General features: G+C 53.1%; 2 long non-coding RNA genes and 1 pseudogene across 3 annotated transcripts; 2 read left to right on the top strand and 1 right to left on the bottom strand.

Annotated features, from left to right (window-relative positions):
* The first annotated feature begins 49181 nt into the window (after positions 1-49181).
* On the top strand, positions 49182-50653 carry LOC103297462 (mitochondrial import receptor subunit TOM40 homolog; annotated as a pseudogene).
* Positions 50654-67217: 16564 nt separating this feature from the next.
* On the top strand, positions 67218-70718 carry LOC114227292 (uncharacterized). 2 transcript variants are annotated; one of them, XR_008554483.1, is made up of 3 exons: positions 67218-67374; positions 70069-70273; positions 70499-70718. It is a non-coding gene; the product is annotated as an uncharacterized LOC114227292 (long non-coding RNA). The 2 variants fall into 2 exon arrangements; XR_003613337.2 differs by lacking the exon at positions 70069-70273.
* Positions 70719-84025: 13307 nt separating this feature from the next.
* Positions 84026-119551, bottom strand: LOC129147122 (uncharacterized). The gene is made up of 5 exons (XR_008554452.1): positions 119488-119551; positions 107895-107979; positions 104362-104524; positions 104104-104213; positions 84026-84106 (listed from the first exon to the last, which is right to left on the bottom strand). It is a non-coding gene; the product is annotated as an uncharacterized LOC129147122 (long non-coding RNA).
* Positions 119552-142042: the final 22491 nt, after the last annotated feature.

The raw sequence follows: 142042 nt of genomic DNA, 5'->3' as shown, positions 1-142042 counted from the left end.
CGCAGAGCTTTCTTTTCTAACCATTTAATATTGACCTGATTTAGACTTACAGATAAGTCACAGAATATATGCTTCACCCAGACCTCCCAACTCAATTATCACAATTTCTCTGTCTCTCTCCACATACATGTTACATAACTTGTACACATATATGCACATGTGTATTTCCCTTTCTCCAAACTATCCAGAGGAGTTGTGAACATGATTCCCTCTTAAATTAGTATGTATTTTATACAAACAAAGGTATTTTCTTCTACAGCCACAGTGCACGCATCAAAATCAGGCCATTAACATTGATACAACGCTGCTATCTAATCTGCAGATTTTACACAGATCTCGCCAATAATCTCAATACTATCTATACTAATAAAAGCCTAGGTGACCCTTGCGCCCTCGTGAAATGCCCTCACATCATCACAAGATGGCTGCCCCCACGTCGTCACAAGATGGCTGCCACAAAATGCCCCCCCCCCCACGCTGTTACAAGATGGTCACCACAAGATGGCCGACAGGGGAGGGCAGTTGGGGGACCAGTCCTGCAGGGGAGGGCAGTTAAGGGTGACAAGGCCAGCATGGGAGGGCAATTGGGGGTGACCGGGTCGGCAGGGGAAGACAGTTGGGGGCAGGATCAGGCTGGCAGGGGAGGGCAGTTGGGGGCAATCGGGCCTGCAGGGGAGGGCAGTTGGGGGAGAGATCAGGCCAGCAGGGGAGGGCAGTTGGGGTGATCAGGCCAGCAGGGGAGGGCAGTTGGGGGCGATGGATCAGCAGGGGAGGGCAGTTGGGGTAATCAGGCCAGCAGGGGAGGGCAGTTGGGGGGCGATCAGCCTGGCAGGGGAGCAGTTAGGCTTCAATCAGGCTGGCAGGCAATGGTTAGGGGGTGATCAGGCTGGCAGGCAAAAGCAGTTAGAGGCAATCAGGCAGGCAGGCAGGTGAGTGGTTAGGAGCCAGCAGTCCTGGATTGTGAGAGGGATGTCTGACTTCCGGTTTAGGCCCCATCCCTGCAGTCGGACATCCACCAAGGGATCCCAGATTGGAGAGGGTGCAAGCTGGGCTGAGGGACACCCTCCCCATGCACGAATTTCGTGCACTGGGCCTCTAGTTTTTTATAATAAAGAAAGCTCCCAAATCATGTGTTGCATTCAGTTCTCATGTCTTTTGGGTCTTTATTTATTTATTTTTTAAGTTTATTGATTTCAGAGAGGAAGGGAGAGGAAGAGAGAGATAGAAACATCAATGATAAGAAAGAATCATTGATCGGTTGCCTCCTGCACACTATACACTGGGTATTGAGCCCGAAACCCAGGCATGTACCCTGACCGGGAATTGAACCATGACCTCTTGTGCATAGGTCGATGCTTAAGCCCCTGGCTGGGCTCTCTGGTCTTTAACTGGAACAGTGCCTTAGTCTTTCATTGTGTTTCATGACACTGACAGTTTTGACGTGTACAGGACGCGTGGATAAGTGCTCCTCAGTGGGTTTGTCTGGTGTCTCCACATGAATGGATGCAGGTTATGCAGCTGTGGCTGGGGTCACAGAGGTGAGACTGGGTCCTTCTCACCAGGTCCTGCTCTTCGCCAGGCCTCTGCATGGTAAGGTTCTGTCTCACCTTCAGCAGTTGTTCTGTTGTGACAAGGTGCTCTGGGACTGTGCAAATATTATGTTAGTCCTCAAACTTTCACCTACCTGTCCTCATGCATGTTGGTCCCTGACAGACCCAGTTATTATGGTGGTCATCAAATGGTCATTTTCTAATTCCATCCCTTTCATATTATTATTAGTTGGCTTTTTGTTATAAGAAAGAGTTTTCCCTTTTTATTTATTCGCATAAATTCACAGATTATTAGTTTATTCCATTTGTTGTACTTGTTTACTATTTAATGTCCCAGTGATTCCAGCCTCCTGGCATGGGGGCCAGCCGCCGGCTCCTGGTCTGGGACACATGCCCAGCGCCTGGGCTTCCGTCCTTCCTGGGACAGTGCGGTCCCCACGCTGAGAGCTCCCTTTGGGCCTCCGACCTGCGGGGGCGGGCACTGCACGGGCGGCTCCCACAGGTTAACACTGACACAAGCAGAACGTTAATGCACGTCTTTGGTGAGACAGCTGCCACTGGCTTTCTAGAACAGAAGGTGCCGCGTGTGACTTTCAACAATGGACATTTTCCCAAACAGCGCGCAGAAGTGAAGTCTGGGGGAATTCAGTTCTGTTTAAAAACACGGTTGTCTTGTCTACACCTAACTCCATAACAATGTTAAAGCAAGTTTCATTTATGGACTCTTCATAAATTCCCATAAAATTTTAAGTTACTTCCCATAGAAACAGCAACTTTTATTGCCATTTAAGTTTTTCAAATGAGTCCTCTTTTAACAAATAGCAATGCTGTTAAAACAGGCTCTAAAAATGTATTCATACACACACACACACACACACACACACACACACAGAGAGACAGAGAGAGAGAGAGAGAGAGAGAGAGAGAGAGAGAGAGATCTTAGTCACTGCATAGTTTTCTTGATTCTAGAACTTTCCCAAGGATGATTTCACTCCAGAGGACATAGGACAAAGCCTGAGGACTTTTCTTTGTTGCCACAAGAGAATGGGGGGAAGGGGAGAGTTGTTACCAGGTAGAGACTGGGGATGCTGCTAAACATCCTACATGCAGGACAGTCGCCATCTCCCCCCGCCCCCCAACCCCCGAGAGATCCTCCCAGATGTGAGGAACCTGCTCCCCAGGAAGTAGCCATCCCTTCCCATGGTGTGCTTGGCAGAACACCAGCCCAAGGCGCAGCCTCACACAGGGGCTGCAGTTAGGTGGGGAATGTTGCATCTGTGGCTCAGCCGTGAGGATTCACAACACACCCAAGTATATTAAAGGCTTGAGAGACATTTAGTCAAACCATGGAAAATAAAGAAAAGTTTTTGAACTAAGTGCACCCCAAATAAACTTGCCTCTGGAACCCTTTCCTTGTGGCTACTTCATGAGAGGCTGACCTAGTCTCTGGCCTAGGGAGACGCACCTGTCCACTCCCTATTGAGTTCCACAAGCCAGCTTGTGCCTGGGGAATGGCGGGGGAGGCTGGGAGGGGAGAGTGCTTGAATTCCTATGGAAGATTCTCAGTAGATTTGGTTGTCACTAACTCAGTCTCTTTATATCTATTTCATGGAAATGTCTAGAGGACAGGTGTGGCAGGAATGATGTAGTTTTAATAGTAATGGTGTTCTTTCTCTCATTACTTACAGGCTTTAATTGTCATGAACTAAATGTGCCCCCCCCCCCCCACATCCCCCAATTCATAGATAAGACCTAACTCTCAATCAATACAACTCTATTTAGAGATAGGGCCTCTAAGGAGGTCATTAAGATAAAATGAGGTCATAAGGGTGGGGCCCTAATCCCATAGAATTGGTACACTTGTGAGAAGAGAGAGGCGTCAGATCTCTCTGTGCATGTGTATGGAAGAAAGGCCATGTGAGGCCATAGTGAGGCAGAGCCTCACCAGAAACTAACCCTGCTGCACCTTGATTGTGGACTTCCAGCTCCCAGAGCTGTGAGAAATAAATGTCTGTTATGTAAGCCAGTTGTGTTTTTTTGTTACAGCAGCCCACACAGACTAAGACACTAGTAAATAGTGATGTAATTGAAGTCAGGATTTTAAAAATTGATGAAACTCTGTTGTAAAGTTAAGTGCACAAAGGCGGGTATTTATCTATATCTATATCTATATCTATATCTATATCTATATCTATATCTATATCTATATCTATATCTATATCTATATCTATATCTAATCTATATTCAAATTTGAAGTTCAGCTCTTGAATATGTCTAATCAGGTTACAAATAGAAGTAAAGATACAAGACTGACTTTAACCTCCAGATGACAGCCGACCTCTGTTCTAGATCTTATCGGACACAGAGGAGAGCTTGGAACAGTTGTCTTTCAGTTTCCCATTGAGGCAGAGGCTGCCGGTTGCCACCCTTTCCCCTTCTCCCTTCTTTCTAAGTACTGGAGTCCCAATCTGCTGCAGGTGGCAGTGTACCCACAGGAAGACAGTGTGTTAGTTTACTTACGGTTAGGGTGCTTATGGGACATGGAAGTGTGGTGAGGAGCTTTGGGGGAGACTGTGGAAAAAGTGGGTGCATCTGGAAGATGCACTCCTTTGTCTTTCCTTCTTTTAGTCACTGCTCCTCTGGAATGCACATGTGGCAGCTGGCGCTCCAGCAGCCTTCTTGGGCCATAGGTGACTCTAAGGACACAAGCCCCTCAGACACAGCGAAGCAGAGAGGCAGCAGCTGGCAAGTCTGATAATGCATGAATTCACCATAAAATCCCCGAGTCGGGGATTTCTTGTATTTATGTGGGAACACCTCTAACTTGTTTAGCCTGGCTGATCACCTTGCTCTCATTGTCTCTCTGATATTAGGGAGGCGGTGCCTTTATACTGTGGCTAATCTCTGGGTTAGCATCCCTGGGATGTTTTCTATCAGCTCTGTAACCAATTCCCTGCTTTAAATATTCTTTTTCTTTTTCTAAAAAAATCTTTCTTGTTGAACAGCCATCTTGTATTACAGATGTCCCCCTTTTTACCAACCATTGACCCCCTCCACCTGATTTCCATCCCACCACAGGCCTTCACCACCCTATTGTCTGTGTCCATAGATAATGCTATATGCATATGAGTTCTTTGGTTAATCTCTTCCCGCCCCCCTACCTCCCCTTTCCTCTGATATTCATCATTTTATTCTATGTTTCCATGCCTCTGGTTCTATTTTAGCCATCAGTTTATTTTGTTCATTAGATTACTTGTTCATTTATTTTGATCTTTAGATTCAATTATTGATAGATATGTATTTATTGCATTGTTGTTGCTGCTGCTGCTGCTGCTGCTGTTGTTGTTGTTGTTGTTGTTGTTGTTGTTCTTCTTCTTCTTCTTCTTCTTCTTCTTCTTCTTCTTCTTCTTCTTCACTACCCTTCAACATTTCAGGTAATACTGGTGTGGTAGTGATGAACTTCTTTAGCTTTTTATTGTCTGTGAAGTTCTTTATCTGACCTTCAATTCTAAATGACTAGAGGCCCGGTGCACAAATTTGTGCACCAGTGGGGTCCCTTGGCCTGGCCTGCAGGATCAGGCTGAAAGAGGCTCTCTGACATCTCCTGAGGGGTCCCAGATTGCGAGAGGGCACAGGCCAGGCCGAGGGACCCCACCGGCGCACAATCGGGGCCAGGGAGGGGCGCGGGAGGTCGACCAGCATGGGAGGGACCATGGGAGGGCTCCAGGGCATGTCTGGCCTGTCTCACTCAGTCTTGATTGGCCGGACCCCAGCAGCAAGCTCACCTACTGGTAAAAGCATCTTCCCCTGGTGGTCAGTGCACATCATAGCGACTGGTCGACTGTCTGCCTCCTGGTGGTCAGTGCACGTCATAGCGAGTGTTGAGTGGCCTTAGCATATTACACTTTTATTGGTTGAACGACTGACCAGACGACCGGACACTTAGCATATTAGGCTTTCATTATATAGGATAGCTTTGCTGGGTAGAATAATCCTGTTTGTAAGTCCTTGCTTTTTATCATTTTGAATATTTCTTGCCACTCCCTTCAGGCCTGCAAAGTTTCTGTTGAGAAATCAGCTAACAGTCAAATGGGAACTCTCTTGTAGGTAACTAACTGCTTTTCTCTTGCTGCTTTTAAGATTCTCTCTTTGTCTTTAACCCTTGGCATTTTAATTATGATGTGTCCTGGTGTGGGCCTCTCTGGGTTCCTCTTGTTTGGGACTCTCTGTGCTTTCTGGACTTATAAGTCTATTTCTTTCACCAGATAGGGAAAGTTTTCTGTCATTATTTCTTCAAATAGGTTTTTTAATATCTTGCTCTCTCTCTCATGTCCTTCTGGCACTCCCATAATGCGAATGTTGGTATGCTTGAAGTTGTCCTGGAGGCTCCTTACACTATCTTCATAATTTTGCTCTTCTGATTATGTGTTTTTTTGCTTCCTCATATTCCAAATCATTTATTTGATTCTCAGAATCATCTACTCTACTATTGAATCCCTGTAACTTAATCTTTATTTTAGTTAGTGTATGCTTAATTTCTGACTGGCCCTTTTTCATGTTTTTGAAATTCTCACTAAGATCCTTGAAAGTCTCCCTAAGTGCCTTGAAGCTCTCCTTAAGATCCTTGAGTATTCTTATATCCATTGTTTTGAACTCTGTATTTAGCAGTTTTTTTTGCTTTTATTTCACTTAGTTTTTTTCTGGAGATTTCTTCTGTTCTTTCATTTGTGACATGTTTCTTTGTCTCCACATTTTGTCTGCTTCTCTGTGTTTGTTTCTATCTATTAGGTAGAACTGCTATGTCTCCTAGAATTGGTAGAGTGGCCTTGTGTAGTAGGTTTCCTGTAGGACCCAGTGTCTCTGCCTCCCCAGTCACCTGAGCTGGGCACTCTAACTGCATCCCTGTGTGTATAGTCTTGTTGTAGTTGAGTCTTGATTGCTATTGGCATCACTGGCAGGAGTTGACCTCCATGCCAATTGGCTGTGGGGACCAGCTGTGACTATAGTGGAAGAGCTGCTGTGCAGGAGACACCCCTTTGGTGCTCACTGAGTCTGCCCCTTAAGTGTGTCACTTGTGGATGTGTAGAGTTGTATTGTGGTGTGGTCTGAAGCTGTCCATCAGGGGCACTGGCTCTGAGACCTCCTGGGAGTTGCAAAGTCAGCCACTGCCTGGGGTCACCCAGCAGTAATTACAGAGCAATCTGCAGATGGCTGCTACTTGTGTTGGGCTTGGAAGTGCCCAGGCAAGATTAACCTGTGAAGCAAAGCAGGCTGCTGCTAGAGCTAGGTTTTGCTAATGCCAGCTGCTGCTTGTTTGAGAGATTTTAGGGAAGTCTGAAGCCTGAGCCAGGACAGGCCATTCATATGGAAAAGTTGCTGCAAACAGCTTGGGTGGGGCTGCAAATTGGATTGGGTGGGGTCACAGGGAATCAGCAAGGCAGAGTGTACAATGTGAGCCATGTTGATGGAGACTCAGATATGGCTACCAGTCAGTCCTGCAATGGGAGAGGTCTCAGCAGAGATAAAAAGACCCCTGTGAGCACCCCTGTCTGGGAGAATGCCCCTGAGTTCTTGCTCCGATGCCAGACAATCCAGTTCCTCCCCATATGTCCCTGGATCCCCAAACACCTCTGCCCCAGTGCTGGAGTTCAGAGGGATTGGGAGTGTTTAAGTTCATGTGCAGGCCCTTTAAGAGGAAGTGCCTGGGTCTCCAATAGCCTCTGTTTCACTCAGCCATAATACCCGCTGGTTTTTATAGCCTGAAGTTACATAGGCTACTCTTCCCAGCTCTGGAACCCTGGGCTGGGGGTCTGGTGTGGGACTGGGATCCCTTTGGCCTCACGGGAGGTCTCTGTAGCCAAGATACCCCTCCCAATTAAAAAAAAAAAAACAACCACCACACATGGTGTGGGATCAGCCCATTCCATGCCTCCACCACTCCTAGCAGTCTCAAGATATTTTCTTCTTTGCTTCTCTAGTTGTAGGACTTCAGGTGGTTCTGAATGATGGTTGTTCTTTACTTTAGTTGTGTGATGTGGTTGTGGGAGGTGGAGTGCACTGGCCATGTGGTTCTCCCTCCTAAATTTTCTCCAATGTAAATAGCCAAAGTGGTTTTTGTTTTCATGAGTGATACAAGAGGAAGTCACCTGGGACTGCAGGAGGTACCACATGTGGAGAGTGAGGCCTAGAACAGCTCACAGGGAGGAAAGCCGAGGTGAGAGAGAAAGAAAAAGACAAAGAAAGGTTGTGTCCTGACAATGCTTGAGCTCCTGGACACAGCTATGTCTGAAGGCCCTGGGCTTTTCACAAGTGCTAGCCAATGAATCCCACTTTGTCCCCTTTTTGTTGTGGAGCTGGTTTGAGTTGGGTTCATGTCACTGCAGCTGAGAGTCTTAATTATAGCCAGCAGTCTAATGTCTGGTTGCTGGGGAACAAATAGGGAGAAAGAATAGGGCAGTGTGACATAGTGGAGAAAGTTCTAGAATGAGGAGAGAGCCCTGGTTGTCATCACACCTCTGTGACCATCTATGGGTTTGTCTTGGTGGGTGTTGCCTTGCCCCTTTGGAAAAAAGTCCTCAGCTTCTAAAAATAAGAGGTTAAGTGCCTGGTCTCTGGGGTTAGCAGCCTGGATTCTAGCCCCCAAATGTATGACTTTGGACAGATCCAAGTTAAACCCCAGTTTCTTAGTGTGTGAAAGGGTAGATGTTTTAGAGATGCTGGGAGAATAGAATGAGATTATGCATGTCTAGCATACAGCACTCAATTATATGTTAAACAGCACTACATTCCCCAGCACGTACTGTGTGCCACAAAGCGAGCTGTGTGAGGCTGCCAGTGTGGCCGTGATTATTATGAAGGCCACTGTGATATTGGCAGTGATGCTATGCTGACTACTTGGTAGAGAGCCAGACATGAGAGACATCACGGGGAGATTAGTGCTCTTGGCAGAGGAGTGAGGAGGGGAGTCTTTCTTGCCCGGCTCCTCTAAACTAGACAACATGGCCCTGGGCCCCTTCACACCACAGGTCACCATCTCCATGGCCAAGAGTACGTCTAAAAGCTGGACAATGAGGGCTACATCAATTAGGTTTTTGTTTTGTCTCCATGGTGTTTTGCAGTTAGTTTGATTCTGTCTTGTAGATTTGGCCACATAAAATAATCTTAGAGAGGAGAGCATCTTGGCCACAAGGACCGCATTGGGCATTAGACCAAGTTGCCTGTGAATCCTTCTCCTATCAGTATCAGCCAGGGGACTTAGGGGTGTGACTTACCAGTTGAGCCTCAGTTTCCTCTTCTGAAAAAGGGGAATCATGGTTCTTAATTCCCTGTCTTGAGAGATTGTACAGACAGTTGGGATATAAGAACTTTCAAAAATGGGAGTTATTAATATTGTAGTGAAGGACAGTAAGAAATGGCAGAATTGCATCAGGTTTATATTACCCATTCTGGAAACAAATTCACCTCTCAGACTGCCAATGGCATAAGCACAGTCCAACAGCAGGAACAGAAGTTACTCCCACGAGGTAGCATATTCCATCATGAGATAAAATTTTGCTTTTCATCTGAACAGCCTTCTTATTAAAATTATAAGGTTGGTGATGCAAACCACATGATTAATCTCTTCACATAAAAAGGCTCAAATATTATAATCCATGCATGAAGATGTTTGAAATGGTATCATTTTATCACCCAAATTAGCTTTGTGAGTTCCTTGCAGAAACCCAAAGGAAAAAAATCTATTTTTTCATGCCACAGAGATCAGCAGAAAACATAAATATCTTTAAAAGTTGAATGAAGCGCCATTGTGAATAGGAAATAGTATGGGCAATAAATAAATGTTAATCCAATTTCATAAAAACAATAAAGGTAGCTGGCAGAAATACTGACCCGGCCAGTCACTCAGAAATAAATTTATGGTCATCTTAACCACCTTGGCATGTCCCGTTTAGTTGATTCATGGCAGAGCTACAGCGTTGGAAGCTACTGCACCCTGCACTGTATGTCATTGTCTTGTTACAGTTCTGGAGGTGGGATGAGCTCTGGTTTAGTTAGAGGATTGGCTAACGATGCTTGGAACTGTGGGACAATGGCCACCCTCTGTATACACTTCATTCATTCTCCTGGGAAAACCTCGTTGCCCAGCAAAGCAATACATAGAACGTGCAAAAATCATGCTTTGGAAATAGTCCTTCAAACATGGATTCCATGGCTAATTGCATTATTTCTCCCAGATTTCGTTAGCATTTGTGCCCTGTGCTCTGAGAGCACTGGGCAGCTCGGGGATTGCCTTGGTTTCCTCCTGATTATGTCTCTCAAGCTTGCCATTCACCATGGCTACACCAGTCCAGAGGGCAAATAGCTATGATTTGGTAAGTAGGTTCCCACTTGCACGAGGTCTCTGATTGATTGGTTGTGTCCGCCAGACTGCTTATGTGGAGAAGGATTCTGCTGCCTTGTGTGGGCTCAGTGGGGAATAGTGCTGTGGTTGATTAGTGATGTCTGCCACAGGTATAGGGGTGCATGCCATCTATTTTCAGTCCTGGCCTATTAGGGAATCTGGTAATGCACTCAGATGTGACAGGAGGGTATCGTATGGTCTGCCAACAAACCTCTGATGTTTCTTTCCTATTGCACTAGTGCAGAGTAGAGACTGGAATGGTTGCAGGATTGGGGTTATATAAGGGCCCTTTTAAGCATTAGACGAGATGCTATCCCCTTGTTCTCCCTTAAAGTATTATGCAGGCCCAGCTGCCAGGTCCACAGTGGCTCCTACTAGGAAATCTCAAGCTTGTCTTCACTACAACTTCCATACAATGGCCACTGAAGAGCAGTGAGGTGGTGAGGCCAATTGCAAGGATTAGATAGTGACTTTGAAGATCCTGAAATGTGTGGCTCCAGATATAGAAGAGGGGGGTGCAGAGAAGAGCTATTATGATGACAGGCATTTTATTCATTACTTCATTTACCCCTTTTAAGGACTCTATAAGTTAGGGTTCCTCAGCCTCCACTTTTCAGGCATAGAAATGGGAGCTCAGAGAGGCTGAGTTATGTTCCTAGGTCACACAGCTGGTAGTATGTGCTGAAGCTTGGAGTCAAATGTAGGCCAGTGTGACCTCTGAATCTGGGCTCTCTCCTTTTTGAGTCACCCACCATTATATTAATCTCTAGGATCCTCATCCCTAGTGGCTGACGGCCACAGACATCCTAAGCCACGAGGGTGCAGAAGTCAATAACATCAGTTCAATTCAGCAGCCAAGTTAGGGGAGAATCACTCCCAGAATATCTGCTCCCTGCTCTCCAGGGAGCCTCCAGCCCCGGAGTCTCTAGTTTGCTCTTCTTGGAGAGAGGGGAATGTCACAATCTTCTCTGTACCCCGTACCTTTGAGTTAGTGAAGAAAGGCTCACTACTGCAACTAATAACCCCCCAATTCAATGGCTTAGCAGAATGAAGGCTTATTTCTCACAGTCCAATGCTGGTTACCCTAGCAGAACTGGGAAGTGGGATCTGCCCGACTCGGTCATTCAGGGACCCAAGACCCTTCTATCCTTCTATTGTTTCTACCATCTCTTGGGGTCTCACAGTCCTCCCCTGAACTGTCTAGCAGATGGGGGAACAGAGCATGAAGGGTGACAAAGGAGATCTGCCAGGAGCCAGTCCATCATGGCTGCCCATATCCCAATTGCCAGAGCAGTCACACAATCATATGTCTCTGCAGGGGATACTGGGAAATATGGTCTAGTTGTGTCTTCAGACAGAAAGAAGATGGAATTTGGTGAACTCATAGCATTACTGTCTCAACCTCCATCTAAAATGGCCACATCTCTATGTTAAGAAAACAAACAAATCAACACCAAAGGGGGTAGCACCAGCCCAGACATATTTGCTTATTTAATCTTGAAGAGGGGAATGTTCCAACTCACTACCTAGGTCATTGCTTCTCAAAATGTGATCTACAGTCTCCTGAAGGTATGTGGCAGGCACCAAAGGGCACCTGTACCCACCAGGTCAAATTATATTGTCATGTAGGTACAGCAATTTAACCTGAAGTTTTAAGGGAACTAAAAATGTTAAATTTGATTTTCTTGAAAGGTTTAGATACAATTATACCCAAAGGAAGTAGAGTTATTCCTCAGGTTAATAGTCTTATAGCCCTGGCCAGGTAACTCAGTTGGTTAGAGCATCGTCCTGAAACATCTGGGTTGCAGGTTAGATCCCCAGTCAGGGCACATAATACAAGAATCAACCAATAAATAAGTGGAACAATAAATTCATGCAATGAAAAAAAAATTTTAAATAGTATTTCATGTTTAAGACTTATTGGGCCCTAGGGACATTGCTTCTCTTTTCTTTACATTTGGGGGAAGTCGAGGAAACTGTTTCTGAAACATTTGATTAAGGATGTGTCTTTACCATCTTTTCCTCAGTCCTAAGTCATAGGCATTCCAAATTTAATGGGGCAAATGAGTTGAAAGTTTACTTAAGATCTAATGACACTAGTAATTGTTTCTGAACCACATGAGTCAGACAGTGCTGAGGGCTTGCATGTGGTCTGGTTCCCCATTGCTGAACAGCAACCACCCTAAAACTTAGTGGTTAAAATAGCCATTCTATGATCTCATGATTCTGTGGGCCAGGAATTCCGGCAGGGCTAAGCTGGGTGATTCTTATGTTCTAAAGACCAATTGTGGTCACTTGTTGGTATTGAGCAGATAGTTAGGGTAGTCGGATGGCTTCAAGATGGCTTTTCTCAAATGTCTGGCACAAACAGCTAAAAGACTGGGCTCTGTCATACTTCTGTCCCACTTATGTGTCAGCTCAGGGTTCTAAGAGTGCTGGGCAGAAGCTATGACCCAGCCTCGGAAGTCCCAAAACATACTCCCGCCATATTCTATTGGTCAAGTTTAGGCAATTAAAGCCAGACAAGATTCAAGGGAATTAGCCTCCATTTTTAATGGAAAAAGTAACAAAGAGTTTGCAGCCATCTTTCCTTGATCATGGTGTGGATTGTCTCATTCAGTCCTCACAGCATCCTTGTGAAGTAGACACCACTTTTATTCTCATTTTACAGTTGAATAAACTTATCACTGGTTCACAGTACCTACTAATCCATATGCTATCTCCAAATAGAATAAGTACTTTCAAAGTCTTCATCTAAATGACTCCTGAGAAGGGCCCATTTCTGAGTAACTTAGAACTTAAAATAATGGCAGTGATATTTATAATAGCTAACTGTTTGAATACTTACTATGTGCCCTTTACCTTCAATCCTCATCACAGTCATATATGTTAGTGTAGTAGATTATACTGTTGTTCAAAACATTGGCCTCTCTTCCATGTGAGAGAGTTACGCTTTCTACCCTATACCTTTAGTCTTGGCCATGTGACAAATTTGGGACCATGAAGCAGGAGCAGAAGTGATGTGTGGCACTTCCAAATAGAAGCTTTCAAAATTATTCTGTGGTTTTGCCAAGATCTCTTTTCCTCTGCCATGAGATTGGCAGTGTCTCAAATATAGGCTCCATGACAGCCTGCAGCATAGAATGAAGACCAAACGGAATTGAGCACAGCAAACCCTCAACAGACATGTGACTGGAGCAAGCACTAAGCCTGTTTTTGAAAATCCGCTGCAGTTTGGAGTTGTTTGTTACAGCAGCATAACTTAATCTAACTTGACAGGTACTTTTAGCTTTCTCATTTTATAGATTTTAAAGCAAGTGTAGAATAGTTAAATAGCTTGCCCAAGGCCTAGGATTTAATCTTCGGGTGTTTGATTCCAGAGACCTTGATCTTAACTTCCAATCTGCTATAGAACTGATGAAAATAAAGATTTGCATTGTGTGTTAGGCTCCTGTGTAAATCAGTTTGGGATGCTATGATGAAAATACCATAAACTGGGTAACTTAAACAATAAACATTAATTTATCATAGTTTTAGAGGGGAAGTCCAAGATCAAGATGCTAGCAGATCCTAGCTCTGGCTGGTAGCTCAACTGGCTAGAGCATTGTCCTGAAATACCAAGGTTGTGGGTTCAATTCCTGGCCAGGGCACATACAAACATCAACCAGTGGAACAGCACACTGATGTGTGTTTTTCCCTCTTTCTCACTCAAATCAATAAATATAAAAATATTTTAAAAAACAAAAAATGCTGCTGAGCTAATGTCTGGTGGAGGCCTGCTCTGTGGTGTGTAGGCAGCGGTTTTCTTGCTTGTTTTCACATGGATGAGGGAGGAAGGGATGGAGGAAGGGAGGAAGAGAGAGAGAGAGAGAGAGAGAGAGAGAGAGAGAGAGAGAGAGAAGCTCTCTCTCAAGTCTCTTCTTACATTCCAGACAAGAAAAAACTAAATGAGTTTGTTACCACCAAAACCAGTACTGCAAGAAATGTTAAAGGAACTTATTTAAGAAGAAGAAGAAGAAGAAGAAATGAGATTAAAAATATGAATAATAAAATGGCAAAATACTACAAAAATGTGTATCTATCAACAATTACTTTCAATGTAAATGCAATAAATGCTCCCATCAAAGATGGAGGCTGGGTGGATAGAAAAACAAGATCTTACATATGCTGTCTACAGAGACTTACTTCAATGCAAGGGCACCCGCAGACTGGCAGTAAAGGGATGGGAAAAATATTCCATAAACATGGAAACAAACAAACACCTGGGGTAGCAATACTTACACCAGACAAAATAGACTTTAAAACAGAGAAGGACCCAGCAATTCCACTTCTGGTTATTTATCTAAGAAACCAAAACACTGATTTGAAGACAGCTACCAGTACACCTATGCTCACGACAGCGTCATTTACAGGAGCCGAGCTGTGGAAGCCAGCCGAGTGCTCCTTGTAGACGGGTGGATGAGGATGAGGTGGTGCGCACATTCCATGGACTGGGTCTCTGCCTAAGAAAGAATGGAATCTCGCCATCTGCAACAGTGTGGATGGACTAGAGGCGGCCGGATGGGTGAAGAAGGTAAAGGGATGAAGAGGCACCGCAGCATACAGAAGTCACCGGCTGTCAGGTGCGGCCTAGGGAATACAGCGGGTGGTACGGTGATAGCTCTGCATGGTATCAGATGGGTGCTAGGCTTAGCGGGGAGATCACTCAGTAAGTTAGGTAAATGTTTAACCACTATGCTGTACATCTAAGCTAATATAACATTGTATGTTATCTGTAATTAACATGTTTAACGTATTTTTTAAAGTCCCTTCTTATAGAGGCACTAATCCCATCATGAGGCAAGCCTCCCAAAAGCCAAGCCGCCAAATGCCATCGCCTTGGGGATGACATGGGATGCAGTCCACCAGCTGCTGGTGTGCAAACTCTGACCCTCGCTCAGGAGGCAGCCTGTGAGCCAGAGGCACCTGAATATAAGAGGCAGCTGACTGTAAGAGGCACCTGACTGTCAGAGGCAGTTGACTGTAAGAGGCAGCTGACTGTAAGAGGCAGCTGACTGTAGGAGGCAGCTGACTGTAAGAGGCAGCTGACTGTAAGAGGCAGCTGACTGTAGGAGGCAGCTGACTGTAAGAGGCAGCTGACTGTAAGAGGCAGCTGACTATAAGAGGCAGCTGACTGTCAGAGGCAGCTGACTGTAGGAGGCAGCTGACTGTAAGAGGCAGCTGACTATAAGAGGCACCTGACTGTCAGAGGCAGCTGACTGTAGGAGGCAGCTGACTGTAAGAGGCAGCTGACTGTAAGAGGCAGCTGACTGTAGGAGGCACCTGACTGTAGGAGGCAGCTGACTGTAAGAGGCAGCTAACTGTAGGAGGCACCTGATTGTAAGAGGCAGCTGACTGACTGTAGGAGGCACCTGAGTGTAGGAGGCAGCTGACTGTAGGAGGCACCTGACTGTAAGAGGCAGCTGACTGACTGTAGGAGGCACCTGACTGTAGGTGGCAGCTGACTGTAGGAGGCAGCTGACTGTAGGAGGCAGCTGACTGTAGGAGGCACCTGACTGTAGGTGGCAGCTGACTGTAGGAGGCACCTGACTGTAGGAGGCAGCTGACTCTAAGAGGCACCTGACTGTAAGAGGCACCTGACTGACTGTAAGAGGCAGCTGACTGTAAGAGGCAGCTAACTGTAGGAGGCACCTGATTGTAAGAGGCAGCTGACTGACTGTAGGAGGCACCTGACTGTAAGAGGCAGCTGACTGTAGGAGGCACCTGACTGTAAGAGGCAGCTGACTGTAGGAGGCACCTGACTGTAGGAGGCAGCTGACTGTAGGAGGCACCTGACTGTAAGAGGCAGCTGACTGTAGGAGGCACCTGACTGTAGGAGGCACCTGACTGTAGGAGGCAGCTGACTCTAAGAGGCACCTGACTGACTGCAGGAGGCACCTGACTGACTGCAGGAGGCACCTGACTGACTGCAGGAGGCACCTGACTGACTGCAGGAGGCACCTGACTGACTGCAGGAGGCACCTGACTGACTGCAGGAGGCACCTGACTGACTGCAGGAGGCACCTGACTGACTGCAGGAGGCACCTGACTGACTGCAGGAGGCACCTGACTGACTGCAGGAGGCAGCTGACTGACTGCAGGAGGCACCTGACTGACTGCAGGAGGCAGCTAGATGCCTTGTGCAGGAGCACCACTGAGTGGTGTGTTCTGCCGCAGAGGGAACACCGTGTAACCCTTTGTGCATCACACAGTAGCCCACAGTATTGGTGAGCTAGCCACACCTGGGATGGTTTAGCCTTCCCTGGCCTGCATTTTTCTGTGTTCTTTTTGTCTAAGTAACAAGAAAAAGGAGAAAGTACAATAGAAGGCTGGTTCCCAACATTACCTGGGAAATACTTATACTAACAAAAACCAAAAAACAAAAACCCACTTTTGTCTGAAACTCAAATGTACCTGGAGAACCTGTAACTTTTGTTAAATCTGACGCCTGAGATGCAGGCAACGATGACGCAGGACCCAGCCAGCTCCCAGGGCTCTGGGGCCCCTGCGGAAGCCCCTCCCGCCAGCGGAGGTGCACCCAGGGCCAGGGCTGGGTGTCTGGATCCCTGCCCCAGGCATCTTTGCTGGGGGGTTGAGAGGGGCGCTGGTCCTGTGCTGTGATTCCTGGCTCTGCTGACTTTCCAGGAACACAGAGCAGCCTCCTGGGTGTGGCTCCGAGAAAACCCTCAGGCAGAGATGCAGGTCTTACAGCTGCAGGCAGCGATGCCCGCCGATGCGTAAGCCCAGGCACCACGCGCCGGGCGCCCACCGTGACCGAGGGTCTCAGGGACAGAGCGGATGTCCTAGGACAAGAAACTAGAACCACCATCTTTGGAGTGAATAGATCTGGGTTGGAATCTTGGTTTGATCACTTAATTATACCTACTTTCTAGGGTGACTGTGAGGATTAAAAGGAGAAAGGAGTATATAGAATGCCTAACACTCTGTAAGTGTCCACAGTATCAGATCATGGTGATGTCAACATATACAGGCTTTGAGATCAGACAGACCTAAATCTGAGTCCCAACTCTACTGTCTACCAGCTGGGCGCGCCACATCCCCTTTCTGCCTCAGTTTCCTTATCTGGGAAAGGTGGATGGGACCCGCTCTCTTGGGAGAGGAACGGTGTGGCGTGTGCTCCTGCTCAGTGTGCTCCGTGCCTGCGCAGAGCAGACGAATGGACCCGCGGATGTTTGTACCGTTGTCCTTACAGGAGGCGTGCGGCCGCCCTGGGCCCCAGCTCCACCAGGCCGATTCCAGTCCTTGATGGAGTCTCAGCGAGGCCGGCTAGCATGGGGCGGGCAGGGTGCGCTGGGAGAGGGGCCTCCTAGTCATTGGCAAGTGCCATTCTTCGGCTCACACACCCGCCTGCTGGCGGTAGGTCCACGTGACCTGCTTGGCCAATCCATGTGAGAGAGGGGGCTGGTAGGTCCACGTGACCTGCTTGGCCAATCCATGTGAGAGAGGGGGCTGGTAGGTCCACGTGACCTGCTTGGCCAATCCATGTGAGAGAGGGGGCGCTCGCCCATGGACGCTCTAGGCGCGGTGGTGCCTGAACTGCGCATGGCACTGTGCACTTTCCTCTCCCGCGACCAGTGCAGGTTGTAACCTTTGAGAAATAATCTGCAATTTGGGGGATGTTTCCATAGCATGACCTTGCTCAGAGGTCAGCAAACTCATGCTTGTGAGATGGGGGCGCACTGCCCCGCCCAGTCTTTCCACCTGGGCGGGCTGCGGCCGCCTCACTCGCCTATCCCGACTGTAGGGGGGTTCTCACCTTCTGCTGCACCTCATCCAGGGGTTTGTGAGGCCTAAGGTTCTGCACCTCGAATAACCTCCCACAGGGTGTCGCTGCTGGGGAGGCCATGGGGGGGGGGGGGCTGTCCTCTGCACCCAGGATGCTTCACACCATCCCTGCCTGCACTCACTACATGCTCATTGTTCCCTGAGGTGTGAAATTAGAGACGTCTCAGAAGTTACCAGACATCCTTTGGGGGACAAGTGGCCCTGAGCTGGGGGCCCCCAGTGCTGTGGGTCTTGAGACCCCGTGCAGAACATGGAGGACCCTGGGGCGGGGCAGGGGGAGACTGAGGTGAGGTCACTTCTACCCCTGCCTGGAGGGTGTGCACATTTAAAACGTTTCGCTGAAAATCCTCAGTAAGACAGCTGCGTAAGTTTGATGAGAACGTTAAGAGTCTGAAAAAAACCACAAGTCTAATTTGCAGGCTTATTCACTGATGGCTGCCAGCCGTGCAGGTGTATCTGCCACGCAGACATTTAAAGTTGGGTCACGTAGCCCCTTCTGCACCCACCCCCCAGCTCCTTTTCATACAAGTGCAAAGCAAGAGGGATATTGTCATTGTTACCTTGCTCCCCTTTTAGGGGAGAGAAAGGGGAACACCTCCCCCCCCCCCCTTGCTGTGTGTCCCAGGGGAAGTCGGACCTGCTCTGCTGCAAGAACCAAGCTCAGACCTGATGAGTCAGCAGTGGGCGGTCCCAGTGCATCCCCGAGAGAAACAGCACAGTGGGGGCCGGGCCTCACTTCTCCGCATGCATCGCCCGGCTCCCCGGCCCCGTTATGAACAGACTGTCTATCCCATGGCACTTCTTCGCTTCCCTTGTCATAGATTAACGGACCGTACGGATGGGGTTACTTCCGGCCTCTCCGTGCCTTCCGTTGATCCAGGTGTCTGATGCCAGCTGTCCTGATTGGCGAGGCTTGCAGTACCGTTTGATACCAGGCAGCGTGGCACATCCGACTTCTTTCTTTCTCAAGATTGCTTTAGCTAATTAGGGTCGTTTGTGGTTCTATACAAACTTTAGGATTATTTTTTCTAGTTCTGTGAAAAATGCCATTGGAAATTTGATAGAAATGCACTGAATCTGTAGATTGCTTTGGGTAGTAATCATGTTAACATTTTAACAATATTAATTCTTCCAATCCATGAACATAGAACATCTTTCCATTTATTTGTGTTTTTAAATTTTATTTCTTTAATGTCTTATAGTTTTCAGTATAAAGGGTTTTTCTCCTCCTTGGTTAGATATATTCTTAGGTATTTTATTCTTTTTGATGCAATTGTAAGGGTGATTGTTTTCTTAATTTCTCTTTCTGAGAGTTCATTATTCATGTATATAAACACCACAGTTTTCTGTATGTTTTGTACCCTGCAACTTTATTGAGCTTATTAGTTCTAACAGTATTTTGGTTGAGTCTTTAGGGTTTTCTACATATAGAATCCTGTCATCTGCACACAGTGACAGCTTTACTTCTTCCTTTCCAATTTGGATGCCTTTTATTTCTTCTTCGTGTCTGATGGCTGTGGCGCAGACTTCCGGTTCTGTGGTGAATAACAGCCGTGAGGATGGGCATCCTTGTTTTATTTCTGATCTTCTTTCTGATCACAGCTGAATATGATGTTAGCTATGGACTTGTCATATATATGGTCTTTGTTTTGTTGAGGTATGTTCCCTCTGTTGAGATTTTAAAATCATAAATGGATGCTGAACTTTTTCTAATGTTTTCCTGTATCTATAGATATGGACATATGATTTTTGTCCTTCGTATAATTAATGTGATATGCCACGTTGATTGATTTGAGGATGTTGAATCATCCTTACATCCCTGAGATAAATTTCACTTGATTATGGTGTACAATCCTTCTAGTGTGCTGTTGAAATTGGTTTGCTAATATTTTGTTGAGGATTTTTACACGTACATTCATTAAGGATATTGGCTTGTAACGCATCTGTGTATGGGGGGGAGCATCCTTTCATGGTTTTGATATCAGGGTCACACTGATCTCATAAAATGAACTTGGAAGCATTCCCTAGAGAATTGCCAATATTTCTCAATTTTCACGAGAAGACACCCCAGTAAAGTTACAGAATACAAAAATGTACAAAATCCACTGCATTCCTATTTACTAACAATGAAATTTCAGAAAAAGAAATGAAAAAACAATTCCTTTTGCTATTGCAACAGAAAGAACAAAATGCCTAGGAATAAACTTAGCAAAGAATATGAAGGACCTGTATATTGAAAACTACAAAGCCTTATTAAAAGAGATTGGAAAAGCCCTGACTGGTGTGCTCAGTGGTTAGAGCATCAGCCCCAACACCGAAGTCTCACAGGTTTGGTTTCAGTCAAGGGCATAGACCTGTGTTGGTTTCAATCTCTGGTCCAGATCAGGGAGCATGCAGGAGGCAACCAACGAATGTGTCAATATGTCTCTCTCACATTGATGTCTCTCTCTCTCTCTCTCTCTCTCTCTCTCTCTCTCTCTCCTACCTCTCCTCTTTACACTCTCTCTAAAAATCAATGGAAAAAAATATCCTCCGTGAGGATTCACAACAACAAAAAATGGGCAGAGGACCAGAACAGACACTTCTCCCATGAAGACACACAAATGGCCAACAGATATACAAAAAGATGCTCAAGTTCACTAGCTATTAGAGAAATGCAAATAAAAACCACAATGAGATACCGCCTCATGCCTGTTAAAATGGCTATTAGACAAGACAAGTAATAACAAGTGTTGGAGAGGATGTGGAGAAAGAGGAGCCTCATTCACCGCTGGTGGGGTACACTGGCACAGCCACTGTGGGAAACAGTATGGCGGCTCCTCAGAATATTGAGAAGACAGCTGCCACATGACGCAGCAACCTCTCCTGGCATCTCGTGAAAAAATGGAAAACGTTCATTTGTAAAGAAATATGCACCCGTGTGTTCACTGCAGCACTATTCGCGGTGGCCAAGACGCAGAAACAGCCAAAGCGCCCCGAGATAGAGGACTGGGTAAAGAAGACGAGGTCCATGTACACAATGGATTCTACTCAGCCACGAGGAAGGATGAAGGAGCACCATTTGCAACAACACGGATGGACATTGAGAACATCATGTTAAGTGAAATAAGTCAGACAGAATAAGCTAAGAACCATATGATTTCACTCATATGTGGGATATGAAACTGAACTTCATGAACTCAGACAGCAGTGGGGGTTCCCAGAGGGAAGGGGGTAGGTGGGTAGTAAAGGGGCCAACTATATGGTGACGGAGGATGATTTGCCTTTGGGTGGTGGGACAGGGCAATACAGCTCATGTATCATGGAGACATATATTTGAAACCTATATGATCTTATTAATCAATGTCACCCCAATAAACTTAATAAAATTAAAAATAAATGAAAAGAAGAAACCCCACCAATCTGTCTTGTTTTAATATGTTTTGCAGGCCCTTTGATGGGTAATCCAGTTTCTTGCCCTGTGTATTTCTGGTTTGTCTAATATTACAGGCGCCGTATCCAATTGCTACTTGGAAACTTCAAACTGCACATCACAGCACGTTAGGGTGGCGGGTGTCTCCTGTCCGCCCGCTCCCCAGGAGGACCCTGTGATCGTTGGGCGTGAGGCCAGCAGACCTTTCTGGTTTCTCAATGCACATGCTCACACATGCGGTCACACTGCCAGCGTGTGGGCCAACTCTGCTTCATGGTTCTCACTGAAGGTTGGGCCAGGGTGAGGGGAGACGAGGGCGGCAGCTGGGTGCTCGCTCTCAGGTGCTGCTGGTGCAGGCAGCCAGCTCGAGGGTGAGCGTCTCTAAAACGTGTGTCCCCGCAGCTCCCCTCAAGAAAAGGCACCTCGGGTCCTGCAGGTGCTCCTGGGCCGCCCCCCCCCCCCCCCCCCGTCTCCTGCTGCTGCCTGTGGCTCCGGCACCTCCTGTTTCGTTCAAAGCTTCATCTCCCTCTGAGGTGAACAGTTTAAGTTTAAAAGATAACCAGTTTTCTGGACTTTATTTCTAGTTACCCAATGAGTGTATGACAGGGACAAAGCTATGTGGGTCAACTTTAGAAGTCTTACCTCCAGTACCTTCTAGAAACTTCTATGCTAGTGTCACTTGGCTCCTCACCCCTTCGCCATGCTGCAAGGTTGATGGGTGGAGGGGGATGGTAAGGAGATGAGAGGCAATGCAGAGACACTTCAGAAAAGGCAGCGAGGGGCGTGGGAAGCGAGAACTTGGGGCAGGAAATTCAGCACGTCACACAGGCCTCCCTCCTCACCACCGGCAGGGCCTCGCGGAAGGGCCTCACACAGCTCCTCTGTTTCCGGGGTGGAGTCTGAAGTGTTTTGGGTGCACTCGTGCCTAGCACCCACGTGTCTCAGGGGAAGTTGAGGCGGGGTCACCGAGGCTGGGAAGATCGCTTCCTTTTCAAGCAACCAGCTCTCCTATCAACAGGGACTGATGAAGATCAGGGTCACAGGCCACTTTGACAGCTTTGGAAAGCTGCTCAGAACGATGCCGGTCCATACTCAGCTTTGCCAGGAGTATTGAGGGGCCTTGGGCCCCAGAGCCCAGCCCCGGACCTTCCGTCAGGAGCTGTGCAGGGTCCAGCCCACTGCTGCTGTGCCAGCCGCCTGCCAGGCAAATGAAATTGGAGTTGGGGCAATCAGCGAGCTCACAGGCTCCATGAGGACTTGGTGGTGGCAGATACGAACTTGAACCCTGACTATTTTGAGCCTTGCACTCTCCCACTTGACAACACGGGAATACTTGAGTTTGGCAGAATTTCTGACTGAGAAATTGCACAACGTGAGCTTGGCTCTGGGATCCCAGCGGAGACCATTAGTGGAGCAATGCTTTGCTGGGTGTGCCAAGAGCTGTTCTGTTTGGAGGCAGGCTAGACTGTTCTAAGCCCTGAGAAGTCCCTGGTGGAAGATGAAGAAAAATGAGGACGTAAATCTTTGGTGTCTGGGAGAAGCCGGAAAAACCTGAGGTTAGGCCCAGTCTAAAGAAGATGTAACAGGAGACTGTCTGTGGTCCCCACGGGGCCACGGGACAGCCCCAGGGCCCCGAGCTCCACAGCAGAGGCATCACCTGGGCCTGCATCCCCATCTCCCCTGTGAGGTCACGGGAGCAGAGAGGTGCCGGTCTGTTCTCCGGGCTCCCAGAGCTCCAGGCCTGCCCTCCTCTTCCTCCTCCTCCTCTTCTCCTCTCCTCCCTCCTCCTCCTCTTCTCCTCCTCCCTCTCCTCCTCTTCCCTCCTCCTCTTCCCTTTCCCAGTCACCCCTAACTGCCCTCCCTCCTCTTCCCTCTCCTTCTCTTTCTTCTCCTCCTCCTCTTCCCTTTCCCTCCCCCTCTTCCTCCTCCTCTCCCCTCTCCTCCTCCTCCTTCTCTTTGTCTTCTTCTTCTTCCTCTTCCTCCTCTTCCTTCTCTTCCTCTTCTTCCTCCTCCTCCTCCTCTTCCCTCTCCTCCTCTTCCTTCTCTTCCTCTTCTTCCTCCTCCTCCTCTTCCCTCTCCTTCTCCTCCACTTTGTCCCTCTCTTCCTCCTCCTCCTCCTCTTCCCTCTCCTCCCCCTCTTCCTCCTCCTCCTCCTCCTCCTCCTCCTCCTCCTCCTCCTCCTCCTCTTCCTCCTCCTCCTCTTCCTCCTCCTCCTCCTCCTCCTCCTCCTCCTCCTCCTCCTCCTCCTCCTCTTCCTCCTCCTCCTCCTCCTCCTCCTCCTCCTCCTCCTCCTCCTTCTCTTTCTCCTCCTCTCCTCCTTCTCTTCCTCCTCCTCTTCCTCCTCCTCCTCTTCCCTTCTCCTCTTCTTTTTTCTTGCCGGGGTTCTTGTCCCAGCATTACAAAGGGTTCAGCAATCTGGAGAAAGGCTGTGCATAGATTAAATAAGAGTCCAGAGACAAAAGATAATTTTGAAAGGCATTGGGGATCAGAGGAGCTTCAGCTAAAGGAACTAAAGTTTTAAGTTCTTTGTTCTCCTTGTATCAGGACCCCTGCTTTTTATTAACACAACTAGAGGCCCAGTGCATGAAATTCGTGCATGGGGAGGGGTGTCCCTCAGCCCAGCCTGCATCTTCTCCAATCTAGGAACCTTCAAGGGATGTCTGACTGCCCATTTAGGCCTGATCCAGGTAGGATTGGGCCTCAACGGGCAGTCGGACATCCCTCTCACAATCCAGGACTGCTGGCTCCCAACTGCTTGCCTGCCTGCCTTCCTGATTGCCCCTAACCACTTCTGCCTGCCAGCCTGATCACCCCCTAACCACTCCCCTGCCAACCTGATTGATGCCTAACTGCTCTCCTGCCAGCCTGTTTGCCCCTAACTGCCCTCCCCTGTAGGCCTGGTCACCCCTAACTGCCCTCCACTGCAGGCCTGGGTCCCCCACAACTGCCTTTCCCTGCAGGCCCGGTCGCCCTCAACTCCCCTTCTCTGCCATCCTGGTAACCCCTAACTACCTTCCCTTGCAGGCTTGATCGCCCCCAACTGCCCTCCCTTGCAGGCCCGGTCCCTCCCAACTGCCCTCCCCTGCTGTCCTGGTTTCTCCCAACTGCCCTCCCCTGCTGGCCATCTTGTGGCAGCCATCTTGTGTCCACATGGGGGCAGCCATCTTGTGTGTTGGAGTGACGGTCAATTTGCATATTACTCTTTTATTAGATAGGATTTGTCCTAAGGCAAGGTGGAGACATAAACTTCAAAGGGTGGGGTTTACAGAAACATTATCAGATTGGGGAATAGTCTATGGCTGTTCAGGTGTTTGGCCAACAGGAGGCAATAACATGTAGATTAAGATGCCCTGAGCTGTCTGGCAGCAAACAATCATCCTATTCAGATTTGGGGGATGTGCCCCTCAGCCATTCCAACAAGTGATTACATATGTGACTCAGCCCTTGTTGAGTCCCCAAGTTTCATCAACCTTTTGATAAAACTCTTGTAATTATGACATGCTGGAATTGGCTCCTGACACTTCTCTTCCTCCTCCTCCTCCTCCTCCTCCTCTTCCCTCTCCTTCTCCATTAAAAAAAAATAAATCAATTCTACCCTCACTGGGGAGAGGAAGGACCTTCCCCCTCCTGAAGCCAAGCAAGGGGACTTCGAGGAAGCGGGGCCTGGGGGCCTCTGGAAGCGGCCCTAGCACTCGCCTGGCCCTGTGGGTGGTTTATGGAGGGGACCAGGAAGACGGGGTAATGGGGAACTGAGCCCAAGGCAGGAAGGTGAGGCATCACTGTGCCACAAATCCCACTGGCTTCTGCTCAGGGGACCCCTGTGCTGCCGCCTCGAGCCACTTTGGGTGACGGTGTTCAGCTGGTCAGTGAGAAACACGGCTCAGGGGAGCTTTGACCCTCCCTTTCCTGCCCAGGAGATGCAGACAGAGAACCTGCTTCAGGAGGGAGCCAGGCTTAGTCCCCCGCTTCCCCTCCCCCCAGCTCTAGGGGGAGACCCGCCCTGGTCCGCTCTCCTCGCCCTGTGGCCGCCCCTCTCACACTGAAACCAGCACCCACTGCCCCTTGTCCTGCGCAGACATCTCCAGCCCCAGCGCTGCCTCGTGGGCGTCGGGGTTCCCTGCCCACGTGAGTCCCTGGGGCATGTAACACTCCGATTTCCCCGGCCCTCTGTTCCCTGTTAGCCCAGCCGGAGGAATTGGTGGGAGGAAAAGTATTCACATTTTCTAGCCCCAAGATGCCCTCAGGATAAGCCACAGAGGGCTGCTCACTTGCCGAGGAGCCCTTGCTGGGGGGGGGGGAGGGGTTGGTCCTGAAACAAGCTTGTGGGGGGGTCCACAGTCAGGAAGCCTTCAGCCAAGACTGGGAGCTGCTAGGGGACAGCAGGCTGCACTGCACACCTGCCGCGGGCCGGCTGGGGGACTGGTGCTGGGCATGTGGGCAGGGAGGGTGGGAGGAGCCTTCGGGGCTCCCAGGGTGCTAGGAGACTACCCCAGGGAGGTGCGCTAACTGGGAGCCTTGCTCTGGTCAGGGCCAGCCCAGGGCAGCAGGGTGTGAAGGGCCCCTGTACTGAGGCTGGAGGAAGATGGGCAGCCCCAGGACAAGCCCATCACGCAGAGCAGTTGGGGTGCAGACAAGGCGCCCCGCAGCAGCGCGTGGAGGCCTGTCTGGGAGGGAGCTGCAGGAATGGCCTGGGAGGCACCCCAGGAGAGGTGGCCTGAGCTGCCTTTGGAGTGTAAAGGAGACAGGGCTGCCCCTGGGGGACACCCTCCTCCCGGAGAGGGGCTGGGATGCTTGGGCAGCCACCTGTTGGCTTCAGTGTGGGGCAGTCCAGCAGGGCCGGCATGTGGGGGGACAGGCCGGTCCTGGCCCCTCAGGCCGACTGCGAAAGCGCATCCCCGGGGCAGGGATGGTCGTTTAGACTGTTGTAGCTGTGGTGTGGTCTGACATCAGGAGTGTAGTTTCTCCAGCTTTGTTCTTCCTCAGGATTGCTTGGCCTATGTGGTGTCTTGTGGTCCCATACAAAGGTAGGGTTGTATTTCCTATTTCTGGGAGGAATTTTGATAGAGATTGCATTGAATCTATAAGATGGCTTTGTGTAGTATGTCCATTTTAACAATATCAATTTTTCTAATCATGAATAGGGATACCATTCCATTTTTTTGAATCTTTAATTTCTTTCATCAGTGTCTTACCGTTTTCAGTGTAGAGAGCTCTCATGTCCTTGGTTAAGTCTGTGCCTTAGTATTTTATTGTTTTTGATGCCACTGTGAATGGACCTGAGAAGAGAAGGTCCCCCCCCCCCCCCGCCCGCCCCAACTTTAAACACCTGAGGGGCCAGACAGCCCGCTTGCCCTGAGGAGTTGTGTAGGGGCTGGTGATGTTTAAAAAGCCAGAATGAGTAGAGTAGAAAAACAGAACAGGGAAAACTATACAAGGGTGGGCAAAGCAGGTTCATAATAAAAAAAATAAGAATACAAGAATAAACTCTGTTTCACATATCCACCACTGTGAACCTACTTTTGCCCACCTCTGTATAATGGAATATCATGGTGATGAGAGTGAAAAATCGACAACATGTAGCAATACAAATGCATCTCATACACAAAACACGAGCGGGTGGAGGCAGATGCATGAGGATACACATGTGATTCCAGTCACATTAAATTCTGGAAAAAGCAAAATGAGCTGTGGCTTCAGAGGGCAGTGATTGCGGGAAAGGGGCACAAGGAAGGTTTTCTAAGATTTCCATCTTGTTTTGTTTCTTGATCTGATAGGATTGACACAGGTGTGTTCATTTTATGCAAATCTATTGAACTGTACATTTGTGATTTGTATACTCCACTGTGTCTTTTATATTTTAATACACTTATAAAAATTTAAAAGATTTTAAACAAAAGTACTGAGTTTTATTATACCTTGGAATGATCTTTTGCAGTAACTAAAAGTGGCTGGAAAGTTCCGGAACTGGGTCACCAAGGCAGCCATTACCCATGGGGAGAGCAGCAAGGCCCAGGCTGTGGATCCAGACATGGCAAGTGACCTTTTCCTTCAACACAAACCTCAAGTCAACAACAAATGAAGGAAATGGATAAGAAGTCCATTTTGTCATCATATTTTCCAACCAGCTTCATTTTCTTGATAAACCAGTTGCAAGTGTTTGTGAGCAGCTTTGCTACCGCTGTCCTCTGATACACTATTTCGACGAGTAGGATATTTTTCCAGGCTCTGGGAGGCCTGGCTGGGCTTGCAGCCATGCGGCCGACACCACTGGCATCTGCAAGCTCCTCACGGTGTTGTGATGAACCAGCTGCAACTAGATCAGGCAACGCCAACATGTTAAAGGAACAGCAGCAGAAGGCAATGTGCACGTCATTAATGAACACATTATAAACGTGTCTTTTGTGGGCCTGATAGAGAAGTGTCCCAGGGAATGGAGAGCAATGTGGAGTGTTTAGATTTGAGGCTTTTCCCTGAGTTTTCCAGGGAAGGGAGGAGGAACAGTAGAAGGATAGTAAAAACTAGAGGCCTGTTGCAGGAAGATTCCTGCAAGAATAGGACTTCCTGAGGCCATCTCTGTCGCCCTGCCTGCTTCCCTCCCTTCTCCGCTGCCCAGCTTTCTTCTCAGCAGCTTCGCTCCCTTCTGCAGTGCTTGGCTTCCTTCTACGCTGTCTTCAGTCTTCACTCTGCGCCTAGATATGCAAATTAACCACCATCTTGGTTGGGATAATTTGAATACTCACTCCTGATTGGCTTGTGGGTGTGGTTTGTGGGCATAGCAGAGGTACGGTCAATTTGCATGTTTCTCTTTTATTAGATAGTATAATAGCTAACTTCTTCAGAGCTTCCAATGTGCTAGACCCGTGGGCGGCAAACTGTGGCTCGTGAGCCACATGCGGCTCTTTGGCCCCTTGAGTGTGGCTCTTCCACAAACTACCACGGCCTGGGTGAGTCTATTTTGAAGAAGTGGCGTTAGAAGAAGCTTAAGTTTAAAAAAATTGGCTCTCAAAAGAAATTTCAATCGTTGTCCTGTTGATATTTGGCTCTGTTGACTAATGAGTTTGCCAACCACTGTGCTAGACTCTGCTAAATGCTCGGCTAGCAATACCAATGAAGTGGTTGTATTGGTCCATTTTATATTGAAGAAACTGAGGTTCTAAATGGTTAGGAAAATTGCTAAAGGTTAAACAGTTAACTGGTACCTGAGTCTACCTGAATCCAAGGTCCACCTGCTTTTTAATTTTTATTTGTTAAAATTAAAGTATAATTTAGTCAGCTGATGGTCACTGATGCCAATTCGACACCATCAGGGACTGCCAGTTTGGGGTGTGGTGCAGGGAATTTTATTCCATGAAGAGCAGCTCACCTGTGATGCAGCAGCTTGGGGAACAGCCGGGCCAGGAAATCTGCTCAATCAGAAAACCGCTGTGAGCGGCCCTGGGGCCAGGCCTCTCTGCAGCTGACAGTCTGCTCCACTCTGCTCTGGCAAGGTGTTTCAGGTTCCAGCCAGGAAACAGTCTTGGGTGGAAAGAGAAAGTATGCTCCCTGAGCCAGAGGAAGCTGACTTATATAGACAGAAGTTCCTATCCGGTCCCTGATTGGTTCTTCTTCATGCAAATGATGACTCCAAAGCCTCAGTTTGATGGGTCCAAAAGGCACTGTTCTGATTGGTTAGAATGGAGCCGCTCTGATTGATCAGTAAAGAAGCTGATGGGAATATCAGATGGGGAAAGTCTTAGTCCTATTGGTTGACATACAATTCCAGGAACTCCTTCATAGGGGCTGGCTCCGATGGCAGGAGCGCAGGCAGGCAGCATGGCGCGGGGGGCTGGAGCTTCTCCCTGAAGCCGGGTTTGTTTGAGAGACCCCGTTTCAAGATGGTTGCTAGGCTTTTTTTGGGGGGTGTGTTTTTGTTTTTGTTGTTGTTTTGTTTTTGTTTTAGCCTAGTTAGCCGCCAGGAGCCCTTCTTACTAGGTATCTTCTTTCCAATATGGATATCTACATACAGGAAATTATACACATCTTAGATGTGCTTCATGAATTATTACATACGTGTATACCCCTGCAACCACCACCCAGATCAAGAGATGACACATTCCTTTCATTCCAGAAGGTTCCTTCATGCCCTTGCCCAGTCACTATCACTCCTAATGAAAGTACTATTCTGATTTCTATCCCTGTAGGTTAGTTCTGCTTACTCTTGACCTTCGTGACAACATACAGTGTGCGCTCTTCTGTGTGTAGGTTCTTCCACTCCACACGTTCTGAGGCTGGTCCTTGTGTGTAGGGAATGGATGGGGAGTTCATTCATTTTTCATTGCTCAGTGGTATTTCATGGCATGGATATGCTGCACGTTGTTAATCATTCTGTTGATAGATATTTGGGTTGTTTCCAGTTTTTAAGACCAAGTGCTTTTAACACAAGTATTTCACTGCTGATTGATGAAGGCAGCTGGCTTACTTGTCATAGCAGGGAGGGTACTTACATGAAAAAATAAATCGGGGTGTCAGAGGCTGAGGCTGTGAGCACTCATGCTGGGAAAACAGGGGGAAGCAAACCGGAGTCTCTAATCCTCAGATTTTTGCAGGTCTCGCTCTCTGGCTTCCTTCACAGCGTCTCTGCTCAAATGGCCCATCCTTAGAGGGAGCATCCCACTGAAAAGGACCTGCCATGGTTGACTGGCAGCATGGGGTGTGAGCAGCAGCCTCCACACAGCTCTGCAGACAGAGCCCTGGGCCGTTTCAACAAAATCTACAAGAAACAAAACGAAGGAAGGAAATGAATGAGGACTTCATGCCCTTCATACAGATAAAAGATTTGTTTGAATCAAAATCTAAATAAGGATTATACCATTCAAGCAAGCAAAATATGTAAGGCCATGGTAATACGTGCAGACTGATGGACTATCCTATCTAATAAAAGAGTAATATGCAAATTGACCATCACTCCAACACACAAGATGGCTGCCCCCATGTGGACACAAGATGGCTGCCAAAGATGGCCAGCTGGGGAGGGCAGTTGGGAGGGACCAGGCCTGCAAGGGAGGGCAGTTGTGGGCGATCAGGCCAGCAGGGGAGGGCAGTTGGGAGGGACCAGGCCTGCAAGGGAGTGCAGTTGGGGGTGATCAAGCCTGCAGGGGAGGGCAGTTAGAGGTGACCAGGCTGGCAGAGGAGGGAAGTTGGGGGCAACCAGGCCTGCAGGGAAGGGCAGTTGGGGGGGACCCAGGCCTGCAGGGGAGAGAAGTTGTGGGGGCGGGGGAGACCAGGCCTGCAGGGGAGGGCATTTAGGGTCAAACAGGCTGGCAGGGGAGTGGTTAGGGGGTGATCAGGCTGGCAGGCAGAAGTGGTTAGGGGCAATCAGGAAGGCAGACAGGTGAGCAGTTGGGAGCTAGCAGTCCTGGATTGTGAGAGGAATGTCTGACTGCCCATTTAGGCCTGATCCCACGCAGTGGGACATCCCTCGAGGGGTCCCAGATTGGAGAGGGTGCAGGCTGGGCTGAGGGACACCACCCCCACCATGCACAAATTTTGTGCGCTGGGCCTCTAGTTAGAGCATATTTATAAATTCTTATTAATGATTTAAGTGTGATAATGGCTTTGAGGTTATATTTTGTAAAAAGTTTTTATGTTTTAGAGTTAAAATCAATGACAGCTGCCCACCCTCACACCCTTTCTCCGCTCTACGGTGAAGTTCTTCCGAGCACTCTCTGCCCGGAGACTATTTCTTTGTGATTTTTAAAAAGAAGCTTCAGAAAGGCAGGGGCTTTGTCGTCTCATGACAGTCCCCAGTGCCCAGCCCCAGGAGGTGCTCGCTGACTGCAGAATAGATGCAGGCAGCCTTTGAGCAAGGTCCCCTGCAAGTGAAACAATGAGAATTGAGAATGGGGGAGCGGGCGAGGCCTGGGGACAGGGTCCTGCACTCAGAAGGTTGTGCAGTGAGAACAGCTGGCGGCAAAGGGCACCCATTGCACCTGCTTATGGAACTCTCGCCTGTGCTTGATGGGACGGAAGGCAAAAATCACCCTCCCCAAGGGCTCCGGGGGCTGGTGGGTGCTGCGTGCTGGGAGCTGGGTCCTGCAGGGGCCTGGCTGCAGCACCCAAAGGCCTGCTCTGTTACGATTATTTAACTAAGACGTTTGGGGAGTGTCCTTCTCGGAGGCTGCTGCAGTCCTACAGCAACCACACCGGGTTCTGGGGGAGCAAACGAGAGTATTCATGTGGGTTGGGGCCCAAGGACCTGCCTTTCATATGCCCTCACCCAGTAACCATGAGCCTGTGTCTCTGTGACCACCTTTGGGGAGCCATACTGACCCCATTCCCTGACACACAGAGGGGAACATATAACATTATCGCTGACAGTGAAACCTGCCTTTGAACATCCTTCGGGGCCTCACTGGGGAGGATGGCCGAGTCTCCATGAGGGGACAGAGCCGTGTTCTCAGGCGCAGGTGTGTGTGTGGGGGGAGAGGGGGCGCAGGAGGCACCCCAGGGTGGGAGGCGCCCGGAGGGAGGCAGGGGAACTGGGCTGACCAACGACCCAGCCGGGGTTGGAACCTGGCCCCTGGCTCCAGAGGCCGGCCCTCAGCACTCGGACGCCGGGCCCCCAGGGCGTGCCAGCCTGGACTCAGCACACAGGGGTGAAGGCGGGGAGGGGAGGTGGGCGCAAAGTGGGCATGGAAGCAGAGGCTATAAGGTGGGGCCTTGGCCCGGCTCCCACCGCAGGACATGGCGGTCAGCCGGGACCGGACGTGGGCTCAACCACCACCCGTGGTCCGAGCCTCTCCCGAGCCAGAGGCCGGCTGCCTGGGGTTTTTCTTGTTCCTCTCTCTCCTTGTCCTGCGTGGCTGTAGGCGCAAGCAAGTGGGAAAGCCCCCCGCACGGCCTCGGGGTGAGGAAAGGCCCCCGACCCGGCTGCTGGGTCGGGCCCACCTCTCGGAGGCCTGGGCAGAGGGCGGGGGCTCCTGGATTCCCTCCTCCCTCTCCTCTGCGTGAAGTGTCGGCCTCTTTCCCGAATGTTCTCAGCTTCCCAAAGGCAGCAACACCCTCTGCTTTGCCTGTTGCCCCTGAGAAACGGGAGCAGCTGCGGAGCTGCCGTGGCCCCTGCTCGCTGGGCCTCCCGAGGAGGCAGCACCAGGGGCAGGGCCTCCCTCAGAGACCCGCAGACGGCCGCCTGCCCTCTGCTCAGACCTGACGGCATGGCTTCCCGCTGCGGTCAGTGCTGAGGGGGGACAGGGCCCGCGAACGCCCAGCAGCCGCAGCCAGTGCCCGAGGGAGGGCAGGAGGGAAAGGCCTGCTCCCAGCCGTGGGAGTGAGTCTAAAGCATCTAGCCCACGGGCCTGGGCCTTGCCCGCACTCACAGACCCCTTTGCGCTGCTCCCCCCCCCGGGGGTCACCTCCCAAGTCCCCTGAGTGCACCTGTCCTCCTGGACGCCAGCTACCGGGCGATTGGCACACACCGACCTGCTCAGCGCCCCGCGCCTGCGTGCCCTGCCTCCTCCCAGGAGGTGACAGCAGCCAGGCCGGACCCACAGCAGGAGGCTGTAGGCCAACGGACACGAGAGCCCTGAGCGCTGGGACCAGACTGCTCGTTCGTCAGAAAGAATGCAGTTGCCAGCAGGTGGCAAGCTCGGTGCGGGCTCTGGTGGCTGCGGCGGACGGGTCAGACCAGCCCCTTCCTGCATGCGGGGCCGCCTGAGTGAGGAAGCACACACGTGCCACGTACCGTGCTCCTTGGACCGGGAACTCGGGAGGGTGACGTTCAGGCCGGGCTGGAGTTACTGAGGAGCCGGGTGGCTGGAGACGGAGAGCGGTCTCCGGTGGAGGGAGAAGCGAGAGCCGAGGCGCAGGCTGGGACTGCGGCGGCCACGGCAGAGGGTGCCTGTGAGCGGCGCAGCCTTAGGGGGCAGTCAGCTCGTCTGGGGGTGAGGGCAGCTTCTCTGGGGGAGGAAGAGGGAAACACGCCTGAGGACCGGCAGGAGTCACGGAGGGCGGGGAGAGAGCCTGCCAGGCAGGGAGAACAGCAGGTGCACGGCCCGGAGGCTGACGGGAGGCCCGGCGTGGAGGCTCAGGATGAGGCTGCAGGGGCCGTGTGACGGGCTGTGTAGGAGGCGAGCCGTCGCCCCCCTCCCTGCCCCTTAGGGATGAGGACACCGGCCTGCCCCAGGCCTTGAGGCGTGGTCGGCGGCTTGCTTTCGGCAGTGGCATGTGAGCACCACGCATCGGCGAGGCCTGCGACGTGGTCACCCTTGGCCTCTGAGCCCGGGGCAGCAGGCCGTCAGGAGGCTGAGCGGGAAGTCCTTCTACCTGCTGGGTGGGCTGTGGCGTTGGAAGCCACGCTAGGCGGTTGGCCTGCAGAGGCGATGTGGGGAAGAGGCACGCGTGGCTGACGGAAAGCTGCTGTTGTAAGCGAGAGGCGCCAGGCTGCTGCGGAGAAGCCCCCGAGGCCGGAAACCCCGTCTGTCTTTCCTCCTGGGTCCTGGGGAGTCCCGGGTGAGGGGCCGCACTCGGGCGCGGGGTGGTGCCTGTGCGCGGTCAGTCGTGGCTGCTGAGCGGAGGTCAGCCAGACGCTCACTCCGGTGGGCTCCTGGGGGCGAAGACTTAGGGGCGGCAGCGGTGACGGTGAACAGGCTGCCACCTGCCAATGAGGCAGAGGCGGCCACGGAGACACAGCTCCGGAAACGAACTGCTAAGCCTTTCAACGAGCTGGCTCCCCCTGCCGCCCCCCAAGCCTGCTGCCCTTGGGACGCAGCTCCCAGCAGGACGGGCTGGAGTGGGTGAACCCGGGGCCCGAAGCAGGTGGGTCTTCAGTACGGGCGGAGCCCAGTGATGACCAGACTGGCAGCTGTCCGGGAGAAGCCGCTCCGGGCCAACGTAAGAAATGCCCGCTGCCTGGGCGGGTGCCTGGTGAGAAGAGGGCGTAGGGGACAGGTGTTCTTAAGCCAGGGCCCCCCTCAGGACATCCCAGATACAGTGTCAGCCTCCCTCACCGGCTCCTGGAGGAACATCCTCTAGAAAAACACTCCAGAGTCAAGCGATAGCAATGAAAGAGGAGAGGCATCCGCTTCGCTGAAATCCTGCTGCCACTGCAGCCCTGCACCCTGGTCTAGAGCTGACTCGTGGAGCTTAGGACCCCACAGTCATACCTGGCCCTTCGCACGCAGACCGGGGGTGGGGGTGGGCTGGGGGTGGGCCTCTCCACTCACTCTCCTGCCCACATGTGGAGGCACTGAGAGCCTTCCCGGGAGGTGCCAGGCCCCGCTCCTGCTGCAGGGGCTCTTCGGACCCTCCGCAGGGCCATGCGGGACCAGAGCGTGCTTCCATCTCCAAGGCCTCCCGGGCAGCCCCTCGCCTGGGTACCTTCCCAGGCGTGATCACCGACTCAGAGACTCTTGAGGCAGAAGCCAGGGCTCAGGTACGCTGCATGGTCTCATGCACTCAGCTCAGCAGAGGTTCAGAACATTAATAGTTACTCCTCCTTTCACTCACGCAGTGAGTATCCACGGACTGTCTGCTCGGGGCCGGGAGCCGCGGCGTGAACGCCCAGGCTGACAGGAGCAGCGGACACTGCAGAGCCGCAGGCACAATGAGACGGCGACATCACCCGGCATAACTGCGACGCGGCCGGCTAGCGGGGCCGTCCCTTCTCAGCTTTCACCGGAGGGAGGCCCTCTTCGGTGCCCTTGCTCGGTGCAGATCACAGACCTCAGTCTCACAGAGCTTGTAGCAGGCCAGAACCTGTAAAATGGTGACCAAGTAAATAGTGAGAAATCCGAGTGCCCATCGTCACAGAGGCGGATCCCGAGACAAATACTCAAGGATAACTGGGTGTGTTTGGGGAGGGAGGGCACACCACGCCAGGGGGAGTGGGGGGGAGACAGAAGAGCAGCGGCAACAAGGCTCCTTCAGCCAAGAGCCAGCTTAGCCCTTGGAGCTCGTTTCCCTGGAGGAAGCTCTGGGCCGTGCAGCACACGCCTCAGAGCCGCCCCGGCCCGGGGAGAGGTGGGCTTCTGTGCGTGAACGGCTCCCGCCACTGCCAGGCCAGAGGGTCACCTCTCCGCAGGTCCCGCTGCGCCCCGCAGGCCGCGCCCACAAATACAAGCGCCCAGAAGTTAGGGATGAGGCAGCCTTCCCAGCACAGGGTGATGCAGGCCCCCGCTCCTCAGCACACGTGCGAGCGGAGAAGCAGCTCACAGAGCAGCAGTGGGCTGACCCTCCCCAGGCCCTCGCTCGCTGATGGGGGCGGCGCACGTGGGAGGCGAGCCAGGGCTGGAGCCGGCACCTGCTTCAGTCAGATTCCAGGGGAGAGTCAAAGAACTGAGTGATCAAGATAAATCATATTTCCATGAAGTAGTTTTTAAATATCAATGAATGCAAAAGCTCTATGATAAACAAAATACCAGTATTTTAAATAAAGTCAGTATCTGACCCAGTATTTGCACAACTTGGTTTCATTCACCTCATCCTAATCCCATCCTGTTCGACTCTGACTCCTGAACATTTTGATCTCTGTGTGTGTGTGTGTGTGTGTGTGTGTGTGTGTGTGGCGGGGGGGGGGGGGGGGCGCGGGGAGGAGAGGGAGAGAGAGAGAGAGAGAGAGAGAGAGACCCTGGACCGTCTCCTCTGCAGGACTCCGCCCTCCTGTGAATGTCAGACCCTGAGCGGCCTCAGCTCGCTGCTGGCCCAGCCCAGAGCCCAGGACCTGCACTGTCCCCCCGGGGGCCACAGGAATGTGCAGGCAAAGAGCGGGCTCAGAGCCACCAGCAAAAGCCCCAGCGACGAGTCTTCTGTCTTCCCGGCCGGTTCAGAGGGGCCAGGGACCGGCACTGCTCCTCACAGCCTCCGCGGACGGCGGGCCAGGCTGACCTGCCAGGCTCTGGTTGGAGGACCCAGAGCACAAAACCAAAGGCCACGTCCTCAGAGCCAGCTGGCGGAGCCCCAGCCACCTGACTGTGTCCCCACAATGAGGACAGCGCCAGGAGCTTCCCGAGCCAGCCTCCTGCGGCGTGTGCGTGCTGCGGCCTGGACAGCCCCTTCCCAAGAGCGGTTCTCAGTTACCCGAGGCCTAAGGACGGGTTTAAGCATCTTCCACTCACACCTGTGGCAGGTGGAGGCGGGCAGGCGAGGCCTGTACACTGGAGGACAGCAGGAACGCTATGTCACTCCCAGAGCCCACCGACCCTGAGCAGAGCTTTCTTTAGGAAATGCAGGCCGTGCCAGTGCGAACAAAATACTTTCCATCTTGACGAAGTCATTGGGACAAAGAAGGTATTAGTTTCACAGCCAACGTACAGCGTGTGCTCTTCAGCGTTACTACTTGCTTGTCTATCTGTTTATTGTTGACACTATTGCAGGTGTCTCCCATGCTCCCCGCTTTGCCCACCGCCAACCAGCCCGCCCCTCCCGGCGCTCACACTCGGCGCCTGTGCCCACGGCGATGTGCGGATGTGCTTGGCTGTGCTCTGCCCCTGCGTTTGCCCAGGGCCCTGCCACCCCTCCCCTCTGACTCTTCCGTCTGTGACACGGATCCACGCCTCTGGTTCTATGTTGTTTCTCAGTTTATTTTGTTCACTGGTGACTATTCCTAGTAGTTCCACACGTAAGTGAGAGAACATGGCCTCTATCTTTCTCCTACTGGCTTACTTATTTCACTTAGCATAATGCTCTCCACCTCCATCCATGCTGTCACAAAGGGTAAGAGTTCCTTCCTTTTTACAGCGCATAGTCTTTCATTGTGTAGATGTACCACAGCTTTTCCCCCCAAATATATTTTTATTGATTTCAGCAAGGAAGGGAAAGGGAGAGAAAGAGAAACATAATGATCTTTTGCCTCCTGCATACCGCCTACTAGATATCAAGTCTGCAACCCAGGCATGTGCCCTGACTGGGAATCTGACCACAATCAGAGCCCACTGTATTGCAAAACATATTTGCCAATGATACATGTGATAAGGAGTTAATTCCAAAATATATAAAGTACTCATATAACTCAACAAAATGAAGACAAACAATCCAATTTAAAAATAGACAAAGTACTTGAATAGACACTTCTCCAAAGAGGACATACAGAGGCCAGCCACCCCAGACTCTCCTGCGTTTGCCCAGGTTGTCCAATTTGTTGGCATATGGTTTACCCATTTCCACCTGCAATAGTGTCAACAATAAACAGATAGACAAGCAAGTAGTAACGCTGAAGAGCACGCGCTGCACGTTGGCTGTGAAACTAATACCTTCTTTGTCCCAATGACTTCGTCAAGATGGAAAGTATTTTGTTCGCACTGGCACGGCCTGCATTTCCTAAAGAAAGCTCTGCTCAGGGTCGGTGGGCTCTGGGAGTGACATAGAAACTCAACCATTGAGCCATACTGGCAAGTACCACAGCTTTTTAATCCACTCATCTGCTGATGGGCACTTGGGCTGTTTTCAGATCGTGGTTGTTGTAAATCATGCTGCTGTGAATGAACATAGGTGCATATATTCTTCTGATAGTGTTTCTGGTTTCTTAGGTTGTATTCCCAGAAGTGGGATTGCTGGGTCAAATGGAAGTACCATTTTAATTTTTTGAGGAAACTCCATACTGTTTTCTACAGTAGCTACCTGTCTGCATTCCCACCAGCAGTGCACTAGGGCCCTTTTCTCCACATCCTCGCCAGCACTGGTCATTTGTTGGTTTGTTGATGACAGCCATTCTGGCCGGTCTGAGGTGATACCTCATTGTTGTTTTGTGCATCTCTCTGGTGATCAGTGACCTTGAGCGTGTTTTCATATGTCTCTCGGCCTCTGTATGTCCTCTTTGGAGAAGTGTCTATTCAAGTACTTTGTCTATTTTTAAATTGGATTGTTTGTCTTCATTTTGTTGAGTTGTATGAGTACTTTATATATTTTGGAATTAACTCCTTATCACATGTATCATTGGCAAATATGTTTTGCAATACAGTGGGCTCCCTTTTGGTTTTGTTGATATAATCTTATTTGTTTATTTTTTCCTTTGTTTCCCTTGCCCTAGGAGATATATCGGGAAAAATATTGCTACGCAAGATGTCTGAGATTTTATTGCCTGTGTTTTCTCCCAGGATTTTTATGTTTTCACAACTTACATTTAAGTCTTTTATCTATTTTGAGTTTATTCTTTTATATGGTATAAGTTGGCAGTCTAGTTGCATTTTTTTTTTTTTGCATCTACATGTTCAATTTTCCCAACACCTTTTATTAAAGAGATTGTGTTTACTCCATTGTATGCTCTTGCCTCCTTTATTGAATATTAATTGACCATAAAGGCTTGGGTTGATTTTTGGGCTCTCTGTTCTGTTCCATTGATCTATGTGCCTGTTCTTGTGCCAGTACCAGGCTGTTTTTATTACAATGGCTTTGTAGACTAGTTTGATATCTATTATTGTGATTCCTCCAACTTTGTTCTTCTTTCTGAAAATTGCTGCGGCTATTCAAGGTCTTTTTTGGTTCCATATAAATTGTTGGAATATTTTTTCTAGATCTGTGAAATATGCCATTTTTAAAAAATAGGAATTGTGTTTAATCTAGCAATTGCTTTGGGTAGTATGGACATTGTAATGATGTTAATTCTTCCAATCCATGAATATAGTATATGCTTCTACTTGTTTGTATATTCCTCTATTTCTTTCTTCAATGTCTTACAGTTTTCTGAGTATAAGTCTTTTACCTCCTTGGTTACATTTATTCCTAGGAACCTTATTACTTTTGTTGCAATAGTAAATGGGATTGTTTCCTTAGTTTCCCTTTCTGATAGTTCATTACTGGTGTATAAAAATGCCATCAATTTCTGGGTATTAATGTTGTATCCTGCTACTTTGCCAAATTCATTTATTAATTCTAGTAGTTTTTTGGTGGAGTCTTTAGGGTTTTCCATGTACAATATCATGTCATCTACAAATAATGAGAGTTTCACTTCCTCCTTTCCAATTTGGATGCTTTTTATTTCTTCCTCTTCTCTGATCGCTGTGGCTAGGACTTCCAGTGCTATGTTGAATAAGAGTGGTGAAAGTGAACATCCCTATCTTGTTCCTGATCTTAAGGAAAATGCTTTTAGTTTTTGCCCATTGAATATGATGTTGGCTGTAGGTTTCTCATATATGGCCTTTATTATCTTGGGATATGATCCCTCTATTCCCACTTTGCTAAAAGTTTTTTTCTTAATAAAAAAAATGAGTGCTGGATATTCTCAAATGCTTTTTCTGCATCCATTGATATGATCACGTGATTTTTAAAAATCCTCACTGGAGGATATTTTTTCCATTGATTTTATTAGAGAGAGTGGAAGGGAAAGAGGAAGTGGGGGAAAGAGAGAGAGGGAGAAGCATCAATATGAGAGAGACTCACCAATTGATTGACTCCTGCATGAGCCTGGACTGGGCCCAGGATTGAACTTGCAACCCAAGTACGTGCCCTTGACCAGAAAACCTCTTCGGTACTTGGGCCGACACTCTAACCCTGGCCAGAGCTGATTATGTAATTTTTTCTTTTATTTTGTTTATGTGATATATCATATTTATTGATTTGAGAATTTTTTTGTACCAACCTTGCATCCCCAGAATAAATACCACTTGACCATTGTTTATGATATTTTTAATGGATCCACTTTGCTAATATTTTATTGAGGATCTTAGCATCTATGTTTATCAGGGATATAGGCTTAAAATTTTCTTTCTTTGTAGTGTCTTCATCTGGTTTTGGAATTTAGATAGTTTTTACCTTGTAAAAAGAGATTGGAAATTTTCATGAATTTTTTTGAATAGTTTGAGGAGTATAGGTGTTAGTTCTTCCTTGAATGTTTGGTAAAATTTGCCTGTGAAGCTGGCTGGTCCAGGACTTCTGTTTACTGGGAGGGTTTTTTTTTTTTGTTGTTGTTTATTACTGTTTCAATTTCATTAGTTATCAGTTTATTCAAATTTTCTGATTATTTCTGATTCAGTTTTGGAAGATTGTATATTTTTAGGAATTTGTCCATTTTGCCCAGGTTGTCCAATTTGTTGGCATATGGTTTCTGCTGTGCTTGGCCACACAAGAAGGACCAGGCTGTGCTCCAAGGCCAGTTTTTACCATCAGAGGGCCCAGGGGCAGGTCAGCAAGCATCCCAAAGCATCTTGAGTTCTGCCTCTGCCTGCCTCCCCTGCTGGCTGGCTGCCAGGCTTAGTCACAGAAAAGGCTTAGTCTCTGAAAAAGCCTCTGTAGAATCGGAAAGATGAAGTCACTGCATCTCCCCTGAGGGGTTGGTGTCATTCAGACTTCAGAGAAGATGGAGGTGTGTTTCCCTGCCCCTGAGCCACAGTCTGAGTCTAACCCAGATTTTCCCTGACCTTGGCAGGGCAGAGCCCCGAGTAGTCAGGGGGGTGGAGCCTACAGAGCCCCGAGATTGTGTCTGCTGGGAGCTCGGGGAGGGTTCTGTTGTCTCTCCTGGGAGGTCCCTGGAAAGTGGGGAAATGGCCCCATCCCAAAGCCAGTCACCGACAATCCCTGCGTCTGCCCAGTCTTCGAAGCCCTCGCCTGTGCTGCTGACTCCTCAGTGGGGCTGAAGATGCAGGGTGGGCAAGCAGGACTCCACAGGGTGCGGGAATTGCCTTTGCCCAGGCTGTCACTGCTCAGAGGGCCGTGTTCCTCCCAAGAGAAATGGCTGCAGCAGTATAGGAGGACAAACTAACAGGGATCCTGGGGGCCACTCCTCCATGTCACTCCCAAAGCCAGCCACCCCAGTCTCTCCTCAGGAGACTCCAGTTCTCACCCTTCCCTCCAAGGAAGCCCAGGGTGAGTGGCTGCGGACAAAAAATTTGCACGTTGGCCCTTTAAATGGGTGGCTTTGAATCCAGCAGGCTCCGCCTCTCCTTGGCAGACAGAAACTCTTTCCCTTGCACAGCTGAATACTATGTGGTGCCTGTTCCTGGCTGGCTCTGGGCTGCAGAGCCCCATCTAGGTCCAGGCTCCACGCCTCTCAGGGGAAGCCGCCCACAGCTGAGACAGCCCTCCGTAGCCTCAGCACGCTGCCTGTGGGAGCAAGCCAGCCCTGTCGTGACTCTGCCCTTCCTACCAGTCTTGACTTGCCTTCTGCAGTCCTTGGGAAAAGTCTCCTCTTCAGCCCTGGCTGGTACTCTCCATGGTTAGCGTGTCAGCCCGGGCACCAAAGGCCTCGGGTTTGATTCCCAGTCGAGGGCACCTCCCTCAGTTGCAGCCTCGATCCCCAGCCCCTGCTGCTTTTCTCTCTCTCACCCGTCCCTCCCTACCACTCTCTCTCTAAAAATATTAATGAAAAAAGTGTTCTTGGGTGAGGATTAAAGTAAGTCTTCTCTTCAGATCGTCTCCAGTTAGTAACTCAGGGGATTTCCCCCAGTTCAGCTGTAACCCCCAGTTTGGTTCTGGGAGGCACTGCGAGCGAGATCTGCCCACCCCACTGCCCTCCCTGGTCCATGCTCTTTAGTGTCTTCCATAGAACTAAGTCCGTGTCTGGTTTTGTTTTCAGGTCCCTGGCAACGGCCCGTGGTGGGCTTTCTTGTCTTGTTATTCACAGTGGCTTCATGCCCTCACTGAGGTACCTGCAGTAAGAGTTTGGGGCTCTCAAAGGCAGGAAGGGAGAGAAAGGGGGGGTGTTGCAATATTCCACGAGTATGGGCGCCTTGTTGGAAACAGAACCACCGGAGAAAGGCGTTTCTAAGATGACTGCACAAGGACCCTGTGGTCCGGACGGATGGGAGAGGGAGAACTGACGTATGTATCATCAGCACACTTCCAGGCCTAGCACCCTCGCAGCCCTGGGTTCAAGCCAGGGCTCTGAGTTGAATCCTAACTGCACCACTTACCTGTGTGAGTGACTAGAGATGGGCAACTCAAACTCTCTGAGACTCAGTTTCCTCATCCATAAAATGAAACATCATAGTGCCTCTCTATCACATGCCTTGTGGTGACTGACTGTGACCATGCCTTTGATCACAGCACCTGACAAAGAGTTAGAGCTTAATAAATGCTACCTGTTATTTTTATGAATGGAAAGGCCAGTCTGCAAGCTCCATTTCTGCTCTACTTTCTCCAGGAAGCCCATAAATATGGATCTAGGTAAAATGCTTGCAGTCAGCACTTACAAGATTGGTGCCTGTTGCATGTCACAGTCCAAGTAGGATGGGGAAGAGCAGAAGACGAATAACTCTTCATCTCAAAAGCTGGCTTTGCCACTCTGAGCTCAGTTCCTTTCCTTTCACTTACCCTACCCCCACCCCATCGTCTCCATAGGAGGTGCTGAATAACTGGCATCTTTGTCTTTAGTGGATTCCCCCAGAGGCCAACCCGGAGACAAATTTGGGAATACCTGTACTCTGTTTGGAAAGTGAGCCCAGGAAGTTGAGAAGAGAAGGGAAGGAAGGCGAGGCACCTTAATTAGTAAGGTCACTGCCCTGGCCAACTGGGGCCAACCCCACCTGTAACCTTTGGGGGTGCCGTGGAGCATGCCTCAGAGCTGTCTCACCCAAGAGGGGAGGAAGCTGAGAGTGAGCCACCAAATCTGGCCCATCCTCGGCTGAGGGCTGCTCCCAAGAGCGTGCATGCCGGCCCAAGGTGCTCCTTGGCCAGAGCCTTGGTGGCAGTGGTAGGGAGCCATCAGGTGTGAAAAATCTGGCCCCACGGTGACATGGGCCTGGCCTGGCAGCTTCCCCTACCCGCTCCAGGACTGCTGAAGTTCTGAGAAACTCTTTGCATTATACAGATAACGTCGACGTGTGTTACATGTTTAGTAATTGCCACACCTGATGGGGTGATTTCATGTCATCATCATGCCCCGGAGCCTGGGTCTTGCCCTCCAGACAATGTGATTTCTGCTGCCTGCTAACACAGCCACCCCGAACAGACGGTCTTTCCTTGAAGGGAGTTACAGAGGCCACATGTCAGGGCCCACTCCCTCTCTGAGGTCCACCAAACTAGCCACGTCTGGTGCGTGGGGTTTCAAGGTGGTAAGCAATGAGCTGAGACAAGCCATTAATCTTCTTATAGTTCACCAAGAACCACAGCTTTCGGTCCAGGTGACCTGATAGGGCTGGGCTGACAACCAGAGTACAGCAATGTCTGCTGGCATGGGGATACCATGAGCCTGGTATCCAAGACCATGCTCAGGGCCTTTCTGTGTTTCTTTGTTCTTTTAATGACAATAGTTATCATTCATTGAGCTATTTCTACATGCCAGGCACTGAGCTAAGCACTTCTCATATGTATAATGTCAAAAGACAAAGGGTGGTGTTACTCTTTTACAGCTAAAGAAATATAAGCACAAAGTAATTAAGTAACTTGCCCCAAATCACAGAACATATAAGTAACAATACAGTTTAACCTAGGTCTCCCTGACTCAGAACCATCAGTTTAACCACTACACTATATTTCATTTTTAATCTGTTTTTTTCTTTTTAACCTGAAGTGTTATTGTGAGGCGTATGGTAGTGAACTGGCTCTGGGGAGTGAGGGGCTGTGTGCAGGGACAGAGACTAGCCCTGATTTGTAGCATTTGCTAATTTCTGTGGTATAAATACCCCACCATGTCCAATTTCAAGATATCAAGGGTTTAACAATCAGTTTACAAAAATCCTGAATATTTAATAATTGGTTCTCATAGGCCTGTATACTGTATTTTTCCGTGTATAAGATGCTATTTTTTTCTAAAATCTTTAGACTGAAAATTGAGGGGCATCTTATACAAGGAAGTCAGCCGAGGAGCGAGCCGCGTGGGTGTGTGACTGCCCATACCTTATCAAACAGGCTTCCTCCAATCATGAGCCTTATTGTTACTGACGTCAGCTGATGCTGTAATTGGAGGTAGAGGTTGAGAGTGTGCAGATGCAACAGGGAACTGAACATTCTGAGCCCATAAAGATGTCAAAAAAATAAAAAGATAAATAGCAGTAAATGATTGTCTCACTCTGCAAAATTCAAACTGAATGTAATCAGCTATGCAAAAGAGCATGGAAATAGAGCTGCAGAGAGACAATTTGGACCTCCTCCCACTGAGCGTATGATCAGACAGTGGAGAAAACAGGAAGAACAACTCCTTAAGATGACAAAAAAGAAGAAGGCCTTAAGAGGAAAACCAGCAAAATGGGCAAACTTGGAGCAGAGGCTTAAGACTTGGATTATGGAGCAGTGCCAGAGTGGCTTATGTGTGTCAGCCAAACTTATTCAATGTCAGGCAGGAATGTTTGCAAGTGGAATGAACATTGTTGATTTTTCAGGAAAGGCAAAATAGTGCTTCAATTTCATGAGGAGAGAAGGGTTGGCCATGAGAACATGAACAAAGTTAGCTCAGGAAATGCCACCAGTTTATGAGGATGATCTCACATATATAGACAGTGACTCAGAAGACAGCAGTGATACAACAGAAGTTGGAGAAATTGACATGTCTGGAACTAATAGTGATGAAGAAGATAGTAGTGATGCAATAGAGGCTGAATAAAGTGATATGCTGCATAATATGACCATCGCAACCGAACAGATGACCGAACAGGCTGCGTGGGAGACCAGGCCGGCAGGGGAGGGGGCAGTTGGGGACAACCAGGCTGGCAGCAGTGAGGTGGGGGGCAGTTGGGGGCAATCAGGCCAGCAGGCAGAGGCAGTTAGGGGTGATCAGGCCAGCAGGGGGGCAGTTAGGGGTGGTCAGGCAGGCAGGCAGGTGAGCAGTTAGGAGCCAGCAGTCTAGGATTGTGAGAGGGATGTCCTGGGGATCGGGCCTAAACCGGCAGTCGGAGATCCCCTGAGGGGTCCCAGACTGAAGAGGGTGCAGGCTGGGCTGAGGGGAACCTCCTCCCCAACGCACGAATTTTGTGCACCGGGCCTCTAGTTACTAAATAAAAAATGTGTTGTTTTATGTTTAAAACTAGAGTCCTGGTGCACAAATTCGTGCACCAGTTGGGTCCCTCGGCCTGGCCTGCAGGATGGGCCGAAACTAGCTCTCTGACATCTCCCAAGGGGTCCTGGATTGCAAGAGGGCACAGGCCAGGCCAAGGGACCCCACCAGTGCACAATTGGTGTCGGGAGGGACGTAGGAGGGTGACCAGCCAGGGAGGGACCACGGGAGGGCTCCAGGGCATGTCTGGCCCATCTTGCTCAGTCCCGATTGGCCGGACTCCAGCAGTAAGCTAACCTACAGGTTGAGCATCTGCCCCCTGGTGGTCAGAGCTTGTAATAGCGACTGGTCAACCGGTTGATTGTCTACCCCCTGGTGGTCAGTGCACATCATAGCGAGCAATTGAGCAGCCTTAGCATATTATTAGCATATTATGCTTTGATTGGTTGAACAGACGACCAGACAACCGTACACTTAGCATATTAGGCTTTTATTATATAGGATATTGATTTCTTAATTTTGGATTGGAAAAGTGGGGGAGAGGAATAACTTATACATGGGGCATCTTATACACAGAAAAATATGGTAGCTCCAGTATACCACTGCTGATACCACACTCCCACAGATCTTAAGTATTAAGATTTCTAGAGAAATTGTTGGATAGATCCTTTCTAGCCATTCTACTCTTTAAATCTTTTTATATATATACATATATAAATCTTTATTGCTCAGATTATTACAGGTGTTCCTCTTCCCCCACCCCATAGCTCCCCTCCACCTGATTCCCCACCCCACCCCATACCCTTACCCCCCCGCCACTGTCTTCATCCATAGGTGTAAGATTTTTGTCCAATCTCTTCCTGCACCCCTCAGACCCCCTTCCCCCTGAGAATTGTCTGTCGCCTCCCTTTCTATGTCCCTGATTCTATTATATTCACCAGTCCATTCTGTTCTTCAGATTTTTTTATTCACTTGATTTTTAGATTCACTTGTTGGTAGGTAAGTATTTGATGTCTTTTTGCTGTTCATAATTTTTACCTTTACCTTTTTTTTCTTCTTCCTCTTCTTAAAGAATACCCTTCAGCATTTCATGTAATCCTGGTTTGGTGGTGATGAACTCCTTTAGCTTTTTCTTGTCTGTGAAGCTCTTCGTCTGACCTTCAATTCTGAATGATAGCTTTGCTGGGTAGAGTAATCTTGGTTGTAGGTTCTTGCTGTTCATCACTTTGAATATTTCTTGCCACTCCCATCTGGCCTGCATAGTTTCTGTTGAGAAATCAGCTGACAGTCGTATGGGTACTCCCTTGTAGGTAACTAACTGTTTTTCTCTTGCTGCTTTCAAGATTCTCTCTTTGTCTTTTGCCCTTGGCATTTTAATTATGATGTGTCTTGGTGTGGTCCTCTTTGGATTCCTCTTGTTTGGGGTTCTGTGCGCTTCCTGGACTTGTAAGTCTATTTCTTTCACCAGTTGGGGGAAGTTTTCTGTCATTATTTCTTCAAATAGGTTTTCAGTATCTTGCTCTCTCTCTTCTTCTGGCACCCCCAAAATTCAGATGTTGGTACGCTTAAAGCCATCCCAGAGGCTCCTTATGCTATCCTCACACTTTTTGATTCTTCTTACTTTCCACCTCTTTGGTTGGGTGTTTTTTGCTTCCTCATGTTCCAGATCTTTGGTTTGACTCTTGGGGTACAGTGATCTACAGTTGAGTTTCTGTATATTCTTTATTTCAGACAGTGTATGCATAATTTCTAACTAGTCCTTTTCTATTTTTTTGGTATTCCCATTAAGGTCCTTGAAGGTCTCTTCAAGTTTCTCAGCGGTTTTTAGAAGATTCTTGAGTAACCTTATAAATGTGGTTCTGAACACTGTGTCGTCCATTAGTTTGCTTTCCTCCATCTCCCTACTCGTGACATACTTTGGTGTCTCTGCATTTTGGCTGCCTCCCTGGCTTTGTGTGGTCAGTGACCTATAGGGGCCGGTAGCTCAGCTTCCCCAATCTCCCTAGGTGGTCTCTCTTGGTACCCCCCTTTGTGGGCTGAGTGCAAAGTCTTGGTGTTATTAAGCCTTGATTGCTGTTGGTACACTGGGAGGATTTGACCTCCAGGCCAATTGGCTGTGAGGATCAGCTGTGTCTACACCGGGAGACAGCCTTATTCAACTAGACTTGCAAAATTATAAAAGCCTCTGTGCTCAGCTTGGATGGGGCGGAGTTTCAGGGTGGAGCCTACAGCCTTGGCTTCCGGTCAGCCCCGCCCTATGAGGTTCCTGGGTCTCAGTGTCCCTCATTGTCCCTCTGTATTCCCTGCAAGCACCTCTGAGAGAAAGGTGCCCTGAAGTTTCACCTGCTGCCAAACAGTCTAGTCTCTCCCCCAATGAATCTGGATTCCCAGATTCTCACCCAGAACTGGGGTTCAGTGCAGTCAGAACTGGGGCTCAGCACAGTCCGGAGCTTTTGTCTCCTTCCTGCTAAGGCAATTCAGCAGCACAGTCAACAGTCCATCCTCTGCGCGCATTCAAGCGCGTGCCTCCGGAGCTCTGCCTTTCGCCGCTCCTCTGCGTTTCCGCCTTACAGCCCAGATTCCCCCAGTATGAGCCTGGCTTCCCAGGGTCTCACCCAGAACTGGGGTTCAGTGCAGTCAGAGCTGGGGTTCAGCGCAATCTGGAGCTTTTATCTCCTTCCCGCTAGAGAACGCCGGCCAGGCACTCAGCCGCCCCTTCCTCTCCGGCTCCGTCTTCCCTGCACGCGCGCAAGCGCCTGTGTCTCCGCCTGTGTCTCCGTACCTCAGGCTTTTACGGTTCCTCTGATTTTCCTTGTGGTTTTCTCTTTCCTTCTAGTTGTGGGTGTTTCAGTCCGCCAGCTTTCCTGTGGTTCTGGATGATGTCCGTTTTGACTTTTAGTTGTATTTTTGAAATTGTTGTGTGAGGCTGCAGTTTAGGTGTTTACCTATGCCACCATCTTGGTTTCTCCTCCTTTTTAAATCTTGCCCCAGAGCTCTAGATTATAAATGAGACACCAACATTCATTCATTCAACAAATATGAAGTGGCAAAAAGGCATGAGGGGCATAAAGATGATTGAACACAGTCCCAGTCTATCTTAGGTTGTGTTCCCCAGAAACACATCTGGAGGCAAGGTTTTGGGTGTCTTATTAGGAAGTGCTGCAAGGAAAACTGATAGAGTGGTGGGAAGGGAGATGGGGCGGAGCAGGCAAGGGTGTGGTAGCAGCCAAGTCCTCGGAGAATGCCTTTGCCTCAGTCCTATTACGGGGCTCTGGCAAGACAGTGGTATACACTCAGAGTGTCTTGATGAAGGGGGACAGGCTGGAGTATTTAACTTGCTACCCTCGCTCATCAGTCATTGGTTAAGGACTGTCACCAGAAGGACATACATTTTCAGCACTTCCAGCTCTCCACTGACAAAGACAAAGCTGGCTCTAGCAGCCCTAGCAAAGAGGCACAGGTCCCAGGCTGCTGGCGGCCAGAGCACATCTGGAGCTGATGTGCAAATGCTAATGGAATCTGAGAGCTTAGACAGAGCTCTGAGAGTGTCTGCTCTCCAGTAGTTCATTCAACCAATGTTTGCTGAGCAGCAACTGTGTGCCAGACACTGCTAGATTCAGAGGATAAAAGGGCGAGTGCAAACAGCCACTCTCCCTGCTTTCATGGAGCACATAGTCTATTGAGGGGCCAGTGCAATCCAGACTGCAAGCCTTTTATTACAAACTGGATTAAAGGCATAAGAAAAAGCACAAGGTTATGGGAGAGTGCATAAGAAGACAGATGCTGAGTCAGGGATACAGGTGGGGTTAGGGAAGGCATCCCTCATAATTTGACAGGGAAATCCCTGGCTTTCACCAAGGATCTTGAACTCTTGATGAGTCCTTCCTTATCTCTGAGTTTTTTCAGGTACTAGAAGGCCTGTGCAAAAACAAAGGTACACCAAAACCACAGATGATTTATGTTGATTAATGGTTCATGGTACATAAATCAACTACCCACAAGTACATCATAGTTATTCCTAATCAAAGCTCTGTGCATCACTATGGTCATTTCCAACTCCTCAATGTGCATTTAGTCACAGAGCTCTTAGGACTGCCATACATTTACTATGAAGCCTGTAAGCTCTGGAGTCAGAGTGTCTGAGCTCACACCTGCTGGGTGACCTATTAGTTGTGTTCCTGGGCAAGGAGCTCAGCCACCCTAGTCTCACGTTCTTCATTTGTAGTGCAGGGTAAATAGGACCTACCTCTCACAGTTCATTGTGAAGAGTAGAAGAAAACGAGTTAACCTGTACAAACTGCTTAGCACAATCTCTGGGCACATTCTAAGCATTTAATAAAAAGTGGCTCTTATTTCCATTATTAGATATATGACATGAAAGGATGTCCTTGATACTTTTTAAGTGAGAAAGTTGGTTTATGCATAAAATAGTTTAACTAGATGTACTCAAACTTGGATCTCAGAACTCTTTATACACGTAAAATTATAGGGGCCCTGAGAAGGGCGGGGTTTGGCTGGGGACTGGGCCCAGTGCCACAGGCCCTAACCTCCGCCCTCTGACCTTTTCCCTTGCAGGCGACCATGGGGTACGTGTTGGCCGCTAGCTCGCCTCCTGTGGGGCCACCACCGCCGCCTCCACCCTCTCCTCTGGGCTTCACGCTGCCGCCGCTTGGGGACGGCCTGGGTGCTGGGGCCAGCGTGGGTCAAGGTTCAGAATGGACCACCGGGATGCCTGCAGGGACCTCGGACGATGGGGCCTGCGGCTGCCTTCCCAACCCCCGCACGTTGGAGGAGTGCCACCGGAAGTGCAAGGAGCTGTTTCCTATTCAGATGGAAGGTGTCAAGCTCACAGTCAACAAACGGTTGAGGAGCCATTTCCAGGTGAACCACACAGTAGCCCTCAGCACAATTGGCGAGTCCAACTACCATTTCGGGGTCACGTACATGGGGACAAAGCAGCTGAGTCCCACAGAGGCATTCCCCGTGTTGGTGGGCGACATGGACAACAGTGGCGGCCTCAATGCTCAGGTCATTCACCAGCTGGGCCCCGGCCTCAGGTCCAAGATGGCCATCCAGACCCAGCAGTCCAAGTTGGTGAACTGGCAGGTGGATGGGGAGTACCGGGGTTCTGACTTCACAGCAGCCGTCACCCTCGGGAACCGACATCCTGGTGGGTTCAGGGATCCTCGTGGCCCACTTCCTCCAGAGCATCCCGCCATGTCTGGCACTGGGCGGAGAGCTGGTCTACCCCCGGCGGCCTGGGGAGGAGGGTACTGTCTCTAGCTGGGAAACACACGTTGAACAGCTGGTTGGCGACAGTAACGCTGGGCCAGGCGGGCATGCACGCAACATCCTACCACAAAGCCAGTGACCAGCTGCAGGCAGGCGTGGAGTTTGAGGCCAGCACAAGGATATAAGACACGAGTGTCTCCTTCGGGTACCAGCTGGACTTGCCCAAGGCCAACCTCCTCTTCAAAGGCTCGGTGGACAGCAACTGGATCGTGGGTGCCATGCTGGAGAAGAAGCTCCCGCCCTGCCCCTGCCGCTGGCCCTCGGGCCTTCCTGAATCACCGAAAGAACAATTCCAGTGTGGCTTTGGCCTCACCATGGGCTGAGCCCCTCCTGGCTCCTGCCTCCCCTCCCTCCCTCCTTGAGATTCCCCCTGCTCCTCCCTGGACAGAGGGGAGACCTACGTGCCCCTCCCTCTCCCTTCCCTCCCTCCTTGGTGGTCAGGGGGGCAGCAGAAAGGAGGGGGCCATCACCCCAGCAGCTGAGGGGGGAATTCTAGAACCACGGGCGCTTCAGGATTCGGAGCATCGGGGGCTGTGTGCCCAGTGGATCTGGGGCCCAGAAGGGGTTCTGGAATTGAGGGGCACGCCAGCTTCTGAGTACCAGGGGCAGAGGCTGCCAGACAACCTCATGGAGGAGGTGGGGCATCACCACCACCCCCACCCCAAAGATCTTGGGGCCCCGACCCGAGGGGGCAGCAAGAAGAGGAGCTTCCCCATCCCAGGTCTTCCCCACCCACTTTCCCATCCACTCCTCGGTATAAATCATGTTTATAAGTTATGGAAGAACTGGGACATTTTACAGAAAACAAACAAAAAATATACATTAGAAAAAAAATAAAATATAGAACTCTGAAAATCTTTTAAAATGTGAGTTTAAAATATTAATGAATGAATGAATTAAAAGGACAATAAACCCATTACATGTTAACATATTTTCTCCCCGCCGCCCCTTAGTGGGGAGAAGGCAGGGACTCGCCCCAAGGGGGGTGCGGTGAGAGACTAAAGAGTCCACAAACGAACAGGACCGCCCAAGAGAGCCTGCCCGGCAGCCCCTCCCGCACATGCGCACAGGCTTAGCAGGCCCTCTGCTGCCCAGCCCACCCCACCCCCTGGGCGGGGCTTGCGCGTGAGACTCCGCGCCAACTGGGGAGCCGCAGCTACCCTCCCCCCCCCCCCCCCCCCCCCCCCCCCCCCCGCCTCCGGTCCGGTCCCGGTCCCGGTCCCGCGGCTTCGGGATGACTGAGCGGCCAGAAGACGCGCTGGTCCTTGTGCCGAGCCCGCCTGTCAGCCACGTGCCCCACGGGGACGGGGGAGGGGGGGCGGCCCCCCGGGGGAGGGGAGGCGGAGGGGGGAGGCGCCCCGGGGGAGGGGAGGCGGAGGGGGGAGGCGCCCCGGGGGAGGGGAGGCGGAGGGGGGAGGCGGCCGGGGGAGGGGAGGCGGAGGCGGAGGGGGGAGGCCCCCCGGGGGAGGGAAGGCGGAGGCGGAGGGGGGAGGCCCCCCGGGGGAGGGGAGGCGGAGGCGGAGGGGGGAGGCCCCCCGGGGGAGGGAAGGCGGAGGCGGAGGGGGGAGGCCCCCCGGGGGAGGGAAGGCGGAGGCCCCCCGGGGGAGTGGAGGCGGAGGCGGAGGGGGGAGGCCCCCCGGGGGAGTGGAGGCGGAGGGGGAGGGGGAGGGGGGAGGCCCCCCGGGGGAGGGAAGGCGGAGGCGGAGGGGGGAGGCCCCCCGGGGGAGGGGAGGCGGAGGGGGGAGGTGCCCCGGGGGAGGGGAGACGGAGGGGGAGGCAGAGGGGGGAGGGGAGGTGCCCCGGGGGAGGGGAGACGGAGGGGGAGGCAGAGGGGGGAGGCCCCCCGGGGGAGGGAAGGCGGAGGGGGGAGGCCCCCCGGGGGAGGGAAGGCGGAGGCGGAGGGGGGAGGCCCCCCGGGGGAGGGGAGGCGGAGGGGGGAGGCGGCCCGGGGGAGGGGAGTTGCAGAAAGCCCCCTGACTTGGTAAACCGGGGTCTCGCGTCCAAAACAGCCTCCACATATTGGAAACAACATACTTTCCGGGGCAGTTTGGGCGGCCACAGGCCCTGGACTAAGTGACTTAAACAACAGGACTCTTCCTTCGAGCCTCCGAGGTCAGAGGTCGGAGGTCGGAGGTCGAAGCGCCGCTGAGGGTGGGTTCGGCTGCAGACTGCCATCTTCAGTGATCCTGAGCGGCCCTCCGGAGAGATGGCCCTCCCCTGCTCCTCCGCCATACCGCCCTCGGCTTCTGTGCTCTCGTCTGCCTCCTGCATCAGCCAACCGTCCAGGCTGCCCGTGTGGGAAGGCCCCTGAGTACCGGAAGCTTATCCTGTCTAAAGGGTCAGGACCCGGATGTGCTCGGCCTCGGGAGGGGCCTCACTGCGCCAGCACCAGCGGGTGAGACAGTCCTTCCTGAACCTCCCGGGGTTTGGTTGGTGGCTTCCCGCCAGCCTGGTGTCTGCCACCACATCCCCACATGGCAGAGAGCGGAGCGGGGTCCTTGTTAAAGGGCTCTAATCCCCCTTACGGGACCGAATCACCTCCACATAAATATTGGGAGGACACAAACATTCAACCCATACCACATATATCATATTTTTACGAAAAAGACTACATTTTTCAAGATAATAAAATTAGTAAAAGTAGTGAATTGCTTTATATTTTTGCAGATCTTTTCAATGTCTGTCTTAATTGTAATAGCCACAGACTTCCAGTCAAGATGGTGACATAGGGAAATGCTGTGCTTGCCTCCTCCCAGCACCAATCAGAATTACAGCTAAACTACAGAACAGTTATCATGGAGAGCCACCTGAAGTCCAGCGGAACAGGCCTATAACTAAGGACATAAAGGAGAAACTCTAGACTGGTAGGAGGGGTGCAGACACAGAACCAATCAGGCCTAAACCAGCAGACAGACATCCCCCGAGGGGTCCAGATTGGAGAGGGTGCAGGCTGTGCTGACAGACACACACCCCCCCCCCAGTGCACAAATTTCATGCACTGGACCTCTAGTGTGTGTATACACACACACACACACACACACACACACACACACACACACAGAGACATATATCCAGAGAGATATCTTCGCTGCAGAGGCCTCCCTCTGGAATGAGGGGGACAGCCCTACACAAGACTTCTCATTCTGGAACACCACGTCGGGAAGGAGGCACCATGGGGTCTGGCTGTGGAGATGAAAGGGGATTGCTTATGAGTAAGGCGGAGGGCTGTTGGAGATCTGTACACTCCCACTGAGGGGCCTGCATACAGACTCGCTTGCTCATTTTTAAAATGAGGATAGTTTAACCTTTTGCACTCGGATGTCGAGTGTGACTCGACACGGTTCGCATCGGTAGCAGGAATCGAGAAAAAAGCAAGCGAGTGCAAAAGGTTAAGGGACCTCTGAGACAACATCAAGCATAACAATATTTTCATCATAGGGGTACCCAAAGGAAAAGAGAGAAAGCAAGGAGTTGAAAAGCCTTTTGAAGAAATAATGACTGAAAACTTCCCAAACCTGGTGAGGAAAAGACATACAAGTCCAGGAAGCACAGAGACTCCCAAGCAAAATGAACCCAAATAGGCCCACATCACAATACGTTATAATTAAAATGCCAAAGGTTAAAAAGAAAGAATCTTAAAACTAGCAAGAGATAAGCAGTTAGCTATGTATGAAGGAGCTCCCATAAGATTGTCAGCTGATTTCCCAACAGGAAAATTTTAAATAAACTAACCTTACACCTAAAGGAACTACAAAATAAAGATCAAACCATGCTCAAAGGGAGAAGAAAGAATGAAATAATAAACACTAGAACAGAAATAAATGAAGTAGAGTCCTAAAAAACACTAGAAAAAAATCAATGAAATCAGGTGCTGGTTCTTTGAAAAGATAAACTCAATAAACTTTTAGCTAGACTCATCAAGAAGAAAAAAAAAAGAGATGGCACATATAAATAAAATCAGAAATGAAAGTGGAGAATTGACAATTGACACCGCAGCAATACAAAGGATTAGAAGAAATATTGTGAACAATTATATGCCAACAAATTGGGTAACCTGAAAGAAGTGGATACATTCTTAGAAACATACAATCTCCCAAGATTGAATCGGGAAGAAACAGATAACCTGAACAGACCAATAACTACCAATAAATTTGAATCTGTAATAAAAAAATACTTCCAACAAACAAAAGTCCTGGATCAATGTATTCACAGGTGAATTTTACCAAGCATTCAAAGAAGAATTAAGTCCTATCCTTCTCAAACTATTCAAAAAAATTGAAGAAGAGAGAAGGCTCCCAAGATGATTTTATGAGCCTAGCATTACCCTGATTCCAAAACAAGACAAAGACTCTACCAAAAAAAAAGAATTATAGGCCAATACTCCTAATGAACATAGATGTAAAAATTCTCAACAAAATGTTAACAAAACCAAATTCTGCAATACATTAAAAAGTCATACACCATGATCAAGTGGGGTTTATTCTTAGGGTGCAAGGTTAGTTCAATATCTGCAAAATATGAAACAACACATAAACAAAATGAAGGATAAAAATCATATGATCATATAACTAGATATAGAAAAAGCATTTGACAACATCCATCATCCTATATATAATAAAGAGGTAATATGCAAATTGACCATCACTCCAACACACAAGATGGCCACCCCCATGTGGTCAAAGATGGCCACCCCATGTGGACACAAGATGGCCGCCACAAGATGGCCAGCAGGGAAGGGCAGTTGTGGGCAATCAGGCCAGCAGGGGAGGGCAGTTAGGGGTGAATGGGCCGGCAGAGGAGGGAAGTTGGGGTGAATAGACCTACAAGGGAGGGCAGTTGGGGGGGACCAGGCCTGCAGTGGAGGGCAGTTGGGGGCAACCAGGCCTGCAGGGGAGGGCAGTTGGGGGCAACCAGGCCTGCAGGGGAGGGCAGTTGGGGGGGACCAGGCCTGCAGTGGAGGGCAGTTAGGGGTGACCAGGCTGGCAGGGGAGGGCAGTTAGGGGTGACTGGGCCAGCAGGAGAGGGCAGTTGGGGGCAACCAGGCCTGCAGGTCAGGGCTGCTAGGGGCGACCAGACCGGCAGGGAAGGCCAGTATGGTGACCGGGCCGGCAGACGAGGGCAGTTAGGGGCAATCGAGCCAGCAGGGCAGCAGTTAGGCGTTGATTAGGCTGGCAGGGGAGTGGTTAGGGGGTGATCAGGCTGGCAGGCAGAAGTGGTTAGGGGCAATCAGGCAGGTAGGCAGGTGAGTGGTTGGAAGCCAGCAGATTGTGAGAGGGATGTCCGACTGCCCATTTAGGCCCGACGGGATCTGGCCTAAATGGGCAATCGGACATCCCTCGAGGGGTCCCAGATTGGAGAGGGTGCAGGCTAGGCTGAGGGACACATTCCTCCCCCCCTCACCCCTCCGTGCATGAATTTCATGCACCGGGTCAATAATATATATGATAAAAAAACTCTCAGCAAAGTGGAGATAGAGGGAACATATCTCAACATAATAAAGCTCATATATTACAAACCCACAGTTAACATCATACTCAATGATGAAAAGCTAAAAACTTTTCTATTAAGATCAGGAATAAGACAAGAATGTCACCAATTTTATTCATCATAGTATTAGAAGTTGTAGCCGCAGCAATCAGACAAGAAAAAGAAAAGGCACCCAAATTGGAAGTGGAGAAGAAAGCTGTCATTATTTGTAGATATATACTATATAGAGAGAATCCACCAAGAAACTATTAGAAGTAATAAATGAAATCAGTAAAGTAGCAAGATACAAAATTAACATTCAGAAATCAATTGTGTTTTTATATACCAACTAGAGGCCCAATGCACAAAATTCATGCATGGGTAGGGTCCCTAGGCCTGGCCAGTGATCAGGGCTGATCTGTGGGGTGACCAGCAGGGCAATCAGGGGGCCCCCACTGGCACCTGCCTTGGCCAGCCTGGTGCCACTCACCAGCTCTGCCCCCCACTGCTGCTGCCAGTCACACAGAGATAGGTGACCGGTGGGGCGATTGGGGGCCCCCGCTGGCACCCACCTTGGCTGGCTTGGGGCTGGCGGGCTGGTGGCAGCTCCTGATGGTCAGTGCATGTCATAGTGACTGGTCGTTCCACCAGTCATTCTGCCATTTGGTCAATTTGCATATTAGGCTTTTATTTAAAGGATTGCATCAAAAGCATATTAGGCTTTTATTTATAGGATTGCATCAAATTTATTTTTGATTGCATCAAAAACACCAAGGAATAAATTTAACCAGAGAAGTAAAAGACCTGTGCTAAGAAAACTGTAAGACGTTGAAGAAAGAAACTGAAGAAGATACAAATAAATGGAAGGATATACTATACTGAGGTATAAAAAGAATTAACATCATTAAAATGTCCATACTACTCAAAACAATCTACAGATTCAATGCAATTCCTATCAAAATACCAGTGGCATTTTTCACTGAACCAAAACAAATATTCCTAAAATTTATATGGGACCACAAAAGACCCTGAATACTCAAAGCAATTTTGAGAAAGAAAAGCGAAGTTCACAGTATCACGCTACATCAATTCAAACTGTACTACAAAGCTACCAAAACAGCATGATCCTGGCATAAAACAGATAGACACAGAGATCAATGGGACAGAATAGAGAGCCCAGAAATAAACCTGCACCTATATGGTCAATTAATCCATGACAGAAGAGACAAGAACATACAATGGGTTAAAGAGTCTATTAATAAATGATGTTGGGAAAATGGGACAGATACATGCAAAACAATGGAACTAGACCACTTTCTTACACTGTATATAAGAATAAACTCAAAATCATTAAAGACTTAAATGTAAGACCTGAAACCATAAAACTCCTAGAAAAACATAGGCAGTAAACTCTCTGACATTACTCTTAGCAGAATCTTTTTGGATATGTCTCCTTGGACAAGAAAAACAAAAGAAAAAATAAACAAATGGGACTACATCAAACTTACAAGTTTTTACACAGTTTACAAAGCCACTAACAAAGTGAAAAGACAACCTACCAAATGGAAGAAGATACTTGTCAATGACACATGTGATAAGGGGTTAAAATCCAAAATTTACAAGGAACTTACACAACTTAACACCAAAAACAAAAAACTTCAAACAACCTAATTAAAAAATAGGCAGAGGATCTGAATAGACATTTCTTCAAAGAGGACATACAGATGGCCAATAGACATGTTAAAAGACTAGAGGCCCGGTGCACGAATTCGTGCACCAGGGGGATCCCTCAGCCTGGCCTGCGAGATCAGGCTGAAACTGGCTCTCTGACATCCCTTGAGGGGTCCCAGATTGTGAGAGGGCGCAGGCCAGGCCAAAGGACCCCACCAGTGCACAATCGGAGCCAGAGAGGGATGCGGGAGGTTGGCCAGCCAGGGAGGGACCGCAGGAGGGCTCCAGGGTGTGTCCAGACCATCTCGCTCAGTCCTGATTGGCTGGACCCCAGCAGCAAGCTAACTTACTGGTCGAGCATCTGCCCCGTGGTGGTCAGTGCACATCATAGCGTCTGATCAACTGGTTGACTGTCTGACCCCTGGTAGTCAGTGCATGTCATAGTGAGTGGTTGAGCAGCCTTAGCATATCATTAGCATATTACGCTTTGATTGATTGAACAGATGACTGGACAACCGGACACTTAGCATATTAGGCTTTTATTATATAGGATACTCAATGTCACTAATCATGAGGGAAATAAAAATTACAACCACAATGAGATATCACCTCACACCTATCAGAATGGCTATCATCAATAAATCAACAAACAGCAAGTGCAGGAGAGGATATGGAGAAAAGGGAATCCTCGTGTGCTGCTGGTGGGATTGTAAGTTGGTGCAACCACTATGGCAAACAGTATGAAGGATCCTCACAATTCTAAAAATAGAACTACCATATTTATCCAAAGAAATCTGAAACACCAATTAGAAAAGATTTATGCACCCCCATGTTTATTGCAGTATTATTTACAACTAGAATTCTTGCACGAGGGGGAGGGGGTCCCTCAGCCAGGCCTGCACCCTCTCGCAATCTGGGACCCTTTGGAGGATGTACAACTGCCAGTTTAGGGACAGTCAGATATCCCTCTCACAATCCTGGAATACTGGCTTCTAACCGCTTGCCTGCCTGCCTGGCTGCCTGATCACCCCTAACCACTCTGCATGCAGGCCTCATCACCCCTAACCATTCTGCCTGCCTGCCTGATCACCCCTAACCACTCACCTGCTTGCCTGATTGCCCCTAACTTCTTGCCTGCCTGCCTGATTGTTTCTAACTGCTCATCTGCCTGCCTGATCATCCCTAACCACTTTGCCTGCCTGCCTCATTGCCCCTAACTTCTTGTCTGCCTGCCTGAACATCCCTAACTGCTCGCCTGCCTGCCTGATCACCCCTAACCGCATCTGCCTGCCTTCCTGATTGCCCCTGACCCCTTGACTGCCTGCCTGATCGCCCCTAACTACTCTGCCTGCCTGATTGCCCCTACCACCTCTGCCTTGGTCCCTGCCACCACGGCTTCATCCAGAAGGATGTCCGGAATGAGGTCCAGAAGGTTATTTGGCTGTCCGGTCTAATTAGCATATTACACTTTTATTATTATAGATAGCCAAGATATGGAAGCAAACTAAGTGGCTAAAGAAGAGGTGGTACATATATACAATGGAATAGTACTCCGACACAAAAAAGAATGAAAGCTTGCCATTTGCAACAACATGGATGGATCTAGAGGATATTATGCTAAGTGCATAATTTGGATACAGAAAAACAAATAGCATATGATTTCACTTATATGTGGAATCTAAAAGATTAAAAAAAAAAAGAGAACAGACAAACCAGAAAAAAAGTCATAAGTACAGAGAACAAATTGTAGTCAAATGAGAGGGGGGTGAAGGTATGAGTGAAAAGATGAAGGGATTAAAAAGTACAAATGAACAGTTTATAAAAATAGTCCCAGGGACGTAAAGAACAACCTTGGGAATACAGTCAATAGTATTGTAATATCCAAGTATGTTGTCTGATGGGTAGTAGACTTATCAGGGTGATCATATTGTAAGCTATATAAATGTCTAATTACTATGCTGTACACCTCAAACTAATGTAATATTGCATCTCAACTGTAATTAAAAGTTGAAAATAAAAGTACATTAATAAAAGAAAAGAATCAGATTTTCTTATTTGTTTTGCATTCCATTTGTTGTGCTATGCTTTTTTAGTTGAAGTATATGGAAATACTCTAGTTCACACAGTTGGCAAAGGAAGGAGAATTTTAATAGCCTTTCTAGATAATTGGGACATTTTGATATTGAACCAAAATCAACAAGTGGTAGTTTTTCAAAAGTTAGTTGCAATATGAAATTTTAGACCAAATCAGTAAACTTTTCCACCATGTTATAATAAAATCAATTGTTTACATTGTGGATCTTTTAAGCGGATCTTCACCTATGCGTGATTTTGCAGCATCATGCAACAAAGTTTTGGGAAATAGTCCTTCACTGCATTATGGAGATCTTTTTTTTTTTTTAAATATATTTTATTGATTATTTACAGAGGGGAAGAGAGAGGGATAGAGAGTTAGAAACATCGATGAGAGAGAAACATCCATCAGCTGCCTCTTGCACACCCCCTACTGGGGATGTGCCCGCAACCAAGGTACATGCCCTTGACCGGAATCGAACCTGGGACCCTTGAGTCCGAAGGCAGACGCTCTATCCACTGAGCCAAACCGGTTTCGGCTATGGAGATCTTTTAAGTGTTGACACATTTTATCATACAGTATCAAAAGGTCGTATCTGTTAATATCAGCACTGAGCTCATCCCAGAGTCTTTACAGAAAGTGCCAAGCACAGTGGAGGAGCCCAGTTCTCTAAATTCCAATTTTTTGCTTGAGAGCTCATAATTTTCATTGGCAAGAAATTCCGTCAGTTGTTTTCTTAAAATGACAAACCACTTCATTAATTTTTTTAAAAAAATGTCAATAGTGCCAAGGTTGAAAAAGCCTGGGTTAATATCCTATCTAATAAAGGCGTAATATTCAAATTGACCGTACCTCCGCTACAAAGATGGCGGCCCACATAGCACCAGGGTGGGACGCTAGCATCCCACTCACAGGCCGCCGAGGGAGGAAGAGCTGCAGACAGATCGCTGGGCTGCTGGGCTGGGGGCACGCTCAGAGCCTCCGCCTGTGCAGCTTGGAACATGCCCCCGGCCCAGCAGACAGAAGCCCAGCTGACAGAAAGCAGGCAGTGGGCCGGGGGTGAGCTCTGAGCTGCCGCAGTGTGACTTGGGACACACCAAACAGACAGACGCTGGGTCGGGGGCTGCTCAGAGCTGGCCCTGCGCGGCTTGGGACATGCCCCCGACCCAGTAGATGGAAGCCCAGCTGACAGAACTGGGCCGTTGGGCCAGGGGCTGCTCAGAGCCAGGGCTGCTTGGCGGCCCACCTAGCACCAGGGTGGGACGCTAGCGTCATCACCATGGTGACGACGCGTGTCCCACTCACAGGCCACAGAGGGAGGAAGAGCTGCAGACAGAACGCTGGGCTGCTGGGCTGGGGGCATGCTCAGAGCCGCCACCCGCGCAGCTTGGAACACCCCCTGGCCCAGCAGACAGAAGCCCAGCTGACAGAACCGGGCCACTGGGCCAGGGGCTGCTCAGAGCTGGCACTGCGCGACTTGGGACACGCCCCCGGCCCAGCAGACAGAAGCCCAGCTGACAGAAAGTGGGCGGTGGGCCGGGGTTGAGCTCTGAGCCACCGCAGCACGACTTGGGACACGCCAAGCGGACAGACGCTGGGCCGGGGAGCGATGCTGCGCAGCTTGGGACACGCCTCTGGCCCAGCAGACAGAAGCGCAGCTGACAGAAAGCAGGGCCGCTGGGCTGGGGGGGCGCAGCTTGGGGCATGCCCCCAGCCCAGTGGACGGAAGCCCTGCAGACACAATGAAGGGGGTCCTCTGTGCATGAGCTGCAGAAGAAACACCTTTTCTGAAGGCTCATTGGCTAAGCTCCCTGTAAGCTGCCTCTCACAGTGTTCTTGGTAACTTGAGTAATAAGAACCTAAGAAGGTGATCTAGGGCTTTTCCACCACACTCCTGGAGGAAAAACAAAGGTCCGCTGCTGGAGGAATAAGAAATGTCATAACCTGCCCTAGCCAGTTTGGCTCAGTGAATAGAGGCTTGGTCTGCCCACCACAGGGTCCAGGTTTGATTCTGATCAAGGGCATGTACCTAGGTTGCAGGCTCCTCCCTAGCCAGGGCCCAGGTCAGGGCTCATGCAGGAGGCAACCAATCAAAGTGTCCCTCTCACATTGATATTTCTCTCTGTCTTTCCCTCTCTCTTCCAAGCTCTGTAAAAATCAATGGAAACATATCCTCAGGTGAGGATAAAAAAGAAAGAAAGAAAAGAAATGTCATATCCTATGAAAGACACATCTTAAAAGTGCCTAAAGAAAGCTGTCATTTTTTCATGGTGAAGGGACTGGAGTCCGTGTTGGTGAAAACACCTTGGCGGCTGTGACAGTGGCAGCAGCAGCGGGGTGATGGGGCTGGTGCCTTCCCCTGATCAACACAGTCACCTCCCGCAGGGGAAGGCCAGACTGAGGCTTAGGCCCGCTCCCCATCAGTAGGACATCTCCTGAGGGCTCCCAGTCTGTCAGAGGGGGCAGGCTTGGCTGAAGGACTCCTCCCCCACCCCCGCCAGTGCACGAATTTCGTGCACTTGGCCTCTAGTCTATATATATAAAGAGCCAGGGTCCATAACATCCAAAACAACCAAAGGCTCGACCGAACGCCAGGCAGGGGTGGGTGGTGGGGCAAGGCGGGTGAGGCTAGGTCATTAGCCTCTGGCCCAGGCCGGGCAGAGGCCTAACGACCTTGCCGCTGCCTTGGCAGTTGACTCCAGCAGGACCTGGGCCCTCCCCTCTGTGCACCAGAGGCCCATTTCCTGATACCATGTTCCCAGGATCTCTCAGATCCATTTGTGGAAGTCAGGAAACTCTGCATGCGGTCATCCCACCCTGGGGACTCCCAGGGCTGACAGCAAGGGTGGGCTTCTGTGGGGTCCCCTCTGTTATGTGATCCAGGGTCGCTACATCCTAATGTTGACTCTGGAAGGTCTTGTGTATCTGAGGTCCTGCTCCCTATACCAAAGCCCCTGAGTCTCTGAGACCCGGATGCAGAAATTGCCTGTAGGTAGTCGTCATCCGGCCCTGTGTGGGATGATTCTGTTCTAGGGTCCAGGGTCCCTCCCTCCTCCCTCATGTTCCTCACCTTGAGCCCTGGCAGGTCCCAGGATCCTTCCTCTGTTGACCCAAGGCCAGACTCCTTACATCAAGGCCTCACTGCCCTGAGTCCTCTGCAGGAAGTCAGTGTACGTCACATCCGGTACCAAGCCCAGCAATTCCAAAGCCTGGTGGGAGGAGCTGAGATGGATTCCGTAGGGTCCTTCAGCCCTGCCTCTGATCCATGCTTTGACAGGGCCTGGGCCTCCTGTCCTCTATGAGCCTGAGTCTGCAATCCTCAGACCAAGGGTCTGACTACCCGAGTTCCTGAGGAGGTGGGTGGGGGGAGGTGCAGTTTTCAACATACAAACAGGAAGTCCAATTTCGGAAATTTAAATTCCTGCCTCATTCACCTGATACTGTTAAACCCCAAATCTAGATACTATACCTACTATGATCACCCCCAAGATTTTAAACAAAGCTAAGATAACCAGCTGAGCAACTCTATTCATTAAAGACAGCCTAAAGGCAATGATTTCAACCTTGAAAACAGAAAGCTGGGGAGAGCCACATGGACAGTGGAAAAAGGGGGGTGAGGAGGAAAATTTCTCTGTTAGTAGCCAAGAAGTGAATGGTTTCCAAGGTGCATAAGAGCATCCTGTACTAGGGAAGCAGGATGATTCACATCTCCACAGAGACAGTCACATTACCTCGAAAAGACTTTAGGTAAATCTATGAAAATCAGCTAATGGTGAAGGATGAGAAAGAACAATGAACCACTGGAATGGGTGGCCTAGGGAAACGTTTGGAGGAAGCATCATCTCCCTACCATGTGACCCATCAGAATTGAACATGGGGTCAATAGGTTTGAGAAGGCTTAGGAGTGCTAAAGAAATGCCCCCTTTCTCTTACCAAAGCATCTTGGCCTCCTCACCCCTCCCCATGGAAGGGTCAGGATGGTGCTTTACGATGTCTAAGTTTCTCGCCCAGAGCTACCATTAGCTGGAGGAGAGGCTTCCTGATTAATTAAAGCCTAGGGGGTGTGGGCCCTCATTGTCCTAGAGAAAACCATATGTTCAGGAGGCCTGGGGCAGGGCCCTGGGAAATTTTGACATGGTGAAGATGACCAGGAAACCACAAACTCCTAGCACAGTTATGTAACAACAAACTGCATTCACCAAAAGAAGGTAAAAGAGGGAGAAGCCCTGTTAACCCAGGTCCAGTGTCCAGGATGAAAGGACCACACCCAAACTTCTCCTCCTCTTCTTTAGCGGCATATCCCCAAGACTCCCTGGTCTTGCCTGGCAGATTCCATCCTCAACCCATACTTTTTCTCATGAAGACTTTTTTCCCTTTCATCCCAGCCATTTCCCCAAAACCAATGTCCTTCTGCGCTCACTCTGTTTTCCTTCCAGGTACTAAAGAGATCCATGGGGGTGAAAAGATGTCTTTAAGGGAGTTCGAGGAAAGGAGCCTTTCCAAAAATTCCTACCCCCTCAAGAAAACCTATGAAAGCTATAAAGCCAACAATATGTGGCCATTATCACAGGCCAAATGAGGAACTGAATAAAAATGATCCAGAAAAAGACCAAGACAATGTAGAAAAATTCACCACCTTTAGTGATAACTTGGGCAGTCAGTAACTTCAGAGCAAGGCCAAAGACCTCAGAACTATCTATGAAGTCTCTGAAGTCTGGCCCCCAAGAAATGCTGACAGTGTGGAAGCCAAATTTTACACCTACAGGGTACACCAATAGTGATGATTAAAATAAAATTGGTAAGTGGTTCACTTCCAGTGTAAGGATAATTTGCAGACAATTTTTATTAAATTTATTGGGATAACATCTACACTAATAAAAGAGTAATATGCTAATTAGACCAGGAGACCTTCCAGAGACCTTTCAGACATCCTTCTGGACAAAGCCATGGTGGTGGGGCCGAGGCAGAGGCAGTTAGGGGTAATTAGGCAGGCAGGGGAGAGCAGTTGGGGGTGATCTGGCCAGCAGGTAGGGGCAGTTAGGGGTGATCAGACTGGCAGGGGGTATAGTTGGGGGTGATCAGGCTGGTGGGGGGGGCGCGCAGTTGGGGACCATCAGGCCATCAGGCGAAAGTGGTTAGGGGTGATCAGGCCGGCAGGCAGAGTGATTAGGAGCCAGTGGTCCACCCTGAGGAAGGCACCCTCCCACAGGATCGGGCCTAAACCAGCAGTCAGACATCCCCTGAGGGGTCCGGGATTGGAGAGAGTGCAGGCTGGGCTGAGGGACACCCGCCCCGCTCCCTGCACCATGCAGAAATTTTGTGCACTGGGCCTCTAGTATTATATAAAAAAAACATTCATCACTTCCCATCCTGGATCTTAGTTTTACTGTCACAGGTGCACTTGGAGGGACTGGAAGAGTTGTGTGATTTGTTCCTTCCATTCCCGACCTTCTCTGAGTCTGAGTGTTCTTCCATTGCTATGACCCTGGGCCTGGCCCTCTCATGCCAGCTCTGTGGCCCTTAGCCTGGGCCCTCTGAGCCTCTCCTTACACATAACCCTGGTGGAGCCCGAGAGATCATGTAGAACAGAGGCTCAGGATCCAGACACCCCTGGGATCAAATCCTGGCATCACCCCTTGCCAGCAATGAGACATGGAGCAATTTTTTTTTCCTCTCTGAACCTCAGTTTCTCTGTCCATAGAATGGGATTGATAATAGCATCCCCATCATGGCACAGTTATGAGGGTTTGAAAAGTCTTTAGCCCAGCAACTGGTCTATCACAGGGGCTCCCTCAGCATCAGCCCCGGGGCTCGGTGGGGCTTTGCCTGCTTCCCCACCAAGGGTCTGAGATTGGTAGACACAAGGGAACCTGTGAGAAATGGGCCCAGTAGACGTGCAGACGGCTCTCTCTGGATGCCTGTAACTCCAGGAACACATCTCCTGAGTTAATCAGGAAAGAGGAGCAGGAAAGGAAAAACGAACCCACAGTGCAGGGCTCACCAACTCAGTGCCTCCGGTCTGGGGAGGGATGCAGATGGCAAGGTTAATGAGTAAGTTAATTACTTAATTACTTGACTGACTGATACAGAGACATGGAAACAAGAAATGCCTTCCTCAAAGAGGCGGGGGTGGGGGGGTGGGGGGGAGGACAGCCTCAGGAACCCAAAGAGCTGGGTTAAAATTCCAGCCTCGCCGTGAACTAGTCTGGACAGCTGACGACGCTGCTTGGTCTCTCCTCACCTCAAGTGCCCCCTTCTAGGAATAGGAATCTGGAGATAATCGCCCTGTTCCCAGAGGACACAGTTCTTCAGGGGTGTTGCGGGTAAAGACTCTCAGGGACACTCACACAGGAGGGGTTCTAAGTGGCAGTGGTGAGGTTTATTCAAGTGAAAAGAGACAGGACACTCTCAAAGGCAGAGAGCAGGCCAAACCAGCTTTTAACCCACAACCAGCCACACTGCCCATTGTCATGGGGTGGGGTATGTCTGTGCCGAGTGCCGGTCTGTTAACTGTGCTCATCAAGTACTGTTTGTCCTTCTTCGAGCCTCTCTCCCTGCTCGCACACTGGTATAGGCCTCAGAAAAGTTACTGACCTGCTCGTTTGTTTGTTTTTGTCTTACTTTCCTCACACATAAGCAGGTGGTTAGTGATGCTGGCCGAGTTGCATTGCTGCGGAGTTGGGTGGGTGAGCGTGAGCAGCATGGCCACAGCAGGGCCTGGCATGTGCAGCCGGTGGCTGAGTTTGCAGCTGCTGCTGCTGGGACTTGCCCCTGCTCTGCTTGCCTTGTCCTCTCCCCAGCCAGGCCTGCCTCCTGCCGCTCTGCGCCTCGCTCCCGCGCCAGCCTCTGCACCAGCTGGACCCTGGCCCCAGCACTTTCCCTGCCCTCATGTGTCTAATTAATCCCTGCCTATCTCTCAGCTAGCAGCTCAATCAACTGAAACATTCCACTTTTCAGGAAAGGCAAGCTCTCTCCTCTTGGTGTCATAGGTGCTAACTAATCTTCGAGGCTGAAAGTGTGGGATGAATTCTCTGATTAGCAACACCTAGGTCATCTGTCCTCTTGGGACCAGTGCGAGAGGACCAGACCAGAGACCCATCCAAAGCCCCGGGCTGCGGGAGGAGGGCTGGCAGTGCCCCAGGAGGAGGGCGCTGCTGTTCTTGGCAAACAGAACGATCATTGTCCAAACATTGTCCCAGGACACAGACAATGCAGTGTGTGTCTTAGGACAGTCACCCCAGAAGTCATGTGAGGACTGTCAACCCCTGGCCATTGGCACCAGTTCAAACAACAACAGGAGCCTCCAATTTGGGGTGCGGTGAGGAAGGAAATGTATTCAGTGCAAACAACTTGGGGCATGGCTGTAAAACTTCGGTGCTTCAGCTCGGCCAGGAGACACATTCTTCAGTGAGAAAGGAAAGTATGTGCCCCACGCCAGAGGGGAGCTGGCTTATGGGGACAGAAGCCCCTGCTCCTGGTCCCTGATTGATCTGTCCTCATGCAAACGAGGGCTCCAAATTCTCACAGTTTGATTGGCCCAAAAGGCACTGTCCTGATTGGTTAGAATGATAGAGCCGCTCTGATTGGTCAGAGTTGATTGGATGGGAAAGCCTCAGTCCTATTGGTTGAAATAGGATTCCAGGAAACCTTTATAAGAGCCGGCTCAGAAGGCCAGAGCACGGCAAGAGGCAGTTAGTGAAGAGGCCGCTCTGCTGGAAGAGGCCTCCGGTGCAGAAATGGCTGCTGGGCTCTGCTTTGTTCATTTGAGCCCCGTTACCACCAGGAGCCCTTATTGGGTGCCTTTTCTTCTCGGGGTCCACAGGACTCACTGAGGTGGGTGACTAGTGCTTTCGGTGAAGTGAGAAGGATGAGGACTGACGATTTGGGAGACATTTCAAAGGAGATAAACAGGAGAGGCTGCTGGCTTCTCAGCTCAATGGGCCCAGAAAGCCCAAAGCCTAGGCTCGAATCCCGCCTCTCCCTTCCCCATATCCAACTACTAGTAGGTCCTGTTGGCTCTACCTCCAGGATATATTCCCGTCTCTCCCCGTCCAACAGTATACCCCCTCCCACCACTCCTCTCCAGTCCAGGGGATGGCAAATGTTGCCTGTAAAAGCTAGAAAGTGAACATTTCCAGCCTTTCGGGCCAGCCAATCTGTGTTACAGTCACTCAAACTTGCCTTTAGGGCAAAAAAGCCGCAGATGGGGCATGTCTGTGTTCCAGTAAAACTTGGTTTGAGAAAAGTGTGGCCCACAGGCTAGGATGTGCAGACCCCTTTTCAAACCTTCCCCAACCGTGTCTGTCTGGCCAGTGCAAAACCTCCGAGCTGGTCTCCCTGCTTCCACGCCCCACATGGCAGCGCAAGTGACATTTTAAAAAGTGATCAGGCAGCCACAGTCATGTTCTCAAGGCACCAGACCACGACCCAGTGCCAGCTATAAAGGAGCCGAGCCAGGCGGGGTGCTGCCCGGGCCGCAGGGCAGGAAGTCACACAGGAGCTGCTGCCCTCGTGATGTCTGGTGACGAAGGCATTTCTGCCTTCCCCAGTTGACCTTTTCAAACGGGCGGGGGCCATCCATGCAGCAGCGGCACAGTGAACGGACCCGAGGCCCAGCTCTCCCTGGAGCTCCCCAGGGTCTGTCCTTCAACAGGTCCTCAGGGAGGGCCTCACGCCCTGCCGCCGCCCCACGTGGACACCCAGGGGCCCTTTGCCTGGACAGCCTGCAGGACAAGTGGTCTCCCTGCGTGGCATCAGGGCCATTGTGCTGCCCGCCCAGAGCTGGCTCCGGACAAGCCCGCAGCCCTCAGGGAGCGCCTGCTGCAAGAAGGCCAGGCAGAGCAGCCTCAGCCCGGCCCCTGCCTCTACCCCTGCCCACCTCTTCCCTGCCATCCTTCATTTCCCCTAGATGGTCTGTCCTTGTCCTCATTTCTGGAGAGGACTTGTATTTTGGTTGTGGTGTCACATTTGTTTTGTTTCTGCTTTTTAAATTAAGTGTCTGGTTGAGCCCCTGTGATGAATATATTAAACTAGTGGCCTGGTGCACAAAATTCATGCATGGGTAGGGTCCCTAGGCCTGTCCATGATCAGGGCCGATCTGTGGGGTGACCAGCAGGGCGATTGGGGTCCCTGCAGGCACCCACCTTGTCTGGCCTGGCACCACCCACTTGCCAGCCCTGCCCGCGCCCCCCCCCCCCCCGGCCACACCTGGTAGGGGCCTGCAGGCTGGAGGAAGCTCCTGCATTGAGTTTCTGACCCCTGATGGTCAGTGTGCATCATAGTAACTGTTTGTTCTGCCATTCGGTCGATTTGCATATTAGGGTTTTATTATGTAAGGTAAGTACATTGTGGTTTCTGTTTTTAAAAAACCCTATATAATAAAAGGCTAATATGCAAATTGTCCCTTCCACTGGGAGTTCGACCAGGGAGCAGGGTGGCCTGCCAACCACCTTCAGCCCTTCCCCGCTCCCCTGGCTGGCCTAGCCCGATTAGCTCCAATCAGGGCAGGCTGGCTGGACCCCACCCATGCACAAATTTGTGCACCAGGCTTCTAGTAGATAAATAAAAAGTGATCAGATGGTGTCTCTCCCTGGCCTAAACTTGCCCTGTGGCTTCCCCATTGCCCTTCCCAGAAGACCCATCTCCCTGCCCCATCTCCCCATATCCCATGCCTCCCATCTCCTGTGTCTCCCCATCTCCCTTGTCTCCCCATCTCCCTGTCTACCAGTCTCCTGTGTCTCCCCATCTCTCATGTCTCTCCATCTCCCCGTGTCTCCCCGTCTTTCTTCCTGCCATGACCCAATTCCCATTGACCTCACCCCGCCCGTGTACAGGGCCCCACATCCATGGCTTCCTTCCTGCTCGGCCCCTTCAGCTTCGCTGGAACATTCTCCCTGAGTCCGCCCCACTCACCCCCATGTCTGGGTCCTTTTCATCATTCAGCTCCTGACTCTCCCCCTCCCCCAGAAAACGCTCTGATGCCCACCGCTGCTGCCTCCCTCCCTGGGATGCCACTGGGTGTCCCCCAGCCTATCCGCACTGGACGTGGGCACAGCGTCCTGGGAGGACGCCTCAAAGCTCCGCTCGCTGGACGGAGAGGCTGCTGACCTGTGTCCAGCAATGCCTGCCTCACGCCTGCTCCCCTCAGGCTTCTCCAAGCCCGGCTCCTGCACCCATCGCTCCCTTGGCGTGTGATGACACCAAGGGCCCGCGGCTTGTCTGACCCTTGTGCTTGTCTGGGACCCTGTGCAAATGTGCTTGCCACCCAGGCCCACCCGGAGGAAGGCGCCCTCCCGCAGCTGGACCGGGGGCTGCAGATGGTCCCAGGAAGCACCCATCCCGGAACCCGGCCTCGGTTCCCGCTGCTCCTGGGGAGGGAGAAGAGTTACTTAGTTTCTTTGTTTTGGGGTTCTGTCCTTGTCCACCCACACCGCCTCCCTCCCATGAGGACAGTGAGGCACAAGACTGCGTATTTCCACCAAATGCCCTTCTCCCCTCCTCCTTCCTCCTTCCCTCCTCCTGCTGTAGGCCCCGCTTTTCTTCGAGGGCAGTGGACCCAGGACAGTGACCCTCTGGCCAGCTGGTTGGTGGTTAGGGGCCATGTGATGGTGTTCTGCTAAGGAGGCGTACGCAGCAGCAGCATGAACTTCTGGGGAGGTGCTGACTCAGCCGTGCTTCATCTGCTCGGCGGCCATAACGAAGTGCCACTGTCCGTCGGCTTCAGCAGCACAAAGTGATGTTCTTAGGGCTCTGGCAGCTGGAAGGGAGCCCTGGGCCAGATGCCAGCCAACTGGGTCCTGGGATGGCTTTTCCAGGCTCGCAGCCCCCTGCTCACTGTTCCCACAGCTGGTGGGGAGAGAAAGAGAGCACCCTCTCTTCCTCTGTCAGATCTCCAATCCAGGTGGGTTAGCAACCCTCCCTTATGGCCTAATTTAACCTTAATTATCTCCTACTATAGCCCTGCGCGCGGATCCGTGGACCAGTCGCTCTCTGCGGGGCCTGGCCGCTCCGCGCCTGCTGCCCAGAGGCTCTCCGCGGCCCAGAGCCCATCCGCAGCACGGGTGCGAAATGCTTGCGTTCCGTGCCAGGCCTGGCCAGAGGCCCATCCGCGGCTGGAAAATGCAAACGACATCCCTCCCTGCTCTCAGGAACACCAATAAAGGGCTTCCTTCCCCTTTCTCCACGGCTTTCACCCTGTGCCTCCGCCACCAGCCCCTCCTGTCACACTATCCCCACCCCTCCACCCTCTGGCCGCCCACACTTGACCTTGCTTGGGAGTCAGGGGCCACCGGACTCGGCTCAGCTGGCCGGTTCCTTCTCTTTTCAGGCAAGCTTTCTGCGCCCCGGCCTGGCCAGAGGCCCCTCAGAGGCAAGCATTCCGCTAGGCCGCTCACGCTGCCCACTCTCAGCGGCCGCCCTGCCCCTCCCTCCCCGACGGCGCCATCTGGTGGCTATGGGCGCCGCCATCTTTGTGATGGTTAATTTGCATGTTACCCTTTTATTAGATAGGAAGGCTTCAAAATACAAATTTTTTGGGACACCATTCCATCCACAGTAGCTAGGCAGCACATCATTTGGCCGCTCCCTTCCTTACTCCCACCTCGAGTGCAGATATGATGGCTGGAGCGCAGCAGCTGCCTTGGAGCATGCGGTGACCTGAGAATAAGTGCCAGGTGCGGAGGATGGAGGCGGAGAAAGATGAAAGGGCCTGGTTGACCTTGTGTAGCCACTGGTGCCTGGGTACCCCCCCCCGACCCCCCCCCCCCGTGCTGATGTATTTGTCTTTGGGTGGCCTAGGCATCCTGGTGTTTAAAAATCTCCTCTGGTGTCCTGGCCAGTGTGCTTAGTGGTTAGAGCATCGGCCTGTGCACCAAGAATCTCAGTTTGATTCCTGGTCAAGGGAACATACCTGGGTTGCAGGTTTGATCCCCAGCCTTGGTCGGGGTGCATGCAAGAGGCAACATTTCTCTCCCTCCCTCCCTCCTCCCCTCCCTCCCTGCTCTCTTCAACTCTCTCTAAAAATCAATGGAAAAAATAGCCTCTGGTGAGGATTTAAAAAGATAAAAATCTCCATAGTGTGGTGAAGGCTTAGGAGAGGCCGGTACAGGGTGGAGGTGGTCAATGGGAGAAAAAAGGGGGGGAAACATCTGTAATATTTTCAACAATAAAGATAAATATTTTTAAAAGCTCCTCTGGTGATTTTAAAGTGTTAAGGTTGAGAACACTGTTAAAGAATAAATTCTTGTGCAAGAGAATACACTACATTTTAAACTGTTATTTTACTTTTGTTATAGGAGACTCCTAACAATTAGACATCTAATTTTGGGAGATGAGTCTTTTCTATCCAATAAATGTCAGGATTAGAATAAGCATTCACATATAAACTGGTGGCATTTTTGTCAACACGTGTATTTGTGACAGTGAAATCCTGGGGTGAGGACCATTAGGGGCCAACAGGCTCTTTCTTTGTACGATGCCATGTCCCTCCATGTCCCCAGCCCGAGTGAGGAAAGGCCCAGAATAGCAGCTCTCCCCACTGGTGAGAGGACTGGTTTAAAGGCAGCGAGGGCCTGGGTTCGAATCCCAGTCCTGTCACTGGAAGCTGAGAGCCCTCGGGCAAGTCACCGACCCCTCCGTGTTTTGGATGTCCCCAAAATGAGGTTCATGGTTCCACCCACGGCCCAGGACTATGTGAGGACTAACCAGCAGCACAGGAAAGCACTCGCATCACGCCTGACGGTGATTGCTCAGCACGTGGCAGCCGTCCTCGCGGGCTGGCCGCGGCTGGGCATCCCCCTGGGTCCTTCCCGCCAGAGGAGGCTTGCCCCTGCACTTCGGGAAAAGTGCCAGAACAGGGCTGCCCTCTGGATGGGGAGCTAAGTGAGCAAACATGTCTGGAAGCAAAGCTGATTCCTTTCTGGGGAGACACCATCTCCTGGGGTCAGAGGTTAATGGGCTCAGAGGGTTCATAACAAGCAGTGCTCCAGACAGATTGGCTGAGCAGCTACTGTGTCTCAGACAGCTCCTCAGCTGTGTCCCCCTGTTCGCATGGCTGCAGAGCCATTCACTGGCAAGTGCCCTCAAAGATAACAGCCACTTACACCGCACACAAGAGTAAACTCAAAAAGGATAAAAGACTTAAGTCCAAGGCATGAAACCATAAGAATCTTAGAAGAAACCACAGGCGGTAAAATCTCAGACATCTCACATAGCAGAATTTTTGCCAATTCATCTCCTAGGACAAGAGAAACAAAAGAAAACATAAACAAATGCGACTACATCAAAATAAAGAGCTTCTGCACAGCCAAAGAAACCAACATCAAAATGCAAAGGGAGCCCACTGCATGGGAGAACATATTTACCAATGATATACCTGATAAGGGTTAATCCCCAACATATATGAAGAACTCATACAACTCAACAAAAGGAAGACAAACAATCCAATCAAAAATGGGCAAAGGACCTGAATAGACATTTCTCCAAAGAGGACATATAGAAGGCCAAGAAACATGTGGGAAAATGCTCAAAGTTACTAATCATCAGAGAGACACAAATTACAGCCACAGTGAGATATCACCTCACACCTGTCTATCATCAACAAATCCACAAACGAGAAGTGTTGGAGAGGATGTGGAGAAAAGGGAACCCTCGTGCACTGCTGGTGGGAATGCAGACTGGTGCAGCCACTGTGGAGAACAGTATGGAGTTTCCTAAAAAATTAAAAATGGAATGGGAATGGGAGGGGGAAGAATGGGAATGGGAGACATCTGTAATACTATCAACAACAAAAATAGATATGTATTAAAAAGAAAAGGTAACAGCAGTCGAGAGCAAGAGGGAGACATCCTGGAAGCTGGAGGCGGCCACGGAGAGGCCAGGCCTCTCATGCGCTGCTCCCCTGCAAGCAGGAGCTCTGGGGGCACCGACGGAGCCCGCTGCTGACCTCCCTCTCCTCTCCTGGGTGGGGCGGGGGCCAATGCGGGCTGAGGACGAGGACCGAGGGGCGCTCTGGAGGAGCGGCGGCCGCAAGGTGAGGATCTCGGCGATGCTGCTGCGGGCGGAGGAAGAGGAGAAACACGCGTCCTGCCCGGGACTGTCCATCCTGTCCGTCCTGTCTGTCCTGTCCGTCCTGCCAGGGAATGTCCGTCCTGCCCGGGACTGTCCGTTCTTCCCGGGACTGTCCGTCCTGCCCGGGACTGTCCGTCCTCTCCGAGACTGTCCGTCCTGTCCGTCCTGCCCGGGACTGTCCGTTCTGTCCGGGACTGTCCGTCCTGTCCGGGACTGTCCGTCCTGCCGGGGACTGTCCGTTCTGTCCGGGACTGTCCGTCCTGTCCGTCCTGCCCGGGACTGTCCGTCCTGCACGGGTCTGTCCGATCTGTCCGGGACTGTCCGTTCTGTCCGGGACTGTCCGTCCTGTCCGTCCTGACCGGGACTGTCTGTTCTGTCCGAGACTGTCCGTCCTTTCCGGGACTATCTGTTCTGTCCGAGACTGTCCATCCTGTCCATCCTGTCCGGGAATGTCCGCTCTGTCCGTCCTGTCCGTCCTGCCCGGGACTGTCCGTTCTGTCCGAGACTGTCCGTCCTGTCCGTCCTGCCCGGGACTGTCCGTTCTGTCCGTCCTGCCCGGGACTGTCCGTTCTGCCGGGGACTGTCCGTCCTGCCCGGGACTGTCCGTCCTGTCCGTCCTGCCCGGGACTGTCCGTTCTGTCCGTTCTGCCCGGGACTGTCCGTCCAGTCCGGGACTGTCCGTTCTGCCCGGGACTGTCCGTCCTGTCCGTCCTGTCCGGGACTGTCCGTTCTGCCCGGGACTGTCCGTCCTGTCCGGGACTGTCCGTCCTGTCCGGGACTGTCCGTCCTGTCCGTTCTTTCCGGGACTGTCCGTCCTGTCCGGGACTGTCCGTCCTGTCCGTTCTGCCCGGGACTGTCCGTCCTGTCCGTCCTGTCCGGGACTGTCCGTTCTGCCCGGGACTGTCCGTCCTGTCCAGGACTGTCCGTCCTGTCCGCGACTGTCCGTCCTGTCCGTTCTTTCCGGGACTGTCCGTCCTGTCCGTTCTTTCCGGGACTGTCCGTCCTGTCCATTCTTTCCGGGACTGTCTGTCCTGCCCGGGACTGTCCGTCCTGTCCGTTCTTTCCGGGACTGTCTGTCCTGCCCGGGACTGTCCGTCCTGTCCGTTCTTTCTGGGACTGTCCGTCCTGCCCGGGATTGTCCGTCCTGTCCGTTCTTTCCGGGACTGTCCGTCCTGTCTGTTCTTTCCGGGACTGTCCGTCCTGTCCGTTCTGCCCGGGACTGTCCGTCCTGTCCGTTCTTTCCGGGACTGTCCGTCCTATCGTTCTTTCCGGGACTGTCCGTTCTGTCCGTCCTGCCCGGGACTGTCCGTCCTGTCCGGGACTGTCCGTCCTGCCCGGGACTGTCCGTCCTGTCCGTTCTTTCCGGGACTGTCCGTCCTGTCCGTTCTTTCCGGGACTGTCCGTTCTGTCAGTCCTGCCCGGGACTGTCCGTCCTGTCCGTTCTTTCTGGGACTGTCCGTCCTGCCCGGGACTGTCCGTCCTGTCCGTTCTTTCCGGGACTGTCCGTTCTGTCCGTCCTGCCCGGGACTGTCCGTCCTGTCCGGGACTGTCCGTCCTGCCCGGGACTGTCCGTCCTGTCCGTTCTTTCCGGGACTGTCCGTTCTGTCAGTCCTGCCCGGGACTGTCCGTTCTGTCCGTTCTGCCCGGGACTGTCCGTCCTGTCCGGGACTGTCCGTCCTGTCCGTTCTTTCCGGGACTGTTCGTTCTGTCCGTCCTGCCCGGGACTGTCCGTCCTGTCCGGGACTGTCCGTCCTGCCCGGGACTGTCCGTCCTGTCCGTTCTTTCCGGGACTGTCCGTTCTGTCCGTTCTGCCCGGGACTGTCCGTCCTGTCCGGGACTGTCCGTCCTGTCCGTTCTTTCCGGGACTGTCCGTTCTGTCCGTCTTGCCCGGGACTGTCCGTCCTGCCCGGGACTGTCCGTCCTGCCCGGGACTGTCCGTCATGTCCGTTCTTTCCGGGACTGTCCGTTCTGTCCGTTCTGCCCGGGACTGTCCGTCCAGTCCGGGACTGTCCGTCCTGTCCGTTCTGCCCGGGACTGTCCGTCCTGTCCGGGACTGTCCGTCCTGTCCGTTCTGCCCGAGACTGTCCGTTCTGCCCGGGACTGTCCGTCCTGTCCGTTCTTTCCGGGACTGTCCGTTCTGTCCGTTCTGCCCAGGACTGTCCGTCCTGTCCGGGACTGTCCGTCCTGTCCGTTCTTTCTGGGACTGTCCGTTCTGTCCGTCCTGCCCGGGACTGTCCGTTCTGCCCGGGACTGTCCGTCCTGTCCGGGACTGTCCGTCTGTCCGTTCTTTCCGGGACTGTCCGTCCTGTCCATTCTTTCCGGGACTGTATGTCCTGCCCGGGACTATCCGTCCTGTCCGTTCTTTCCGGGACTGTCCGTCCTGTCCGTTCTTTCCGGGACTGTCCGTTCTGTCCGTCCTGCCCGGGATTGTCCGTTCTGTCCGTTCTGCCCGGGACTGTCCGTCCTGTCCGTTCTTTCCGGGACTGTCCGTTCTGTCCGTCCTGCCCGGGACTGTCCGTCCTGTCCGGGACTGTCCGTCCTTCCCGGGACTGTCTGTCCTGTCCGTTCTTTCCGGGACTGTCCGTCCTGTCCGTTCTGCCCGGGACTGTCCGTCCTGTCCGTTCTTTCCGGGACTGTCCGTCCTGTCCGTTCTTTCCGGGACTGTCCGTTCTGTCCGTCCTGCCCGGGACTGTCCGTCCTGTCCGGGACTGTCCGTCCTGCCCGGGACTGTCCGTCCTGTCCGTTCTTTCCGGGACTGTCCGTCCTGTCCGTTCTTTCCGGGACTGTCCGTCCTGTCCGTTCTTTCCGGGACTGTCCGTTCTGTCCGTCCTGTCCGGGACTGTCCGTCCTGTCCGTTCTTTCCGGGACTGTCCGTCCTGTCCATTCTTTCCGGGACTGTCTGTCCTGCCCGGGACTGTCCGTCCTGTCCGTTCTTTCCGGGACTGTCTGTCCTGCCCGGGACTGTCCGTCCTGTCCGTTCTTTCTGGGACTGTCCGTCCTGCCCGGGACTGTCCGTCCTGTCCGTTCTTTCCGGGACTGTCCGTCCTGTCCGTCCTGCCCGGGACTGTCCGTTCTGTCCGTTCTGCCCGGGACTGTCCGTCCTGTCCGTTCTTTCCGGGACTGTCCGTTCTGTCCGTCCTGCCCGGGACTGTCCGTCCTGTCCTGGACTGTCCGTCTAGCCCGGGACTGTCCGTCCTGTCCGTTCTTTCCGGGACTGTCCGTCCTGTCCGTTCTGCCCGGGACTGTCCGTTCTGTCCGTTCTGCCCGGGACTGTCCGTCCTGTCCGTTCTTTCCGGGACTGTCCGTCCTGTCCGTTCTTTCCGGGACTGTCCGTTCTGTCCGTCCTGCCCGGGACTGTCCGTCCTGTCCGGGACTGTCCGTCCTGCCCGGGACTGTCCGTCCTGTCCGTTCTTTCCGGGACTGTCCGTCCTGTCCGTTCTTTCCGGGACTGTCCGTCCTGCCCGGGACTGTCCGTCCTGTCCGGGACTGTCCGTCCTGTCCGTTCTTTCCGGGACTGTCCGTTCTGTCCGTCCTGCCCGGGACTGTCCGTCCTGTCCGGGACTGTCCGTCCTGCCCGGGACTGTCCGTCCTGTCCGTTCTTTCCGGGACTGTCCGTTCTGTCAGTCCTGCCTGGGACTGTCCGTCCTGCCCAGGACTGTCCGTCCTGTCCGGGACTGTCCGTCCTGTCCGTCCTGTCCGGGACTGTCCGTCCTGTCCGGGACTGTCCATCCTGCCCGGGACTGTCCGTCCTGTCCGGGACTGTCCGTTCTGTCCGTCCTGCCCGGGACTGTCCGTTCTGTCCGTCCTGCCCGGGACTGTCCGTTCTGTCCGTTCTGCCCGGGACTGTCCGTTCTGCCCGGGACTGTCCGTCCTGCCCGGGACTGTCCGTCCTGTCCGTTCTTTCCGGGACTGTCCGTTCTGTCCGTCCTGCCCGGGACTGTCCGTCCTGTCCGGGACTATCCCTCCTGCCCGGGACTGTCCGTCCTGTCCGTTCTTTCCGGGACTGTCCGTTCTGTCCGTCCTGCCCGGGACTGTCCGTCCTGTCCGGGACTATCCCTCCTGCCCGGGACTGTCCGTCCTGTCCGTTCTTTCCGGGACTGTCCGTCCTGTCCGTTCTTTCCGGGACTGTCTGTCCTGCCCGGGACTGTCCGTCCTGTCCGTTCTTTCTGGGACTGTCCGTCCTGTCCGTTCTTTCCGGGACTGTCCGTCCTGTCCGTTCTGCCCGGGACTGTCCGTCCTGTCCGTTCTGCCCGGGACTGTCCGTCCTGTCCGTTCTGCCCGGGACTGTCCGTCCTGTCCGTTCTGCCCGGGACTGTCCGTCCTGTCCGTTCTTTCCGGGACTGTCCGTTCTGTCCGTCCTGCCCGGGACTGTCCGCTCTGTCCGTTCTGCCCGGGACTGTCGGTTCTGCCCGGGACTGTCCGTCCTGTCCGGGACTGTCAGTCCTGCCCGGGACTGTCCGTTCTGTCCGTCCTGTCCAGGACTGTCCGTCCTGTCCGGGACTGTCCGTCCTGTCCGTTCTTTCCGGGACTGTCCGTCCTGCCCGGGACTGTCCGTTCTGTCCATCCTGTCCGGGACTGTCCGTTCTGTCCGTCCTGCCCGGGACTGTCCGCTCTGTCCGTTCTGCCCGGGACTGTCGGTTCTGCCCGGGACTGTCCGTCCTGTCCGGGACTGTCTGTCCTGTCCGTTCTTTCCGGGACTGTCCGTCCTGTCCGTTCTTTCCGGGACTGTCCGTTCTGTCCGTCCTGCCCGGGACTGTCAGTCCTGCCCGGGACTGTCCGTTCTGTCCGTCCTGTCCAGGACTGTCCGTCCTGTCCGGGACTGTCCGTCCTGTCCGTTCTTTCCGGGACTGTCCGTCCTGCCCGGGACTGTCCGTCCTGTCCGTTCTGTCCGGGACTGTCCGTCCTGTCCGTTCTTTCCGGGACTGTCCGTTCTGTCCGTCCTGCCCGGGACTGTCAGTCCTGCCCGGCACTGTCCGTTCTGTCCGTCCTGTCCAGGACTGTCCGTCCTGTCCGGGACTGTCCGTCCTGTCCGTTCTTTCTGGGACTGTCCGTCCTGCCCGGGACTGTCCGTTCTGTCCATCCTGTCCGGGACTGTCCGTTCTGTCCGTCCTGCCCGGGACTGTCCGTTCTGTCCGTTCTGCCCGGGACTGTCCGTTCTGCCCGGGACTGTCCGTCCTGTCCGGGACTGTCTGTCCTGCCCGGGACTGTCTGTCCTTTCCGGGACTGTCTGTTCTGTCCGAGACTGTCCATCCTGTCCATCCTGCCCGGGACTGTCCGTTCTGTCCGTTCTGCCCGGGACTGTCCGTCCTGTCCGGGACTGTCTGTCCTGTCCGTTCTTTCCGGGACTGTCCGTTCTTTCCGGGACTGTCCGTCCTGCCCGGGACTGTCCGTCCTGTCCGTTCTTTCCGGGACTGTCCGTTCTGTCCGTCCTGCCCGGGACTGTCCGTTCTGCCCGGGACTGTCCGTCCTGTCCGGGACTGTCCGTCCTGTCCGTCCTGTCCGGGACTGTCCGTCCTGTCCGTTCTTTCCGGGACTGTCCGTTCTGTCAGTCCTGCCCGGGACTGTCCGTCTTGCCCGGGACTGTCCGTTCTGTCCGTTCTTTCCGGGACTGTCCGTTCTGTCCGTCCTGCCCGGGACTGTCCGTTCTGTCCGTACTGCCCGGGACTGTCCGTTCTGTCCGTCCTGCCCGGGACTGTCCGTCCTGCCCGGGACTGTCCGTTCTGTCCATCCTGTCCGGGACTGTCCGTTCTGTCCGTCCTCCCGGGACTGTCCGTTCTGTCCGTTCTGCCCGGGACTGTCGGTTCTGCCCGGGACTGTCCGTCCTGTCCGGGACTGTCTGTCCTGTCCGTTCTTTCCGGGACTGTCCGTCCTGTCCGTTCTTTCCGGGACTGTCCGTTCTGTCCGTCCTGCCCGGGACTGTCAGTCCTGCCCGGGACTGTCCGTTCTGTCCGTCCTGTCCAGGACTGTCCGTCCTGTCCGGGACTGTCCGTCCTGTCCGTTCTTTCCGGGACTGTCCGTCCTGCCCGGGACTGTCCGTCCTGTCCGTTCTTTCCGGGACTGTCCGTCCTGTCCGTTCTTTCCGGGACTGTCCGTTCTGTCCGTCCTGCCCGGGACTGTCAGTCCTGCCCGGGACTGTCCGTTCTGTCCGTCCTGTCCAGGACTGTCCGTCCTGTCCGGGACTGTCCGTCCTGTCCGTTCTTTCCGGGACTGTCCGTCCTGCCCGGGACTGTCCGTTCTGTCCATCCTGTCCGGGACTGTCCGTTCTGTCCGTCCTGCCCGGGACTGTCCGTTCTGTCCGTTCTGCCCGGGACTGTCCGTTCTGCCCGGGACTGTCCGTCCTGTCCGGGACTGTCTGTCCTGCCCGGGACTGTCTGTCCTTTCCGGGACTGTCTGTTCTGTCCGAGACTGTCCATCCTGTCCATCCTGCCCGGGACTGTCCGTTCTGTCCGTTCTGCCCGGGACTGTCCGTCCTGTCCGGGACTGTCTGTCCTGTCCGTTCTTTCCGGGACTGTCCGTTCTTTCCGGGACTGTCCGTCCTGCCCGGGACTGTCCGTCCTGTCCGTTCTTTCCGGGACTGTCCGTTCTGTCCGTCCTGCCCGGGACTGTCCGTTCTGCCCGGGACTGTCCGTCCTGTCCGGGACTGTCCGTCCTGTCCGGGACTGTCCGTCCTGGCCGTTCTTTCCGGGACTGTCCGTTCTGTCAGTCCTGCCCGGGACTGTCCGTCTTGCCCGGGACTGTCCGTTCTGTCCGTTCTTTCCGGGACTGTCCGTTCTGTCCGTCCTGCCCGGGACTGTCCGTTCTGTCCGTACTGCCCGGGACTGTCCGTTCTGTCCGTTCTGCCCGGGACTGTCCGTTCTGCCCGGGACTGTCCGTCCTGCCCGGGACTGTCCGTCCTGTCCGTTCTTTCCGGGACTGTCCGTTCTGTCCGTCCTGCCCGGGACTGTCCGTCCTGTCCGGGACTATCCCTCCTCCCGGGACTGTCCGCCCTGTCCGTTCTTTCCGGGACTGTCCGTTCTGTCCGTCCTGCCCGGGACTGTCCGTCCTGTCCGGGACTATCCCTCCTGCCCGGGACTGTCCGTCCTCTCCGTTCTTTCCGGGACTGTCCGTCCTGTCCGTTCTTTCCGGGACTGTCTGTCCTGCCCGGGACTGTCCGTCCTGTCCGTTCTTTCCGGGACTGTCTGTCCTGCCCGGGACTGTCCGTCCTGTCCGTTCTTTCTGGGACTGTCCGTCCTGTCCGTTCTTTCCGGGACTGTCCGTCCTGTCTGTTCTTTCTGGGACTGTCCGTCCTGTCCGTTCTGCCCGGGACTGTCCGTCCTGTCCGTTCTGCCCGGGACTGTCCGTCCTGTCCGTTCTTTCCGGGACTGTCCGTCCTGTCCGTTCTTTCCGGGACTGTCCGTTCTGTCCGTCCTGCCCGGGACTGTCAGTCCTGCCCGGGACTGTCCGTTCTGTCCGTCCTGTCCAGGACTGTCCGTCCTGTCCGTTCTTTCCGGGACTGTCCGTCCTGCCCGGGACTGTCCGTCCTGTCCGGGACTGTCCGTTCTGTCCGTCCTGCCCGGGACTGTCCGTTCTGTCCGTTCTGCCCGGGACTGTCCGTTCTGCCCGGGACTGTCCGTCCTGTCCGGGACTGTCTGTCCTGCCCGGGACTGTCTGTCCTGTCCGTTCTTTCCGGGACTGTCCGTCCTGCCCGGGACTGTCCGTCCTGTCCGTTCTTTCCGGGACTGTCCGTTCTGTCCGTCCTGCCCGGGACTGTCCGTTCTGCCCGGGACTGTCCGTCCTGTCCGGGACTGTCCGTCCTGTCCGTCCTGTCCGGGACTGTCCGTCCTGTCCGTTCTTTCCGGGACTGTCCGTTCTGTCAGTCCTGCCCGGGACTGTCCGTCTTGCCCGGGACTGTCCGTTCTGTCCGTTCTTTCCGGGACTGTCCATTCTGTCAGTCCTGCCCGGGACTGTCCGTCCTGCCCGGGACTGTCCGTTCTGCCCGGGACTGTCCGTCCTGTCCGTTCTTTCCGGGACTGTCCGTCCTGTCCGTCTTGCCCGGGACTGTCCGTCCAGCCCGGGACTGTCCGTCCTGTCCGTTCTTTCCGGGACTGTCCGTTCTGTCCGTCCTGTCCAGGACTGTCCGTCCTGTCCGGGACTGTCCGTCCTGTCCGTTCTTTCCGGGACTGTCCATCCTTCCCGGGACTGTCCGTTCTGTCCATCCTGTCCGGGACTGTCCGTTCTGTCCGTCCTGCCCGGGACTGTCCGTTCTGTCCGTCCTGCCCGGGACTGTCCGTTCTGTCCGTCCTGTCCAGGACTGTCCGTCCTGTCCGGGACTGTCCGTCCTGTCCGTTCTTTCCGGGACTGTCCATCCTTCCCGGGACTGTCCGTTCTGTCCATCCTGTCCGGGACTGTCCGTTCTGTCCGTCCTGCCCGGGACTGTCCGTTCTGTCCGTCCTGCCCGGGACTGTCCGTTCTGTCCGTTCTGCCCGGGACTGTCTGTTCTGTCCGTTCTGCCCGGGACTGTCCGTCCTGTCCGTTCTGCCCGGGACTGTTCTTCCTGTCTGTTCTTTCTGGGACTGTCCGTCCTGTCCGTCCTGCCCGGGACTGTCCGTCCTGTCCGTTCTTTCCGGGACTGTCCGTCCTGTCCGTTCTTTCCGGGACTGTCCGTTCTGTCAGTCCTGCCCGGGACTGTCCGTTCTGTCAGTCCTGCCCGGGACTGTCCGTTCTCTCCGGGACTGTCCGTCCTGTCTGTCCTGTCCATCCTGTCCATCCTGCCTGGGACTGTCCGTCCTGTCTGTCCTGTCTGTCCCGTCCGGGACTGTTGGTGGTGGGCGTGGGCGGAGCGTTCTCACAGGTCAGCGCGCACACCAGCCTTCCTGGGAGTGGGGGCGGCTGCAGGCTCCGAGCCTGGGGCAGAGGCCGCACCCAGGGCCCCGGAGCGCTGTGCTCTGCAGCTCCGCGGTGTGTGGGTGGGTGGGTGGGTGGCCCCACTTCTCGGAAAGGCAGGGGGTGGTCAGAGCTGAAGGTCCAGGAAGCTTTTGCCGGCAGGTGCGAGGCTGGGCGAGGACGGCCCTCGCGGGCCTGGGGGAAGTGGGGCGGATGGAGAGGGCCCCTGGTGACCAGCGTCTCCAGGTTCCTGAGGGGGCGGCGTGTCTCCCCTGGGACTGTGTCCTCCTGCAGGCCTGGGGTCGGCTTCTGTGGGTGGGCGCAGGAATCTGCACTGGAGAGAGCCGTGGGGGCCTCCTGTGCACCCCGAAGGCCTGTTTCCCAGCTTAGCTGCCATGGGAAGCACCCAGAGCTTGCTAGGCACAGGCGAGGGCCCCCCAGTAGCCCGCCACTGAGCAGGCCGGCACGTCTAGCGCGGCCCCGGCTGCCATGCTGGCGGCCCAGCTGAGCGAAGCCCCGCTGCCCACCCCACGCGTGGAGCCCGTGGGAGCAGCTCCCGGCGCAGGCTCCGCAGGGGGCCAGATCCACATGCCTCGCCCGCAAAGGACCGGGAGATGCATGAGTGAGCAGTGGCTCCGGGAGTCCGAGGGCCGGGCCGCGGGCCGCCACTGCCTGCGGCTTCCACCACCCCAGGCCCGGCCAGCATGGAGCCACTGCGCGGGGCGCCACAGCGGGCCCCCTCCTCTGGGAGCCGCATTGAGAGTGCTGGGCACCTGGGCGGGCCTGCCCAGCAGAGAGGGGTCTGGGAAGGGCAGGGGCCGGGGCCGGGCCAGATCCACGCCAGCCACCGCGCTCAGTGACCACGGGTGAGGCAGCCACACAGGAACAGCGGCGCAGGCCCCCTCCTCCCTGGCTGGCGGGCCCACTGCACAGGCCCAGCGGAGCAGGGAGGGCAGCAATCCCTGCGGCCTGGGACCTGCCTCCCGGGACAGAGAGGGGAGCGCCCCTGCCAGGGCGGGCAGTGAGCCCCCTGCCTCTGGGTGTGTGCAGCTTCGCAGGGACCAGGAGGGAGGTCTGCTGGAACTGTGCCTCATCCGAGTTAGTTTTATTAAAAGGCAGATTCTCTGGGAGTGCCTCTTCCTGCGAAGTCGGAGTAAGACCCTGGAGCCTGCGTTTTGATCAGATGTCCGGGTGAGTTCATGTGTTCCGATCAGAGAGCCTCTGTGTGAAGCCCCCGCTGCCTGAGCAGGGCCGCTTGGAGGAAGCTGAGGGCAGAAGGAGCATTCTTCAGAGATCTCTGCTGGGCACAGGCTGGCTCAGAAAGACCTTGTCCCAACAGTTCCACGGAGCTGCCTCCCCCAGGAGCCTGGGTTCACTCACCTGACTTGGACTTGCTGTGGGCTTAAGGCCTATCTACTAGGATGAGCTGGACTGCTGGGCAGAGAACAACTCTCTTCTCTCCGGGGAACTCTACACCTGCTCCCTGGAGACTAAGCTGCCCATCCCAACAGTGACGGATGTCTCACGGCCCAGCTTTGGCCAATGGCGCTGGCCTGCCCTGCCTGCCCATGACAGATGTTCTCGTACAATCTGCTCAGTCTGTGGTACCAAGGATTGCAACGCAGGAAGGTGGGAGCTAGGAAGGAAAGGACAGAGGGAGAGACAGGGAGAGAGAGAAACTATTTTAAGTTCACTCTGACCTTGGCATTCACAAATTAACTCTGAAAAATCCAAAGGTCTGTGACCCACAGCCATTTGCCATTTTGATGAGGCACCCATTTGGACAGAGTGTCTGGGGTCACGGAGGGCGAGTGGGTCATGTAGTGTGGGCAGAGATGGCACCGGCAGCCTTGCTCAGGGGAACTCCTGACATGGTGGGAGTTGTGTTTCCTGGAGAGATGTACATGTTGTTAAAAAGAGAATTTCAGGGAATAAAGACATAACTGTCAACCTGCGACTCGCGACGAACCCAGGAATCTGTGTCATCGTTCCAGGGCTCGGATCCAAGGCTCCAGGAGGCCTCGGACTCGGCCTCCCAAATACCTGCAGTCTCTCGTGGCAGGTGGTGGAGGAGAACTGATGACAAGAGCTCACACTTACTGAGTGCTGATTGTCTGCCGGCCAAGTGCCAAGGGCTCAGCACACTTCACTTAACCCAGTGCCCTGCGGGCATGCGTATGGCCCGTTTCCTGGCCCAGGGAAGCTGTCAGCTGTTAAGCAGACTCCCAGGACAGGGCAGAGCTGGGATTTGAATGGACAAAGACTCTCTTCTTGACCAAACTCCTTAGGTCTGTCCCGCCCAATCTTAGCTCATTTAGAGAGAACCCCATCCTATACCTGACTCCCTTAAGATCTCAGCAAGTCCCGCCTTTGATGTGTAAGGGCTTGGCCTTATTTTAGCGAGGACCCCCTGCCCTAGACATCTTCCCCTTCGTCTTTTCCATCCCCCAACACTCGCCCTGCTTCTTGGCTGTAAATCCCACCTGTTCTCGATGGTTCCCTGTGGAGCCATGCTCTCTCCCCATGGCAACAGTCTCCATCCCGGCTTTCCTGCTGTTCCAATGCGGGCCAGACTCATTTCTCTTTAAGAGAATCAGGCAGTTGGACCCTGGAATCTACACTCCTATCTTCACACTATCCCACCAGACCAGTGCCATCCAATAGAACTGTAATGCGAGCCACATGTATCATTAAAATTTTGGTAGCCACATTAAACAATGAAAATGAAACATTTTCGTTAACAATATTTAAAAAAATACTTTTATTATTGAATATGTCATTTCAACATGTAGTTGGCACTAAAAAATTATTCACAAGCTACTTTACATTCTCTTTTCTCTCAAGTCATAGACCCAGTGTGCGTGGCACTATGAGCACATCTCAGTTTGGACTCAGTCCTCACTGCTGGCCAGTGGCACTGCCGTGGCACCACCCGAGGGGGAAGAGTTGCTCGTGGGAGTGCCCAGGTGGAGGGCGCACGGCGAGGGAAGCGGGAGGCGAACGCGGAGACAAGGAGCCTGGCTGAGCAGAGGTTCTGCGGGAGGCTCCGGGGCAGGACCCAGGAACCGCTGTGGGGTTGGCTGCTTAGGAGTTTGGTCGAGAGCTGGGCGTGTGCCTGGGATGGAGGTAACACCGACCCTGAGTAGGAAGTGAAGACTGCAGGGTGTGAGCGGCTGGAGGAACTGGCTCCGGGCTGGGACCGGAGAGGCCTGTGTGGTTGGGAAGGGCAGGCCGGCGAGCAGCGAGGAGTGTCTCTCGTTGTGATGTGCAGGGACAGCACCGGGACCCTGTTCAGAGGCAGATTCTGACTCCATTGGTCTGAGGTGACACCTGGACCCTGCATTTCTAAAGAGCACCAGAGTGGCTGCCACTCTGCACGGACCACACTGGAGCAGCACGGCCTAGAACACACAGACCCGTGCTCTGGGTGACGGACAAGTGAGAAGGTAGGGGTCGAGGTTGAAACTTATCTAAGCTGTGGAATGCTCTTGGCTTGAGTTCCTTCTAAGTTGTGGCAATAATAATTGCAGCTTGCTCACTGAGCACCTACTGTGTGCCAGGCACTGTGCTATGTGCTTTATACCAGAGTCAGCCAATTATGGCTGCCAGGAAAAATCTGCCCCTTCCTGGGGGCGGAAATGAGGTCTTACCGGGACCCAGCCACACCCACAGGTTCACATATCGCCCCGCGCCTTCCTGTCAAAGCAGAGCCGAGTAGTTCACTGCAGAGACCAGGTGGCACAGCCTGTGTACCCGGGCCTGTATGGAGACATTTTGCTGACCCTTTGTTCGCACAGCGTGGTATTTAATTCTCATCAGATTGCCCTGGGAAGTCGGTAATATATGTCCCCTTTCACAGATGAGTAAACAAAGGCTTAGAGGAATCAAGGTACTTGCCCAAAGTCTCCGCAGCTCGTAAGAGAGACAGAGCTGGTCCTCAGACCCAGGCTCTCCACTGCACAGGCCTCAAGGAAATAGGAGTGAGCAGCAGAGGTCACGGTGGGAGGTCATTGTTTCTGCAAAGGGCACAGCACACATATTCCTTGAGCTCCTACTATGTGCCAGCACGGGCTCGGTGCTTCTGTTGCAGCTCTTGATCCCTCCCTGTCCCCTTTGCCCACCTCTGCACATGCCTGCTCCCGCCTAAACTCCCACGTGCCTCCGTCCAGGCCCACCCTGTCCCGTGGGACGGCGGCGGTTAGACACCCCTCTCCCCCTTCCAGAGGCACAGCTTCAGGCTGTCCAAGGTGCCCGGGCACTAACTTGTCCCCACACCACTTCCCCAGGCCCTACTTGCATTCAGGGTCACCTCCCAAACCAACGGCCTGTCCCCAGTCCTGTAGGCTCTGCTCTCAGGCAGCCCAGACAGACACAGGACACAGTGGACGCGCCTGGGGTGGAGGGTGGGTGCCCATGGCCTGAGCTGCGGTGTGCTCACCGCTGACACTCACCAGCCATGGCGATGGTGGCCCAGGGCCTGCTGGGAGAGATGGGGAGTCCATGGCTCAGCCAGCTGGGGTGTTTGCCGGAATGTTGTCCACATGTTAGAAGGGATTCTGCCTAGGAAGCCGGCGGGATAGAGGCCCACCGCCCTCGCTGGCCTGGCCTGTCAGCCCCTCCCCTGGGTGGGCGAGCCCCTCTCAATGACTGCAGCCTCAGGCGCCCGGACTGAGCAGGGCCTGTCCACGGGCTGCAGCCGGTCCCAGCCCGGAGCTGTTCCTCCAGCCGCTCACACCCTGCGGTCTTCACTTCCTCCTCAGGGTCGGTGTTACCTCCATCCCAGGCACACGCCCAGCTCCCCACCGAACTCCCGAGCAGCCAACCCCGCAGCGGTTCCTGGGTCCTGCCCCGGAGCCGCCCACCCGCGGAACCTCTGCTCAGCCAGGCTCCTTGTCCCCGCGTTCGCCTCCGCTTCCCTCCCCGTGCGCCCTCCGCCTGGGCACTCCTGCGAGCAACTCTTCCCCCTCGGGTGGTGCCACGGCAGGTGCCACTGAGTCCAAACTGAGATGTGCTCATGGTGCCACGCACACTGGGTCTATGACTTGAGAGAATGAAATGTTTGCTGAAAATTTCTGGTAAACTTTTAGCCAAACTCATCAAGAAAAAAGAGCTCAAATAAATAGAATAAGAAATGAAAGAGAAGTTACAACCAACACTACAAAAATAACACTATTTATTTAAAAACACTATGAACGATTGATTATATGCCAACAAACTCAACAATCCAGAAGACATTGATAAATTTCTAGAAGCATATGACCTTCCAAGACTGACCCAGGAAAAAATAGAAAATCTAAACAGACTGATTACTCACAATAAAATTGAAACAATAATAAAAATATTTAGAACAAATAAAAAAAACAATGACTACACAGATGAATTCTACCAAACATTTAAAGAAGAATTAATACTGATCCTTATTAAACTATTTCAAAACCTCAAAGAGAAAGAAATGCTTCTAAAATAATGTCACAAACCCAGACAAAGACATTACAAAAGGAAAATTACAGGCCAATATCTTTGATGAGCACAGATGCAAAAATTATCAACAAAATATTAACAAACTAGATTCAACTATACATTAAGAGGATTATACAGGATGACCAAGAGGGATTTATCGCAGAGATGCAAGGATGGTTCAATACCCATAAATCAGTGAATGTGATACATCATAATACCAAAATGAAGGCTAAAAATCATAAGATAAAAGAACCAAGATGGTTGTGTAGGTAAACACCTGTACTTGTCACCTCCCACAACCACATCAAAATTACAACTAAAACACAGAACAACCATCATTTAGATCCACCTGAAAGCTGGCTGAATGGAAGTCCTACAACTAGAGAAGTAAAGAAGAAAGCACACCGAGACTGGTGGGAGGGGCGGAATGGGCTGGGCTGGCACCCCCATGTGCAGCTTTTTTCATCGGAAGGGAGATCGTCTCTGAGGAGGCTGCCTGAGGAACAAGGGGTCCCAGCCCCACACCAAATGCCCAGCCCAGGGTTCCAGAGCTAGGAAAAGAGGTCCCCATAACTATGGGCTGTAAAAACCAGCAGATAGTGTGGTTGAGAGACACGGAGAATGCTGGAGACCCAGCTGTTCCTTTTAAAGGACTGGCGCCTGAACATACTTGGACTCGATACCTCTGAGCTACAGCGGCTCTGGGGCACCCAGGCACATATGGGGAGGAACCGGATGGTCTGGCATTGGGGCAGGACCTCAGGGGTGACTTTGTCTTTTCATACACCAATAATGAACAGTCAGAAGAATTAAGAAAATAATCTCATTTACAATTACATAAAAAAGTATAAAATACCTAGGAACAAATTTAATTGAAGAGATGAAAGGCCTGTACTCTGAAAATTGTAAGACATTGAAAAAGAAATTAAAGAAGCTCTCAATAAATGAAAGGATATATTGTGCTCATAGATTGGAAGGATTAATCTTGTTAAAATGTTCTTACTACATAAAGCAATATACAGATTCAATGCAATCCCTATTAAAATACCAATGGCATTCTTCTTAGAATTAGAACAAGTAATCCTAAAATTTACATGGAATCACAAAAGACCCCAAATAGTCAAAGAAATCTTAGGAAAGAGCAAAGCAGAAGACATCATGATACCTGATATCAAATACTACAGAGCTACAATAATCAACACAGTATGCTACTGGAATAAAAACAGATATATAGACCCATGGAATAGAATAGAGAGCTCAGAAATAAATTCTCTCTTATATGGTCAATTGATCTATGACAAAGATTAAAGAATATAAAATGGGATAAAGACAGTTACTTTACTAAATGGTGCTGGGAAAACTGAATAGACACTTGCAAAAATGAAATCAAACCATTTCTTAAACCATATCTATACTAATAAAAGGGTATGCTAATTAGACCAGACATCTTCCGGACATCCTTCTGGACAAAGCCACAGCGGCAGGGGCCAAGGCAGAGGCAGTTAGGGGCGATCAGGCAGGCAGGCAGGTGAGCAGTTAGGAGCCAGCAGGCCCGGATTGGAGAGGGTGCAAGCTGGGCTGAGGGGACCCCCCTCTCCCCGTGCATGAATTTTGTGCACTGAGCCTCTAGTAAAATATAAAATCTTTCCATTTGCAACAACATAGATGGACCTAGAAGGTACTATACTAAAGGAATTAAGTCAGACCATATGATTACACTCATAAGCAGAATGTAAAAAAATAAAACCAGAGGAAATGAGTAAGCAAAATAAAACAGAAACAGACCCTTAGGTATAGAGAACAAGCTGATGGTTGTAAGGGGAGGGGTGGAGGATGAGTGAATTAAAAGAAAAACTTTAGAGTGATGTGTGCTGACAGAGTCCTGACTCCCAGCCTTTGGAAAGGGCCGGGCTTTCCTCTGCCCCCACCCCCTTGGTCAGACAGATGTGCCCCCTCCCTCAAGGGCTTCCTGCAGCTGCGGGGACCTCTTCTCAGCTGACTGCCAACCGCACTCCTGAGAGTGTGCGCATCAAAGCCTTCCTCGAAGGGTCTGGAAGTGTTACCATGTCCTCCACAACGACCTTGAGTGAGGCTGCAGTGTGCACCAGCTGTCAAAGGGCACCTGCGGTACAGGGAGCTGAAATATTTGCTCAAGATAAGCCAGTAGCTAAGACTTTTAGCATCAAGTTTTAAATTCATAAATGTTCTATTTTAGAAAGGAAATTTAGTGCATATACCATATTACACTATATCTCTGTATTAGTTTATATTGCCACTGTAACAAATAACCACAAACTGAATGGCCTAAAACAATACAGATGTATTATTTTATAGTTCTGGAGGTCAGAAAACCTAAAACTAAAGTATTAGCAGGGCTGCATTCCTCTGGAGGCTCTAGAGCAGGGGTGGGGACATCCGGCCCTCGGCTGTTTAAGGCCCGAAAAATCCTTTGGCCTGGCCCTGCCCAGGCAACCGCAGGTGGGACTCGAAATTCAATAAATCTAGGAGCTTTCTCACAGGGACCTGCAGTTACAGTCAGTGCGTATTAAGCGAATGATGTTTTAAGTATCCAAATGGCCCTTGGCAGACCTAAGGCTCCCACCTGCTCTGGAGGGAGACCTGTGTCCTCGCCTTAAGCTCCAGAAGCCCCCTGCATGCCTGGGGCTCCTGCTCCTCACAGCCAGCAGCAAAGCACTGTCAAGCCCCTCTCCTCTGACCTCTGCTCCCATCCTGGCCCACTTGGGTCTGCGGCTCTCCTGGAAGGACCCATGTGATGGCCCCGGGCCTTGTGGGTAATGCAGGCCCTCCCCATCCCCTGTGGGGCTCACTGTGATCAGATCTGCACAGCCACATTGCCATGGAGGTAACATGCCCTCGGTGTCAGGGAGGGTGTAGACACCTTTGGAGCCATTATTCTCCCACTGTGATGTGAGATGTTCAGCAAGCACCATGATCAGAACCATCCATAACTCTGCAGCAAAGTATGTGACTAGCTAAGTGAGTCATATCCATCAAGGTGAGCAGACCTGGCCCTGAGGCCCAGTCCCACTGCCTGCAGGAGCCGGTGCTGTGGGAACCGAGCCACGCCCACTTGTCCTTGCTGCTTTCCCCACCGGGCCAAGCTGAGTGGCTGTGACCTGCAAGGCCTAAAGCACTTACCATCTGGCCCTTTACTAGCCGCTGGTATAAGCCTTATCTCTAAATCACTCAGGTCAGTTTTGCCACCAAATGAATTTTCAGAAAACCTACGGAAAATATTTTGGTGTTGAGGTTGTTGAATTTTAGAGGTACACACAGGGTCTACCAGTTAGTGACAGAGCAAGGGACCCAGCCCGGGGGCGTGGCGTGCTGACACTAACACAGGCAGGCCACAAACCCGTTTCTCTGTGTCTAAGACAAGAGTGTGACCGGTGTCTTCACTTACCCATTTTAGGGTCTCAGACACTCGGGCTCGAGCAGAGTGCAGCCCTGCGTCCTTTGTCTGCTGGCTGAGAGCCAGGGCTGAGCTAGGCAGCTGTCACTGCAGAGCGCCTGGAGGCCTTCAGCCGGGGCGCGCTCTGATCCACACTCACCAACATTCCCTCCGCCCTGAGGCCTCCCCAGCTCCTCCGCAGGGCGCAGGGCGGTGTTCCCAGCCTGGTCCCTGCAGGCACTGGAGACTCAATGGCTGACCCCATCTCCTTACAGAGGCCAGGCGGTTCGCTAAGGGCACGAGGAAACCAGGGGCAGAGCCGAGACGGGAGCTGGTTTTCTTGCACTTCACTCTCGGGTGCTTGATGGTGGCCAGGCCAGAGGTGACCACAGGCACCGCCTCCGCCTGCTCCGCCTTTGCCTTCGCCTGCTGGGCTTGCTCTCCGGCTGCACCCGTCCCCTCCCCCTCTGCGTGACTGTTCCCCGCAGGTCACCCACAATCACTCGTCCAAAAGATCATCATGTTCAGATGTTCAGCAGGGACCCCGGCTGTTCCATCCCTCTGACTTCCTGTGATACTCTGGAGAGATTTCCTGGAGAACCTCCAAGTTTGGGGCTGGGAACTCATCACAGGAGTTTCAGGCCACAGCAGCTCTGATCTGAAACCATACCGCTCACTCCCCGGTAAGTCGGGGTGGGATTGTGGTGATTAGTCTGTGGCGGGCTCTGGGGCCCCCTGGTCAGAAGTAAGAACTTTGGGCCCTGGGATGACGGTTCACTGACATAATTCTCCCTGAGGTCATTCCCGAAAGAATTCCAGGATAAAAGCATCTACCTTAATGAGGAAGGTTTTGAAATCTCTTCCAGCTGTTGGCCTTGGTGAGGAAGATGAAGTTTCCCTCCTCTGATTTGAGCTTAGCCAAATTCACCCATAAAGTATTCACCGTAGGGACAAAGTCATTTTTAATTAGAATTACTACCACAGTTCCGGGGTCAGCCAGGAAAGCCCTTGGGCTCCCCCAAACCTTCCTTCTGAGAGACACCGTGGAGCAGGTGTGTCCAGGAGCTGTCTGCGTGTCTGCCATGCGTTGCAATGGAGGTACTATTTTTATTGCTACTCCGTTCTCTCAGCAGGCATCTGGCCATTGATGGAGACTGAAAGTTGTACCTACAAGAGGGTTGGTGTAGGGAGGAACTTCAAATGTCCCCACATTTCTATCAACTAACACTCGCAGCTCTTCCAAGCGACCATTCAATTTGAGTAAGTCATGAGGCCCTACACCACGCCTCACCTTCCCCACACTGTCCCCCAGCACCTCGGAGGAGAAAGTGTGCGGAGCCTCTGTTTGGAATCCAGATCATCTATTGAAGGATTACTTGCTACTCCACCATTCAAGAAAATAGTGTTTTCTTAGATGCATACACAGATGTCTTTTCACAGGCCGAGACTGAGGGAGTCCCAACACCCCGTAACCCTCAGATACTTCCTCCAGGCTGCCCGTGCGGATGGGCATCAGTCTACTTCCCTGTGTCAGCAGTTTCTGTGAGGCTCTGGTGAATGTTACTGAATGTATTTACTCTCCAAGTGCTTGCATGCATCCCGGGTGTACCGGGTCCTGGGAAAACAGTCTATTTCCTCTGTTGTAAGAATTACTAAAACATAAAGCTGACCTTGGATTGCTTCTACCACACCAAGCACTGTTGGAAGTACTTCATATGTATTAATTCATTTAATCATCACAGGTATCCTATAAGGCAGGCACTACAGTGTTACTATTTGCATTTTACAAAAAGGAAAGTCACAGGGCTAGTGAGCATCAGTACTAAGCAGAACTCTTAGTGGGTTGGGTCCAAAATCCATGCTTATAACTATCGTAGTATACGAAGGTCAAAAAAGGACACAGTCAACCCCATATCCATGCTTTTGCTTTCTGTGGCTTCAGTTACTCCCAGTCAACAGCATTCCAAAAATATTAAGTGGAACATTTCAGAAATAAATAATCCATAAGTTTTCAATTGTGTGCCATTCTGAGTGGCATTCTGCCCCAACAGCGAGGACATGAGTTACTCTTCTGTCCAGTGTGTCTATGCTGTACACATAGCACAGGAAGGTATTTTGAGAAAGAGAGACGCCACATTCACATAACTTTCATTGCACTATATTGTTATGGTGGGTCCCTATTATTTTCAGTGGTTGCTAATCTCTTACATTGCCCAGTTTACAAGATAGACCTTGTCATAGGCATGCAGGTCTGTACACGAGGAAACACAGTATCCTAGCTTCAGTACCACCGCGGGTCCAGGCATCCACCCGGAGTCTTGGAGCTTGTCCCCTGCAGACAAGGAGGGACCACTGTACGTTGTGCCCTCAGAGCGGTTACAGTAGGGCTGGAGCCTCAGAGCGGATAGGGACCAGGCAGGAAATGAAAAAAAGATAAAACAGGCCACATGGGCATCGTGGGGAAACGGGGAGCCCGACCTCTGGTGAGGACGCCTGAGTCACAGGTCCAGCCCCTTGTAGGTGCTACAGTAAACAAGCCAACATGAACAAGAAAAGCAGCCTTCAATGACAAGCTGATCAGGTGGGCTTAATCGATATCGTCATAGCATTTCACCACCAACAGCAGAATATACATTCTTCTCAAGAGTATAGAGAACATTTTTTAGGATAGAGCACATGTTAGGACACAAAATAAGTCTCAATAAATTTAAGAAGATTTAAATTATGACAAGCATTTTCTCTAACTACAATGGTATGAAACTAGAAATTAATCACAAGAAAAAACTGAAAAACACACAAAGACATGGAGGCTAAATAACATGTTACTAAACAATGAATGGATTAACAATGAGTCAAGATATAAATCAAAAGATACCTTGAAACAAATGAAAATGAGAACACAAAACCCCCCAAACTAGGGGACAGAGCAAAAGCATTTCTAAGAGAAAAACTCATAGCATTACAAGCCTATCTCAAGAAGCAACAAAAATCTCAAAAATATAATCTAACTTTACACTTAAAGGAACTTGGAAACAAAACAAAACAAAAAAACAGACAAAGCCCCAAATGAGTAGAAGAAAGAAAACAATAAAGATCAAAGCAGAAATAAAATAGAGACCAAAAAAACAAAAACAAAAACGATAAATGAAACTAAGAGCTGGTTCTTGGAAAACATAAAAGAAGATTGACAAACTTTAACCAGACTCATCAAAAGGGGGGGGGGGGGGGGGGATGGAGAGAGAGAGAGAGAGAGAGAGAGAGAGAGAGAGAATCCAAAAAATAAAATCAGAAATGAAAGAGGAGAACTCACAACTGACACCACAGAAATACAAAGGATTCTAAGGAAATATTATGAACAACGAGATGCCAACAAATTGGACAACGTAGAAGAAATGGGTAAGTTCCTAGAAACACACAATCTTCCAAAACTGAATTGGGAAGTATCAGAGAATGTGAACAGACAGATTATAACTAGTGAAACTGAAGCAGTAATCAAAACTCCCAACAAACAAAAGTCCTGGTCCCAGATGGCTTCCTTAGTGAATTTTACCAAACATTCAAAGAACTAACACCTACCCTTCTCAAACTATTCCAAAAATTTCAGAAGGAGGGAAAACTCCCAAGCTTATTTTATGAGGCCAGCATTATCCTAATTCAAAAACTAGATAAAGACCATACAAAGAAAGAAAATTATAGGACAACTAGAGGCCCGGTGCACGAAATTCATGCACGGGGGTCCCTCAGCCCAACCTGCACCCTCTACAATCCAGGAGCTCTCAGGGGATGTCCTACTGATGGCTCAGGCCCACTCCTGTGGTTCTCTGCTCTTTGCAGCCATGGAGATGAAGCCCCCATGCCCTGCTGTCGCTCTCTGCCTGCCTCCCCATGCGCCATGCAAAGGAAGCCCCAATGCCTTGCAGTGTGCTCTGTCTGCCAGGCCTGGGGGCTTCGCCCACACCTACACACTAAGGAAGTCCCCATGCTCTGTTGTCCAGGCTCTGTCTGCCAGGCCTAGGGGTGCTCCCGCCGCAGCTGCGCCAAGGAAGCTGCCAAGCCCTGTTGTCCGGGCTCTGTCTGCCATGTCTGGGGGTGGATCCAGCCTTGCTGCTTGGTCCCCACGAACCCCGGCGGGGCTGACAGGCCCAGACACTGCAGCAGAGGTGGAGCAGGGACACGGGATCCGCCCCCTCCGGAGGTGGAGTCAGCCTTCCTGCTTCAGCAGACAGGGCGCCACCATCTTGTGGCTATGGGGGCCGCCATTTTTTGTCACGGAGTGATGGTTAATTTGCATATTATTCTATTATTAGATAGGATATCCCTAATGAACATAGATGCTAAAATTCTCAACAAAATATTAGCAAACTGGATCCAGCAATACAGTAAAAAGATCATACACAATGATCAAATGGGTTTTATTTCAGGAATGCAAGGTTGGTACAATATCCACAAATCAATAAAGGCGGTACATCACATAAACAAAACAAAGGGTTAAAACCACATGATCATATCAATGGATTCTGAAAAAGCACTGGATAATATCCAGCACCCATTTATGATAAAAAAAACAAACACCACAGAAACTCTCAGCAAAGTGGGAATAGAGGGAACATACCTTAATATAATAAAAGCCATGTATGACAAACCCACAGCCAACATCATATTCAATGGGCAAAAATTAAAAGTGTTTCCCTTAAGATTGGGAACAAGACAGGGATGCCCACTTTCACCACTCTTATTCAACATAGTACTGAAAGTCCTAGCCACAGCAATCAGACAAGAAAAAGAAAAAAAAAGGCATCCAAATTGTAAAAGGAAGAAGTAAAACTGTCATTATTTGATACTTTATATAGGGAACTCTAAAGATTCCACCAAAAAACTACTAGAACTGATAAATAAGTTCAGTAAAGTATCAGGATACAAAATAAAAATACAGAAATCAGTGCATTTTTATATACCAACTAGAGGCCTGGTGCACGAAATTCATGCACGGAGGGGGGGTTCCTCAGCCCAGACTGCACCCTCTCCAATCTGGAACCCCTCAGGGCATGTCCGACTGCCTGTTTAGGCCCAATTCCACAGGGATCGGGCTTAAACTGGCAGTCAGACATCCCTCTTGCAATCTGAGAGAACTGGCTCTCAGCCACTCGCCTGCCTGCCTGCCTGATTGCCCCTAACCCTTCTGCCTGCCAGCCTGATTGCCCCTACCTTGCCCCTCTGCTGGCCTCATCACCCCTAACCTCTCTGCCTACCTGCCTGGTCGCCCCTAACTGCCTCTGCCTTCCTGATCACCCCTAACTGCCCTCCCCTGTCGGCCTGGTCGCCCCCAACTGTCCTCCCCTGCCGACCTGATCTTACCTCCAACTGCCTTCCTCTGCCAGCCTGATTGCCCCTAACTGCCTCTGTCTCGGCCCCAACCACCAGGGCTTTGTCCAGAAGGAAGTCAGACATCTGGAAGATGGCCGGTCGACCTGGTCTAATTAGCATATTACCCTTTTATTGGTATAGATAGATTACATAGGATAGGATTGCTTAAATGGTGGTGGAGGGGAGCCTTTTTAGGAGGAAGAGATGCTCTTGGCAGAAAAAAACCCATAATCCCTATATCTGGGCTGATAGCCAGCCATATGCACTGTACTGCCAAACCGGTCATTAAAAAATTGAATCACTTTCTTATACCTTATACCAAACAGCTGTTGCCCTTAAAACCCCTCCTCAGCCCCCACCTTAGGTTCTGTCTTCGCAGTTCACCCAGAGTAGGTTCTGATTGGTCGGTTTCTACAGTCAGCATCTCTGGGCCTATCTCCAGGCCTGATCATAGAGGCAGGGCTGATCAGCAGCTTCCCCAGGCTGCTGGAGAGCAAGCTGAACTGCTGACCTCTGGGGGAGAAAGAGAGAGAGGCCTGGAGAGAGAAGCAAGGTCTAATTACCCTGCTTCTCTCTCCAGACCTCGCCAGCAGCCGCTGCCGATGCTGATCAGCCCCACCTCTCTCTCTCTCTCTCTCTCTGAGAGATAAGCAGTTCTTCCTGCTAGCCCGCTGTGCATGCAGCCTGGCATTTGGTCCAGGCTGTTGGTGAGTGGGCTGAACTTCTGACCTCTGAGGGAGAGAGAGGCATGGCTGCTGGTGAGGCCCGGAGAGAGAAGCAGGGTCTGATCACCCTGATTCTCTCTCCGGGCCTCACCAGCAGCTGCCACTGCTGCTGATCTGTCTCTCTCTCTCTCTCTCTCTCTCTCTCTCTCTCTCTCTCTCTCTCTCTTTCTCTCTCGGAGAGGTCAGCAGTTCAGCCTGCTTGCCTGCTGTGCACACAGCCTGGCGTTTGGTCAAGCTTTCAGTCGTTTTGGGTGTATCAACCCTGGCTTTTTATATATAGAGAATAGAGGCCCAATGCATGAAATTCATGTAAGGGCTCAGCCCTCACAGCCCCTCGCAGCCTCAGCCAGCCCTCACAGCCCCTTTCAGCCCCGACTTCATCTGGAAGGTTGTCCAGACGGTCATCCGGAAGGATGTCCGAATGGTCATTCTGCTGTTCAGTCTAATTAGCATATTAGCTCTTTATTATATAGGATAATGGGAAATAAGAAAACAATCCCATTTACAATTGCATCGGAAAAAATAAAACACCTTAGGAATAAATTTACCCAAGAATTTAAAAGGCCTGTACTCAGAAAATTATGTGACACTGAAGAAGATACAAATAAGTGGAAGCATCTTTCTGTTCATGTGTGATCAGTGGAAGTGGGTATCCTCTTCCCCTGGTGGTGCTGGGGATAGAGTCCTTACGATATCTTGAGAAGAAGAATTTTCTGAGACTCCCATGGGAGGATGAGTGATTTTTATTCACATGGCATTGCAACTCTGGGTTTCTAAAGTCCCATTTCCCTAATCCAGATCTGGAAGGTGTGCAGCTGGGGATTCAGTAGAGCTGGAAGCAAAGCCAGCATCCGAAGTTTCCTTTGCATGGTGGAGCCGGGTCCAGTGCAGCATCAGGGTGGCTGCAGTCCACCAGTGCATTGTGTGCGGTCCACATGTGGGCAGATGCAGGGGAGACAAAGAGGGCCAAGAGCCAAGAGAGCAAACTCCTTTGTTTGGGGGTTTATGGACCTCAAACCTCCCCGCGCTTGCAATGGCCATGCCTCCTCTTGCCAATGACCTGGTCCCAGGTGTGACTGACAGGTGTACCTTTCCTATGTCACCCAGACTACACTGGACAAGCATCTATTCTCCACCCAGTGATCTGCAGGGACTAGGCTGGCGGCTCCCCGGGGAGTGTTAAGCTGCAGCTTCCTGGCAAAGCTGCACAGACAGCATGCTGCAATATTTGGCCTCCCTTTGCCCCTTTCCTGTTATTCATAAGCACTAGTAGGTTCATTACGATGGTATCACATGGACAGAAAAAGACAAACATCATTAAAATGGCCATACTATGCAAAGCAATGTATAGATTCAATGCAATTCCTATGAAGGCACAAATGTGTATTTCACAGAACTAAGACAAATAGTCCAAAAATATATATGGAACCACAAAAACAAAATAAACCTGAACAGTCACAGATGGGTCGGGGGAATAGGAAAGAGTAACGGGAGCCAATACATGGTGATGGAAGAAGATATGACATTGGTGGTGGGCACACAATACAATATACAGATGACGTATCATAGAAATGTACACTTGAAACCTACATAATCTTTTTAACCAATGCCACTCCAATAAATTTAATACAAAAAATAGGTCAGTGGAACAGAATATAGAGCCCAGAAATAAACCCACACCTTTATGGTCAAATTGTATTTGACAAAGGAGGCAAGAACATACAGTGGGGTAAAGATAGTCTGTTCAATAAGTGGTGTTGGGAGAATTGGACAGACACATGCAAAAAAAAAAAAACACAACAGAAGCTAGACCATCTTCTTGCACCACACACAAGAATAAACTCAAAATGAATTAAAGACTTAAATGTTAGACTCAAAACCATAAAAATCTTAGAAGGAAACATGGGCAGTGAAATCTAAGACATTTCATGTAGCAATATGTTTTCTGATATATATCTGCCAGCAAGGGAAACAAAGGAAAAAATAAACAATGGAGCTTGTCAAACTAAATGTTTTTGCAAAGCAAAGAAAGCCATCAACAATATGAAAAGACAACCCTCTAAGTAGAAGAACTTATTTGCCAAGGATGCATCTGAAAAGGGGTTAATATCCCAAATTTATAAAAAGAACTTATAAAATTTAATACCAAAAAAACAATCCAACTTATAATGGGCAAAGGACCTGAACAGACACTTCTCCAAAGAGGACATACAGATGGCCAAGAGACATAAGAAAAGATGCTCAGCATCACTAATCATCAGAGAGATGCACATTAAACCCACCATGAGATACCACCTCACATCTGCCAGAGTGACTGCCATCAATAAACCCATAAACAACAACTGTTGGCGAGGATGTGGAGAAAAGGAAACCCTTATGCACTGTTGGTGGGAATGCAGACTGGTGCAACTCTGTGGAAGGTAGTATGGAGTTACCTCAAAAAAATTAAAAATGGAACTGCCTTATGACCCAGCAATCCAATTTCTGGGAATATATCTGAAGAAACCTGAAATATGAACTCAAAGGAATATATGCACCCTATGTTCATTGCAGCATTATTTATAACTAGAAGCCCGGTGCATGAAATTCGTGCACAGCGGGGGGTTGTCCCTCAGCCCAGCCTGTACCCTCTCCAATCTGGGACTCCTGGAGGGGTGTCCGACTGCCCGTTTAGGCCCGATCCTGGTGGGATCGGGCCTAAACGGGCAGTCGGACATCCCTCTCACAATCCAGGACTGTTGGCTCCCAACTGCTTGACTGCCTGCCTTCCTGATTGCCCCTAACTGCTTCTGCCTGCCAGCTTGATCACCCCCTAACCACTCTGCTGCCAGCCTGGTTGATGCTTAACTGCTCCCCTGCCAACCTGTTTGCCCCCAACTTCCCTCCTCTGCCAGCCTGGTCACCCCTAACTGCCCTCTCCTGCAGGCTTGATCACCTCCAACTGCCCTCCCTTGCAGGCCTGGTCCCTCCCAACTGCCCTCCCCGGCTGGCCATCTTGTAGTGGCCATCTTGTGTCCACATGGGGGCAGGATCTTTGACCACATGGGGGCAGCTATATTGTGTGTTGCAGTGATGATCAATCTGTATATTACTCTTTTATTAGATAGGATAGAGGCCTGGTGCACGGGTGGGGGCCAGCTGGTTTGCTCTGAAGGGTGTCACAGATAAGGGTGGGGGTTCCCTTGGGGTGTGGGGCGGCCTGAGCGAGGGGCCTGTGGTGGTTTGCAGGCCGGCCACGCCCCCTGGCAACCCAAGCGGAGGCTCTGGTATCTGGAATTTATTTTCCTTCTACAATTGAAACTTTGTAGCCTGGAGCGGAGCCAAGCCTGCTGCTCCCTCTGGGGCAGCAGCCATTTCTGTGGCAGTTAATTCACCTCTACAATTGAAACTTTGTAGCCTTAAGCAGGTGAGCCCGGCCAGGGTGTGCGGAAAGCTTTGCTTCCCCTGTTGCTGGTGGCAACCCTGGCCTGCTCTCTCAAGCTCCATTCTGCCGCCATTTGTTTGAATTTGTTTACCTTCTATAATTGAAACTTTGTAGCTTGAGTGGAGGCTTAGGCCTGCAACGGCTATGGAAAGCTTGGCTTGTTCTGTTACCTGGGAAACCTTGCTCTCTGTGGCTGTAGCCATCTTGGATTGGGGTTAGTTTGCATACTCGCCCTAATTGGCTGGTGGGCTGGCTTGGCTGGTGGGCATGGCTTATGTAGCAGAGTGATGGTTAATTTGCATATTACCATTTTATTAGAGAGGATACTCAAGATCTGGAAACAGCCCAAGTGTCCATCAGCAGATGAATGGATAAAAGCTGTGGTACATTTACACCATGGAATACTCAGTTGTGAAAAAGAAGGAAATCTTACCCTTTTCGACAGCATGGAGGTACCTGGAGCGTATTATGCCAAGTGAAATAAGCCGTCAGAGATAGACAAATACCATATGATCTCACTGAAATGTGGAATCTAATTAACAAAATAAGCTAACAAACAAAATAGAAACAGATTCAGACACAGAGAACAGACCAACAGCTGTCAGAAGGGAGGGAGGAGGGAGACCATGTGAAAAAGGCGAAGGGATTAGTACAAAAACCACCTTATGGACACAGACAACAGCATGGTGGTTACCAGAGGGGAAGCGGGGATAAATGGTGACAGGAGGAGACTTGACTTGGGGTAGTGAACACACAATGCAATATACAGATGATGGATGTATATAGAATTGTACACCTGAGACCTATGTAATTTCATTAACTAATGTCACCCCAATAATTTCCATACATTTAAATAAATAAATAAATATTTTTTTTAAAAAGAAAAGCCAGGAATAAAAGTTTTGAAATCTGGAATTTCTCACTGAATATGTATATACTAGAGGCCCGATGCACGAAATTCGTGCAAGGGGCTCGGCCCTCACAGCCCAGGCTGCCTTGCAGTCCCACAGCCCCACCCACTGGTCGTTCCAGAAGGTCGTTCTGCTGTCTGGTCTAATTAGCATATTAGCTCTTTATTAGATAGGATGCACTGTCAACTTTGGCATGCACCTGCAAGCTGAGTTGAGCCTGTGAGCCAATGTGATTGTCTGAGGAGGGGATGGCACACACACCTGTGATGTGTTGGGGACGGCCTGCCCCAGCAGAGGCACATTAGGAAGCGCTGTGGGAATGCAGATTATTAGGGTGACTTCCGTATGGCACTATGTGGGGGAAATGGCAGCTAAAATGTCCTATGAAGAAGGAGCAGACTTGTAAACACAGAGGAGAGAGAAGAGCGTGTCGTGGGTAAGTGCAGTGCATGTGGTTTGGCCACAGGGAGGAATACCGGACGCCAATGCTGACACATGCCGTGCTGCTTGGTAGAGAGCCATTGCTTCCCCAGGCGTCTCCACCAAACCCTCCCTGGACCCAGCCACGGCGGAATAAGAAGCGTCCACACCTAAAGATAATTTCTATAAGAGTTCATTTGAACCAAACTGACAACATATGATAGAAAGCAAGATCTCAAATGCTCCAGAGAATAGTCGTTTTGCCCTTTCTTTTATGCATTTGTAATTAAGGAGGGGAGCAAAGAAGATTACAGAAAGGCAGAGAAAGCAAGGCAGTTAAAATTAGGTGCTCTCTTGAGGGGTACTAACCTGGCCTTTCATAGGTGTGTCAACCTACATGCTCAAGAAAAATGGACAGGGCTGGCTTAAACCCTTTCGCTGAAGAAGTTACAGGCCTGGTGTGACTGCCACTCCGCCCTGCCCAGGTGGAGATCTGTGATTTATTACATCGCCACTTCTTCCGCACATCCTCCTTTTGGTCATAAATCAACCCAAAGGCTAATGGATGGTCGACCTTTAGGTCGGACAGTGTGCTCTCAGTGCTAGGGAGTCTTCGTATTGATGTTGTCTTGTTACAGTGCGGCCATCAAGATGAGGCAGACCATTGCCGTGGGGTGCGAGCTGAGGCCAAAGCTCTTCCTAAATGGAAAGCAGTTGGGCCTTAAGGCCTTCTGGGGATGGAACCTGCAAAATCACGTTGAGGTCACCCCCTTGGTGACACAGTGGCTCCTACAAGTGGGGTGAAGCTGAAAAGCCGGGGGTCCGGGGGGGGGGGGAGATAGGGAACAACAACATTCTGGATTATTTTTGTAGCTATCATGACCCGAGTTTTGCTGTCATCTTTTTCTCACTTACCTGCCTGATAAGACCCCTGTCTTCCCCTAAGGCAGTGGTTCTCAACCTTTCTAATGTCGAAACCCTTTAATACAGTTCCTCAGGTTGTGGTGACCCCCAACCATAAAATTATTTTCGTTGCTACTTCATAACTGTAATTTTGCTACTGTTATGAATCGTAATGTAAATATCTGTGTTTTCTGATGGTCTTAGGTGACCCTGCTAGCGGTTCTCAACATGAGGAGCTGTGTTAAAGGGCCGTGGCATTAGGAAGGTGGAGAACCACTGCCCTAAGGGAAGCCATCCTTGCCTGAAATAATCCGTAAACCACTCTTAACTTCTCAATCCCACCCTCCTTCTGCCCATAAAAACTCTGTTTTGTACAACTCCTCAGAGCATCCTTCTAGTTGATAGACAAGATGTTGCTGGATTGATAAATCTATATATATAAAAGCCTAAGCAACCGAATGACCAAACAACCAGTTGCTATGATGTGCACTGACCACCAGGGAGCAGACACTCAATGCAGGAGCTACCCCCTGGTGGTCAGTGCTCTCCCATAGCCAACCCTCGTGGCCCTTCCCCCTGGCTTGCTAGCCAACCTCCCCCAGCCGGCCAACCTCCCGCAGCCCCGATTGGCCCCGATTGCTGGCCAGGCTGAAGGACCCCACCCTCAAATTCGTACACCGGGCCTCTAGTCACTTAATAAAGCTAATTAGCCCTGGTCAGTTTGGCTCAGTGGCTAGAGCAGTGGTCGGCAAACCAAGGCTCACAAGCCACATGCGGCTCTTTGCCCCCTTGAGTGTGGCTCTTCCACAAAATACCACGGCCTGGGCGAGTCTATTTTGAAGAAGTGGCATTAGAAGAAGTTTAAGCTTAAAAAATTTGGCTCTCAAAAGCAATTTCAATCATTGTACTGTTGATATTTGGCTCTGCTGACTAATGAGTTTGCCGACCACTGGGCTAGAGCGTTGGTTCAAGGACTGATGGGTCATAAGTTCGATGCTGGTCAAGGGCACGTACCTGGGTTGCAGGCTCAATCCCCAGTCCTGGTTGGGGTGCGTGCAGAAGGCAAACAATCGATGTCTCTCTCACTTCGATGTTTTTCTCTTTCCCTGTCCCTTCCACTCTTTCTAAAAATCAATGGAAAAAAACAACCTCATGTGAGGGTTAACAAAATCAATCAATCAATAGATGAAGCTAGTGAGATCTTCACAGCAACCGGCTGGGTTGGCCTGCAGCACCGATGACAGTGTTCAGTTGGGGTTCCCTCATGTCTACCTGGTAGGCTGGCATCCATTTCTTTCAGCTGCAGCACTGATGGCCTTTCTTAGAGCTTTGTTACACAGCACACACACAGCTTTTCTGAGTTCAAGGTGCTTTCATTCAAATGTTATAGAATATTTCAAAACTCCCATATTAAAGAGGTGGTTTTTTTATTAATCTAGAGAGAGGAAGGGAGAGGGAGAAAGAGAAATATCAATCATGAGAGAGAATCATTAATTGGCTGCCTCCTACGTGCCCCCTTCTGGGGATGGAACCTACAAAATCACGTTGAGGTCACCCCCTTGGTGACACAGTGGCTCCTACAAGTGGGGTGAAGCTGAAAAGCCTGGGTTATTCTGCCTGTGACCTTGAGCACATCCTGTAAGCCCTTCCTGCGCCATTTCCTCACAGGTCATCCCCGCCTCATGAGGTCGGCAGGAGGGTTAAGTAATCTTCTACACATATTCCTTTTTGTCTCTGATTCATTCCTATATTTCTCCTATACTTTCCTCCTATTCTCTACTATATTTTCTTTCTTTCCCTCCCATTGTCTTAGGAAATAATCTGGACCAGAGTCATGTCAACATAAGAAACATTCAAACCTGTGGAGAATTTTTGTAAGTTTATTTGAACTGTGGACGAAAGGGGCCACAAGCTAAAATCTCAGGGGAGGCCTGCATGGCAGTCTTGCAAACTCTCAGAGACCTAAAGGAACCACAAAGGATGGTATGAAATTAAACTTGAACTAATAGCAGTGATGGTGGGTAGTTACGTCCTAGGCCAGTATTTTCACTGACAAGATTAACCTTTACCTTAACTGAGCCTAGCTGTCTTTTTGCATCTATGACAACATACCCTTGAAATGTCTGGGTAACTTGTAACTTCCCTTTTTCTGGACCCCTTGGGGCACAACCTAATGTGCTGGGCACCAGGACAGAGACCAAAGATTCCTTCATTATCATGTTAATTGTTTCTGCACCCACCTAAGTATGTGTCCATCATTTTACTTCTCATCCAATCCCAGAGGTGTCCCAGCCTTGCTTTCTCCTGCATCCCTAACCTATCACCAATGGATTTCATGTAACCCACCTACACCCCCCGCTTTGATTGCAACGTTTAAAAATAGATGTAACCCGCCATTGAGATATTGCGGATTACAATATCTCAATGTAATCCATTGAGATATTGCTTCCCAGCAATTGTTGACAGTTTGGCTCAAATAAACTCACAAAAATGCTTGACAGGTTTGAATGTTTTTTTTACGTTAATAGAACCAAACTGTCAACAAATGCTGGAAAGCAGAATCTCAGCAGATTGAGATAGTGATCCGGAGAAGGGCAGTGTTGCAGCTTATTTTATAAATTACAATCAAAAGAGGGGACGTAAGTGAGTTACAGGAAATCCATTGGTGACAGGTTAGGGAGGCGGGAGAAAGCAAAGCGGGGAAGCCTCTGGGACTGGATAAAAAGTGAAATGACAGACACAGGCTTCTTCCACACAGGCGGGTGCAGGCCAGTTAACAGTCACAATTCACTGGATAAAACAGTGAGTGTTTATGGTCTCCCACCATCAGCTGCTTTCAGGTGAAAATATTTACTTTCAGACCCTCCTTTGTGGTTGCTTTAGTCTGAGTTTGCAAGGCCGCCAGGCAGGCCTCCCTGAGCCTGGCAGGTGAGCACGTGGCCCCTTTTCGTCCACAGTCAGCAAACGTTTTCTTTAAGGAACAGATAGGACAGTTTGGACTTTGTGGGTCCTACAGCCTCTGCTGTGGAGTGCAGGCCACAGACGAAGGGTTAAGGGGGGGGGGGCGCGCCGGGGATCGGGGGGCTTGCATTCCAATCCAATTTTATCTATAAAAGAGGCAGCATCTGGATTGGGCCAGGGCTGTGGTTTGCCAAAGCCTGGTCTGGACTCAGCAGCGATGGGGCCGCCCCAGTGGGTTTGGGAATGGGAAGGGCTTTGCCGGCATGAAGCACCCCCTTCCCAACGTGGGGGAGACTCCAAAGACCTCCTTTCTTGAACAGCTCCTAGAAAGTGAGATTTTAATCACTTTTAGTGGTTCTGGATCAGACGTGAGATTTACAGTAAGTCATCACTTAACCCAATGGAAAGCACTGGAACAAACCTATTTCACCACAGCTGACTGAGATGAAGAGAGGGGCGACCCCGTCGCCTAGGGCTGCTCAGGAGGCCCAGCGACTGGCGGCCTCTGCTGCTGACGGCCGGGCTTCCGAGGCGCTGCCCGTTGAAGACAGTGTGTGGAAGCTTCTCGCTGTCACTGGGCCACCAGGGTAATCCAGCTGTGGGAGCGGGGTTCTGCAGCTGGGAGAGCAGGTCCCGGGACAATCTCTGCGCCGGCCCGGAGCCCGGAGCCCTGGCGGGGGTGAGGCCTGTGTGCGGGGCCGCGGGGCCGAGAACCTGGGCAGTTTGGTGACCGGCCCGATGCAGCACGTGCTGCGCAGGCGCGGAGGCTCACGGTGCCTCTTGACGCGAGGCAGGAAGATGGACGAGAGCTCTGTACTGAGGCCTGTGATTTACACACAACGCTTGCAATGAGTCCGCTTTATGAACCCAACTCTCCTATTCAATCAAGCACATTTGAGTGAAAGTTTAGTTTCTTGGGAAGAAACACTTTTCACGCTGAACGCAGAAGAATTTGGAAATCTGCCCTGTCCCCACGGGGGTACTCAGGAACGTGTACGTTGTAAGTCACTTGATTAAATAGCCTGGAACACTTCCACTTGTAGTCTTAATTTATCTAAACCTAATGACATAAATACAAATCTTCTATATCTAAAAATAGCACATCCTGTTTCTTAGAATTATCAACAAATTAATATTTGCTTATGAATAGTGCTATTTATAAAGTGCTCTTTACCAGTAATCTTGAAATACCTTTATTTTATTTTTTAATTAAAAAATTATTCTAGAGAGAGAGAGAGAGAGATAGAAACATCCCTGAGAGAGAAACACCCGTCGGCTGCTTCCTGCACACCCCTGCTGGGTATTGAGCCAACCCGGGCATGTGCCCTGACCAGGATCTCTTGGTGCACAGGACGATACCCAACCAGCTGAGCCATGTCGGCCAGCCGGGTGAAATGCCTTTATTTCAGAAATTGAAAATAAGCTTTTGATTTCCCTCATTCAGAAAGCTTGATCTTCATGCAACAATCCAGAACCCAATGTGGCTGTCCAGGTTCGGTAGACAGAGTAACTGCCGCGGGGATGGAGCTGGTAGCACGTGCATGGGCTTACCCGCACGTCTAGAGCTGAAATGAAAATGTGCAGGCGCTGTGCAGAGCACGGCCCACGGGGCGGAAGCAACCCCTGCCAGACGGGACAGTGGTCCTGCCATCGTTCTGGAATCCGGATCCATGCCTGGAAAATGGGAGACTGGGCCCAAATGCCAGGCTGTGTTCTTTTATTTCCTTTCCCTTAGACAGTGTACTGAAGTGAACCTGTTGATGTCTGTGTTAGCAAAAAGTTGTAAGGCAATTTCAGAGCTGTAAGCAAAGAAAAGCTTGCATTGCATTAACATTCACACTCACCTTCTCAGCTGTCCATGGAGGGGCAGGCGTGGCCTCCGGGACTGTAGCCCTTGGAGCTCAGGAGAAAGGAAGCAAAGGCGTGGGCCTAGGAGAAAGAGAGAGAAGGAAAGGCTCGGGTGTGCTCCTGAGAGAAAGCAGGCCCTTTGTCTTACGGGCTTTTACCTGGTTTCCAAAGCTGGGACTTATGGGAGGTCTCAGGGGCGGGTCTCAGTAGGGTATTCACTAGCTCTCCGGGCTGTCCTTTCAGGGTCATGGTTGCTACTGATTGGTCGGCACGAGGCCAGGGTCTCATTGGCCAATGCAGCTGGTCCTGACGTCAGCCATGGTGTTGCTTCTTCTGGTTTTGCCACTTTTCTGGGCCTGGAGCTGACCCCCGCCTGAGGCCTAGGGTTACCTCTAGGGTGGTGCTGGGCTGGTGTGGGCATCATGGGAGGCTACTCTCCCCTCCCTCGTTCCTCTGCCAAAGGGCCTACTGCGTGACTACAGACTGGCCAAGGGGACAGGCCAGGGGAGGGCCAGACACAGGATCAGGCTCTGCTGGGGAGGAAAGGTCACCCTGGGGGCGAGGGCCCACCCACGATACTTGTTTCCAGTTTTGCTTGCTGCTAGGCACCCAGGGCTTTCTGCCCTGGCGACCTTCTGTGCTGGCTATCGTTCCTGCTCATGTCTGCCTCTGCCGACTTCACCTTACCAAGTGTGGGGTCTTACCGGAAACGAGTGAATGTCGACTGAAAAGCAAGTATAACCACACATCTCTGCACTGATTGTGAGCACCTAGAGAACTTCATTCCATTCGGAATGACCTGAGCAAGTAATTCTAAGTTTGGTCTTGTGTCTTTATGTGAAGTTGCAACCATAATTTTCTACCCCGTCTATCAATTTGATTTCTTAAATAAAATGATTGTCCAAGAAAAGAAAACCTTAAGTTTCTATGGCATCTCAGCAACCAAGTGATGTTGCATGAAACAACATTGAGCAAAATGATGCTATTTGAGGACCTATTTGAGGAGCACCTGGCGAAACACAGAACGCAGGCTGGGGTTTGCGACACCGAGAACGGCTCTGCTCTCCGCCTGGGCACCGAGGCATCTGCGCAGCCTCGCTCCCGCCCGCGTCCACCCACCAACCAGGTCCTCTGCTGTAGGAAGTAATGCCACAACTGCCAGGGCCTGGGTCCTACGGGTCCTCCTTGTGCTTTTTTTAATGAAGCGCTGACTTCCGTGGGTGTGCTCTCATGTGGGCCCAACAGGCTTTCTGAGGCGCAGACTCCGAGTGGCCTGCAAAGCCTCCGAGTTCTCTGACGAGTGGGATTCTGCAATAAGAGCGGTGTAGCCAGTGTGCCCTGTGGGCGGCAGGGGCTGGAACTGGCCAGTGACCCAGCGCCTGAGCTCTGAGATCCACTCCCACAGTGCACCACGGCCACACTTCCCAGCCACAGGCACAGCGGGGCCCAGCAGGCCGCTCCTGGAGGGGCCGCCTTCCAGGATGCTTTGTCCGCGCGTCCGACCCTCCCTCCTTCACTGGAGTCAGACCAGCGTGGCAGTCTGCAGGTTCCCTCAGGCTTTTCCTGTCCACTTCTCGTGTGTGTTTTCACATCCTAGCCTGGCGTGGGAATCCCACTGGCCACCTGCTCCCGGAGGACCTGGGTGACCCACGGGCACTGAAGAACATAGAACCCGCGCCCTAGATAGGAAGGGCCTCTCTGTGACAGCGCGACCTCTGCCCTCAGGCTGGGGCTGGGGTAGCTCGGTTCCCTGGGAAGTCACCGAGGACAGGACTTGACCACAGCAGCTTCTTCTGAAGACAGAGGGCCCGCTGGGAGCGGGGAGCGGGGAGGCCCAGCGGCCTACAGAGGGCATGCCAAGGCTGCCACCGCGCGGGGAGGACTCAGAGCTCAGTCCTGGGACGGCTGCGGCCCAGTGAGGGTGCCCGGCAGGCAAGGGGTGTTTTCCTGCCATTTCTCCCCGCCCTCAGCTGCGGCTGCTCCGGGGCAGAACCTGGCTGATAGTGCTGCCGTGTCCTGTGCACGGGCGTGTGCCCACTCTCTGGGGAAGCCCCCGGGCAGGCACGGGCGGCATGGTGAGCGCCAGGCCTTGTGGTTGGGGCCCTGACAGCGTTTGGCCCAATCCCCATTCTCAGGTTGTGAGGTTCAGGGGCACTGAGCCAAGCAGTGCGCCCGTGACAGACCCCTCCTGGCCCCGACCGAGGCCAGGCCTGTCCCGGTGTCCCTGGACCTTCGCTGGCGCTCCTGAGACCGCGAGGCCGCACCCCAGAGCAGTGGCCGGCGCCCTCCCCCCGCCGTGCCTCCCCCTGCCCCCCTCGGCCCTGACAGCCGGTGGCCCCTGAGGATGCAGCGAGGAGCTGGGGTGTCTGAATCTACAGGTGCCTGAGGCCGAGGCGCATCTGGGTGTCCCAGGATGAGTGCTGGGTGACTTTATTTCGTGGAAGCAAGTGTGAACGGGGCGCCGTCATTTGAAACCACAGACTCTGACTCTGTGGTAGGCGCCAGGGTGCTGGTGCAGGATCCTGATGATGGACTCGAGAAAGAGAAAGCAGGGCCGCCCTGTGGAATCGAACCCGCGCTCAGGCGCGCGCTCAGGAGGGCACAGTGTCCCCGGCCTCTGAGGGCATCGCAGCGCCTCCGGAGGGCCCTTCCCAAGCCTCGTGCTCCTCGAACAAAAGCTCCATGGAGCACCACAATGAAGCTCTTCCGTGTAGCATCCCAAGTTTTTCCATGTCATGAAGTAAGTGGGCTCCTCAGGGCTGCCTCCCAGAAGCCAGGCCCAGGTGCATGCTGGGAAACTAGGAATTTCCACCAACATTGCATCTAACTCGTTGCTGAAGACTTCCATTGACCTAGACCAGCGGCAAACTCATTAGTCAACAGAGCCAAATATCAACAGTACAATGACTGAAATTTCTTTGGAGAGCCACATTTTTTAAACTTAAACTTCTTCTAACGCCACTTCTTCAAAATAGACTCACCCAGGCCGTGGTATTTTGTGGAAGTGCCACACTCAAGGGGCCAAAGAGCCGCATGTGGCTCGAGAGCCGCAGTTTGCCGACCAAGGACCTAGACGCTTGCTGTTAGCACCTGGCTCCTAAAATCTCTGAATTTGGATTCGCCCCTGAGGCGATGGTTACGTGTTTTTAGCCAGAGTTCTTGACTTTCCATCACCAAGGGACAGAGTGACTTGCTCCTTCTGCAGGACTCAAATAGCCATCAAGCAGACCTCCCTGTGAGGCTGCTCTGGACTGAACGCCTCCCCCTCCCCCAACCCCATTGTACGTTGAGGCCCGGGCCCTCAGTGTGATGGTGTTTGGAGACAGGTCTTTGGGGGCGATCAGGGTTAGGAGAGGCCCTGAGAGCAGGACCCTCGATGGGATCAGTGCTCTGAGGAGACGCTGCAGCTTGTCGCTCTCCCCGCCCGCACACAAGGAGAGCTCATTTGTGCACAGAGAGAAGGCAGCCGTGCCAGCAGGAACCAGCCAGCCAGAAGGTTGCTCTCCAACGCCCCAGTTTCCGGAACTGTGAGAGAATAAGTTCCTCTTGTTGAAGCCACTCAGTCTAGGCCACTTGTTCCGGCCGCCTGAGCAGACTAAGGGGGAAGTTGATCTCACCCTAACTGGAAACTGAGTCAAGGAGTGTGTCGCCACCCCAGCCCTACCACCAGAGCTAGGTTCCGTCTGCTCAACAGAGTCACATGCCACAGGGAGCGCCTCTGGGGCTTGGTACCTGAACATGGCGACCGTGATTTCTCCACAGGGCTGCCCAGGGTGTTGGGGGGCGGGATTCTTTGGGTGGACTGACCTGGTTACAGGATGTTTAGCAGGCCTGGCCCTTGCCCACTAAAAGGAATGGGGCCCCCCAGTCACTGGAGAGCTACCTCCACGCAGTTCCAAACACGCCTGGGAGAAGACCGTATTGCTAACTGCAACCAACTGGAACCCCAGGGTCTCAGCTTTCCAAGTCCTTCCTCATCTCCTGACTAACAGCTGCGTGTTAAAGCCCACCCAGCCATCCGGACGTCCGTTAGTGGCAGGGAGGGCATTTCGTGTTTTAGTTTTTGGTGAGGTCTCCTGTGCTGTTAGGTTTCCGGGGCTAATCAAAGGCAGTAGCACCTGGACACAGGCCCTGGCAGGGCAGAAGCACGTGTCCGTGGGTGTGCAGTGCTGGAGAAGTATTAATTTGACTTCTTGCCTCCAGACAGAACACAGTAAGCTTATGAAGAGTGTCTCCGTTTCCCCTGGCTGACCCTCTCTCATTTGTCTTATTCCCCGCTCTTGAAAATACCTTCCTTAATTAGTCTTGCTGCAGCTTATGCCGCCTTCTGCCTAGTGTCAAAAAATATATAAGCGGGGCCACTTTACAATGAAGCCAGAGCTGCCACGCCAGAGGAGCCGCCTCGCCTGCTGTAGGTCTCAAACCGTGAGGGCGCTAAAACCGGGCAAAGTAACCTTTGGGTTGGGTCTAAGCAACCTGGAGCCTCAGAGAACTGTTGGGAAGATAACAAGAAAGCAGACATGACTACCCAACTGATGACTACAGTCTGAAAACTGAAGACACCACTCTGCTGTCTGCACCTCCTATTGGTGTGTCTGTGCCTCCTCCTCCCTCCAGCACACCATCGTCTCTGTCCCCTAACCGAGCACCGTCGGCCTGTGCTCGGACCAGTGGCCCCACACAGCCCTCTGTGATCTGAAATGAAAGCTTGTTGCCTCTCGCTTTGAAGGCCTTTTCTTTTTCGGTGACACCAGGTGGGCGTCCACGTCTGTTCCCTCAGAGGCACTAGAGCACATGGCTTGGCTCACGATAGCTCTAAGCTCTGGGGGTAGGTAACACTTAACCCCCACCTCTGTCCTTATTAACTGTGTAATTAGCTGTGTAAACGAGAGCATTTTTACTGTGTAAAACAGGCCGGACAATATGGTGCCGACCTCATTGGATTGTTGGGAAGTTCAGGGAAATTCCTGGCATTCAGGGCAAGAAGAAGCAACAGCCGCCAGTTTGAAAGTCTCCTTACACAAAACATTGCGTGGCTTTACCAGGATGTAAGAATTTCTCTCTCTCTCTCTCTCTCTCTCTCTCTCTCTCTCTCTCTCTCTTTTTTTTTTTTTTTTGTCATTTTGGCGTTAAATTAAAGCTCCAATTTAAAATGCAAATATTGGGGAATCGTGGAGTACAGAGCACAGGTGCTATTTCTCTCTGTATCCCTGGCATCTAACCCGCAGAAGGTGGGCACCGAGCGACTGTCGGATGAACAGTGCCCAAGGGTATATCAGGTCGCGGTGACCGTGAACCTCGACCGAGGGCTTACTACAGGTCAGGCTATGTCCTCGGTGCTTGGCACATCCTTTGAGTCACTTAACCCTTAGGAGGCAGGTAGCTTTATCATTGCCGCTCTGCAGGAGGAAACGGAGGCCACAGAGAGGTTAACTTGCCCAAGTTCACATCGTCTATAAGTGTGACCTTGAACAAAGGACTAGGTAGCTCTCTCCCAAGACCTCTCGCCCAGGTCAGCTCAGGGTTTCACAGGCTATTCACGTCCAGTTCTAAGCTGTCTGCTCTTGTTGGGGTGCCTCCAGCTGGCCCCCACCCCAGGCGGCCCACACAGCGGGCACTTACTAGTATAAAGGAAGACTCCCTGAGGGTGTTTGGTATGAACTCTTCACCCAACCTCGTCCTTGCATCTTACTCTGTCACTTTCTCCCATCTTCTGACCTCGTGAATCATCTAACTCACACTCCTTAACGCGTTTTCATCACTCCCAGGGTGAAGTCTAACCCCCTCCAAGGATTCACACGCCAAGTAGCCTGCGGCCCTCCTGCCTCTCCGGCTACCCCAGCCTCCCTGGCCTCCTGCACCTCCTTCAGTCTCTTACCAGTGAGCAGGGTGTTTTTACCTCATAAAGATGGGAGAGTGATTTTTCCACAACTATTAGGCACTCGCCTTCTTGTGATGGAAAGGCTGTGTTCACCAATGATTCTTGTTTTTTTAGGGCTGGATAAGTACCAGCAAACAGCTCACAATTTAAATCACTTCCTTGGAGTATTGGGACTACACTCTAACCAACTGAGCTGCCTGACCAGGGCTTAACTCACTTCTTTTTAAGTCCATTCAACCACTGAATCAGTTTTCTGCTTTTGTAACTGACACCAAGGTTCGGCTGCCTGCCACCACAAAAGCCAAACCCCGTAGACAGGTGAACAAGGAAAGAGGTTTATTCAAGTGCTGGTAACCTGAGAAGATGGGGACTCTTGTCCAAAGCCCATCTTTCCCCACTTCAGTGCAGGCAGAGGTTTTCTTAAGGAGGGAGAGAAAAAGCAGAGCAAAGAAACCAAGGGTTAAAAATTATCTGTGTGCAGGCCACACAGTCCATTCCAATAAGTACCTCCAACCTGGTCAAGTGAGGGCCTGGTGTGTGTCATCCTGGTCTTTGTCCCCCTGGCTCTACATGATCCTGGTTCTATGGTTGAAGGTCAGCAATTCTCCCAGAACTGGGATGACTAAAGTCAAAGTCTGCATCTTTTTTAATTGGTTTCAGAGAGGAAGGGGAAGGAGAGATAGAAACATCTATACTAATAAAAGGGTAATGTGCTAATTAGACCAGACATCTTCCGGACAAAGCCATGGTGGCAGGGGGCCGAGGCAGAGGCAGTTAAGGGCTATCAGGCCAGCAGGGGAGGACAGTTAGGGATCAGGCCTAAACTGGCAGTCGGACATCCCTCGAGGGATCCTGGATTGGAAAGGGTGCAGGCCTGGCTGAGGGACCCCCCCAACCCCCGCCGTGCACAAATTTCATGCACTGGGCCTCTAGTCATCTAATCTAATAATAGACAAATATGAAAATTGACCGCACCTTCGCTACACATAAGCAACGCCCACCAGCCAAGCCACGCCCACCAACCAATCAGGACGAGTACGCAAATTACCCCAACAAAGATGGCGGCTAATTTGCATATCAAGACAGCTTCGAAAGAAGCCAAGAGCTGCAGAAGGGAGTAAAGCTTCGAAGAAGCAAGCAAGCCGGGGGAGGGTGGGGGAGAGGAGAAGGGAGGAGAGAAGTCAGGGCCTGGGGCGAAGGTAAACGCAGGCAGGCTGGCCGAGAAGGCGGGGCCGGGGGCGAAGGGAAACGCAGGCGGGCTGGCCGAGAAGGCGGGGCGGGCGACAAGGGCGGAGCAGAGGCGGGGCCGGGGGCGAAGGGAAACGCAGGTGGGCTGGCCGAGAAGGCGGGGCGGGTGACAAGGGAGGAACGGAGGCGGGGTAGAGTGCAGCAGGAAATCCTATTGCAGGATTTTTCCTGCAACGGGAACACTAGTGTATAATAAAAGGGTAATATGTAAATAGATTGAACAGCAGAACAACCGGACAACCAATCAAAGCATAATATGCTAATGATATCCTAAGGCTGCTCAAACGCTCGCTATGACATGCACTGACCACCAGGGGGCAGGCAGTCGACTGGTCGATCAGTCACTATGATGTGCACTGTCCACCAGGGGGAAGATGCTTTGACTGGTAGGTTAGCTTGCTGCTCCGGCCAATCGGGACTGAGCGAGACAGGCCGGATATGCCCTAGAGCCCTCTTGTGGTCCCTCCCCAGCTGGCCAACCTCCCACATTCCTCCCTGGCCTTGATCATGCACTAGTGGGGTCCCTCAGCCTGGCCTGCACCCTCTCACAATCCAGGACCCCTTGGGGAATGTCAGAGAGCCAGTTTCAGCCCAATCCCACAGGCCAGGCTGAGGGACCCCACTGGTGCATAAATTTGTGCACTGGGCCTCTAGTCAATAATGAGAGAGAATCACTGATCCGCTGCCTCCTGCATGTCCCCCATAGGGGATTGTGTCTGCAACCTGGGCAGGTGCCCTGACTGGGAATCAAACAGTGACCTCCTGGTTCATAGGTCGACACTCAACCACTGAGCCACACCGACCAGGCTGGAGTCTGTATCTTTTGAAGTTGGTTCCTAGGATTCTTATACAAATGTGCTGTTTATCTATGAGCTACAGCAGTCAAAGTCAGCATTTACAGAAGCCAGGTCCAAAGAATGATGGGTGGGTACAATGGTGGGGACACTGCGGAACTTTCATATGTACTGTAGTCGCACAATATGTATGCCTTTCAGAGGAAATGTAGGAAGGCCCACATCACGAAGGTTTCATAGACTCCTTAACCAGGTTTGTGGAAAGACCCGTCTCCTCAACTATAATATTTTGGGGGCGGTAAATAGACTAATAGGCTAAAATCTCCTGAGAATAGGGCCTTATTTTAAGTCTTTGGCAGAATTTGGCATTTGCTAGACTGAATGGAAAGGGGTGGAGTCTGGGGAAGAAGAGAAGAAGAAAATGCTCCTAGCATTCATTGCAGACCTGCCCTGAAGCAGTGCTTTGTTACATCCTGTCCTTGAATCCTCACAACCAGTCCCCCCTTTCAGGGGGCGGCAGCAGACCAGAGCAGTTAAACACGAACTGCCCGTCGGCGGGCCCTGGCCGTGAGGGAAGCCCCATTACTCCCAGCTGAGTCCCTGCTGCCCTCAGCGAACCGCACTCGGCTCCAGCTCAGGCCCCGCTCCATGCTTTTCCCTGCAACCACGAGACCCTGTTCTCAGGCCTCTAGTGAGGGCCTCTTGACATCTCAAGAGCCTACAACTCAGTCACACTTCACGGTTTGTCAGAATTCCGCGTGCAGAGTGGGCAGCACGCAGATTTCTGAAAAGGGCGCACAGCGTCCGGCCGCCTGGAGCCCCGGCCTGGACACTCGGGATGTAGCCAGCTGGGGGTGGGGGTGGGGGGTTGGGGGGGGTGTTGAAGTCTCACTCACACGTGCCTGCATCGCAGAATTAGTCTTGTTGCCTCTTTCTGGATGGGAATATTGGATTGTTGAACTGGTTCTAACAGGGAACATTTATTTTTTTCGAGGAGCCTAAGTTTTTGTTAAATGCTGAGATATATTTTGGGGATTTAATTGCTGTAGACATGGAAACAGGAACACTTGGGTTATGTTACCAGTTGCCAATTTCTCATACGCATCAACAATCTGTCTCCTTTTGAAGTATGACAGTTGGCAGAAAATCTTGGGCATATGAAATTGCCATTGTTTTCAGATATTGAACATCAGCCTCCGATCCTCACGGCTGCACTTGCAGCCGTGCCCGCCTGCTTGCACCCAGCTCCAGCTCACTGCCACGCCTCACGAGGGGCGGGGGACTGGACTGGATGCTGCCCACCTTCGCTGTGGGGTGGCAGCTAACGGCCGCGATCACCTCATGTGACCATCGCCAGCTGCGGGGAGAAGGCAATGAGACATGTGAGACCCAGGAACTAATCTACTTCCTAGCAACCAAGAAACCATTTCTCCTCTGTCAGCAGGAATGCTCAGATGCATGTTAGCCACAAATGCCCCTTAGCCCCAAATAAACTGTGTATTTGCAGGCGGTGTTTGCTGCCAGCTAACTGTGGCACTCTGTCCTGGCATCCCCACCTCGCGTGCTTGCCATTTGGAACCCCCCAAAATACGACTGGGTGGACGCTGGCTGCTAATGTGCTCAATGCCGGGCCTGGCGGACCTACGGCCGCCGAGTTACAAGGAAGATTACTGGTGCCGTTCATCGAGTGGTTGTAAAACTCGGGTCAAGTCAGAGGGTAGTCAGTCCATCCTCAGTTTACTAGGCCCCTGAAAGTATTTCCGGCTCTAGCATAGCAGACACCACGCACGCTGACAGGCCAGTGTGGAGACAGACACAGAAGCAGCGCGTGGGCAGCAGTTGGGGGTCAGGGTTCGCGATGCCACCGGGCGGACGGTGGTGGCTGCCGCGCTCTGTGAAACACGGGCTGGCGTGCGGCTGGGCTGGCGCGCGTGGATTCCATTGCCAAGAATCCCCTCCACCTCACGCCGCGTCAGGCTTCCTCGGGACTGCGGGTCTGTCCCCGTAACGGGAGACGCTTCCCGCTGCAGCTCCTCACGCAGGGCCTCGGTTTCCCCGAGGGGCTGGTCTCCGGGCCTGGCCGCGCTGAGACCTGCGACGCCCTGTTCCAACATCACGTCCTGCCCGCCGAGCCTGGCCCAGGGGCGAGGAAGACGGGTACCTTCTTGGACGCCACCCCAGACCGACCGTGCAGAATCGCCGCTAACAGACGCCGTGTGTCCTGTGCACACTGCAGAGTAAAGAAGGCCACTCCCACGGCTTTCCAAGTTGTCCCAGGACAAGACTCGTCTGGGTGCTCCTTGGACCCCTGCCTCCGGCCCTCTCTAGGGGTTCCCACCGCAGAGGGACTAGGAGGGGCCTGGCCTGCTGCCTTCCTTTTCCGGAGAGAAGGTCGTGACTCTGCTCAAACCTATGGGCCTTGGTCCTGGTTGTACTTGAGAACCACCTGGGAGCTTTTGAAAACACACGGAGCCAGGGGTCACCCATAGCCTCCCGCTCACCTGGGGGCAGGGAGAGCGGGCACTTCCCTGGGGATTTTGAGGTGCAGCTGCTGTGCCAACCTGGGGTTCCCAGAACCAGTGGTTCTCAAAAAAAAAAAAAAAGGCCGTCCGTAGCCCAGCAGCGCCAGCAGCGCCAGCAGGACTTGGGACCGGGTCAGAAATGCACCGAGGGCCCGCCTGCTAAGCCCCTGGGCGCTGCAGGTGCCCCGCTCTGCTGCACTCCATGGTCCAGCAAGACTGGCTCCATCACGAGTGGGCCAGTGCCGAGGGAGAACACGGGGCCTGCTCAGGAATTATTGGGACCTTCACGATGTTGACAGCACAACACTGAGCCAAACGTAGAGTCGTCTAAGCACCCCCAGAGGCCGGCTCTGCCTCAGGGTCAGTGCACGAGCGCTTGAGACCACAGTCCGCACCCTCTCCAGGCGACAGCTCGGTTCCTGCTGCTCAGCGTGGCCAGCGCCCGGAGGCCAGCTCTGTGCATTCGCCCCACTGTCCCGGCGGGAACCAGCACAGGCCAGGGCTGACTATCCTGAGTATCGGTTGCTGCCCCCTCACCCCTCCTCCTGCTGCAGTAACTACCCGCTCCGCACCAGCCTTGCTCCTCCCGGTGCTGAGGACCTGCTGCTGCCGAGGGCCCTGCAGGGTCTCTAACGCCGTGCCAGGCGCTCTGCTCTGTCAGCACGGACGGGCTTATAGCCACAGTTTTCTGTTTCTCCTTTGCCAACGAGGTCCTGGAGGCTCACACAGGGACAGAGTTAGCAAGGGTCAGAGTCAGAATTTCAGTCCAGGTCCTTCTTCTCTCTCTTTTTTTTAGTTTTTTCTTTTCTTCGTTCCTTTCTCTTTTCTTTTCTTTTAATCCAGGCCCTCTGACCCCTTCCTTCTTTCACCGTCCTGGCTGCCCGTGCTCTAAATGTTACAGGAGAGCTGTGCCCCTGCTGAGTCGTTTTGAAAAGGAAAGGCATGAAGCACGAGGGAAAGAAGTTCAAGTCTCCAGGAATCTAGAAAAAGAGCCGGGTCGTCGATGACACGGGGAGAGGGAGCGCTAAGGGGAAACTGATCCCAGCTGCTGGGTGTCTTGGAGCAATTACTTCCCACTCCGAGTCTGATCCCCCTCTGTATTCTAGGGGTGAAACAACACCCACCTTTAAAGCCTAATGCTTACCGAGCCAGTGTGCTTGCTGTGACCCTCAGCACGTGGTAAGCACTCAACGAAGGATGGTCCTTGTTACTATTACGCAGACCGTTGCCCTCATCAGTGGGGCTGTGTTTTAATCCTCGCCAACAAGATGTTTTCAATGAGTTTTGGGGAGAGAGAGAAACTTTGATGTGAGAGAGAGAGAAACTTTGACGTGCGAGAGAAACATCTATTAGTTGCCGCCTGTTTGCGCCCTGACGGGGCATCAAACCTGCAACCAGGTGCACGTCCTGAGCAGACCACCTTCTTGGTGTACGCACGACACTCGGCCACTGAGACACCTGGCGGGCAGGCCCGTGGGAATTCTGAGTGAAAGTCTTTGCTCCACGTCTCTCTACCTCCCCTCCCCCACCTTGCTGCCTCCCTCACAATGGGAGACGGGGAGTCGGAATTCAGGACAGACCTGAGCTTCGGTCCCAGCCCACCACTGAGCCGTTTAGACCTGGGACTCGTACCTACGGTCTCTGACCTCCATTTCCTCATCTGACAGGAGCAGGCTTGACTCAGTGATCTTCTGCCGTGAAAGCCCTGTTTCTGGACATTTGGTTTCTGGAAAGACATTTGAAAAGAACTTGGGGAAGGAGGGGTGCCCTGGGCCAGTTCCCTGAGGCTGGAGTGTGGGGTGCCCTCGTGTGGACTGGAAGGAGGTGGGCACAGAAATCCCAGCCCGAGCCTGGGGGTCTGGTTCAAGTTCACCTGGCATTTCCATGAAGACCCTCAGGACTCTCGACCCTGAGGGGACCCTATTCTGCACCCTGAAGCTGCTTTGGGGGACATTGATTTTAAACTGTTTATAAAAAAGCAAAAACCTCAGGAAGAACCTTAGACCCTCCCCCATTCCCTGCCCAAGAGACTCAGACAGAGAACCCTGCTCGGGAAGGGCTGTAGGCTGCTGCCTCGGCCTAACCTGGTTCCGCCGGGTCACAGGAGGGCTGCGCAGGTGCCTGTTGGCTCGACACCCAAGCCCAGGGCCTCTCATGGCCTCGGGGACTCTCCTGTTCCACTCTCACCACCTGCAGTCTCTTTGTCACTTCTAAAACCTGACACCCATCCTCCCTACCCCGGCCTTGCCCTTTGTCCGGAAAAGCCTCGCACAGCCATGGGGCCTCCCTGTCTCTGAGCACGGTCACTGCTGCGGAGGGCAGCACTCCTCCGCGGTGCTGCCGGGAAAGCATTTAGGGACTCACATGGCAGGATTTGAGGGGCAGGGTTTACCGGAGAAAAACAAAAGACTGCCCCACACCCAGCTCAGCTCGGTCCCGGGGGAGAAGCCTAGCCCTGGCAAGAGGGGGCGCCAGGACCCCAGCGGGGCGTTAGCCAGCCTGGAGGCTCCACCCTGCAGCCTCCTCTCTGCTGCACAGGGCACCCCCCCCCCCCCCCCCGAGGCTTTGATTGTGTTTCCTGGGGCTCAGGAAGAGCAGGCCTTCCTTCCAATCACAGAACCTTCCCCCCCCCATTCTTTCCCCAGGCTGTCCCCGCCCCTCGCCCCTCATGCTGCCAGTGGGCATGCCCCCAGCGCATCTTGGTGCCCAGAAGAGGAATTCCCTCATTATCACTCCCTGCCCCCCCCTCTCCGCCCCCCAGGAATCGGGAGCAGCTGGTTGCTGGCTGAGGAGATTGGAAAGTGCTCTTTCCTGCCTCTTGGGGATCAGCCTCCTTGGGGGAGGATGCGAGGTCCCCTGGAGTGTCTGGGAAGTGCCCCTTCCTGGGCAGTCAGCTTAATTAGGTGTCTGGCTTCCTTCCTTGTGGTTACTATCCAGCCAGCAGCCTGCGGTAGGGGCTGAGCGGCCTGAGTGGGTCCCAGGCGCCTGTGTGACACGGAGTTCTGCTCCTGCCTGTTGATTGGTTACTAGCGCAGCCAGAAGGCCTGAGGAGGCAGGAAGAAAAGTGTGACTATTTGTTTAGCCCACAGCACCCTGAGCTCAGATCTGCATTCGCAGTCACCTGAGCTGTGCTCCACCTCCAGCTCTCTCCTGTGCATGCGGGTCTCCCAGGAGCCAGCGGAGGGGGCTGGTGAGCAGGAAGTCCTCTTGGGATCCAGGTCTGGGGAAGGGGCTGGAGGAGGCGAGATGGGGAGGGGGGAGCGGGCGGGGGGAAGGGGGAGCGGGCGGGGGGAGGGGGGAGCAGGCGGAGGGAGCGGGGCTGAAAGAGGGAGAGGGAGCTCTTAATTAGCAAGTTGTACTTGAGAACCACCTGGGAGGGAGGGGGGGCGCGGGCGGAGGGAGGGGGAGCAGGCGGAGGGAGGGGGGCTGCGAGGTGGCCACAGGAAGGCCTCAGCGCTCAGGGGTTTCTGCTAGGAGCACCTCAGAGTCATCTGAGTGGGTGGGAGGTGAGGACTTTACATCCCAAGTCCACCAGTCATTGATGCAGCAGCCCAGGGAAAGGGGTGTGGCCTTGCTGGGGGGCAGCTTTCCTCAGCCACAGCCATCTGCTCAGGCCACTGAGGGCCAGCGCCGGGCAGCTCCCAGCGAGGGAATGTGCTCCTTGCGGCAGCACCTCTGCCCGTCCTAGCCGCCTGCTAGGAATCCCACGCGGTGGCCTACCGGGCAGAGCTAATGGTGGAGGTGGTATAGTCTCCATGTCCCACCGCCCTGGCGGGGAGGTGGATCTGCTCCAGGAGACACTGAGGGAGCCTAGCTGTCGGTTGCCAGTGCTGACTGTACGCCAGGTTCCTAATGTCTCCTCAACTTCCTGGACAGCCCTTCAGCGTAACTAACGGGACACTGAGCGCTGGTCCGCGCCCGTGACCCGGCAGCCCGTGGGGATGCACGGCCTCGAGGGGCTGGCACACCGGTTTGCCCCCCACACTCAGCAGCCGTGGGAGCTGTGCCCTGTACCCTCCGTGACGTCAGCCATGAGGTCGGGGGTGCGTGCACGTCACACCGGCCGTGGCTATGGCAGCGGGGAGAACACAGGGATTCAGGTGAACGGACGGCTCAGGCCTCAGGGACCGGCCCTGAGTTGTCCTGACAGGAAGGATTCGGGGGGTCTGTGGGCTGCCCTCAGAGCTTCGCTGGGCAGGCCTGCAAGTGCTCCCACGCACAGCCACCTCAGGCGAGGAGTGCGGCCACCAAGCAGGTCATCTGACGGTTTCTGTGCTCACTTGCTAATTAAGAGCTGAGAACCCTAAGCGTGGCAGAGCCTTCTTTAAAACGCAGGCCTTCAGCGGCAGCTCGGTCTGCAGGCACCAGGTTTACTGCTTCTCAGACGCTGCGGTTCTGTACAAACTGAAGGCAAGGCCGGCCAAAGGAAGGCAACTTGCTGAGGCGCCGTCCTCGCCCCACGTGGTGGCCTCAGAGCCAAGCCTGCGGGGTGACCGAGCTGGGCCTGTGCACCAGGAGGAGGCCCTGGGGAGCTGGGCCTGTGCACCGGGAGGAGGCCCTGGGGAGCCCGAGCTGGGCCTGTGCACCAGGAGGAGGCCCCGGGGAGCCCGAGCTGAGCCTGTGCACCAGGAGGAGGCCCCGGGGAGCCCGAGCTGAGCCTGTGCACCAGGAGGAGGGCCTGGGGAGCTGGGCCTGTGCACCAGGAGGGGGCCCTGGGGAGCTGGGCCTGTGCACCGGGAGGAGGCCCTGGGGAGCCCGAGCTGGGCCTGTGCACCAGGAGGGGGCCCTGGGGAGCCCGAGCTGGGCCTGTGCACCAGGAGGAGGCCCTGGGGAGCTGGGCCTGTGCACCAGGAGGGGGCCCTGGGGAGCTGGGCCTGTGCACCGGGAGGAGGCCCTGGGGAGCCCGAGCTGGGCCTGTGCACCAGGAGGAGGCCCTGGGGAGCCCGAGCTGGGCCTGTGCACCAGGAGGAGGCTCTGGGGAGCCCGAGCTGGGCCTGTGCACCAGGAGGAGGCCCTGGGGAGCCCGAGCTGAGCCTGTGGACTGGGAGGAGGCCCTGGGGAGCCCGAGCTGAGCCTGTGCACCAGGAGGAGGCCCTGGGGAGCCCGAGCTGGGCCTGTGCACCAGGAGGAGGCCCTGGGGAGCCCGAGCTGGGCCTGTGCACCAGGAGGAGGCCCTGGGGAGCCCGAGCTGGGCCTGTGCACCGGGAGGAGGCCCTGGGGAGCCCGAGCTGAGCCTGTGCACCAGGAGGAGGCTCTGGGGAGCCCGAGCTGGGCCTGTGCACCAGGAGGAGGCTCTGGGGAGCCCGAGCTGGGCCTGTGCACCAGGAGGAGGCTCTGGGGAGCCCGAGCTGGGCCTGTGCACCAGGAGGAGGCCCTGGGGAGCCCGAGCTGGGCCTGTGCACCAGGAGGAGGCCCTGGGGTCCCCAAGCTGGGCCTGTGCACCAGGAGGAGGCCCTGGGGAGCCCGAGCTGAGCCTGTGCACCAGGAGGAGGCCCTGGGGAGCCCGAGCTGAGCCTGTGGACTGGGAGGAGGCTCTGGGGAGCCCGAGCTGGGCCTGTGCACCAGGAGGAGGCCCTGGGGTCCCCAAGCTGGGCCTGTGCACCAGGAGGGGGCCCTGGGGAGCCCGAGCTGAGCCTGTGGACCGAGAAAGAACCCCGGAGCTGTTTTCAGTCAGACTCTCGGGCCGCTCGCTGCTGGGCCCTGGGCAGCTTCTGATGCACGGGCTCCGCTATGCCCACTGCAGGCCTAGCAGGCAAGTGCTAATGTGTCTGTTCCTTTGATTAGTGAGGAAACCAAGCCTCAGAGCGATTGAATAACTCAGGCTGAGGTCCTCACTGCTGGCAAACCAGGACTGGGCCGGACGGAGCGGTCCCAGGCCTGCGCTCTCCACCCGGCCGCGCTGCCCGCAGAGGATGGAGGGAGGGCCCGGGCTTCGTCGCCGGCTGTCTCTGGTCCCCGTTACCAGGCGGATCACAGGCAGCTGTGCTTGCACACCTGTGCGGCACCTCTCTCCGTCTTCCGCCAATCAATCCAGGTGTCTCGAGTTTCACCAATTTTATTTCATTTCACAAATGAGAGTTTATTTCTGATATTTGTCAGGCTGGTTCACAGGCCCAGATTTCCTAAATAAACAAACAAGACTTACTCTCCGTCTGTGGCCACTGCTGTGTGGTGGGCCTCTGAGACCCTCCGCCCGGGTCTCTAACCTGCCCCCGCCTCCCTGCTCCTTCCAAAGGGAATGTGCCGCCTACGGGTTCACGTTGGTAATGTGTGCGCTGAAGAGGACACAGGGGGGCGGCACTGGAGGTGGTGCTAATCGTGGGAGCTGCCGGGCTGTGGGAAGGTGGGGCCGTGGGCAGGTGTGGCCATGTACTGGCGGGGCCGGTGGGGTCGTGGGCAGGTGGGGCCGTGGGCTGTTGGGGTCGTGGGCAGGCGGGGCCGTGGGCTGGTGGGGTCATGGGCAGGTGGGGCCATGGGCAGGCGGGGCCGTGGGCCGGCGGGGCCGTGGGTCAGCGGGGCTGTGGGCCGTGGGCAGGTGGGGCCGTGGGCAGGCAGAACCTGGGAAGCCTGTGCCCCTGAGCCTCTCAGTGAGCAGGACTGGCCCGCGGCTGGTGAGAGGGACAACTCTGAACTCAGCGCCTGGTGTCCGCCGGGAGGTGAGCCCCGCCGTACCTCGCACTCACCTCGCTGTGCCACACGCCTGGGCTTTCCCTGCCCAGGGAGTAGGCTCCGCCCACACAGGCCAGGCTGGGTGCGGGGCCCATGCCCTCAGAGCAGCCCCAGCCCAGGAGGAATGGCGCTGGAGGACAAAGCCCTGTGCTCCAGTGGTCATTCACTCCCTCGTGCCCCGCTGCCCTCCCTCAGCTTCCCTTCCCGTCTCCACCGGGGCTCCGGGGACAGCTGGCGGGTGAACGGCTAGCACTCAGATATTTGTTTCAGGATCCACTTCTGTGGGAGCCAAGATGCCCGCTTCAAATCCCTGCTCCGCCGCGGGCCAGTGGTAAGTCTTCGGGCACATTCCCCGGTCATCTGGACCTCAGCAGGCTCCCCTAGGATGGTGAGCGAATGAACTCAAACACATGTCACAAGGCAGTGTGAGCATTCAAGAACATATTCTGTGTAAATGGTTTAGAGTAGCACCGGCATGCAGCCGGCGCTCAGTGAGTGCTGGCAGTGTTGTTGTTTATCGTTGTAATAACGCGTCGCTTCGGAGATGTGAAGGCTGGTCTATCAATACAGTCTGACAGCTCCGGCTCTCAAATCTCACACTTACTCTGGCCGAATTTCCCTGGTGACTCCAGGAGGCCTAATTCCTGTAACACCTCTTCAACAAATACTGACTCCACACCTATCGTATCAAAGACCTGGTGCCATGGTGCCATGGAAAATACATGAGGTCCCTGTCCCCAGGGAGAAAGACACACCCACCCAGCCACTGCCCAAGGCAGGCTGTGACAGTACCCCCCGCCCCCCCCCCCGCACGTGCCAGTGAAGTGGACAGTGAGCGGGAGGACGTGAAGGCCGCTGCACCTGGTGAGGAGGAGGAAGTGGTATTGGAGGTGGTTTGGAAGCTGGGTGGACTTTCAATGGAGGAGGTGAGGGGAGAGAATGTGACAGAGGTGGGTGCACCGGGCCCTCTGGAGAGCACGCACCTCTGTCTCAGGGCAGGTTCAAAGGTGATGACCCTCCACCTGAACTCTTCAAAGGTGATGATGAGGGTGAAGTGCCTGACACAGCGCTTGCTGTGTGCCCGGAGCGGCACTACACGGCAGCTCATCCAACCTCACCGTCAAGGCCAGACCCTGCTGGCTGCATTTCCAGGGAGGGAGGCTGAGGGCCAGAGGGCAGTGTCTCCCCACCCCCCTCCCCTCACCCCGAGCTCTGTCGACACAAAGTGCTGGGCTGGCCCAGAAGCCGGGCAGTGGGGTCCAGGGGGACACTCTCCGCGGCCTCTCAAGAACAGTGGCACCTCGCGGGCTTGGAGGGCACCTGTGGCTGTGATGCTGACGAGATGCTCCATGAGACACTGAAAGGAGCCCCTGAGCCCGTGAGAGGTGTCCACAGGATGACGATGGCTCTGGAAGCTGCAGGTCACCATAGCAATGTGCCCTCAGCCGGTCAGGCCCAGGCCCATGCGCACCTGTTTCTAAGCCCAGCTTTGGCCCTGCCCAGCCCCGCCCCGGCCCCGCTGGTTCCAGCCTGGAGGCAGCGACAGGGGCGTGGGCCGTGGAGGTGCCAGGGCCTGGGCCGTGGAGGTGCCAGGCTCCGCAGGGGGCGGGAGGACTGTGGGTGGTTCTTCCAGGACAGACATCTCAGTCCCGCTGGTGGGGAGGGAGCAGCGTTCATAGGCAGTTCCCCCAGAACCTGGGGACACTCTCAGTCCCCATAAGCTTAGGCTCTGGGTCTCTTCCACTCGGACCGGCTAACAAGACACTCCCCAGGAACCATGTCCCATCGCGGCCTCTGCTGGGGCCTCGGTGAGACCCCTCCGCGCACCTGGGCTCATGTGACAGAGGCAGGTGTCGGCTGGCAAAGTGCACGCAGAGCCTGGGTTCCAACCAGGCCTTCTAACTGCCAGTTCAGACTGAGTCCCACCGAGGCATGTTGTGAGGGTGTGTGGGAGGGGACACAAAACGTGTTGTTTCAGGAAATTTGCAGTCTAGAGGGGAAGTGGAGTTGCCAGCAGGTGACACATGACAGCACACACGGTGGCACGTGCTTCAGGGGGTTGCGGCAGAGGGCAGAGGGCAGAGGGCAGCGTCAGGGAGGAGGTGCCCCTGAGCTGAGGCCGAAACTGCAGGAGAAGAAAGAGCCAATGTCCCCAACGAACAATAGATTCACTTTTTAAAAGCGTTTTCTGCCTTCCGTCGCGCTGGAAAGTAAGTCCCGCATTCAGCGCCCAGCATCTCTCGAGAGCTGCAGGGATTCTGCCCTTGGGCCTCTGCCTCTGCCCAGCGCCCAGCGCAGGCTTCCGTTCTGATGGGATGCAGGGCGCCTGCGGGTTCCATCCTCCTCGTGTCTACACTGGCCTGAGCCACGCCTCTCACCGCTACCTGCACTTCTGTGTTTCCATTCTCTGCTCATTAAAGTAGTTACAGAATCACACTAACCACACCCCCGTGCCACCCTGCGCCAGGGGAGTGGGACCGCCCAGGAGGGCCGCTCTGAGGGGTCCCTGGTCCTGCGCAGAACCTGACTTACACCTGTGAAGGGCCACCTGCGCCTCCCAGGGCAGAAGGCATGAGGTGCAGGTGACAAATCCATTCCTCTGCTCACTCACTGCATATCATCCATCCCCACTCCGTGCGGCCCTGTGTCAGGGGGTGGGGAGACAGTAATTAAGTTAGCAAATCCATAACCAACGTAAGTTCAAAATGGGACAAGCAGGGTCGCAAATCAAATATGGAATATCCAGTTACGTCTAAATTTTAGATGAAAAAACACGTTTGTTTTCCTAGATGTATTTCCCATGCACCCTGCACTTCCATCTCCTAGTTTGGCAGCCCTCGCTGAAGACAATCAACCGGCCGGGACTGGTTTCTCACGCAGGCCCACCAGAGGCGGAGCCCGGGGCGTCCGCATTGAGACTCATTGCTCAGAATGGGTTGAAGCAATTTGGGGGGCTGGAGAGCTAAGCCCTCAGGGTGGGTGGGGGCCCAGCTGGAGGGAAGCCGCCCGCTGGCAGATTGTCTTCGGGGAGACCTCAGCTTTGCTCTGCGGGGAACGTGATCACAGACTCTAACTACATCCAGAAGTACCTTCCCAGCAACCCCTAGATGCGTGTTTCATCGAATAACTACAGCTTCAGTCTGGCCACGTGGCACTAGAGCAACTGTCCCAGACGCAAGGGGAGGGTGCCCACAGGCGTCAGGGCCTCTCTGAGGTTGGGACATTTAAACTGAGATTAAAACACTGAACTGCATTCTAAGAGCTAGGAGATCAGAACACGTCAGATACAGAGAGCAGTAGGTGATCCCTGACCTGTGTGCTCCGTGGCTAGAGCGCCAGCCCAATACCAAAGGGTCTGTTTCGATTCCTGGTCAAGTGCATGTACTTGGGTTGCAGCCTGCCAGGGCGCATGCGGGAGGCAACCAATCGATGTGTGCCTCTCACACCATGTCTCTCTCTCTTCCTCCCTCCCTTCCACTCTCTCTAAAAATCAATGGAAAATAGATCCTCAAGTGAAGATTAACAAAGTGGGGGGGCAGGTGTAAAGGCCCTGAGGTGGGAACAACCAAAGGTCCCGGTGGCTGGAATGGAACAAGGGGGAGAGTGAACTGGTTGTGTGGGAGAGGACATGGGGCTGGCTGCATCGGAGTTGTATATTTAAGTCAAAATCAGACTATTACTGTCTGTAAAAGATGCAGAGAGAGAGAGAGAGAGAGAGAGAGAGAGAGAGAGAGAGCGCCTTTGAAAAAAGCTTCGTCCTGAAGTACCCGGTTCCTGTTAAAGCTATTTGCTTGCTTAAGTGGCTTGAGTACCAGGGGCCATCTAAGGCGCACAGGCCTTTATCACACTGAAGGTACCTGGGACTCCACAAAAGAAGGCCAACCCCTCTTATTTCTGCAAAGGAACCTTTTTAAGAGCTGAATCATTTCATAAGCATCCACTGTGAGGCACCTTCCGTTTAGAGATTTCCCCTCAATCTTTGCATCAAGAGCCTTCCTTTGAAGGCAGGGAGGCAGATGGTAGTCAGTTGTTCACAAGAAGGAGCTGAAGATGAGTCAGCACTCATTCCCGCCTGTGTTCGGCCTTAAGGTTTGTTTAAGGAAAGATGCCAACTCTGTTCCTGGAACACAAATAGATAAGTTTACATATTAACCCTGAACTGGAATTTCACCAGCAGCTTTGTTTCCTGGAAATTGCAAATGTATCTGTGAGCCCTCAGCATTGATGGCACGCAGGCGAGCCCGCACCTGGCCGCTGGGAGATCCCTGGCATCGTAACTAGAGTTTGCCTTTTGCCTCCAACGACCAGGGTCCCTCCAAAATGGATATCACCATTGGGAAAAGCCGCTCTTTTCTCCTGACCTGTATTTCTCTCTATTTTTTCTAATGAGGGTTTTAACTCTGGACTGCCGTTCAGCTGGAGGAGCCGGTTCCAGGGGATGTGTGCAATGTGAATATCCCCCGTCTTGGGCTGGGTTTGGCTCTCTCCACCCCTACTAAAGCTCAAACAGTAGATAGTCATATTAGTACAAGTTACCCCGAAAATTCAGAGGCTTCAAACAACAAAGACGCAGCAGCCCACCATTTCTGCGGGTCAGGAGTTGGGGCGCGCTCGGCGGCTTCCTCTGGCTGTCGTGGTTAGGGAGCCAGCGGGGCTTGGCCACCTGAAGGCTGCTGGCTGTTCGCGGAGGCCGAGGTTCCTCCCCGCGTGGGCCTCTCCAGGGGTCGGCGGTGTCCTGACAGGCACTGCTTCGCCACAATGACTGGCTCCAGAGAAAGGAGGACGCTCAGCTGCCCGTGACCATGCAGTCTTGGAAGTCGGACATCAATTCCACCACATGTGTGTGTTAGCAGTGAGTCCTCAGTCCAGCCTCCCACAGGGAGGGGAGAGTCTTCCGAGAGGAGGGTGTGAAACGCGCGGACTGTGTTCTACAACCGCAGCCCGTGCTCCGTGCACGTGGAGGACGGTCACCCCAGGCCTTGGCCGGGTGCTCTTCCAGGTCTGTCTCAGCCTACCCCCCGGCACTCAGGTGCGGCTCCATCTCTCCTCTTCCCGCAGAACGCGCTCTGAGCACGTGGGCCTGGTGTGAGGACGCCTGCACACCACACCGCTGCTCTCCTGCTTCGAGTATCACTTGACTACGAGGCAGTAATTGGCAAACTCTCCCTCCCCTGACTCTCGGGTAGGCCGTTGATTGGAGACCGAGATGGAGGGAAGTGGGGGGTAAAATAAGAGGGTTTTGTGTCTTTAACTCCCGTAGATGAGCCGCTTTGTCCCACTGTCTCCCTGGGAGAGGGCAGGAGTGCGCAGCCAGTCCCTCTGACAGAGGAAATGGGAGCCGGGACCCCACTTGGACTGCTGTCATGGGCGACAAGGACCTCGGGCTGAGCTCCCCAAGAAGGAGGATGGAGACCAGGATTTGGGTGTAAGATGTTTATTCAGGAGACCCCGGAAGTGGGCAGAAAGTGAAGAAATGAGACAGGCAAACAGGAGCGGGGCATGGCGCACCTGCTCCCTGGTGCTGGAGGCTCACCCACTGAGGAAACCTGGGACACGGCTCTCCCCCACCTCAGAGTCCCCAGCTGCGGGCGGCAGGAAGTTGGGTTATTTGCCCGCCAACTCCCAGCAGACTTGGCCTGGGCGCTGCTCCAGTAAGTGCCCAGCCCTCTGGTTACCAGCGCACGCGGTCTGGGGGCTGCTAACAAAGTGCCACAAACTGAGGGGCTCGGAACCCCAGAAATGTGTGGTCTCCCAGCTCTGGAGGCCAGAAATCTAAAGCTGAGGTGTCGGCCGGGCCAGGCCCCCCACGAAGAGCCAGAAAAGGGACTGGCCCGGCCTCTCCGCTGCCGGTTTCTGGTGCCCTCGGGTGTCCCGGGCCTGTGGGCGCACGGCCCCAGCCTCTGTCTTCACATCATCCCTCCGTGCGTGTCTGGCTCTGCGTCCCGGTTTCCCTTTTATGAAGACCCCAGTCACATCGGGTTACTGCGCACCTAGTAGCCTCGTTCTACTCTCTCTCTAACGAGCCTGCTTCTAGGTACATCACGCTCGGAGTGCTGGCGGCTAGGACTGCCACGTGTACTCTTGGTTGCACAGCTACAGCCCATCGCACCCTGTGCTTAGGCTGCGGTCAGTGTTGGGAGCAAGGCTGTGCGTCCAGGAGGGATCCTGGCCTGGGGCCTTCGGGGCACTCTGGACGTGGCCTGTGTTGGGTGATATTTGGAAGAGCCAATGCTTCGAGGTGCCAGACACAAGGCAGGAGAGAGGGGCCCGCTGCAGGGATCCCCACCATCCAGAGGCTTCCGTCTGTTGTGCTGTCACATCCCACTCCCGGCCCTCCTCACCCCCACCTTCTCCACCCCAGTTTCTGCGGCAGCCCCCACCTGGTCTCACAGCACCTCGTTGGACCTGCCTGGAAAAAGAGTGTTTTAGTAGGTGTTATGGGCTGAATTGTGTCTTTCCAAAAGTCATATGTTGGAGCCCTAACCCCCAGTACCTCACAATGTGACTATATTTACAGATAGAGCCTTTAAAGAGATGATTAAATTAAAATGAGACCAGCAGGGTGGGGCCTGGTGAAATCTGACTGTGTCCTTACAAGAAGAGGACATTTGGATGCACAAAGAGACACAGAGCCGAGACCACGTGAGGCACAGTGGGAAGACAGCCACCTGCAGCCAAGGAGAGAGGCCAGGGGAGAAACCAGCCCTGCAAACACCTTGATCTTGGACTTCCAGCCTCCAGGGCTTGAGGCAGGGCCTGCTGTTTAAGCTGCCTGTCTGTGGAGCTTCCTTTGGCAGCACTAGCAGACTAATGCGGAGTGAATGTGCTGGAAACTCCCTGGGCCAGGAGCCCACACAGAGAGGCAGGCGGCTCCACAGTCCGTGATGAGTCTCCTGAGGGAGCTTACGCGGCAGGCATGTCTGTTGGCAGCGAGAGGGCACAGTGTCTTCCGCCCCTGGGCAGGCACTCGGGTTGTGTGGGACAGGGAGGGCGCAAAGGGGTCCTGGAGCGCCCCCTGCCTGGCTAAGAGGAAATGCCTTTCATGCTTGCAGCACCAGCACATCTGGGCACAGGCGGGGTGAGGGTGTCCCCAAGGGGTCAGGGAAGCCACTTCTGCTCTGGGTCAGGGAAGCCCACCGCACCAGTGTCCCACAGCGTCCTCCACACCACGTGTGCTTGGAAAAGCCTAAACCAGGCCGTCACGCCTGCTGAAGTCTGTCAGAGCCTGCGCCATGCCTGACCACTGAAATGCAGGGTCCTAATGCGGCCCAGCGCATGGCCCGGCCCGTCGTCCCACTAGCACCGGCTCCGAGCTCTTCCAGCTGCCACCGCACCTGCACAACCTCCCTCGCGGCCTCGCCTTCACTCTTCCTTCTGCCTGGAAGCCGCTCTCGAAGCGCCTCACCCAGTTGGTACGTAGGCATTCTTCCAGTTTCAGCTCCAAACCATCTCAGAGAGGCCCGCCTGGCCAGTGCGCAGCCCGCTCCCCTCCCCATCTCCTGCCTCAGGGCTGGTTCTGGGCCTTTGCATCTGGGTGAGCATAGCCTGGCAGCCCCACGCTCTGTATCTTGGAATATTACTGCTCAGGACTGGCTCTCACGCCGGGAGGAAGCGCAGACAGCCAGGAAGGAGCCTGTTTCATTCTTCCACTCATCTCTGCTGCTCTCCCTCCCCCTGCGTTTCTATTTGCCGTTTAATGTCCCACTCTCTCAGGCAGGGGATACGCACCCAGCAGCGCAGCCCAACACAGGCGCCCGGACCCTGTGGCCCAGGCTGGCACCCACGTCACCTCCTCCACCCCCCAGAGCTGCCAGGTCCCCAACCAGACTGACACTCCTGCCCAGCCGGGTGTGGGCAGTCACTCTCCCTGGGTTGCGACCTCCGAGTGGGGACCCTCAGTAGAGATGGGATGGGCAAGAGGCTTGTCTCTGACCACTACCTACCACACCTGCCCAGACACCATGTCTTGCCTTGTTCCTAGACACCACCCAACCATGACTCTTCATGCGGTGAGTGCCTAGGCCTCTGTCAGTGAGGCAGTGCTGATTGCTAGGGGGGCCAGGTGGAGGGGGCACGTGAGGGTGGGGGGAGAGCTAGAAGTGGAGAGGAAGTACACATTCCATTTTCCCATCAGAATTGACTTACAAGGCCTAACATCAAACATATAATTATTATTATACTAGTAGCCCTGCACACGAATCCGTGCACCAGTAGCTCTCCAGTAGCTCCTCCCGCCCACCTCTCCCTCACCCCCCCTCATAGCTTGCTGCCCTGCCCCCTCCTGTAGCTCTCCACCGCCTACTTGTAGCTCGCTGCCCCACCCTCATAGCTGATCCATGATCCGGTCATTACGTGGTCTGTCATTACGCTTCATGGCGTAACGACCATTTGCATATTACATCTTTATTATGTAGGATTTTTTATTAAACTCTTAATCCTCTTTTCTTTTTCTTAATTTGTTAATCCTCACCTGAGGACATTTTGCCATTGTTTTGTTTTGTTTTATTTTGTTTTGTTTTTTTTTTTAGGGAGAGTGGAAGGGAAAGGGGAAGACAGAAAGAAACATGGATGTGAGAGAAGCACATCAATTGGTTACCTCCTGCAGTGGCCCTGACCAGGGCCTGCACTGGGGAGGAGCCTGCAACCAAAGACTGTGCCCTTGACCGGAATCGAACCTGGGACCCTTTGGTCTGCAGGCCGATGCTCGGCTAGGGCCTGGTGCACAAAATTCGTGCACTTTGGGGGGGTCCCTCAGTCCGGCCTGTGCCCTCTTGCAGTCCAGGAGCCCTCAGGGGATGTCTGACTGATGGCTTAGGCCCGTTCCCTGTCGCTCCCCATGGGGAGTGGGCCTAAACCGGCAGTCAGACATCCTTAGCGCTGCCACTGCGCTGGCCAGCCGTGAGCCAGACTTCTGGCTGAGCAGTGCTCCTCCTCGCACACTGACCACCAGGGGGCAGCTCCTGAGTTGAACGTCTGCCCCCTGGTGGTCAGTGCATGTCATAGAGACTGGTCGTTCGCCATTCAGTCGCTTTACATATTAGCCTTTTATTAGATAGGATTAACAATCTCAAGATGATGACTGCAGAGGACCAGACCCCTGAGTGGGTGAGCTGGAGGCCCCGCCCAGCAGTGCCCCTTGGGTGATTCAGGCTCTGGATGGAGGCAGCGGCTGTGCCACAACCCAGCACAGGTTCCTCTCCCACATAGAACCCGGCTCTGATCCCCGCTCTACCACTCACTTGTTCGGTGGCCTTGGACAAATCATTTAGCCTCCCCAAGCTTCAGTGTCTGCCTCTGTAATATGAGAATTATAATAGAATCCAGCTCATAACATTGTTACAAGGATTAAAGGAGACTATGCAAGTAGGGTTTAGAATGCTGCTTGGCACAAAACCAGACCTTAAAAACTGCTAGCTATTGCTAGCAAAGTAACTTCTCCAGATGTATCTCCTAGAGATGCAATCCCTCCCACTTCCCACTCCCAGGGCCCTTGTTCTCCTCTTCATGGGACTTGGTGAGCAGCTCAGGGGAACATGCCAGCGGTCAGGCTCCGCTAACAACTGAGGGTGTGGAGAGCTTAGCCACTCCCAGGCGTGCAAGCTGGCATGCTTTGCTTCTATCACAAGCTCAACCTTGGCCTTCCCCGGAGGGCGGGAAGCTGGAAGGCAGCACATGGCTTCTGCCCGGCCCGTCGGTCCCTTCGCTGATGCTGACTTCATCTGAGTTTCCTAAAAAGCCCTCACCTCCCAGGAGAGTGCACTGCCTGCAGGACCTCGAGGGAAGCACATCTAGTTCCTCCTTCCATGTGCTTAGTGACGGTCTCTTTACTGAAAATAAGAGGTCGAGGACAGTCATGCTCTGTGTCTGGTTTTGCCCAGTATGGACCCTCCTGGTGCCGTGCATGACCCATGCCTATGGGAGACAACACCTGTGTCAAACTAGTGGAAATATGCATGCATGGATGGATGGATGAATGGATGGATGGATGGATGGATGGTTGGGTGGTTGGATGGATGGTTAGATGGATGGATGGATGGATGGATGGATGGATGGATGGATGGATGGAGTGAGGATTACACTGCATGATCTCCAAGGTAATTCTCTGCTCTGACGATCTATTTTACGGTAAGTCTACTTCATTGCTCCTGAATCTTCCCTTGAAGGAGGACATCGGAAGCTTCAGAGCCTTCTCTTCACACAATGAACCATGGACACAGGAAAGTAAATCAAAAGTGTGGGGTGGGTGTGTTGGAGGTTCCTACGCTGGTGAAGGAGTGAGAGCTGTATCTCCTAGGCCTGAGGGAGGCAGTTAGACTAGAGCAGAGCCAGGAATCCTTGGCCCACTGACCTTTCCTCCCTGGAGAGAACATCTAGGCCTCAGTTGTATTCCAGCTCCAGGCCCAGAAGAGCAGCAAAACCAGCCAAGCTGACGTCAGGCCCAGCTGCCTTGGGTAACGACCCTGCCCTGGTGCCTGCCAGTCAATCACTGGAGACCCCGACCCTGAAAGGACACCTGGAACGCTGCTGAGCATTCTATTGAGATCTTCCCCGGGAGCTCCCCTGAATCTCCACCCTTAAAACCCTTAGGATGGAGGACCCAGCGCCTCTCCCTCCCTGGAGCACAGGGAGCCTGTCGCTCCCCCCTCCCCCAGGCACACTGCCATCACCTTCCTCACTCGCAAGCTCCTGGGCCCTTCCTTTGCCTCTGTCACTGGTTTCCTAGCCCTTTTCTTCTAGGAATGACTTCGTCCACCTCTGTGATTTACCAATAAATGTCCTCTTACAGTTTGGGTCTTGGCTCTGAATTCTTTCCTGGCCAGAACCCAAGTACCAAGGTTGCTGAACCCAGGTCCCTCTGACCCCACTGGTCTAACACCCGGTGTGGTCCCCGCCTCCTGTGCCAGTCCCATCTCAGTTCCAGCAAAGCTTTGCTTCCAGCCACATCGCCTCTTTAGCACTCGGGGACGCCTGCTCTATCCCAGAGAGCTGGGCTCACATGGGTCTTGGGCAGTCAGATGGGGGCTGAGGCAAGTCCTCTGGCACAAGAAGAGCTGGAACCTCTGTATGCAATCCTGGCACACATCCACAAGCGTCCCCAGCAGATGGCCATTGGAAGGGCAAGTGGGCATGGACTGGGTACCGTGCAGCTCCCTGTTGGGATGGAGTCCTTTGGCATCACTTAGCTCTTATTTTCATGGTCATCTTCACCTCCTCTCCCCCAGGGTGGAGTCTTTTAATTTGTCCGGCAAAACAATGGGTTCTGTAGATACGCATGCAAATATTCCTGCCTTAAATTTAAACCAGAGTTTTATTAACTCAGTATTCAGGAATTTTCATGCCTCTTTCCCACTTTATTTTCTGATTCTATAGGGATTGTTTTCCCCCAAAGCAGTGGGTGACTCAGTCCAGCTGTACGGGCGAGGGAGGCAGACCAGGCGGGACTGCACCCCTCAATCTCAGAACAGCCCTGAGGGTCTTGTACAGCTGTGGCTTCTGACTCAGGTCCGAGGGGCGGGGGGTGGAGGTGGGGGTTGGGAGGCAGCAATCCTAACAGACTCTTGGCAAGAGACTCAACTTGAACAGCAAGGCTCCATGAGGAAAAAGAAAGGAAAAGAGCAGGGAGAATAGGCACATGTCTAATATTTAACATGGAGACTGCACTCATTCTGTACCACATGCAAACGTGAGTGCTAGGAACGAGCTTGGAGGGGGAGGGGAGTGCAGCCAACTGGTCTACTCTTCTGCTTTTGCTCCAAACTGAGGCTGAAAACCAGATGTTGAGTGAAGAACTTGTCAGCCGTCCATTTTCACAGCCCGGGGAGGTGGTAGAGCGAAGGGAGAGAGGAGCGGAGGCAGCACAGCAGCAAAGGTTCCCACGGGCCCAGAGATCGCCCGCAGGCAGGTCGGCAGGCAGGATGGGCCTGCCCGCGTCCCCACGCCAGGCTCTCCTTCCCACTGAGAGAATGCGGGCCCTCTTCCTGCCCATCTGCCCCCCAGATGAAAAGCACTGCGCTTGCCGCAGCTCTAGGCTGTGCTCTCACACACAGCCTCCCCAAATGCTCCCCAAATGCTCCCCAAATGCTCCCCAAATGCTTCCCAAGTGCTCCCCAAGTGCTCCCCAAAAGCTCCCCAAGTGCTCCAGATGGCTTTGGGCTTCAAGTGGCATTTCCTCCTGCTTCTTGGCAAGGCTCCAGGGCACTGTCTCCAGAGCAGAGCAGCGTGAGGCCCTCGAGCAGCCAGCACTCACAGTCCAGAGTGTCTAGTGGCCTGGGCTTTGGGGCCATCAAGGGAGAATGGCGTCTCTCCTGGTTGCTCGGCCTCTTTCATAGAGCAGGGAGGGCGCAACGGCAGCCCTAACCGGGGCTCCTTCTTCACCATCCATTGGGATCTTCTGCTCAAAGGCCTGCAAGAGTCCTTGCACGTTCCCTTTCCAGCCAAAGGCCAGAGAGCCCTCTAATCCCTTCCAGAGAACAACTGAGCAGGATTGGAAGACTAGCCACTGGGCTAAGGGGCGGGGTCTCGGCTTGCCTTCATAGGAGAAGGTCAGCATTGAGGCTTGCTGGACTCTCCAGCTGATCAATCCATGGTCAGGGATCACAAGCTCAAATGCAGGCGGGCCCCAGCAGGACATAGAAATGAGCCAGGAGGGCTGTGCCTGGGGAGGGGGGCAGGGGGAGGGGGCAGCCCCAGTGCTCACCGCCTGGCAGGCAGGACTGCAGGCCCAGCTTTCCCAGGTCTGGGCCGCCCTGAAGTGCATCCCTGTGCCCGCTCCCTCCGAGTGTGACGCCAGCAGAGGCGCGATGTGGGGGCGGACCTCCTCCTCCTTCAGACACAACCTCTCCTTCCTGCCCTTGGACACTGCTCCCGAAAACTGGGGCGAGAGGGGAGGGGACAAAGCCAGACCCTGGAGCTACCCCCCTGGTGAGTCCGGGAAGAGCCGCCAGGCACCCACAGGCCCTGGGCACCCACAGGCCCTGGGCACCCACAGGCCCTGGGCACTCACAGGCCCTGGGCACCCACAGGCCCTGAGCACCCACAGGCCCTGGGCACCCACAGGACCTGGGCACCCGCAGGCCCTGGGCACCCATAGGCCCTGGGCACCTGCAGGCCCTGGGCACCCGCAGGCCCTGGGCACCTGCAGGCCCTGGGCACCCACAGACCCTGGGCACCCACAGGCCCTGAGCACCCACAGGCCCTGGGCACCCACAGGACCTGGGCACCCGCAGGCCCTGGGCACCCATAGGCCCTGGGCACCTGCAGGCCCTGGGCACCCATAGGCCCTGGGCACCCGCAGACCCTGGGCACCCATAGACCCTGGGCACCCGCAGACCCTGGGCACCCATAGGCCCTGGGCACCCATAGGCCCTGGGCACCCGCAGACCCTGGGCACCCATAGGCCCTGGGCACCCATAGACCCTGGGCACCCGCAGACCCTGGGCACCCATAGGCCCTGGGCACCCATAGACCCTGGGCACCCGCAGACCCTGGGCACCCATAGGCCCTGGGCACCTGCAGGCCCTGGGCACCCATAGGCCCTGGGCACCCGCAGACCCTGGGCACCCATAGACCCTGGGCACCCGCAGACCCTGGGCACCCATAGGCCCTGGGCACCCATAGGCCCTGGGCACCCGCAGACCCTGGGCACCCATAGGCCCTGGGCACCTGCAGGCCCTGGGCACCCGCAGGCCCTGGGCACCCGCAGGCCCTGGGCACCCGCAGACCCTGGGCACCCGCAGGCCCTGGGTACCCACAGGCCCTGGGCACCCGCAGGCCCTGGGCACCCATAGGCCCTGGGAACCCACAGGCCCTGGGCACCCGCAGGCCCTGGGCACCCGCAGGCCCTGGGCACCCACAGGCCCTGAGCACCCGCAGGCCCTGGGCACCCGCTGGGCCAGGTGGGCACAGCTCACCAAGCCCATTGGGAGGTCTATGACCAGCACTGAGAAGGCTCAGCCCCTGAGGAGGAGGAGAGCAAAGGTGGAAGCCCACCCTCCAGGTTAAGGGGGTAACACAGCCCCCCTCGAGGATGCGCACAGAGCCCCCCTCGAGGGGGTAACACAGCCCCCCTGAAGGATGTGCACAGAGCCCCCTGGAGGATGTGCACAGGAATTTGGGGTTGGCGGGCGGGGGATGGAAACATGCAGTCCCTTCCAGAGCTTAGCAGCCAGGAGAGGCTAGGCAGAGCCCAGCAGCATGGGGAGCTGCCTTGGGGGAGGAGAGGTGTGTGCTGAGGCCTGTGGTGGGGCCAGCACTGTTTGTCCCCCTTCCGGACAACATCCCTGAACCCCAGGCGCTGGCTGCGAGCCTGGCTGGCTGGGTGGGAAGGCGGGTGAGGGACAGTGTGCCACCAGCTTCCCGGACGGGGGCCCTGTTAGGACCTCGAACAGTGAGGGAACTCTAAAAGCCTGTGCAGTCCACAGGGAAGTGGCAGGATCGGCAGCAGCTCTGGTAACCATGGCAAGTGCTCCATCAGCAGAGACCTTCGGAGTGAAGCCATGAGCACCTCCTCCCAGAGCAGGCTGCTCCTCTGTCTGCGCCCAGCCAGGCTCTCCGTGTCAGTACTGAACAGGATCTAAAGCCTCCCTCTGGGGGGGGATGACGGTGGCTCCTCGGGCTGGCAGTGGACAGTCGCTCCCCGATGACAGAAACCAGCCCCCTGAGCCCCATGTGCTGCTGTCTCATTACGTGGCAGATGCCTGGTTCTTTGGGGTGATTGCCAGGTTAAGGGGGTAACACAGCCCCCCTCGAGGATGTGCACAGAGCCCCCCTCGAGGATGTGCAATAGGAAATTCCTGTTGAAATCCTAACCTCACAGGCATGGATTGTGAGGTGGAGACTGAGGGTGAGCCCTCCTGAATGCACAGGTGCTCTTATGAGGGAGAATCCAGCAGGCACCCACCCCATGTAGGGCTCAGAGAGGGAGCAGAGAGGGCGCAGAGAGGGAGCAGAGAGGGATCAGAGAGGGCTCAGAGAGGGAGCAGAGAGGGATCAGAGAGGGCTCAGAGAGGGAGCAGAGAGGGCTCAGAGAGGGTGCAGAGAGGGATCAGAGAGGGGGCAGAGAGGGGGCAGAGAGGGCGCAGAGAGGGGGCAGAGAGGGAGCAGAGAGGGGGCAGAGAGGGCACAGAGAGGGCGCAGAGAGGGCGCAGAGAGGGGGCAGAGAGGGCACAGAGAGGGGGCAGAGAGGGGGCAGAGAGGGAGCAGAGAGGGGGCAGAGAGGGCGCAGAGAGGGGGCAGAGAGGGGGCAGAGAGGGCGCAGAGAGGGGGCAGAGAGGGCTCAGAGAGGGGGCAGAGAGGGCGCAGAGAGGGGGCAGAGAGGGGGCAGTGAGTGCAGTGGGGGTGCAGTGATGGTGCAGTGAGGGAGTAAAGAGGGTTCAATGAGGGCACAGTGGGGGTACAGTGATGTTGCATTGAGGGTGCAGTGAAGGCGCAGTGATGGTGCAGTGAGGGCACAGTGTGCAGTGAGGGAGTAAAGAGGGCACAGTGGGGGTGCAGTGATGGTGCAGTGAGGGCACAGTCAGTGTGCAGTGAGGGGGCAGAGAGGGCGCAGAGAGGGGGCAGAGAGGGGGCAGAGAGGGGGCAGAGAGGGCTCAGAGAGGGCACAGAGAGGGCGCAGAGAGGGCACAGAGAGGGCGCAGAGAGGGCGGAGAGAGGGGGCAGAGAGGGTGCAGTGAGGGAGCAGAGAGGGCGCAGAGAGGGCGCAGAGAGGGGGCAGAGAGGGGGCAGAGAGGGGGCAGTGAGTGCAGTGGGGGCGCAGTGATGGTGCAGTGAGGGAGTAAAGAGGGTTCAATGAGGGCACAGTGGGGGTGCAGTGATGTTGCAGTGAGGGTGCAGTGAAGGTGCAGTGAGGGTGCAGTGAGGGCACAGTGTGCAGTGAGGGAGTAAAGAGGGCACAGTGGGGGTGCAGTGATGGTGCAGTGAGGGCACAGTCAGTGTGCAGTGAGGGTGCAGAGAGGGCGCAGTGAGGGTGCAGTGAGGGAGCAGAGAGGGCGCAGTGAGGGCACAGTCAGTGTGCAGTGAGGGCGCAGTGGGGGCACAGTCAGTGTGTAGTGGGGGTGCAGAGAGGGCGCAGTGAGGGTGCAGTGAGGGAGCAGAGAGGGCGCAGTGAGAGCGCAGTGGGGGCACAGTCAGTGTGCAGTGAGGGAGCAGAGAGGGTGCAGTGAGGGTGCAGTGAGGGAGCAGAGAGGGCGCAGTGAAGGTGCAGTGGGGGCGCAGTGAGGGCGCAGAGAGGGCGCAGTGAGGGTGCAGTGAGGGAGCAGAGAGGGCGCAGTGGGGGTGCAGTGAGCATGCAGCGTCTGTGGACCAGGGAGCAGGCTCCCACCGCCTGATCTCTGCACCTGGGTGTTGACTTGCCAACCTCCAGTCCCGTGAGGAACTAATGCCTGTATTTTGTCAGCTCCGAGCTTTGGTGTTTCTGTTGGAACAACTGGAAGAGACTCAGACACAGCGCTCAGCCCTCACCCTGGGCGGAAACTGAGATTCACAGTCTCCGGAGCTCCAGGGGTTATGAGCCCACCTGCCCTCAGACAGCCTGCCTGGCGCCCTCTCTCCTGGACCCTTCCCTCCCCGTCGGATAAACCACTTGCTCTCAAAGCTGCACTTGGGGGCTGATCCTGGGAGCCCCTGGCGGTGGGAGGAGGGTTCCCGCTGGAGCCTGAGTGGCACCTGGAAACCCACATCTAAATGCAGGATGGGAAACCCAGTGCAGCACCCCAACAACCCTAGACAGGGAAGCTCAGAAGGACCCCCAGGCGCCCCGCAGTGGAGCGAGGCCAAGGCCGGGTCTCTGGCAGGAGCGTGGGCTCCCACTGCCGCAGGCTCGCACTTCTCAGAGGCACCCACGCTCTGTCCTCCTCCCACTCGGCCTCTTCCAGGGGGTGGGCCAGCCTGCGGGGGCAGGGCGGGCGGGTGAGAAACCACCGCTGGGGTGCGTGCGCGTGTGTGCATGTGTGCGCGCACGTGTGCGTATGTGTGTGTACGTGTGTGCATGTGTGTGCGCGCACGTGCGCTGTGCGCAGGGCAGGGCTCACCTG

Source organism: Eptesicus fuscus, chromosome 18 (genome assembly GCF_027574615.1).
Source record: "Eptesicus fuscus isolate TK198812 chromosome 18, DD_ASM_mEF_20220401, whole genome shotgun sequence".
Classification (NCBI taxonomy): Eukaryota; Metazoa; Chordata; class Mammalia; order Chiroptera; family Vespertilionidae; genus Eptesicus; species Eptesicus fuscus.
Note: the sequence above shows the minus strand (reverse complement) of the source record. Positions and strands in the feature narration are given on the sequence as shown.